At 46.5% G+C, this 102,500-nt stretch overlaps 9 protein-coding genes and 2 non-coding genes across 14 annotated transcripts in view; 6 read left to right on the forward strand and 5 right to left on the reverse strand.

The window, feature by feature from the left end:
- lmx1al (LIM homeobox transcription factor 1, alpha-like) overlaps positions 1-8,214 on the forward strand; it is a 26,593-nt gene extending 18,379 nt beyond the window's left edge. Inside the window, exons 4-9 of the mRNA XM_061224531.1 lie at positions 1,266-1,498; positions 1,954-2,111; positions 3,823-3,900; positions 4,690-4,801; positions 7,683-7,838; positions 8,057-8,214. Coding sequence (XP_061080515.1) covers positions 1,266-1,498; positions 1,954-2,111; positions 3,823-3,900; positions 4,690-4,801; positions 7,683-7,838; positions 8,057-8,214 — 895 coding nt within the window. The remainder of the gene's footprint in view (positions 1-1,265; positions 1,499-1,953; positions 2,112-3,822; positions 3,901-4,689; positions 4,802-7,682; positions 7,839-8,056) is intronic.
- A 3,743-nt stretch (positions 8,215-11,957) lies between these two features.
- Positions 11,958-14,492, reverse strand: LOC133115185 (coiled-coil-helix-coiled-coil-helix domain-containing protein 5). Its single transcript, XM_061224965.1, has 4 exons — positions 14,379-14,492; positions 13,633-13,773; positions 12,860-13,011; positions 11,958-12,507 (listed from the first exon to the last, which is right to left on the reverse strand). Coding segments are annotated over exons 1-4 (321 nt in total). The 5' UTR covers positions 14,381-14,492; the 3' UTR covers positions 11,958-12,481.
- A 92-nt stretch (positions 14,493-14,584) lies between these two features.
- Positions 14,585-32,383, forward strand: atp13a1 (ATPase 13A1). The gene is given in 26 exon segments (XM_061224915.1): positions 14,585-15,545; positions 17,553-17,642; positions 17,750-18,013; positions 19,128-19,283; positions 19,574-19,643; positions 19,789-19,895; positions 21,097-21,226; positions 21,445-21,500; positions 21,715-21,841; positions 22,008-22,145; positions 22,552-22,672; positions 23,486-23,643; positions 23,834-24,009; positions 26,018-26,128; positions 26,470-26,595; positions 27,099-27,207; positions 27,390-27,583; positions 28,091-28,187; positions 29,612-29,701; positions 29,704-29,798; positions 29,923-30,037; positions 30,143-30,339; positions 30,619-30,761; positions 30,904-31,015; positions 31,205-31,348; positions 31,797-32,383. Coding segments are annotated over 26 exon segments (3,588 nt in total). The 5' UTR covers positions 14,585-15,194; the 3' UTR covers positions 31,908-32,383.
- Positions 28,918-29,128, forward strand: LOC133115618 (small Cajal body-specific RNA 13). Its single transcript, XR_009705791.1, has one exon. It is a non-coding gene; the product is annotated as a small Cajal body-specific RNA 13 (non-coding RNA).
- Positions 31,439-31,650, forward strand: LOC133115617 (small Cajal body-specific RNA 13). Its single transcript, XR_009705790.1, has one exon. It is a non-coding gene; the product is annotated as a small Cajal body-specific RNA 13 (non-coding RNA).
- Positions 32,384-33,218: 835 nt separating the features above from the next.
- LOC133114631 (multivesicular body subunit 12A-like) lies at positions 33,219-38,561 on the reverse strand. 2 transcript variants are annotated; one of them, XM_061224178.1, is made up of 10 exons: positions 38,316-38,561; positions 36,720-36,815; positions 36,139-36,222; positions 35,801-35,900; positions 35,408-35,537; positions 34,939-35,079; positions 34,512-34,624; positions 34,146-34,204; positions 33,971-34,030; positions 33,219-33,676 (listed from the first exon to the last, which is right to left on the reverse strand). In XM_061224178.1, exons 2-10 carry the CDS (start codon positions 36,813-36,815, stop codon positions 33,596-33,598), a joined length of 864 nt encoding a protein of 287 aa, XP_061080162.1. In that variant the 5' UTR covers positions 38,316-38,561; the 3' UTR covers positions 33,219-33,595. The 2 variants fall into 2 exon arrangements, with proteins under 2 accessions (XP_061080162.1, XP_061080161.1); XM_061224177.1 differs by having other exon boundaries at positions 38,225-38,556.
- On the forward strand, positions 38,369-42,162 carry LOC133114630 (kinetochore-associated protein DSN1 homolog). The gene is made up of 11 exons (XM_061224176.1): positions 38,369-38,489; positions 38,753-38,792; positions 39,030-39,327; positions 39,523-39,596; positions 39,689-39,761; positions 40,009-40,096; positions 40,184-40,234; positions 40,736-40,807; positions 40,908-41,055; positions 41,475-41,562; positions 41,745-42,162. The coding sequence occupies exons 1-11, from the start codon at positions 38,455-38,457 to the stop codon at positions 41,864-41,866; spliced, it is 1,089 nt and encodes a 362-aa protein (XP_061080160.1). The 5' UTR covers positions 38,369-38,454; the 3' UTR covers positions 41,867-42,162.
- Positions 42,163-48,135: 5,973 nt separating this feature from the next.
- pbx4 (pre-B-cell leukemia transcription factor 4) lies at positions 48,136-72,718 on the forward strand. The gene is made up of 8 exons (XM_061223956.1): positions 48,136-49,645; positions 52,636-52,709; positions 64,330-64,574; positions 65,336-65,526; positions 65,985-66,120; positions 67,298-67,454; positions 68,092-68,179; positions 68,986-72,718. The coding sequence occupies exons 1-7, from the start codon at positions 49,458-49,460 to the stop codon at positions 68,133-68,135; spliced, it is 1,035 nt and encodes a 344-aa protein (XP_061079940.1). The 5' UTR covers positions 48,136-49,457; the 3' UTR covers positions 68,136-68,179; positions 68,986-72,718.
- A 1,801-nt stretch (positions 72,719-74,519) lies between these two features.
- lpar2a (lysophosphatidic acid receptor 2a) lies at positions 74,520-77,077 on the reverse strand. The gene is made up of 2 exons (XM_061223957.1): positions 76,327-77,077; positions 74,520-74,860 (listed from the first exon to the last, which is right to left on the reverse strand). The coding sequence occupies exons 1-2, from the start codon at positions 77,075-77,077 to the stop codon at positions 74,616-74,618; spliced, it is 996 nt and encodes a 331-aa protein (XP_061079941.1). The 3' UTR covers positions 74,520-74,615.
- A 4,411-nt stretch (positions 77,078-81,488) lies between these two features.
- Positions 81,489-87,041, reverse strand: LOC133115034 (epoxide hydrolase 3). The gene is made up of 7 exons (XM_061224744.1): positions 86,696-87,041; positions 85,367-85,452; positions 84,397-84,554; positions 84,093-84,221; positions 83,030-83,133; positions 82,324-82,472; positions 81,489-82,009 (listed from the first exon to the last, which is right to left on the reverse strand). Exons 1-7 carry the CDS (start codon positions 86,936-86,938, stop codon positions 81,778-81,780), a joined length of 1,101 nt encoding a protein of 366 aa, XP_061080728.1. The 5' UTR covers positions 86,939-87,041; the 3' UTR covers positions 81,489-81,777.
- A 3,953-nt stretch (positions 87,042-90,994) lies between these two features.
- Positions 90,995-102,500, reverse strand: part of brd4 (bromodomain containing 4) — an 18,659-nt gene continuing 7,153 nt past the window's right edge. Inside the window, exons 5-19 of one of the 3 annotated variants that reach the window (XM_061223767.1) lie at positions 102,288-102,500; positions 101,643-102,056; positions 101,416-101,544; positions 100,879-101,100; positions 98,641-98,897; positions 97,715-98,085; positions 97,431-97,544; positions 96,966-97,328; positions 95,471-96,082; positions 95,226-95,320; positions 94,195-94,339; positions 93,794-93,930; positions 92,662-92,867; positions 91,878-92,124; positions 90,995-91,317 (exon numbers count right to left, since the gene is read on the reverse strand). The exon at positions 102,288-102,500 is cut by the window's right edge and continues 113 nt beyond it. In XM_061223767.1, coding sequence (XP_061079751.1) covers positions 91,249-91,317; positions 91,878-92,124; positions 92,662-92,867; positions 93,794-93,930; positions 94,195-94,339; positions 95,226-95,320; positions 95,471-96,082; positions 96,966-97,328; positions 97,431-97,544; positions 97,715-98,085; positions 98,641-98,897; positions 100,879-101,100; positions 101,416-101,544; positions 101,643-102,056; positions 102,288-102,500 — 3,594 coding nt within the window. In that variant the 3' untranslated portion in view covers positions 90,995-91,248. Of the gene's footprint in view, positions 91,318-91,877; positions 92,125-92,661; positions 92,868-93,793; positions 93,931-94,194; positions 94,340-95,225; positions 95,321-95,470; positions 96,083-96,965; positions 97,329-97,430; positions 97,545-97,714; positions 98,089-98,640; positions 98,898-100,878; positions 101,101-101,415; positions 101,545-101,642; positions 102,057-102,287 lie in introns of all 3 variants that reach the window. The other 2 variants (XM_061223768.1, XM_061223766.1) reach the window with 2 other exon arrangements.

The following is a 102,500-nucleotide window of genomic DNA, read 5'->3' on the forward strand; positions in this document are numbered from 1 at the left end:
TAGTAATAATTGCAGACGACTGTTCATGTAAACATTGCAAAATCCCAATGCAAATATGAGCAGAAATAGGATGGTGGTGTGACAGTAATTATTTAATAAATGAGCGCTGTCTTCCATTGCCTGGTTCTAGGTTGACACTGCCATCTAGTGTTTGTCTCTGCGCATTACAGGAAAGAGGGCAACAGCTGAAAGACCCAACTGTCTCTTTGTCTTGCAGCTGGTAAAGGGCCGACAATTCACCAAGGCACTCTTCCCACTTTGTTTTTGAATAAAAATAATATAAAGAAGACATTTTTATGTTGAAATGACCAGTAATGGGGGAATGCACTACATTGAGTAACATGTATTTTAAGGTCATTTTCTAAAACATATCAATAGTTCAAGTTATAACTTTCAGTAAATATGGATTCCTCATCTCTATTTTGTTTCTCAGATTGAAAGGTTATTACTCACCACGATGAGTGCTTTCAAAGGTAATTCACATGTGTATCTAAACCACGTTTCCTCCTTCTTCCCATCTAAACCCCCACTTTCTCTATTTCTACTCTTTCTCTGCTTCTTCTCTGCTTCTGCTTCAAGGTACTCCATTGGCATGATATGCACTGGTGCCATTTTCTCTCTCTCTCTCACCTTCTCTTTCTATTCGATTGAGGCAAACTAGTGATGCTGCCAAATAAATCCTGTACAATATATGTATTTACTATGGATCCAGGTGCAGTAGGTTTCTATAAACAGAAATAATTATGTTTAATAAGTTTAGCATATCTGTCATTTTGTCATTGAATTTATTTGTTCCAATGGTCAAAATATCTATCTCTCTCCTTCTCTCCCTCTCTCCCCCTCTATCTCTCCCTCTCTCTCTTCCCCTTGCCCCCTCCCCTCTCTCTCTATTTGTATCCCCCCTCTCCCTCTCACCCTCCCTCTCTCTCTCCCCCTCTCTCTCCCTCTCCCTCTATCTTCCCCCTCTATCTCTCCCCTCCCTCTCTCCCCCTCTCCCCCTGTCTCTCTCCCTCTCCCTCTATCCTCCCCTGTCTCACTCCCTCTCCCTCTATCTTTCCCCCTCTCTCACTCTCTCTCTCTCACTCTCTCCCCCTCTCCCTCTATCTTCCCCTGTCTCTCTCCCTCTCTCCCCCTCTCCCCCTGTCTCTCTCCCTCTCCCTCTATCCCCCCTCTCTCTCAATCTCTCTCCCACTCTCTCCCCCCCTCTCTCTCCCTCTATCTCTCCCCTCTCTCTCCCCCTCTCCCCCCCCCCCCCCCCCGCGCAGGCTGTTTGTGCGGAAGTGCAGCGCGTGCCTGCGGGTGATTGGCCGGTCGGAGCTGATCATGCGGGTGCTGGGGCAGGTGTATCACCTGGACTGCTTCAGCTGCTGTGAGTGCGAGCGCCGGCTGCAGCGGGGGGACCAGTTTGTGCTGAAGGAGGGCCAGCTGCTGTGCCGCAGCGACTACGAGAAGGAGCGGGAGATGCTGTCCGCCATCAGCCCCACCCCCACCGAGTCAGGTAGCCCCGCGAGTGTCCCATACTCACACTCACACTCTGACTTCACTTACTTATTTTTGCTTGAGTGTGCATATACTCTTTTTTATACTTTTTTTTTTACAGTGGTGTTGATTTAAGTATTACTTTATTTGAAATTGATTAGTTCTTGCAGATTTTTATGAATGGAGTGCTTTGATGGAAATTAAGTTTCTTATCCAATAAAAGATACTATTACTTTTTTGGTAAATAAGGCAAAAATATTGCCAATAAGGTGAGCCAATGGAGTTAGAAATTTTCACTTGCCAGGCATACAATAAGTTAAAACAAGCAAACATTTTAAAAGCAAGATTTTAAACAGATGGGCATGTTTGATGGGCATGTTTGCAGGCCAGTGGGCCACGCTGCAGACTAATGAGGTGGTAGTTTACAGGGCTGCAATCAGGTTTGTGTGTGTTAACCCCCCACTCTGTGCACAGTGAAGAGTGAGGATGAGGAGGGAGGGACAAGCTCAGCGGGGAAGGGCGATGAAGGGAAGGAGCACAAGCGCTCCAAACGACCGCGCACCATCCTCACCACCCAACAGCGCCGAGCCTTCAAAGCCTCCTTCGAGGTGTCCTCCAAACCCTGCCGCAAAGTGAGTTCACCCACACACCCTTATACACACACACACACCCTTATACACACGCACATACACACACCCTTATACATACACATACACACCCTTATACACACACACACACCCTTATACACACCCACACACCCTTATACACACACACACACACACCCTTATACACACGCTCATACACACACCCTTATACATACACATACACACCCTTATACACACACACACACCCTTACACACACACACATACACACACCCTTATACACACACACACACACCCTTATACACACACACACACCCTTACACACACACACGCACACACACACACTCCCTTATACACACACACACACCCTTATACACACGCACACACACCCTTATACACACACACACACCCTTATACACACGCACACACACACACCCTTATACACACACACACACACCCTTATACACATACACATACACACACCCTTATACACACACACGCACACACACACACCCTTATACACACGCTCATACACACACCCTTATACATACACATACACACCCTTATACACACACACACACCCTTATACACACGCTCATACACACACCCTTATACATACACATACACACCCTTATACACACACACACACACACCCTTATACACATGCTCATACACACACCCTTATACATACACATACACACCCTTATACACACACACACACACCCTTATACATACACACACACACACATACTCACACACACTCCCTTACACATACACACACACACACACCCTTATACACACACACACATTCCCTTATATATACACAAACACACCCTTATACACACACACACCCTTATACACACGCTCATACACACACCCTTATATACACACACACACACACCCTTATACATACACATACACACCCTTATACACACGCACATACACACACCCTTATACACACACACACACACACCCTTATACATACACATACACACCCTTATACACACGCACATACACACACCCTTATACACACACACACACACACCCTTATACATACACATACACACCCTTATACACACGCACATACACACACCCTTATACACACACACACACACCCTTATACATACACATACACACCCTTATACACACGCACATACACACACCCTTATACACACACACACACACACACCCTTATACACACACACATCCTTATACACACGCACATACACACACCCTTATACACACACACACACCCTTATACATACACACACACACATACTCACACACACTCCCTTACACATACACACACACACACACCCTTATACACACACACACACATACACACATTCCCTTATATATACACAAACACACACACCCTTATACACACACACACACACTCCCTTAAACATACACACACACGTCAAAACTCTAAGTGGATAGGCTACAGCAGCAGAAGACTTAATACATCAAAAAAATAAGTCTAATAAATACCTGATAAAGTGCTCACTGAGTGTATATACACACACTCACACACAATTTCACACACACTCACACACACACACTCCCTTACATACACACAACATGAAATAACACCTGCAGACACACACATATGGTACATATACACAAAATGTGTTGAAACCCATAAACACGCATGTACAAGCACTCTCACACACATAAAGAACACTGACATACAGACACTAATATGTATGTGTGTGTGTGTGTGTGTGTGTGTGTTTACAGGTGAGAGAGACTCTGGCAGCAGAAACCGGACTGACAGTGCGAGTTGTACAGGTGTGGTTCCAGAACCAGAGAGCCAAGGTGAGAACTCTTGAACATAACAAACACATTTCAATGTCATGTATTTTGTGTATTATATGCAACGTTAGATTCGATATGTTGGCTTCCATAGTAAACAGACTAAAACAGTAAAAAGCAGAATTTATTTTGGTTCCCCTTAAAAGAGATAATCATGTTGTATTTATGTGTGTGTGTCGCGTGCGTGTGTGTGTCGTGTGCGCGTGTGTGTGTCACGTGCATGTGTGTGTGTCGCGTGCGTGTGTGTCGCGTGCGTGTGTGTGTTGTGTGCGTGTGTGTGTCGTGTGCGCGTGTGTGTGTCACGTGCGTGTGTGTGTTGTGTGCGTGTGTGTGTCGTGTGCGCGTGTGTGTGTCACGTGCGTGTGTGTGTGTCGCGTGCGTGTGTGTGTGTCGTGTGCGTGTGTGTGTTGTGTGCGTGTGTGTGTCGTGTGCGTGTGTGTGTGTCGTGTGCGTGTGTGTGTTGTGTGCGTGTGTGTGTCGTGTGCGTGTGTGTGTGTCACGTGCGTGTGTGTGTGTCGCGTGCGTGTGTGTGTGTCGTGTGCGTGTGTGTGTCGTGTGCGTGTGTGTCGTGTGCGCGTGTGTGTGTCGCGTGCGTGTGTGTGTGTCGTGTGCGTGTGTGTCGTGTGCGTGTGTGTGTGTCGCGTGCGTGTGTTTGTGTCGTGTGCGTGTGTGTCGTGTGCGCGTGTGTGTGTCGCGTGCGTGTGTGCGTGTGGGTGTGTGTCGCGTGTGTGTGTGTCGCGTGCGTGTGTGTGTGTGTGCGTGTGTGTGTGTGTGTGTGTGTGTGTGTTTCAGATGAAGAAGATCGCACGGCGGCAGCAGCAGCAGCAGCAGCAGGAGCAGGAGCAGCTGGGCGGGGCCAGGAGAGCCTCACGGAGCGGCCGACAGAGCAACGATGACAGCGAGGGTGAGGAGCTATGCACACACACACTCACACACACACACACTCACTCATGCATGCACGCAGGCACGCACGCACACACAGGCACGCACGCGACACACACACACATGCACGCAACACACACACGCACACACAGGCACGCACGCGACACACACACACACACACACACACACACTCACTCATGCATGCACGCAGGCGCACACACACACACACACGCACGCGACACACACACACGCACACAACAGCCAGATATCTCTTTGAGTTGCTAATTAGCAGACCCTCAGGTTTGTCAAATGAGAGTTGAAATAGATACAGATACAGGATGGTTGATCTCCAGAAACAGGGTTGGATGCCACTGCGCAACACCTTTTACAATCTCATGCATGTCCACTCAGTCCTCGGAGGCTTTGACATGCTCACTGTCACCCCCTGCAGTGCAACATCGATTTAAAGCATTATCCTCACATTCTGCAGTTAGAAGGTCATAGGACTTTTTTACAATCGCTTTCACACTTGTCTCAATACCATGTCCACTTTTTCAAAACACTTAACACATTCACCATATCATTTGACTATGTGAACTAAACTGTGGATATTTTTGCATTGCTTTCATACTAAAGGCATTCAATCACCGCTTCTTCCAAAGTTCATGAATACCTCTCGCAGTCAGTGTTCACTACCAGCAAAAGTTTGTACAAATACAGCAAATTTTGAACATACTCTGTTCAAAACAGTTAACGTTCAGTTCAAAACCCAATAAAATTCTGATCATTGTGGAAGGAAATATGCTGCATTTTGGCAGAAAAATGAAACTATATGCTTGAACTACGTGAGACAGATCATTCTGATTTCAGCAGAAACTTTATTCAGTTTATTCAATTTTTTTTGTTTGCAGCCTTGTTACCATTTATACAAAAGTGATCATACTTGCTTTGGAATGTGCATGTATATAGGGTAAATATAGATGTAGTTGTCACTGAAGAGATTTTTCCACTATTACTGTATATGTACTGTTGAAACACCTGGCTGTCATTTCAGTGAACAACCTACTCAGGTGTTTGTTGTTTGTGCCCCGTTACCATATATACAAAAGGGGCCACCTTTGGATTGGCATTTGCATTCTTTAGCCTTGGTGGGGAAAATGGATGCAGCCAGAGGCAGAGGAAGAAGACGTCACGGAAGAGAAAGAACAGTTGTGTCTGATGAAATCAGAGCCACAGTCATTGATGTGGTAAATCATGGTCTGTCCCTGAGGGAAGCAGGTTGAGGGTTCAACCAATCTTGCCTAGATCCACAGTGGCTTCAATAGTGAGGATTTTCAGGCAAACCAACAGGTACTATACAGTATTTACAGCATTCTGACTGAAGGAGTTCAATTGATGTGTATATTACAGCAGTACTGTGATTTGAGAAGTCTCCAGAAAAAGCAGATGTATCATTTGTCTTTGACTCACTACAGGACCCAGCGGTCACACAGGGGGAAGGGGAAGAATGTTTACGCCTCAACAGGAGGATACAATTGTTGGGATGGTCATTGTCAACAACAGCATCAGGCTACAAGAGATACGCAACAACATAATCGCAGACAACAACATATTTCCAAACATTGACAGTGTAAGCGCTACAACCATTTCAAGAGTGCTACAGAAACATCAGATCAGGATGAAACAGTTGTACACTGTCCCCTCTGAGGGGGTCAAGGAACTCAGGTACCAATATGAAGTTTATGAAGGTATATGTGAAGGTTTAGGACCACCACTCACATGAACAGATGTCACTTCTAGATGCAATGGCTACTGGGTGTATGGACATAACAATGGAACACATCCAGGGCTGGATAAGGCAAGCAAAGAGATGTTTTCCTCGGTGTATAGCAAGAGATAACATTCGGAGTGATGTTGATGAAAATTTATGGCCTAATGCAGAGGACAGGATGGATGGGCCAGGCGAACAGTAGACTTCTGATACTGATAGGCAGACAATATATGTGCAAATTACTGTATATAGTGATAATATTGCTTTTTGGTATGTATTTGTTATTGATTGTAATGTATTTTGAGTAATTGATTGTATTGTATTTTTCTTTTCTGAATTACAGTATATTGCACTGTGAGAACAAAAGTCAAAGTACTGTAAACCCTCTGAAGAATACTGTTGCTTTTGTGATTAGTTTCTTTATCATATATTGTTTTACATTACACAGTAAAAATTGTTATTCTGGGTTTCCAATATAGTAAAACATTAATTAATTTACTGTTTACTGTAAATTTACCACACTCAGTCATGACATCTATTGTGAGAGGCAAACCAACAGATCAAAAGTTTTTTTAGCTGCTTGGCTTGAAATATTTGTGGATGCAAAAATAGAGGAAAGGGAAACACATAATATATGTATTTAGCAATGCTCCAAGTTATTTGTGTTTTGTAGTTCATTGAACATTGAGTGACAAAGTAGTTTCATGGGAGAAAGCATATGCTATAGTTATGGCAGCATGAGTCACTTTTGGGTGAAATATTAAGTGTTTTGTTGGTTGAAGTGCATTTTGCACTAAAGGTTAATTGATGTGCTCAGGTGTGTGTTTAAAAAGCACGCTGTGTGAAGAGTTTTGAAAAAGAGGACATGGTATTGAGACATGGTATTGAGTGTGAAAACAATTGTAAAAAACTGTAACATGGCCTATTACAATTCACTCCTTAAAAACAATTCAGTTCTGACAAAGACCCACTTGTTTACTTGGGAGCTACTAATATGGCATACATACTCTTTAAAAACATTTTAAAAATTTAATTGTTTGTTCAAAAGACATAGGAGAGGTGACAGCATCTGAAATCACTCTCTCATCATCTTTCACTCCTCCTTCCTCTCTTTCTCCCACCCTCTGTGCAGATGGATCCAGCGGTCATGCACTAGAGGGCTTAATGGCATACCCCTCGTTGCCACGGCAGCAGCTCCTTGCTCTGGATCCAAACATCTATGGAGGCGAACCCTTCCGCCACGGACTCACCCCTCCTCAGCTGGGCCCAGACCAGCTACACGCATATGGTGTGTGTGTGCGTATATGTGTGTATGTGTGTGTGTATGCATTCACAGAGAGAGGCGGAGAAGGAAATTACCACATCCTCACATTCTCTCCAACAATGTTGGATTTTTTCTGTCATGCAACTATAAGCATTCATTCTCTCTCTCTGTTTGTCTCTCTCTCCCTCTTGCTCTCTGTCTCTCTCTCCGTCTTGCTCTCTGTCTCTCTCTCTGTCCCACAGATTCAGAGACAGTGTTCCATGACCTTGACAGCGATGGAAGCTTGAGTCACCTTGGTGATTGTCTCCTGGCGACAGCAGATGGAGGCCTCCTGACAGGGAGGGTGGGAAACCCCATTGACCGCCTCTACTCCATGCAGAACTCCTACTTCACCTCCTGACCCCTTAACTTCTGACCGTCGACCCCCAACAAACCCGCACACCGATCAAAGGTGCAGCTAAGGCAGGTTGTCCCACAAAACCGGGACCTGCAGAAACACCTCACAAAACTGATCTCACTGCCCATTTAGATCAGGCTCAGTTCATTGGTGTTTCTTTAGATAGTGCTTATGTCACCGGTGTCCCTTTAGACAGGACTCATCTCACTGTTGTCCATTTAGACAGGACTCATCTCACTGTTGTCCATTTAGACAGGACTCATCTCACTGGTGTCCCTTTAGACAGGACTCATCTTACTGGTGTCTCTTTAGACAGAAGTCATCTCACTGGTGTGTCTTTAGACAGGAATCATCTCATTGATAATTTTTTGGACATAGGGCCAGTATAATCTAGTATATTACATAATGAAGGTCTATTGACCTTGGAACCTGGTCACCTGGTCTCAGTTCTCTCACTCTAACCCTCTTTGTGGATTATGTTAGTGGCTCTCTGCTACACTGGAGAACCTTGGAAGGTACTTGGAAGATATGTGTAACTGAGACGGAAGAGACAGGAGATGGCCATGTTCTCGCCATCTTTATCACTGTGTATATTCTCCCCAGCATGTCCTGGGAAAACTCATTTCACATATGTGTTCTTGCATACTTCACCCACTGAATGGTGTTCAGTGTCATCTGCTGTGCAAACCCTGAAAAAATGCACAAATCACACTTGGAGACGGATGGGTCCAGTGGATGGCACACCACCAGTCCCACCTCTGCTTGGTCACAGAGTGCTTCCCAGGAGTGGATCGACACAAACTCAGCCCGACTCTCACCAAAAACTCATCCAAAATCTGGTTATAAATCTCTAGCCTCTGTTTCAAATCAAATTTTCTCAGTAAAAATTGAACCCCAAATTTTTCTTGAAAATGTGTTCTGGATCCCTTGAAATTCTTGGGAGGGGGCAAGCGGAGGGTGAAGACTGAAAGTTCAGGCAGTTCCCCTGGAGTGGCACGTCCCTCTGCCACAGGGCTGTGGGGACAGCAATAGCTTGCTAGCTTGAAACAGAGGCAAAGATTCTTACTGTAAAACTGAAAACACTGAGTCCATTTTCATGTACACTTTAAGAAAAAAAGGTTCCGAACGGCTCCAGTGTGTTTCCACAGAGGAACTTGACTTGTTCAAGGGTTCTATGTCTGGCAAAATGGTTCAAACCATCACTATTTTCACACCTCCCATAGAGTTTCATAGAGAATTAAAACAGATTCCCCTATGGACACAAACCAAAGAACCTTTTTTTCTGAGAGTATTTAGCATGATTGACAAAAATAGCAGTTATTCATAAGTTATTCCAATAACTGCAAAGTATTAGGTGGATTTCAATTTGGTGAACTCAAGTTCATTGCTGATTCTAAGCTTTGAATCCTCATGGATCATATTAACATATCTTGCTTCATAGGTATTCCCAAAGGAGTACAGCTGTATAAAAATGTTGCTTATAATCTCTGGGTAGAAAAAACTGTGAAACAAGGCTACCGCCTCCCCTATTATCATTGGCAGTTAAACCTTGCCTTCACAAAAATCGAGTAAACAGGGTTATTCAGATCACAGGGTCATTCAGAGAGCAAAGCTCAAAGGTAACAGGGTCATTTAAATAGAAGAGGGTATAGGACAGAGTTGTCCCCCATAGAATTGTTTTATTTTTTGATGCGATACTGTGAATTGTAAACAAAAAAAATGGTTTGATTTGAAGGGGCGTCAACCACTACAGCAACAGTAAAGAGTAATATGATAGTATGTTTCGGATGTATAATAAATCAATGTTTTATTATTACGATTATTATTATTGTTGTTGTTGTAATAAATACTACTGTGAATGGTAATGTCATTGTTCAGATTTGGACTTGACACCCCTTTAAAAAACTTACTTTGTTAGGTATTTATTATACTCTTCCTGTGGGTGTGTGTTGAGGTTCTTTGATGTTGGGAGTATTTATGTTTCAGCATGATGTAAAGTGATGTTGACACACAGCATTTAGACCTGGGGCTCCATCCCAAAGACAGCCTGTGCTACGTGTCCCCTGGAGAAGCCATCCCATCACGGCCTCTTCCTCCTCTACTGTAGACCAGGAGAAACCCACCAAAACCTCCTCCTCTACTGTAGACCAGGAGAAACCCACCAAAACCTCCTCCTCTACTGTAGACCAGGAGAAACCCACCAAAACCTCCTCCTCTACTGTAGACCAGGAGAAACCCACCAAAACCTCCTCCTCTACTGTAGACCAGGAGAAACCCACCAAAACCTCCTCCTCTACCCAGTGAGACGGAATCTAGAGTAATCTATGTTTTGACACTAATTTAACCCCAATTTAGCTCAGGTTTCACCTTTATATAGCATGCTTATATCCTAGTCGGCTAGAGACCTTTCACCATTAAACCAATTATCGTCAGGTTTTCACCTGAATGTCTAGATATCGAGTTAGACCTACGTATCTAGCCAGGTGATACGTTGTTTTTCGTTTTTCTAGCCAACTAGGATGTACCCAGGTTATATCCAGGTGAAACCTGAGCTATGCTGGGGCTACATTAGCCTGTTTATGGCAAAACATCTCTCAGTCCCAGATTTCCGGCCCTCTAGATGTCTAGATTGGCCTAGATTCCGTATTTTGCTCATTGGGTACTGTAGACCTCCTCCTCTAACCATAGACCAGGAGAGTCCCCCTGGAAGCTCTTCCTCAACCATAGAATGGGAGAAGGCCACGGTGACCTCTTCCTCACCTGTAGAGCAGGGACTTTCAGTATATTAGGTGGAATAAGGGGTAAGACATGAAGACCACATCACGCTGCATAATCATGATATAAGACCTGTCATTACCAGTCGCAACAGCGTATTGCAATTGCATCACTGTCATAATGCAGCAACTTTTAAGAAACGGACTTCTAAACAGTTACACAGTGACAGTGGTACAATAGCATTGATCACAAGTTTTAATAAGCTGCCATGACAGGTTTATGCCAGGTATTATGACAAGCTTATGACAGCATAGGTCCCAGTTGGGGTGGGGATTCTGAGGCTCGGTCCCTCACTGTTCTGCTGATTTTATTTTATTTTTTCCTTCTTTTACTATTTTCAATACAACCTGGTCACTGAGTTGCCAATATGATCTCCTGCCTTTATTTTGCTGTCTGTATGACTGATGCCAAAGTCATGTATACACACATACAGGCAAACAAAAATATACATACACATACATATACAGAATTATTGGCACGCTTGATAAAAAAGTACGAAAAAAGGCTGCCAAATACCAATAATAATAATATTGAAACATATAGGAAAACAATATTCTCACATTATTGTATTATTATTTTAATGCCTTACCAAGGGTGCCAATAATTCTGGACCTGACTGTACATACATAGTTTCTTGTTCCTGTTTTTAATAAGTGATCCAAAAACTCTGGAATGTTCTGCATTCTACTGAAAGGACACTGAACCCCCCCCCCCCCCTCCCCTCTGTGGCCAGAGCTCATAACTCAACACCCTCCTTCATCTCTCCCTCCTTTCCCAGCAGAGTAATGAGTGAAGACACAGGGGGAGAGCGCACGCATTCCTGTGGTTAATATTATACCGGGTCAACTCCCTGGGAAGGATGGACAAAGAGTGTGTGTGTGTGTGTGTGTGCGTGTGTGTGTGTGTGTGTGTGTGTGCGCGTGTGTGTGTGTGTAATGACATCAAAGAAAAGAAAAACAGATAAAATGGTACATTGTTTGAAGTTTTTGTATTTTTCTTGATGAAGGGGTTCATCAAGCATGTACAGATGCACAATTCTTTCAGTCAGATTTTATGTATTCTGAAGGAATATTACATTGGTGAGAGAAGACATTTATCCTCAGCTTGAGAAAGCAGGGGAGAGGTAGAGAAAGGGAGGTCAAGCAGGCAGAACCTTGTAAACTCCACTTTAATGAAAACAACTCCCATGATATTTCACAGTAAAGACGGTGGGTGGAGAGAGGCACTCTTTCCGTTGTACTGACATCTAAACATAATCCAACATCAACCACATAAATATCTGCTGCAACACAAAAAACACTGTGTGTCTGTGTGCATTTGTGCACATGCGTGTGTTTGTCCGTAATATGTACATGAGAGAGAACTTCTCCTGTGTTATTGTTCAACCTGTGTCCTTGGGTATCAACTTATCTGAAATCCTGCACTTTACAGCATTGCATTTAAAATAAGGTGAGGCCAGAGGGGTTTAACAGAATGAGAAGGGTTCCCCCGAGTCCTACGTGGGTTGAGGAACAGCTCCCCCTGTGGAAAGGAGAGGAAGTTCAATCTGTGTTACAAGCACAAGCAGTCAGACCACATTCATTTGTATTCATCATTTCAGAAAGATTACACGAGTTATTGCTACAGTAATTGTTAGATACTTTAATGTATTTTATTTTCAGTATACACAAGTGTGTGAGCTATCCTTTGAACAGCAGTGTCAATAAAGCAGATTCCCATAAGGTCCTCCAGCCACAAGCGCATTCAGACACGTCCCTCCTTGCTGTAAACTGGCAGGACGTGGCCGTCTAAACCGCACCCTTAGCTGGGCTGAGACCAGTGCTCAGGCGGCCAGCTCTTGCTGTGAAACCCGGCTCTGCATTGGCGGACCCACCGACGCCTGCGAGGTCCACAGTCTCGGCGCAGGCCAGGAAACGGCGGACTTGGGTCGAGCAGGAGCCCACTGCTGCCTGGTGCTCCCTCAGGCACCGCTCAAACTCCGTAAACTCCCCAGCACACCCCGACCGAATCTTCTGGATCACTGGGCTTCACCACGGCCAGTGGGGTGGGGCATAGTCATTAATCACAGAACCGAGGAGAGAAGCAGAGGGGAGTGGGGGGGGGAGAGTCTTTGTCAGACACAGAAAAACACAGCTGCCACTCAAAGACCCAGAATGAAAGAGAGACTGTAAAAACAAATTCACAGTGCCATTTCCAGTGCATTGCATGATGGGATACGAAAAAGGTAACGGAGCAGTGGAACCTCTTGAGACGGAAGCAGGAAACAGGCCTCAGTGCCATAAGAACAGGTGCCAAAACACACATCCAGCAGGTACTTGACTTCTGGCATGACAGAACCTTGCCCAGGGAATAGACAAGTTTCCATGGCACCTCTTCCAGCTGTCACTCACACCCCCACTATCTTCTTTACAGTCTAAAATCCCCCAAAACAAAAATGCTTCTAGGATATGGCCACCACACTGTTCCTTTCACACTACACTGATTGGGGGAAATCTCCTTGTTCATCCCCACAATACAGGCAGTAAGGTTGCTGAACATGGAGCATGAACAGGCTAAACCATAGCTACTGGTTTTAAGGATAGAGCAGGTATTTCACTGGAGGTTGGTGAGGAGTGGGAGGGGTAACAGACACCAACACGCACTCACTGTGAAGAGGTGCATTGTGCCACCTTCATCTTCAGCTCCTGACACTGCTGTTGCCATGACGATGGGTTAGAGGCCACACAAGTACCATACTCCTCCATCTCCTTGTGGCAAAACCGGGCTGTAATATCCATGGCAGCCTGCCTGAAAGGTGAAAGTGACTTTTCAGCGATGTTGTGACAAAGCAGCACAGTGGAGCAAATGTGGAACAGAGGGTAAAGCAGTAGTGTAGAGCAGACCTCAGAGCAGCAGTGACAAGTGAGAACCGGTGGTCAGGTGGACTGACTACCGACTGATTCATTATGAATAATAGTGTACAAAGGGATGTTGAGCATACATTGGTCACAACATTGAGAGGGTCCAACATTGTATCACGAGTCCACTTAACACTAATGTGTTTTACCTTCTCCAGATGTGTCATTTACTGCACGCATGCAGTCAACTCTAAACTTGTTCAACTTGACAAGCAGGCGACATGAAAACCCACTCCCGCTGCATCACATTCAGATTCTATGTCTACACTGAGGTCTACACTGAAACAAATAGCAGAAACCGGGCTTCTAGTTCACTAAATAGCAGATATGTGAACTAACCTAGCTGTTGAACAAGCTGCTAGTTTGTTAGCAATTTTTAAGTCAACGTCAACAAGTATTTTCTAATGATACGGAGCACGCTGGCAAGCACGTTGACAATTTCCATGTTAGATAAGGACATAACAGACGCGGAAGCGAAACATGGATCATACTTACATGGTTGAAGGCAACAGAACTACAACTGGGAAAAGAATGCTACCATCAAGGTTACACACGCGTGGTAACAGCACTCACGCCATCTACTCACGAACATGAGTGGACTCCTCCCTGGTTCCATTGGATTGGCCATCAATATGTAACTCGTCACAGTATTCTGCAATTCCATTGGTCTATCCCCAAAGCCAGTCTTGGCAGTACACTTCCTGGTCGCAGAAAAACGTATGCTACGGTAGTCAAAGGTATCATCACTTGATCGTTAACTGTCTGTTGTTTATTTTATTTACCGGTGTTTTATCTCCCTTCATCATGCGTTATTGGTACTTTTGCTATCATTACGTGATAGCAAATAGGCATGTAATATAGCTAGCTACCTAATATATTAGCGAATGGTAGCTTGCTAACATCTGCCCTTGAGTAAAAGCTCCATGTGTGTCTACAGTTAAATAGCTAGCTACACGTTAATGAATGAATGAAAATGCATTGTGGATTTACAGTAGCGAACGTCGTAGTTCTGAAATTTTTTAAATATAGTTTACATATTTTGTCTGTTCGGTTGTCATGGTAACAATTTAGCGGCTCTTTTTCGACCGGAAGTCCCCTGGCCTGTTATCTTACGTCAGCAAAAGGAAATGGATACGGTACGTTGACGTTTTAGCTTAATGCTGCGTGCTTGCGTACGCGGAAGCTGCTGTGTCTGAGAGATTTCTCTGGACGCCGGATTGCAAGATTGTGTGAAAGGGTCTCTTCACCCATACCGCTTGCCAGGGGGAGGCGGAGAGAAGGGTGGACCGAGTGAGAAAGGGACAAACTAAGATGAACGAGGTAAAAAAACAGGACAACATGGCTGCGGACGGGATTCTGGGGTCGCAGGAGCTGCCAATGGCCCCAGCTGTGAACCACAGCCAGGACAACGGTGCCGGCGACGAGCTCGTCAGCTCAGTGTCGCTCTACCGGCGGAGGCCCAAACTGCTGCACGGCACAGTCCTTCCGTTCCTGCTGCTGCTGTACCCGGGGTGGTTGTATGTGTGGCTTGGAGTATATGGAGCTACAGATTATCCGGAGGCCGGTCTGCTCGCTCTCGCCGCCATCGGGATCGCGCACGTGCTGACCGCACTGTCCGGCTATTGGTCAGTGCATGCGCACTGTTGGCTCACCTGTACTAAGGTATGGCTGAAATATTGCACTTTTGGGAGTTGTCTGGCGGACTTCTGTGTGCGCCAGATCATATTTAGTTTCTGTAGGTGTGTTTTAGTTTCGTCACTACATGGATCTTGCGCAAATGTCGTTAACACCGTATTATCGTAATTTTAAGTGTTAAGTGTAATAGTAGGAGCTGTATATTTGTTGCACAGCCTCAAATATAGTGTCATACAGAGCATACGGTCCAGTAAAACAAATAAAATAAGTTCTGAAGGAAGGACTAAATAAACTGAAAGGTTAATTTAAGTATCCATATTCAAACAACAAAATTTGTACACCAAATTCAATGTGAATCGTCACTGTAATACAAATGCTGCATTCAGCTTCACGGAAGATTTTACGCAGGCGAATAGATTCAGCGTCTGCTTCCGCTGTAACTGTATGGTGGAGAGCTCAAACCAGGCTGGCGAGTTTTAGATGAGTTAGATGAGTTTAGATGAGTTAGATGATCATTCTGATAGCACATAGTATGGGGAACAACACCAGGGTTTGGATCAGTAGCTGCCTGGAGTTAGGCAAAGGAGAGCTGAAGATGTGTGGATTAGGAGAACAGGAAATTAATCTGTGTGGAGTGCACATATGAATGCGCGCGCGTGTGTGCGCAAAAGTCATTAACGCCGTATTATCGTAATTTTAAGTGTTAAGTGTAATAGTAGTAGCTGTATATTTGTTGCACAGCCTCAAATATAGTGTCATACAGAGCATACGGTCCAGTAGAACAAATAAAATAAGTTCTGAAGGAAGGACTAAATACATGTGCAGTTCAGTGCAGCACCAAAACCAGAAAAGCTGCAGTTAAAAAGGCTAAAACTTAATTCTTGTCAATGAAACAATATTGAAGCAGGCTTTAAAGTGTTTTCTAAGAAATGGAGGTTAGACTGAAAGGTTAATTTAAGTATTCATATTCAAACAACAAAATTTGTACACCAAATTCAATGTGAATCGTCACTAATACAAATGCTGCATTCAGCTTCACGGAAGATTTTACGCAGGTGAATAGATTCAGCGTCTGCTTCCGCTGTAACTGTATGGTGGAGAGCTCAAACCAGGATGGCGAGTTTTAGATGAGTTTAGATGAGTTAGATGAGTTTAGATGAGTTAGATGATGATTCTGATAGCACATAGTATGGGGAACAACACCAGGGTTTGGATCAGTAGCTGCCTGGAGTTAGGCAAAGGAGAGCTGAAGATGTGTGGATTAGGAGAACAGGAAATTAATCTGTGTGGAGTGCACATATGAATGCGCGCGTGTGTGCGCAAAAGTCATTAACGCCGTATTATCGTAATTTTAAGTGTTAAGTGTAATAGTAGTAGCTGTATATTTGTTGCACAGCCTCAAATATAGTATCATACAGAGCATACGGTCCAGTAAAACAAATAAAATAAGTTCTGAAGGAAGGACTAAATACATTTGCAGTTCAGTGCAGCACCAAAACCAGAAAAGCTGCAGTTAAAAAGGCTAAAACTTAATTCTTGTCAATGAAACAATATTGAAGCAGGCTTTAAAGTGTTTTCTAAGAAATGGAGGTTAGACTGAAAGGTTAATTTAAGTATTCATATTCAAACAACAAAATTTGTACACCAAATTCAATGTGAATCGTCACTAATACAAATGCAGCATTCAGCTTCACGGAAGATTTTACGCAGGTGAATAGATTCAGCGTCTGCTTCCGCTGTAACTGTATGGTGGAGAGCTCAAACCAGGATGGCGAGTTTTAGATGAGTTTAGATGAGTTTAGATGAGTTTAGATTAGTTAGATGAGTTAGATGATTTTAGATTAGTTAGATGAGTTTAGATGAGTTAGATGATCATTCTGATAGCACATAGTAGGGGGAACAACACAAGGGTTTGGATCAGTAGCTGCCTGGAGTTAGGCAAAGGAGAGCTGAAGATGTGTGGATTAGGAGAACAGGAAATTAATCTGTGTGGAGTGCACATATGTATGCGCGTGTGTGTGTGTGTCTCTACAGGAGCCGGATCCAGACAAGGCCACATTGGCAAAGGTGATCCCCACTCCCAACAATGGCTCTGCTGAGCTGGTGCCTCTACAGAGAGACAAGGTAAGCACATCACCAGTCCCAACACCCCACAGTGCTTTTCATCTGCACACCACTGCAGTAACATCCCAAATGCCTCCCTCTCCCATATTCTCTCTCTCTCTCCCCAGAATGAGGATGGCACCATCGTCCTGTCATTTGAGTTCCAGAAGATCTGTTATGTTTTTGATGCCAGTGAGAGGAAGTGCTTTCTGCCGGTGGCCTTCCCAGTCTGCCAGCCAATGGGCTTCTTCCAGACCTGGCGGGGTTACCAGGAGGAGACGGAGCTGCGGGCCGCAGAGAAGCGCTACGGCACCAACCGTGCCGAGATGGTGGTCCCCGACTTCCTGGAGCTTTTTAAGGAGAGGGCCACTGCCCCCTTCTTCGTCTTCCAGGTGTGTATGTGTGTGCATAAAGTTGCCTGTATGCCTGGTGCAATCTCCCACAATGGTGAAACATTAGCTACTGTAAATGGGGCATAGTCCTACAGGTAGCGAAAGCTAGACTCACGTTTGGTCAAACTAGCTCTTGGCAAACTTCTTGGGTTACTTTTCTGTAGACCTTGCCATAGTACTGATTTTTTCAACCAACTATTCGGTAACGTTAACTGTTAGCTGTCATTAATGGCAGATAATCTTTCTCAGCAATAGAAGGCCAAACAATGGCTTCAATATTTCCACAGTTTTACCTATTTACTATTTATCTTATACGTTATATATGATTGCATCAAGACTCTTCTTCTTTTTTTTGGTACATATTCACACAGTGCCGACTGTGGCTATTTTGCAAAGATGTTTTGCAAACATTCATTAATGTTGCCAAAAATCTATGAAAAAAATTCCTTAATTTGATCGCTAGTTTGGATTAATGTGTTCACGGGTGTTTGGATGAGTATTGAATGATATTGTGTTTTGTGCAGGTTTGTTGTGTGGGCATTTGTTGTTTGAATGGGCATTGAATGATATTGTGTTTTTGCTGGTGTTTTGCATGGGTCTGTGGTGTTTGGATGAGTACTGAACGATATTGTGTTTTTGCAGGTGTTTTGCGTGGGTGTAAGGTGTTTGGATGAGTACTGAACGATATTGTGTTTTTGCAGGTGTTTTGCGTGGGTCTGTGGTGTTTGGATGAGTACTGAACGATATTGTGTTTTTGCAGGTGTTTTGCGTGGGTCTGTGGTGTTTGGATGAGTACTGAACGATATTGTGTTTTTGCAGGTGTTTTGCGTGGGTCTGTGGTGTTTGGATGAGTACTGAACGATATTGTGTTTTTGCAGGTGTTTTGCGTGGGTCTGTGGTGTTTGGATGAGTACTGAACGATATTGTGTTTTTGCAGGTGTTTTGCGTGGGTCTGTGGTGTTTGGATGAGTACTGAACGATATTGTGTTTTTGCAGGTGTTTTGCGTGGGTCTGTGGTGTTTGGATGAGTACTGAACGATATTGTGTTTTTGCAGGTGTTTTGCGTGGGTCTGTGGTGTTTGGATGAGTACTGAACGATATTGTGTTTTTGCAGGTGTTTTGCGTGGGTCTGTGGTGTTTGGATGAGTACTGGTACTACAGTGTGTTCACACTCTTCATGCTGGTGGCGTTTGAAGCGTCACTGGTGCAGCAGCAGATGAGGAACATGTCTGAAATCCGCAGAATGGGGAACAAGCCGTACATGATCCAGGTACCGCAAAGAGCTCTGTGCCAGCTGAAGGCACAATCACCACAGCCACCATCTCAACATTATGCATTCTTTTCTTCTTTGAGTGTAAGGTTTTAAGCCAAGCAGTTGTTTCGCTTGATTGTACACTTGACGCAAATATTTACAATTGATATTAAGGAAAGGATTTGTCATATAAATATTCTTTGTGGAAATACAAAGTCTAGGAAAATTTTTATGTAAATGTTGTTTATAAATCCACATTTAATCTATTTAATAAGTATGGAGATGTGACAGGCTGTTTTTGCAAATAGGTGTACAGGAACAGGAAGTGGAGGCCAGTATCCAGCGATGAACTGGTACCCGGGGACATTGTATCTGTAGGTAAGGTTCCTACCTGGCCCATGGCATGCCGGTAATAGCACTGGAACGCTGGGTAAACTGTGTCTACATGTGTATGCCCAGCTACTGCAGCTCTCTGCTTCTTCCTGCTTCTGGTCACATGTGCACTGATTTTTGTCCTCCCCAGGGCGCTCTCCCCAGGAGAACTTGGTTCCATGCGATGTGCTGCTGCTCAGGGGCCGTTGCATCGTGGATGAGGCGATGCTGACTGGAGAGTCTGTGCCACAGATGAAGGTCAGACCGTCAAGAGGATGCACAACACTCAACGCAGACCACACACTCCAGAACACACACACTCAACACAGATCACACACTCCAGAACACACACACTCAACACAGACCACACACTCCAGAACACACACACTCAACACAGACCACACACACCAGAACACACACACTCAACACAGACCACACACTCCAGAACACACACACTCAACACAGACCACACACTCCAGAACACACACACTCAACACAGACCACACACTCCAGAACACACACACGCAGGAAACACAACTCACTCAACACAGACCACACACTCCAGAACACACACACTCAACACAGACCACACACTCCAGAACACACACACTGTACACAACTCACACAATACAGAACACTCACTGTACACAACTCACAATACAGAACACACACACTACACAACTCCCATACCACAGAGTACACACTCTCAACATACACTCAACACAAACAACACACTCCAGAACACACACACACACACGCGCAACACAACTCACACAATACGGAACACACACGCAACACAACTAACGCACTACAGAATACACACTGCCAACACACACTCTACACAACTCACACACACGCAACACAACTAACGTACTACAGAATACACACTGCCAACACACACTCTACGCAACTCATACACACGCAACACAACTAACGTACTACAGAATACACACTGTCAACACACACTCTACACAACTCACACACTCCAGAGCATACACACACAACCTATGCACTACAGAGCACTCAATACGACTCGCACACTACACAACACTCCACACAACAGATTCAATACTCACTACACAATATAACCTAAACAACAGCCTTTTACACTGTACAGCTCTGCTGCTCTGCACATCGTAGTGCCAGCCCTGAAGAAAGTTTCTGTTTTAAATTGAAATAAATCTCAGATGGAGACTGGCTTATTATGCCAGTGGGCCAAGCGCTTGACATGTTGATACGTTGATTTGTCCCTTTCAGAAACTAAAGCGATTCATTTTTGCAGTTATATGCAAATGTATTGCTTCTCAGATATCAGGAATGCATGGTAATTTATCAAGATCATTGATGCTGCTGTTTAAATATCACTGTTCATCAGAGCATCAGAATTATAGGTGTAAACTGCTGCTGTGATCGGTCTGCCAGCATCTCTCTGACCCTGTCTGTCTGTCTGTCTGTCCAGGAGCCTGTGGAAGATCTGGACCCGGAGAGAGTCTTGGACCTGCAGACGGACTCCCGCCTTCACATCATCTCAGGAGGGACCAAGGTGGTCCAGCACAGCCCCCCTCTCCGGGCCAGCGCTGGCCTAAAACGTCAGTATCTTACACCGCCCTGTCTGTGTCATGTGCAGCACTGTCTGTATCTTAAAATGGGCAGCACCGTTTTAATTGGTGCTCTCTTGGCAGGGACAGCCAGATCAGTGCAGCCAAAGTATATACAATATGAAATATGACACGTATATGCCATTTATGTAAAACGCAAACAGATAAATGTAAAAATAATGTGTTTGAAACTCTCTCCTTCGCTGCAGCTGTTGATAATGGCTGCGTGGCTTATGTCCTGAGGACTGGATTCTACACATCTCAGGTAAGGAACTTTTCTTCTCTCTCACTGACTCTCAATCACTCTCGCTGTCTCTCTTTCTCTCACTCTCTCATTCTCTCACTCTCTCACTCACTCACTCTCACTCTCTCACTCACTCACTCCACTCACTCACTCACTCTCACACTCTCTCACTCCACTCACTCACTCTCGCACTCTCACTCTCTCTCTCACTCTCTCACTCACTCTCTCCCTCCAGGGGAAGCTGCTGAGAACCATTCTGTTCGGAGTGAAAAGAGTGACGGCCAACAACCTGGAGACCTTCATATTCATCCTCTTCCTCCTGGTGTTCGCCATTGCTGCGGCCGTCTACGTCTGGGTTGAGGGTGAGTGGGGGAGGGGTTGGAGGTGGCCCCAGCGCTCCCAGATCAAACCCAACCTTGCGACAGTGTTGCTAATGATATAACGGTTAATATCTGCCATCCTCCCACTCTCTCTCTCTCCACTACATTCTCTGCCTCTCTCGCCCTTCACCCTCTTTCTCTCTCTCAGGAACGAGGGATTTGAGCAGGAATCGGTATAAGCTCTTTCTGGAGTGCACACTCATCCTCACCTCCGTAGTTCCACCGGAGTTGCCCATCGAGCTCTCCCTGGCCGTGAACACCTCCCTCATCGCCCTGGCCAAACTCTGTGAGTGTGGGGTCTAAAGGTTGCGTATAAAGATTCTAGATTGCCAGCAAATCTAAGATGCCATGACTTGACTATTATTGCGATCGCCCCAAACCCTGCTGGCACCAAGCCACCATTTTAAAGACATCTTTCTTTGTCTCTTTGAGGTGACCATTTGCTGTCTACACATCAGGGTAATGGTGAAAATGAAATGACTTGCTGTCTCTTGCAGTTAGCTAGGTCACTCGCTCTCCCCCATGGGCAATAGCTCCTGTATTTTACTATTGCAAAACATGTAGCAAGGTACAAATGCAAAATCTTTTCTGCCTGTTTTCTCTGTAGAGATCAGTGTGTGCTTCAGTGACCACTTTATATTGTGTGGTTTCCTGATCAAATCTCTCTCTCGTCTCTCCCTCTCCCTCCATAGATGTTTTCTGTACAGAGCCGTTCCGGATCCCTTTTGCAGGGAAGGTGGAGGTCTGCTGCTTCGATAAGACCGGCACTCTCACCAGTGACAGCCTGGTGGTGCGGGGCGTGGCCGGACTGAGGTACGCATCAACCCGCACTCTTATTGGTTGTTTTCAACCAACATGGCCGCTGACTGGTGGAGCAAATGACACAGTCTATGACTGGTGGTATTTTTCAATTATACCGTTTTTTTATTTATTTATCACCAATACAGTCTGCCATTGGTAGTTTATGATTGACAAATTTGATTGGTGGTCATGGCATCTTGTTTTGGTGAGAAATGAACAAGGAAAAATACCTCAATTTAGGAAGTGAAAATATTTGTCTCGTCCTCATAATGAAATAGAGAGGAAGGTAACGTAAATGTCACCATGATCTTAGTTTTGTTTTGGTGCTTTATGTTGGAGGTCTGAAAATTAATGGTTCTGGTTTTGGGTTTGATTATACTACCCTCCGGTGGAGAAAAGTGGGTATAGCATGATTCAGCACATTACAGGACACCTATGGGACAGCTGTTTGTGCATATCATGTGTGTGTCTGAAATGTGTGCTTGTGTGTTTGTGTCTGAAATGTCTGTCTGTGTGTGTGTGTGTGTTTGTATCTGAAATATGTGTGTCTGAAATGTGTGTGTGTGTGTTTGTGTCTGAAATGTGTGTTTGTGTCTGAAATGTGTGTGTCTGTGTGTCTGAAATGTGTATGTGTGTTTGTGTCTGAAATGTGTGTGTATGTGTGTCTGAAATGTGTGTGTTTGTGTCTGAAATGTGTGTGTGTGTTTGTGTCTGAAATGTGTATGTGTGTTTGTGTCTGAAATGTGTGCGTGTGTTTGTGTCTGAAATGTCTATGTGTTTATCTGAAATGTGTGTCTGTGTGTGTGTATCTCTGGGGACCTGCAGGGAGGGAAAGGAGGTGACTCCAGTCTCGGATATTCCGGTGGAGACACACCGGGTTGTGGCTACCTGCCATTCGCTGGTTACTCTTGATGACGGACAACTGGTGGGTGACCCACTGGAGAAGGCCATGCTAACTGCTGCTGACTGGACCCTCACTAAAGGTAAACTACATTTCTCACATTTGTCAACCAAACTTTAAAAAAAAAAAAAGGTCATATTTTCAGAGGAAAAAAAAAGATTTTATATATTTATCAATACAAGACTAAAACACTACCCACACTGTTTATGGATGGGTGTTTGTCTGTGTGCTTTAGAAGGTGTTCACTGATGATGTCATGATCTTTGCTGCAGATGAGAAGGTGTTCCCTCGCGGTATAAAGACTCCAGGCCTGAAGATCCACCAGCGGTTCCATTTTGCTAGCGCGCTGAAGAGGATGTCTGTACTGGCGTCATACGAGAGGCTGGGTTCCACTGAGCTCTGCTACATCTCCACTGTGAAGGGCGCACCAGAGACACTCAGGGGCATGGTAACCACACACAACCCACACACTTTTACTACTGTCCCTCACATACACATAACCCCCACACTTCATTACTCCTGTTCCTGTCCTACACATAACCCACACACTTTTTTACTCCTGTCCCTGTCCTACACATAACCCACACACTTCATTACTACCGCCCACATCCTACGCACGGTTACGACCTCCGTTAGCTTTTGTCTGCTGGATGTACGACTATATTTGTTGCACGTCCGGGTTGCCCTAGATTTGCAGCTCCCGCTTCCGGTTCTTCTCTTTGAAAAGGCCGCTGTTTGTTCGACTCGGACTTACTCGTCGTGCGACCCTGTTCGCCCACCCCGATTTTGCTTTAAATTACCCCTCTGCTCGCCGTATAGTGAGTCGGGTTATTTAGAGTGTTCCAGTATGATTGCATCCACGCATTTTGGGACACTTTTGCTTTATTATTTTTCCTTTTATTGTTTTTGAAAGCAATCATGGCGGTTGGCGACACGCCCGTTTCGAGGCATGTAAACCTTTTAAGACTAGCAAGTATTTCTTTATTTTAAGATTTGGATAGGCCATTATGACCGGAGTTACTCTTCGGCCTGCAGTGTTCATTTCCACTCTCCAGTCCCTTTTAGTGTGACCTTGTTGAGGAATTAAACCAAAACGAAGATAACTACTTTGCTATACGAAGAGATTGTGGCGCGACAGATCTTAACCGAGGAAGATGAGCTAACAGGTGTTGCATTTGAGGTGGGATACTGCGAAAGCTGAGATTGTAATGTCTCCCGGCATAGATCCCGGCGATTCACACATCTTCTGTAGGTCCCTTGCTCATTCTCTGTTTAAAAGAACCGGCGCTAAGCAGGCAGGCGTATCAGAATCCAACCTATCGACCTTCAGGCTGACCGTCAGGCCAAGTTGAAGGAGTTGCAATTGCGAGCTAATGAATGGAGGCCCCACTCCCGAAAAAGGTTCGCTGACTGTCTCCACTCTAGTAGCCGTTTGTTCACCGCGTGCCGCGTGCTTCTGCGACGCAAGGTAGTTGGGAAAGCTCAGGAAGGGCGTTCCACTTTATCCTTGGAAGGGAGTATGGATTACGAGGTAGTGAAAACTGTTTTGCGTGCTTACGAGCTTGTCCTGAAGCTTACAGACATAAGTTTCGTAAGCATGCAAACTTTTGATCTTACTCGTGAAGTCTCTCGAGCCACTGAAAGAAATGAGCAAATTGAAGAGTTGAGGAACTATCGTTAATAATATTGTTATGCATGCAGACCGAACTGACTTAACTGAGTCTCGGGAGTGTTTTTATTGACACGAAGTCGGGCACATTATTGCTGTGCGGTACTTCGGGGTAAAAACCAGCCGAAATCACAAGCGCTATTCGAAGTGTTGGTCTGACTAGTACCTTGAATTTGGAAACTCGTGCAGTCCTTTCTCCCTTTTGTTAACTCCGCATTCGATCCGTTTACCTCTGTTGGAACAGTCGTAGTTTCTGACAAACTCGTTCGGCGCGAAAACCTATTCGCATCCTGTGGGATACAGGACCTGCCCAATCATGCATTTTGAGAGCGATCACCGTTTTCAGCATTCGAGTCGTGGTTCTGATATGTTGGTGCAAGAAATTGGACGTGGTGTTCATGCTCCCTTGTACAATGTGTATTTCAAATCTGATTTGGTTTCTGGACATGTGAGGTTGGAGTCTGTTCTCGGTTACCAGTTAAAGGAATGTGTTTGCTCTGCACGTGGCATGACGCATGCACAAACTCGCAAATGTTCTTGCCTGGTGGTCTTGTGGCTGAATGTATTCTGATGCCTTCGATTTCTGTTGGTAAAGATACTGCCGTTTTGGATACTGACCCTAGACCAGGTCGTAACAGCGCACACTTCTTACTACTGTTACCGTCCTACACCACACACACACACACACACACACACACACCATTATTACCGTTATGCCTAACTTGCACACTTTAATATTACTGTTATAGTCCTACACATAACCCATGCATTCTGTGTGTGCTTACAGTTCTCAGAGTGTCCTGATACGTATGATGAAGTGCACAAGGAGATGTCTCGCGAGGGGGCCAGGGTGCTGGCGCTGGGCTACAAGGAAATGGGACACCTCACCCACCAACAGGTACTCAACTCCTCACTCACCAACAGGTTACTCTGCACATAGCTCTATATAATAGTCATATAAATTATACACCAGGGATCATCAAATCAGGGTCCTTGTGATCCTAGAACTTCTGGTTTTCCACCCTTCCTTTACGTAGGAGTGTGATACTCTGGCCAATCAGTAGCACTAATTGTTGAGCTAATTACCTGGGAGAAAAGTAAGCCAGGTCCAGATTTGATGATAGCTGTTATACACCATGCAGTTCTCTCCCTACTTCTGGTACCTTGCTCAGCTCATCTACAGTCTGTGGCATTATTGCTGGTTTGTATGGAACGTGTGTGGTTGCTGTTGGGTTGCAGGTGCGGGAGGTGAACCGTGACACTCTGGAATGCGGTCTGCAGTTTGTCGGGTTCATGGTCGTCTCCTGTCCTCTGAAGACGGACAGCAAGGCAGTCATCAGGGAGATACAGGAGGCTTCGCATCACGTGAGTACCGCAAGCTACACGATTGCTACATGTACGCTAACTCTTGCTACATGGTACACGTGTTCACGCTGGGCATACTCAGTGAGCAATTTATTAGGTAGACCTGTACACCGGCCTGCAAATATTTAATCGACCAATCACGTGGCAGCAACTAGATGCTTAAAAACAAATGTTCAGACCAAATGTTAGAATGGGGAAGAAATCCAAGCAAATGATCCAAGTGACTTTGATTGTAGAATCACTGTTGGTGTCAGACAGGGTGGTTTGAGTATCTCTGAAACTGCTGATCTCCTGTCATTTTTCACTCACAAAAAATGTTTAAATAAAATAAAAAATAGGTCACTGAGTCTACACACGCAACTACATGGGTGTATAAATGTACATTCGCCCTGCTATCTATACTGGTCTGGCGCAAAATGATATAAACAACACTTTTGACCCAGTACTGAGCGCGTTCTTCTCTATCTCCCCTTTCTCTCCCTCTCCCTCTCTCTCGTACTCAGGTGGTGATGATAACAGGAGATAATCCCCTCACTGCATGTCATGTGGCCAGAGAACTGCACTTCATCCAGAAGGAGCATACCCTCATACTACAGCCTGGACACACGCAGGGTGTGTGTGTTTCCACTAGTGTGGGCTTTCTATGTTCTGTATTACAGTACATTACAGTTGTAGTGTTATACAAAGTGCTGTGTCAGTGTGCAGTGTGAGGCATTGGCGTGTGCAGTATTGTCAGTATGTCACTGTGTGAGGTAGCATGTCAGCGTGTCACAGCTAGCGGTGTCGTGTTCCAGGCGAGTGGCTGTGGGAGTCGATAGACGGCAGCGTTCGGGTTCCCCTGCCCCCGCCATGCGTTTCCAGCCTGGTCGCTCAGTACGACCTGTGTGTGACGGGGGAGGGGCTGGCCAGACTGACCTCCGACCCCCAGCTCCTCCATGCCCTGCTGCCCCACGTGCGGGTCTTCGCCAGAGTCAGCCCCAAACAGAAGGTCAGCGTAACACTGCGATAATGAGGCCTCCCTGACTCCGTTGTTTTGACACTGTTGGCAGCCAAGTTGTGAAAATATGCAGTCTTGTATACGATTATGGTTAAGGTTTACTTCATCTCCCTCGGGACAAAATTTGTCTTGGATCAGAGAGCTGTTGCAGCATGCAAAACAAGCGATCTCACCTGTCACATTCACAGTTCATACATTATTAACAAAATATACATATGGTATGTTGTATAGAACAGTGGTTCCCAAACTTTTTCAGCCTGAGTGTCAGTCTCTGGGACCGGTCAGCCCCATCATGCATTTTGGTTATGATTAACTACTTGCTGGGGACCTGCGGCCATGTTGCTTGGGTAGTTTGGGAACCGTGGACTGTATATAGAACGCTGTTCCTTACCGTATCCTATGGAGACGTGTTGACCATTACACTGTAGATTGTGTAGTGCTCATTACAGGCTTGTGAAGCGGCCAGGCAGTATGTGGTGACCGTGTGTTGTGTTGCAGGAGTTCGTGATCACCAGTCTCAAGGGCCTGGGTTTTGTGACTTTGATGTGTGGCGACGGGACCAATGACGTCGGAGCGCTCAAACACGCCCACATTGGTGAGCTCATCTGATTTAACCTCATCTGTGACCTCATCAGCACCTCTTCAGCCTTTCCTAAACCTGTCCTTTAGCCCTGCTGTAGCATCGGTCTGTACCGCTGTCTCCGGGAGCATCGGTCTGTACTTTAGCGCTGTTAGCCTTCATCTACGATCTGTATGAAATCCATTGGCTCTGTCCACGTTCCGTGAGATTACGTTACTGCCATTTGGCAGAAGCTCTTATCCAGAGCGACTTCTTCTAATGAGGAGACGAGTGCATCAATCAGGGTAAAGAGCCAGAGTTTCCCTAGAGGTAGGAGGTATTACTCAAAAACCACAAATGTGAAGACCTCGCATGTCTTGATTGGATGATCCTGTTTATCTATGTATTATGTAGCATCTTCGTATTTTCATTTGTCGAAAACTTTAAATCCAAAAAGTTCTAAAGAACTTTGGTAACGCATGGCGTCATTTCTGTTAATAAGCACAATTTAAAGATGGCCCTAATGCACGGTACTTTTTTGCTTTGCTGTTGCACGATTTTGCTCTGTAGGTTATTGTTAAACGCAACAAAAGTTGAATTCAGATGTGTAGTTAATCCACTCTGTCCTGGTGTAGAATAGATGATGCTCAACATTGTTACCTATCTTGAGTTTACATAAGTGTGACTAACCCACCATCGAGTGGAAGTCTGGCCGGTGAGATTTTATTCTCCGGTGAATTAATCAATCGTGGTGTCACTTGATGCGCTTGCAGTCCTGCGATGTTGCTTCAGCGATGGAGTTTGTTTGGGGCGGATCAGGACTGCGTAAAGTAGATGAAGGAATCTAAGGCGTGGCTACTTGAGTTCCTGTAGTTACACGTGCGATGTTCTTTCCACAATAACCTTCACAGCCTGTTTCCACGGCGGTGGCGAACTGTTGTGTACGTCACCTATCGAAAAACAGGCATACTAAAGATCTGAGCAGGAAGATTAACCATACTCTTCATCAGTACCTCTTCAGCCACAGGTTCAGTTGAAATCCATTGGTCCTGTCAGCATTACACTACTGCCGTTTGGCAGAAGCTCTTATCCAGAGCGACTTCTTACGGGAAGATGAGTGCATGAATCAGGGCTAAGAACCTCCCTAGAGGTGGGAGGTGTTACACCCGGAAACCACAAATGTGAATTTGGCATGTTCTGATTGGATGATCCTGGCATCTGTATGTTAAGTCGGTGTGAGTGTATGTAAGCTGTGAAAAGGAAGACTAATCCCCACTCTCTCTCTCTCTCTCTCTCTCTCTCTCTCTCTCTCTCTCTCTCTCTCTCTCTCTCTCTCTCTCTCTCTCTCTCTCTCTCTCTCTCTCTCTCTCTCTCTCTCTCTCTCTCTCTCTCTCTCTCTCTCTCTCTCTCTCTCTCTCTCTCTCTCTCTCTCTCTCTCTCTCTCTCTCTCCCCCTCCCAGGCGTGGCTCTCCTGGCCAACGCTCCCGAGCGCATGCCAGAGAGGAAGAGGAGGGTGCGGGACAGGGAGGCGGTCGCTGCGGACAGCAGGCCCCTCCCCCTGTGTCGGGGTCAGGGGTCAAGCTGAGCTCTCGGGCTGCCAGACAGAGGGTGATGGCCCAGCGGGAGGAGCAGCTGGCTGTTCAGAAGGTGGGTTGGGCAGCGATGTCAGGTGACTGAATATTCAGGAGGTTGGGCAGGGCAGAGAGGCCAGGTGATTGAATGTGGGGCTGTGTTAAAGAGCTGTAGGACTGGTAACTGCATTTTGTTGTAGGAGCGGATCAGTCAGGTGTTGCGGGAGCTGGAGGAAGATCAGATCCAGGTGGTGAAGCTGGGCGACGCTTCAATTGCCGCCCCCTTCACCTCTAAACTGTCCTCCATACAGTGCAGTGAGTAACACACCACAGACACACACACACACACACACACACACACACACACACACACACACACGTTCTGTCACACGGGCGCTAACCTCGGTCCTCCCCCCGCAGTCTGCCACGTGATTAAACAGGGCCGCTGCACGCTGGTAACCACCCTGCAGATGTTTAAAATCCTGGCCCTCAACGCCCTGGTGCTGGCCTACAGCCAGTCTGTACTCTACCTGGAGGGCGTCAAGTTCAGCGACTTCCAGGCCACACTACAGGGCCTGCTGCTCGCCGGCTGTTTCCTGTTCATATCCAGGTCAAAGGTAAGGGCGGGGGTCTTCCCAGAATGCTTTTCGGCTGTCAAATACCAGGTGGTTATTGCTGTTAAATGTTGTCCTTGTTCTGTAAAATTCCTGTGCCGCTGTGTATTTAAGTTACCAGTGAAATGGTAATGATCCGCTGGAAACCTTGAGAAGCATATTGACAATGAACATTTGTGAGACTTGCAGTTCCAGTTGCATAAAGACTGGTTCAGGGTTGGGGTCTGGTGAATGCTTGGTTCAGCTGTTTGTTTTACACTTTTCCTCCCCATTTCCTCCCAGCCTCTAAAGACGCTGTCTCGAGAGCGCCCCCTACCCAACATCTTCAACCTCTACACTGTGCTGACTGTGCTGTTGCAGTTCGCTGTTCACTTCTGCAGCCTGGTTTACCTGTACAAGGGAGCACAGTCCAGGAGCCCCCCCAGGTATGCAGAAACGCACTCAAACATCTAGCATAGTCACTCACACACACACACACACATAATTTATTCTCATACATGCATACATTGTTTCAGTCAGTGAGTCCAATGTTGAGTGAAGAATGCTCCTGCTCTATTACCTCTCCAGGTCAGAGCAGTTTGTGGATCTTTACAAGGAGTTTGAGCCCAGCCTGATAAACAGCACTGTGTACATCATGTCTATGGCCATGCAGATGGCCACCTTCGCCATCAACTACAAGGTACTGACAACCGCTTCATTGTCACACGACTTACTAACGCCGGTCACATTGTTAGACGGGGCGCTAATGGTTGTTGCAGGACTTCACGAGGTAATGACACGTATTCCATTCCAGGACACGGTGCCGATTCCTGTTTATCTCAAATTCAATGGCTTTATTCCCGCCTCCCCCATTCTGCTTCTCTCCTAGGGTCACCCCTTCATGGAGTCTCTGAATGAGAACAGGCCGTTGCTCTGGAGCATAGCCCTGTCGGCTCTGGCCATCGTGGGGCTGCTTTCAGGTTCCTCGCCCGAGTTCAACGAGCAGTTTGCGCTCGTGGACATCCCGACAGAGGTGGGCCTCTCCCTGGCGTTCATTCATAAAAGCCTGACTAACCCACAATTGCGCGGAAGACGCAAATCGATCGCGGTGTCACTTGATACGCTTGCGGTCCTGTGATGTTGCTTCAGCGATTGAAGTTTGTTTGGGGCGGATCAGGACTGCGTAAAGTAAATGAAGGAAGCTAAGGCGTGGCTACTTGAGTTCCTGTAGTTACACGTGCGATGTTCTTTCCACAATAACCTTCACGGCCTGTTTCCGTGGTGGTGGCGAACTGTTGTGTACGTCACCTATCGAAAAACAGGCGTACTAAAGATCTGAGCAGGAAGATGCTGCTTTTTGTAGCGAGATTGCCCAAACTGGAATATGACCATCAGTAGCTCTTCAGCGTTCATTAATTGCCGTGCTTTTGAAGGGTTGCCTCGGAAACCCTAATGGTCCTCCCTCCCTCTGTCTCCCTCAGTTCAAGCTGGTCATCGCCCAGGTCCTGGTGGTGGACTTTGTTGCCGCCCTGCTGGTGGATCGGGTACTGCAGTTCCTGCTTGGAAAAGGAACCCTGAGGCTGCCTTCCTGAGTCGTCATGCCAACTGCTGCCCTGGGCAACTGCTGCCCTTTGCGATGAGACTGTGGAGAGAGGGATTTGGTGTGGGGGTGGGACAGGGTGGCGGAACATGGGACACAGAGGGGAAAGAAGACTTATCTGACAGCAGTACTGCGCACACTTCAGTGTTCACATCTCCCCAGTTACCTTCGTCATCCCCCCCTTCTTCCTCTCCACTCTTCCACGTGTCCGCCTCCTTTCTTTTCCTTCCATCCCTTCTGCCCTTGCTCTCTTCCTCTCCAACAGCAAGCCAAGAAGACCGCAGTATTGTGGGGAGTGTGCCTGCGCATACGAGTGTGTGTTGGTGTGTGTGCGTGCGTGCGGGGGAAACGCGAGCTGCGCGCGAGAGGGCCGTAATTCAGGAGACAGATAAGTGTTTCTTTCGTTTCCTTCTCTTCATTTTGTAAAAATACGGAACTCTGATGGACATAAAAAAAGACCAAAAACAACTCTGCCAGATCCTGTCTCGTGTCAATGTGTATGTGTGTTACACGCTGTATATACATTTATGCGCGTTGAGACATATCGGAGCCAAAGCTCACTCCACTAGTGAGTAAACGCACTTTCTGCCGGATCTAGCTCTACCTTCAGAAGGTGCAGGGATCACTGCACTCAGCCAGCGGAAGACGGAATGATACGTGTGCGTGTTCGGCGGTTCTAGTTCTAACCATCTAACTTTTACGAAAACCACGTCTCATTTTTCAAAAAAAGATTCCCCCCCCCCCCCCCGTACGTGTATTTCAAATACACGATACCTTGTGTAAATAAGACTGCTTCGGAGTTGCTGGAAGATGCATTTCTTCACTTGAAGGAGGTAGGCTACTGACTCCTATAGGCTTCAAGTCTTTATGCTAAGCTAACACATTATGCTAACATGGAAATCAAGCCAGTGAATGCACAATAATGAAAATAAAATCAAACATTTAAGTCTGGGTAAGTTGGAAAAAAGGTAGATTTCCCAAAATGACGGTGTATTCCTAAGGTGACAGCCTGCACTTTGACCTGATCTTCATGGTTTCATTTCAAATGTTTTGCTTGAGCTCATTGACCAAAATCTTTACCACTGTCCAAATACTTACAGACCTCACTGCACGCACACACACGCACACACGCAAAGAGGAGCAGGTGGCTATGAAACTGTTCCCATGCGTGTGCAAAAGTTTAACTTGTTATTTTTTTATTTACCCATACATTTAATGTAATATTTTACTTCAACATTTCATATTTTTAAAAAATAGCCCAGCATTTAAAAATCTGTTAAACATGATAGAAAATACAAGAGAATTAAGATAAAATGGTTTAGTCTTTTATTTTTTCACATTTACAAAAAGAAATCTAAGAAAGGAATGTATACAAGTTTATTTCTTGAGAGGCAATGTACCATAGTGAGGCAAGGCATTACATATCTATATACAAACAAGACCGACGTTTGCCCCTGACTTTGGTCCAGAATTGGTTTAAAACGTTAAATAAATGTCACACTAACGGATAATTGAAATATAAGTCCTTTTACGAAATGTAAGGGGATTTGGTAGGGTGGGAGTCAGTACATTGCATTATTGAAATGGTAGTGTTGGTCGTGCCAAAGGCACAGGGATATGGGTCATAGGGTGGTTTGTAAAGGTTGTGCAGGAGGGAGGGAGAGCGGTACTCTGAGCCTTCTAGTAGTTGTGGGAGGCGAGCGAGTTCCGTGATCGGGTTTGATTGGCAGCCGATTCTTCCACAGCAAAGGTGTAGTTGTACTGCAAAAACCACCCATCATTAGCACAGTACTAAAACCACTTGCAGTACTGACCGCACATCAACACTACGCTGACAGTATGGACTATATGTCATTACTGCATTTACGATACACCAACACATGCTTACAAATCTGACAGTATTGCAACAACCATGTTGTGGTGCAAGTATAAGAAACTTGAAAGTATGAATGAAAATGTAACCATTATGACCTATGACAACACATGCACACGCGCACTCACACACGCACACGCACACATACACACACACACACACACACACACACACACACTTACCTCATTCTCAATGTCCTGCACAGATTTGATGCGGATATTGCTGAGGTTGTTCAGCGGGACCTGAAAGACACAACTCTGTTTTACTGGTTCAGAGAGCAGAGTACACAGTGACCTGCTCTGGTCTCCTGCCTCCTGCCTCCTGAAACAACTAGGTCAGAGACGCAGGGAAACTTACCGCTCGGGCGGCTGTGGCCTCGAAGCGGGGGTGCAGGGAGAAAGGCACCCCGTCCATGGCTGAGGAGAGAGGGAGCGGGCCACATGAAGAACCAATGCACAGTGTGTGTACAGGTATGTGGATTTGGGTGTGAGGAATTTATCCTTTGCTTCACATATTAAGTATTTTCACCCCAACACACAGGTCACTGTGTGGAATAGGTTGCCCGGTCATGTAGTAAAGGCAGAAACACTGGGGGGTTTTCAAGACCAGGCTTGACACGGTGTTAGATATTAACTAATCATTAGGTACACTTCACCGGTAGGAAAAGGCTAACATTGCTGGGCTTTACTTATGCGTGTGTTCCTATGTGTGAAGGGAGAGTACCTGAAATGCCATAGATGTTGCTGCTGTCATAGACACTCTCAGCAGGGTCTTTGACCTCAAGGTTACTACGGCGACGGCTCAGCTTCCCCACTGGAGGGGGCGGAGGGGCGTTGCTATAGAAACGGAGAGAGATGGGGTTTAAGTGATTCATGTATGTATGGAAACCGCAGGAAAATATACAGTACAGTGCAAAATCCTCGGCATGTAAAATAAATCCATAAAGATGCTTTAAAAAAAATAATGAAATGCTTCTACCTCTCCAGGTAATCCCAGACAGCCTTGATCAACTTTTTTTACCCAAAAAGTTGTCTATTGCTTAATATGTTACTTTGTATTATAAAATACATAAATTTCTCTTAACATTTATTTTTTGGGGAAATAAAATAAAATGTCAAATTTGCTACTTTCTATTGACACAGATGCTTACCTGGGCCGGAGGGGCAGCGGGGGGGCTGGTTGGTCCAGGGTGAGCTTGCGTAAATCCAGGCTAAAGCTGCGGGGTTTGGCCTGAGGCAGGGGACTGGAGAAGTGACCCTTCTTACACCAGAGAACATACCCGTGTATATCCCTGTCCGAGAGAGTCACACAAACAAAATTCCAATGAACTCTGAAGCAAACTGGAAGGTTACCAGAGGGGTGCGTGAGCTTACCTGGGCATCTGCATGCATGTGTCTGTGTGTGCTTCTGTATGCGTGTGCAGTTCCACGAGTGTTTCAGTGTGAGAGGGTGACTGACACCAGACAGGTGTAGCACGTTGGCGTGCGTTTCAGTGTGAGAGGGTGACTGACACCAGACAGGTGTAGCACTTTAGTGTGTTTCAGCGTGAGACAGAGGATGACTGACCCCAGACAGGTGTAGCACGTTGGCGTGTGTTTCAGTGTGAGAGGATGACTGACCCCAGACAGGTGTAGTGCTGCAGCACCACTTTGTTCTTTGCTGTCAGTTTGATGTCCAGCACAGCCATGTCCACACTGCCCAGGGGGAGGAGGCGCACACATACCCGCTTCTTCTTCCACACTGAGGCCTCTGCACGTAACGCAAATCACATTCTCTGACGGCAGTAATGTTGGGATTAGTGTGACATGCCCATATACAGCAGTACTGAGGGGATTAGTGTAGTGTTCAGGGGCAAAGCAGTACTGAAGGGATTAGATTTGGTGTTCGCGTGAGTAGCATTGTTGATGCGACTAGTTGCATCGGAGGGGGATTAGTGTCGTGGATATATCCGCTAAGTGGATTAGTTGGGTTCACGTGTGTAGCTGTGCTAAGGGGATTAGTGCCATACTCACTGGGCTCCAGGTACTCTGGTATGAAGCAGTACCCATGAGGAATAGGTTCTTTGTCAGAGATAACCTGGATATCCGACACCACCATTCCCCCTGCAGCATTCTAGAGAGAGAGAGATTCAAGCCTTAAGTTCACCACAGAATCAACTTTTTTTTCTTTTTTTCTTTTTTTTTTTACAAAACAGTCACAAAGGCAAATACAAGAAATGTGCTACAGGAAAACTGTGTGCTGGAGCACAGGTGTGTGAGGAAGTGAGTCTACATAAGTGTACACTGTGCACATGTGATTGGGTATCTGCATGTGTGTTTGTGTATACAGGTGCATTGCATGTTTGACTCACCGTGCTGTAGCAGAGGTAGTACCCAGACTTCATTGCAAAGCCTCGCACAAAGTTAGCCGTTGCTCCATCAAGGGTCAGGTTGATCTACCATTGAGACAGGAGAAACACAAGACTATCACCACGGCAACCACTTCACTGCCACATTCCATTTCAGCAGCCTCTCCTGAGAACTAATACAGCAAAGGACCAGAGAGATTAAAGGTACAATAGGTACGATTTTTGTGTTAAAATATTGTTACAAGTCCATTCCTAAAGCCCTAAAAAGGCTCACTGTCATGTTGACTTGACTCACCCTCTGCCTGTGTTTATAGTCCTTCAATTCGGGTTTAAAAATATGCAGTTGACAGGCCGGTACTCTGTACCAAAACATCTATAGCTGTACAATAATTCAAGCTCGTTGGTTAAAAATAGGTTTTAATTGCCTCAGCCAATGGTGTTTCAACTTCAGCGCGTTCACAGAGAAGGGGTGGGATAAAGTGTTGTGGTTTGAGCGTATTTGTTGTTGCAATTCCTCTCTTGACCGTTAGAAGTCCAAAATTACCTATTGTACCTTTAAGTCTTTGTGTGATTGGCTAACCTACCAGGGTGAAGTCCTTGGGACAGGTGCTGCTATTGGAGGTCCAGGCTACTGCGGACACAGGTGGAGGGGAGGCACTTTTGGGCTCATACAGAGACATCTGTGATGGGAGTTTCAGACAGACACAAAATTGTCCTATTTATATTATTCACTAGGAGCCTATTCACACCCTAGTTCTTATAATGATACAAATGACTCAGGGTTGGACATAACAGGATCTGATTCATCATTCTGAATTATAGAAATTATTCATTTGACTTTGAACCAATTTGTCATTAAGGTGAGCTCTGCTAATCCATCTGTCAGTCTCTGAATAGGCCTGCTATTACCTAGGAAGTAGAGGGCTATTCAGGCGATGCTTCCCTAATACTTAGTGTTATGCTATGCACATTTAAGATGATGATGGATTACCCTGACTCAAAATAAGTACCTGCAAAACTTAGAATAGGATATTTGTGGCTGCCTGGTGCTTTCGTGCACTACAGCACTCATGCATGATGGAAATTTGATTACAAAATATGGGCTGGTATCTGCCCTGCGATGGACTGGCGACCTGTCCAGGGTGTATTCCTGCCTTTCGCCCAATGTATGCTGGGATAGGCTCCAGCCCCCCTGCGACCCTGATCAGGATAAGCGGGTTCAGATAATGGATGGATGGATGGATGGGCTGGTATCTTCTTAAAACCCTGTTACCCTCTGTAAGATAGAGGCTATTTGTGATATGGCAATCACCCCGTTCTAGAAAGAGTAGGCACATTTACATTCCGAACAGTATTTGTGGAATGGTAGAGTGCAGGTTAATTTAGGAAGGAGTTAGTTATAGTTCTGAATGTTTTGTTTTCATGCGGACATAACATATTGTGTGAATACAATGGATTCTTCAAGTCTTTCACTGTGGTTTGGACTTCATGAAAATAATGCCCTGTAATGATACCGTAGGCTCAACAGTTTTATTGTCACCCACGCCACACAAACTAGATGTATGAAAGAGATAATTACTGTAGAACACTGCTTCCTTTATACTGTTAGACACCTAATAATAATAATATTGAAATAGGCAAAACAACTACGACAAACACTCACTTTGTCACACTGTATGAAGGCGTAATAACTACCTAGCAATGGCAACCTACTTTCAAAACAAAGAACGGTATTGTATACTACCACAAGCTCTAGCCAGCATATTGTTAGCTGCTATGCAAGCAAAGTGGCAGCTGCCACCTATCCCATCGTTTGGAACGTATCCACTATCGATAAGCATTTTAGTACTTGTTCTGATGTTTAAGTCTGTGTTTGCGATCAAGATTGCAGTTTTTTTATACATATACAAATATATAAATAGTGGAATGTAGCTTGCTAACGACGTCAACTTGTTAGAACTGGGTGGAAAGCTGAATTTACCTTGCTATCGGGCTACCTACCTGTGCACTTAACTAGATAAACTTGCCAACTTTACATTTTGGATACAACACTCTTATGCAAAATACATAATGAAAACATGGTACTCACTCTCGTAGACAAACAACACCTAAATCTTCAATCTCTTACTTCAAATACAGCACAGAAACTTTCGTGAGAGCTGAAGAAACTTGACGCTTACTCGCTTTTTCCGCAGACACTTAACAGGAAATAGATAGACGCACTACAATTCCCAGAGTACGTCAGAATGATGGGAAGGGTAACGGAGGGAGGGTTGGTTACGGTGGAGGAGCGCGCCTTAAATTTGAAAGTGAAACAAAATGGCGGAGAGTAATTCTCGAAATCTAACAGAAAGGTTTGTTTTTTGCTAGGCAATGTTTGCAATATTTGTTTTAAGTAGCTGAGCCGATGGCACAATATAGACTACGGAATGACTGTTCTGCATGTTTAGAAAACGTTATCGAAAAGATAGCTTTGGCTTGACTCAGACACATCTGTTTGTCCCTTCCTAGGGACAGAGCTAGCTAACTATGATTAGCTAAATAGTCAGGCTATCTACACTGTTTAGCTAACGTAATTTACGTAGTTTTTAAACTCATTGTTAATTATTTCCTTCAGTTTCAAGACCAATGATGACATAATGACGTTACCTAACAAGGTAGGTTTTGTCTGTCATTTGTAAAGCGGTAACTTATTAACTAGCTAGCAAGTGTATTAAAGTTGAATAACGTTATTCTAACATACTAAGTTAGTAGGATGCTAGCTAGCTCTAACCTTTGTCACTTACGTTAGCTTGCATTGCTTATTGCCTAGCTAACGTCACTCGTTTGTAAATGTATTTTACAGAATGTTATATTTCGTACAACGTTTTCCTTCCAATCTATTTCAAACCCAGGATACCTGCGCCGGCACCAAAAGGGCCGGCTCTAGGAGTCCTAGTTCAGAACGCCCCCATAAATCTCCACGCTCCACCCGATCTGAGGACAACACCCTTACCCCAGGGACAGCGGAGGAGCAAACGGAGGACCATGAAGGAATGCACGTGGAGGAGGCACACCAGGAGGAGACGCAGACGAAGGAGCAGGAGAGCAAGGAAGATGGCCCTGCCCTAAGCCCTCGTAGCCGGAGGAAGTCCTGGAGGAGATCGGCTCGATTGAGGCGCTCACTCCCTGCCCTGCCCAGCAACACCCTTGGTCAGTCCCCCTCCTCTTCACACCCTCAGGCCTCTTGTCATAAGGAGACCAACACAAACTCGTCCTACACACACTTTCTTACCTCACCATAATTGAAGTGTTTTAAAAAGTATATATCTGTAGGATTATGCGGTTTCCCCTCTGTGACTCTTCCTCTCTGCCCCCTCTTTCTCCTCTGCCCCTGGCTCCTCTCAGGTCTGTGCAGGGACATCAGCCCCTCCCTGCCAGAGGATGAGAGGCTGGAGAAGCTGATGGAATCATCAATGCAGGTGAGCGCCGCCCTGCTGGGCCCTAGCTGGTACACAGCCCCCCTCAGCTGTGAGCCGGGCCGCTCACCCCTCCTCTCCGTGTGTGTCTGCAGCAGGCACTGCTGAAGCTGCAGGAATCTCTTCACAGTACCCCAGGGGCCAGCCTGGACCGTCTGCAGGAGCAGGGTGAGTGTGCCAGTGTCCGGGTCTGTAGTTTAATGAGCTAGCCTGATGCTAGTTCTACAGTGTGAAAGAATCCCAAAGGTAACGGCAATATTCTACTTTCCCCCTGGGAGAGATGGTCAATAAATAAAGTACGTTTTTTAGTTTGAACCTGTGCCAGATTGAGCCGTGGAAAGAACATCGTGAGAATGCGCCAAAGTGAAATGTCAAATCTTAACTGGCTTTTCCTCCCATCTCCTCTCCCTCTTAGTGGAAACTGTTCAAAGAGAGTGGTGTCATCTGGCGCAGGATATCAGGGAACAGGCACAAAGTCAGCAGTCCCAAACGAGCACAGAAAGGTATCGACACAGATATTCCTTCATTCAGTCCTTCGTCCTCCTTTTTCACATCAAACTCAGTCGCTCACTCTTACCTCTCTCCTGCAGTGACCCTGGCATGCAGAAGACAATGGATCAGATCAGGAAGTCAGTCCACAGGTGTGTTTCCCACACATTGGCTGGATTCAGAGCCACATTGTATGCTTCTTCTTTTTTTTCTTCTTCTGACGTTCCATTCCTTCAAGATGGGAATCCCCAAAATGCTGGGATGAAATATGGAGGCCACATGAATAATTCATGAATGCATGTTGAGGGACGGGAGGGGGGATTAAGAACTGAGAATTTAACTTTGTCCGATGCTTTAGCCTACATGTTTTGTTTTTTTTGCTTATGTGAGGTTTGGTGGTTGATACGAATGATTCAAATCCCAAAGTCATCCTTCGGAAAATATAATAAAATATTGGGCATGGAGCCGAGGTTACTATAGTAGTACGTTCAGTTCCGTTTTTGGTTTATTCATCGCCTGTCCTCATTTGCAGTTTGCTTGCGGCACATTTAGTTGGGAAATGCCTGCTTTGAGGGATGCGTAATTGAACCCTGCCATTGGTTGGATATCCTCCCTTGTAAGCACTAGGCAGTGATGCGTATGTTCTGTTGCAGATTACAGACAGAGTGCGGAGTGTGGGATTCTCTGCTTCTCAGACATCGCAGTAAAGCAGAGGAGCTGGCCAGGTAAATCTGATAATGCATACACATCCCCTATGGATACGCACCTCAGTCATGACTCGCCCTGAATCACTTTTGCCCGACTCTTCTCTGTCTGCCCCCGTAGGCGTGTGGAGCATGGGCGGGCGGAGGGGGTTGCCCTGGACGCCTCCTGTCTGGCTCAGTCCACACAGAGCCAGTTTATCCTCAGGAAACCAGATTACCACAGCGCCCTCCACAGGCAACAGGCAGTACTACACACCATGGAGCTACTGGTGAGAGCCAAAGTGCAGGACTCGGTGTAGCCTATACCCTTGAGGTCAGTTTCACAGACACAGATTAAGCCTAGTCTGAGACTAAATTTGTTTTTAAATATAGATTCTCATAGAAAGCCCAATTTCAGTCCAGGACTAAGCTTCATCTGTGTATGTGAAAAAGGCCCTTGGTGTTTGAGAGTGCAGGCTCTCCATGTGAGATGGAGTGTGTGTGCGCGTGTGTGTAACAGTGTGGTTCTGCAGTGGACTCAGTGTAAAATGGAGTGAGAGGATTGTGTGTGTGTGTGTGTGTGTGTGTGTGTGTGTGTGTGTGTGTGTGTGTGTGTGTGTATGTGTATGTGTGTGTGTATGTGTATGTGTGTGTGTATGTGTATGTGTGTGTGTGTGTTTGTGTGTAAAACAGTGTGTTGTTTCTTCAGATGGATTCTCAGTGTAAGATAATGAGGGAGGTGCTGTCCTTCCAGGAACAGTCTCACATGCTGGTAAAAGAGACCAGCAGGAGATTAGGTGAGTGTGTGCAGTGTGATATGTGGGCATATCTGCTGTACTTTTTACATTGCGTGTGCGTAGGCAGAAAGTGGAAAGCATGTTTGTTTTTGCGCACTGCGTAATGAAACTGTGTTGTGTGTGTGTGTGTGTGTGTGTGTGTGTGCGCTCATGTCCACGTGTGCTTGTGTGTATGTCCTCAGCCTCCAGCGCTGGTTTCCAGACACTCCCATCTTCCCCCGTCCGGAGGCTCCTTGCTGGATCTAACGGCTTCAAGCATGACCCTTTGACCTCTGACACCGCAGGCCATGCACTGTTCCCATGACAATGGAGCTGATTTGCGCTCCCTGTCTCTGCGGTTTGCATCAGATAGCAGGCCAGGGTGGTGTATCGGGGCTTAAATCTGTGCTTAATTCTGCTCGCCATGAGCAGTGTTGGCCTGTCCTGCATTTAATGGCCTGAACTGTCGATTGGGATTTTGTGTAGCTTTCCTGAAGCTTTTTTTCCTCTGCAAATTCTGAGGGAGGGAGCATTATAATATTGCATATCTGCAACTGTATGATTTCTGTCTATCTCATCCTACTCGTCCAAACCTGATATAAATCGCTGCTTTTCCATTTACGTCTGACTGTGTTTCTATACGTGTCCGCTTGATGGCAGTGTTGTCTAAAAATGTCTTTCTGAGAGGGCGCGTACTGTCTACTGAGACATGCGTTGCATGTGGACGCTCCTTTATCTGTGACAGGTTTGGTGTGTGTCCAGACCCGTGTGTTATCTCCTGGGGGGGAAACCTGACAAAATGAAAGATCAGCGCAAATGCAAGTTGTTTTAAGCGAAGAGTAGGGTAATGGAAGCTGATATGCTTGCGGATACAGTACAGATGACAGACTAAGGTGTGGTCGTCAGACGTAATCGGGCACAAAAACACCCTTGCGTAACAGTAACACTCCCACGTACACCTGTGTAAGTAGAACACTTGAGAAAAGACGCACAAAGGGTCCTGTACGTATTTTTTTGTATTTACTTTTTTATTTATACATATCCCTGACGCGCATGATCAGTATATCATAAGCAGATCCTTTAACTTTTCCTAACATATATTATTATCAACGTGCTACGTATTGGAAATGTGATGGGCACCGTGTGATTAAGAAATTCTGCGTATGAAGTATGTTCGTACAGGCAATTTGTACAATGGTGTGCATTATTGAATTGTCTCATTTATTAGGCATATGTGTAAATAGGACTACAGAACCACAGCTAGCGAAGCTTTATAGCTTGGTTATACAAGTTACTGAACAACGTAAACATTGCTGGCTTGTTTTACGTGTCCGTTCATAGCAATGTTATGGTTAGCTAAATACTCTCCCTACCGTGTCCGATGATTGGCTATTTCTCCTCTGCTGTCTAAACCGAGATTAGTGTACCGTTTCTAAAGGTCAGGGGGATATCAGAGGATGGGGGAGGGATGATATGTTCACCGATTCAAGTCGGCCTACAGTACATTTTCCCTATAATCTCTCCTGGGAAAATATCGCTACAGAACCATCGTTCCACCGCAAACTGAAGCGCTGAGGAGTTTTACGCTGTCTTGAGCCTGCTTCGCATTTTAAGTGCAAAAAACGGATGATGGGTAGCCTATGCATTGCACATATCTGCACATGCCACAAGGTCAATGGATTTGACGCCACTTATAAATACAGAGAGCTCTTATTCTATGTGTATAACTGGATTCGTCTTCATTAGGTCTCGGACGTATTTATAGTTCCACGCTTAGTAGGATACCGTGTATTATTCCATTTCATTATCCTATTGTGACATAGTACTGCTTTTCTGAATTCCGTACTACATGGTCTGGCAATGCAATTGATGTGTCTTGCCAATAGAGCAAATAGACACTTGGAACAAATAAATGAATGGTAAATTATAGGGAGAGTGCAGGTAGGCCTGCGGAGTGGAGGAGTAGGGGGGGAGGGAGGGAGAGAGAGAGGGGGAGAGAACCGTCTCGGGAGACTTAGGAGCTCCCGACGCCGAAGGCTACAAGACTGATCGATTCTTATTTAAATGAAAATGAGGTGGAGTTCTGTAGGCCGGTGATGTTGAGCGGGGGATAAATGTGTGTGTTCGCGTCTCCCACTACGAGTCTGTGATGAAACGCAGGCGTAACGTAACTAGGCTCATGCTTGAACACGCACGCACAGCCTATGAAAAAAGCGCATCAATGCATAATTTGCACGCACCATGCAGCTAAATTGCAAAAGGATGATTTTGCCCACGGAGAGCGCGGTCGGCGCGGAGTCGGACGCTGCAAGAAAGGAGAAACCAAGTCCCACGTTGCCATGGCAACATACCGAGCCCGCTAAAAGGATGGGACGAGGAGTGGATGCTTCCATTTGGGACCTGGGATCGCGCATTTATATTATGCATTTACTTAATTGCACCATTGGCTAATTAATCTGAATTAACAGTGGGGACCGACGGATGAGCAGGGGGCGAGCTAACCCCCTGGATAAACCTCTGATTGCGCGTGCTGTGGGGGAGGCAATGGGTGTTCGTGCTTGTTGAGTTGCCGATAGTAAGAGCGGTCTACACATGTCGCTCAAAGACGCAGTTTAAAATTGACATGGGCCACAACTTAAACCAACCCATTTGCTTTCCCTGAGATCCAAAGGTTTTGGAATTCCGAGAATGAAGGTCTTGCGTGAAATGTCCATCAACTTGAAGGGCGACACTGACATAGGTTATAGTCTACAATGCAGTCCATAGGTATTTGGACAGTGACTTATTTATTTTTCTCTGCTCAGTGCTCCAGTTAAAAATGTATATATATTTTTTAAAAACGTTTCTTTTTTTTAACATTTTAAATTTGAGGGTTTTTATATCAATATAAAATCCCCAAGCTATTTTATGCATGAACTAACAATGAAACTTAACATCTGTCCAAGAAACATTTGCGCAGCCAATTGTCCAATTACTTTTGGTCCACTACTATGCATGAAAACCGCTACAATTCCTACACTATTCACCCGATATGGATGTAAAAACAGTCGAATTGAAGCAAATTATTGTTGGTGGCAGACAGGGTGGTTTGATTATCTCAGAAACTGCTGATATCCTGGGATTTTCACACGCACTAGTCTCTAGAGTTTGCAAAGAATGGTGCAAAAAACACACACACACACACACACACACACACACACACACACACACACAAAGCAGCAGTTCTGCAGCTAGTCTTGTTAATGAGAGACGTCAGAGAAAAGTGTCCAGACTGGTCAAAGCTGACAGGAAGGTGACTAACGCAAATAACCAAACATTACAACAGTGGTATGCAGAAGAGCGTCTTTGAACACACAATGCATCATAAGACTTGTGGATAGACAAGTCCTAATACCAAATGCTAAGTGCTCAGTGAGTGTATGATCCTAAAATTAACCACTGGTGAAACATTGGCTTCCCTACTTCTTTTCAGTGACCCACGGTCTCTCGCTTTTTTATTAAATTTTGTTCTGGGCTGGCTCTTACTGATGAGACTGCTGCTTTGGAGAAATTGCGTGATCTACGATTCGAAGATTCTAGGCTCTATTGTATGCCGACAACACACGCACAGCCTGCTAAGTAAATAAGCATCACTTTTCTGAGCAGTTTCCCTCCGTTTAATAAGGCTCAGGTCTAGAGAGAACTCCCTAAAGATTTTGGTAAAATGGCCAAAACTCAAGGAAAGTTGGCCCCATCATTTCATAGATCGTCTTATTTAATCGAGGATACAGATGGCCTGGCAGGTGAAGCCAGTGGAGTTCGTTCTCTGTCCAGGTTGGCAAACCGCTGCGTAAACACCGCACGGCGACAATAAGTTCGTGAACGTTCGTTCTCTATTCCAGCCTTATAGCAGATTGATTAAACACAGATTGCTACTGAGGGATGTGCCGGTAGTCAGCATAAACTGCGCCCGCTCCGTCCCGTTCTACTCCTAGCACACCCATCATCGCGCGCCGTCGAGGCGCGGCAGCCCGCGGCTCTTCTTTCCGCACATTCCGCGACCCATCCGTCTGAGGGCCCTGTCTTTCTCAGCGGTGATGAACTACCTTGAAAAACACCACGTCTGCAGAAAAGACTAGGGAGCGCTTGTTTTTAATCTGCGCTGTCCGCGGTTTTATCCAAAAAGACGAATTGAATGTTTCATTCGGTAGAAGTGTGCGCACCTCCTCTGCGCTTCCCAACTAAACGGCCTCATTCGTTCTTATTGTCTGAACTAATTTTTGAAAAATGTCTCAGGACATTTGCCTCTATAAACAATGAGCTAATGAGAATGAGTTTGATATGGACATGTAAATAACGTTTACGCGTTTTATAGGCTTTGTCTTAAATTAACCAAAGCCTAAAAATCGTCTTGCTTATCAGATTGCCATTATTTTAATATGTGGATATGTATTGTTTCAGACAGTATAGTGAACAACTAAGTAGACAACCTGCCTTACAGTTATTAAAGCCAGACAATACAGAGTAGTGATTGGGTAGCCTATTTTACCGCGTGATTTAGGCCTACAGCAGCATAGAGCTGACACCAGACCCAGGTGAATACTGTAAAAGAAACAGGATTCTTTGTGCAGTGAGCAGCAGGTGGCCAGGTGAGGTTGTTGACACAGGTATTAGCTGTAGTGTATTCCAGATGTAGCGTGACGATAGTGATGTGGATCAGCAGGTGTTTGTTTGAGTAACTCTCGCCATTACAGATCTTTTACAAAGGAACTGCTCTTAATCGCCCCTCTCTTACCGTGCTCTGATGGCAAAACATCACTTTTACTAGAGGCAGAATAATCTTGTGTTAGTCATGCATATACGTGTTCTTTTTTCAGAGGTTCAGACTCTATCCATAAATACCCAGGCACATATTCACAAGAGTTAAACAAGACAATCTCACAACAACAGAAATACTGTATGTGTCATATGCTCAGGTTTTATTCTGTTCAATAACAGAAATCTATTTATTTATGAGATTAGATTCCTTTTCCAGAGGATTAGATTACAGAGCAGAACACAAGTGGCAGATTGCAATTTGCATTGGAACTTCAAACAATTTCATCCGTCTGTCATAGTCAGTGCTCAGTTGAGATTTCCTGGCGAGTAAAGGAAAGATTTCTTTGCCCCTACTGTCAGTCGTGGCTTGGGAAGGAAAGTGAACTTCATGCTCTGATGCTGAGACCTGCTTGGGTAACCGGGGAAGGGAAGCCTATTCTTCAGCACATTGACCCGCCTTTTCTTCTCTCCCTTGACATCTGAAGTAGAGTGGCAGCAGGTAGACAAGATGTTCCGGAAGCTTTTTACCCATCACTGATGAAGCTGTTTAGCTTAATTTACTTCATTTAAACCCTTCGCTGACGTAAATTGTAAGATGCTGTCTCAGTCACTTGGACAAGATAAATACTTGCACGTTTACATTTTTAGCAGACACTCTCATCCAGAGGGACTTTGTTTTACATTTTTATGTGCAATCCATTTTTACAGCTGGATATTTTACGAAAGCAATTCAGGTTAAGTACATTGCTCAAGGGTACAATGACATCACACCCATAACCTTTCTGTTACAAGCCCATTATTATAGCCCATCGATTATAATAACCTGCTCCACATTATTGCATTGCTTAAAAAAAAAGCAGTTTAAGGATTTCATGAAGAAGCACTTTCCACCAACTTGAGTCTCCATATTGTCCGTGGTACTCCTGGAGCATGGAACCACATGAATCTGTGTCTTCTCCTTGCCAATTCAGTGTAAGGTGTCTCAGAGATGACCAATATGGCAGGCTTGATGGTATGAAATATTTCGTCTTTTGCTAACCATAAACCTAGAATTGTTTTTGGCAACTGTGACTCACCAGCAAGTCACCAATGTGAATAATGCATACAGTAGGCTCCAGAGTTATTATAAATGATAGGACTCATGGCTGTCATCTTTGCCAGGGGTGTCTGCACAAAGTATTAAACCAGGGGTGGCAATAATTGTGGAACCTGTTTTTTTGGGGAAAGACATTTTTTATTTTAAAGAATTTAAGACTTCGGTCGCATCCACTGACTCATTAATAAAGCACATTACTTTACACGTTGGATAAAATAAATGCATTTCAATAACGGTCCTATTTTTGAGTTTACAGTTTTTTGTGCATATTTATCAAGGATACCAATCATTCTGGAGCCCACTGTAGATTAAGCGGGACCTGGGAATGCATTAACACTAAAACTAAAAAAAAGTTGATACATTGTTGGAAACAATTTTGATCAACGGTTGAAAACACTGGCGCCTTTGTCTTGATATTCATCTTGAAACATGAGCCCAGATGCGTCAGTCCGATATGAATAGCGAAGTAGGAAAATATAGAAGACCCGCACACTGGCATAAAAACGGAAATAATAATTGCGGGAAATAATATTTTCAAATGACGGATGGAACCAGTACGATATTTTGAAAAAAATATGTGGGATTACATGGATTGGATGCAAAACTCAGTTCACCCTACCGGCCGGGAAGGGAATTGGATCTTTCCTTCGGTGGATGACGTAGCGGCGAGTACACAGACTTGAGTGCGCGAGACTGCCGTGGTGCGTTGGGAGTTGGAGAACGGGCAGGAGAGGGACGAGAAAGAAAAGAAAGAAAAAAGGAGACCAAGCTGCTACGACAGCACTAGCTGGCTAAAGAGAAAGGGCGAATTGCTTGTGGAAGACTGGTTGGACGGAGCATAATCTGCTTTTCTTTTCCAACAGCGGATAGTTTTTCTTTCTTTGGTTTATTCTGTACTTAGCTAGCCAATCTAGCTATGTGCATGTAGTTTGTTCATGGAGGAGAGCGCAGAAGCCAACGGCACGCTGGGGTTCCTGCCGAGGAACTGCCTTTTTAAAATAGTTGGCTGATTGTTGTCGTTGTTGCTAACAAGACAGCTAGCTAACGAGCCATTGATACGGATAAAAATACTTTTGTCCACCGGCACTGGTGCAAAAAAGTCGCTAAACCAAGTTAGCTAATTTAATTTCAGTTATTGTGCGTTTTAACAGTTAGCCAACATTAGCTAAGCGTCATTTCCCCTTCCAGGCTCCTATTTAACGTTAGCGAGCTATCAGATTAGCCAATATAGCTAACTTATTGTAGTGCTGAAAACCAACGAATGTTACTTTTTAATTAAACATCCCGTTTATTTCGCTAGTTTATTCACAAAACTATTTAGATAACATTTCGTGAACTGGCTACATGTGTTGAGCAGGCAAATATATCATTGTTCTGATCTCTATTCCCCGACAACATTGGTCTGTGTGAGGTCGGCTGGCTAACGTTAGATAAGTTAAGAGCAAGTGTAGCCTACTGTTTTAATTAGCTTTTGGGTAGCTGGCTGGTGGTTTCAAGAACGATGCACTGGTCACAGTCCAGTAGAAGCTACTTCCCAGTTTTCGAAAACAATACACTGTTTTGACGAAACTACCGCGTGTGGAATGCTGGATGTAATTAGCATTGGGAACCTTTTATGTTGCTACCTTTTTGTTCTGTGATTTTTTTTTTTCTGCATTGGACCTTCTGAATTTGCGGCTTTCCGTTGGAAGACTAGCGTTAGCCGTGTGTTAGCTAGCTAGTTTGTAACGTTAGCCCCTTTCTCTCCTGCCTGTGGTGACAATATATAAACTACAATATTGTTCCTTTAATTTAAAATATACCTGAAGAAAATTTCCATATCCTTCGCTCACCTGTCATTTTTGCTGCTCTTCTTGGCAGTGGGTGTTTTTGTTCCCCTTTAGGGTAATCTAACGTCAGCTAGCTTGCTTTTTTTAAGCTATTATTTAAGGGAGGGCCGAGGTGCGTTTGCACATACTCTTTTCTTTTCTACAATTGTTTTTATTCGGGTTTGTGCAAAGACAACAGCGATTTCTTTTCTGAAATGATGGATGATCAGACCCGTATACTGACTGGTCTTACCGGACTCGCGGGATTACAGCAACCCGACCTGGTCGACCCAGACTCAGTTCGGAAGCACCAGTCCCTCGGCCAGCCACAGCAAGACATTGGGGACATTCTTCAACAGATCATGGCTATTACGGACGAAAGCCTCGACGAAGCACAGGCCAGGTAATACACACAGCGCCAGCTAACATGGGAGGTGATAAATCTAAGGTATTAACTAGATACAATTGTAGCTGGCTAACTAGCTAGCAGGGTCCTAAACGATTGTACACTAAGTTAGCTGTGCCGTGATTTAATGTTCATGTTTTTTTCGTTGTGAGTGTGAATGTGCACGGACGTTATGGACCTGCATGTGTTATGTTTTACGGCTAAGTATTTGGCTGGTTCGCTGGCCGTCTTGAGTGGCAAAATGAAATGGCTCGCCAATATATTTTGGGTAGTGTGGGGGTGAGCTTGGTACTAGATTGTTGCTGTGACTTATTCCACTTTGGTATAGCTAGCTAGCCAAGTTAATTGCATATCTGCGGTGGATATTGCTATCTATTACTTTTTAACTAGTTCTAGTCACTTGAAACCTAGCAGCCTACATTATTTAAACGTGTACACTTAGGCCGCGCATCGCTAAATGTCGAATGACTTATATTTGTGAATGTGTCGTGTTGTTCGTAGTAGGAGGTCGGTTTCCGATGTACAATGTTGTCTTCAACAGAGTTTAGCCGTATTTTGCAAATGCATCGCTTGAAGCAAACGTACTGTAATGTCACAATATATGTAGCGTCGGTGTTTGGAATGCCAGTTCCTTTGTGTTGTACGAACTGAAAACACACACACACACACACACACACACACACACACACACACACACACACACACACACACACGTGGTTCCTCGGAGTCACCGACTTTTAAAATACTGCATTCTAGCGCTGTGGTAATCGGATGACTGTGCCGTCTTCCAAGCTCGGTCAAGATTTTTTAACCGTCGTGACTGCAGTGGTGCTCTGTGGACGTGTTATGTCTATACAAGTTTTAGAGTTTGTAGTGACTCCGTCTGGACTGCGCCCTGGTGTATGAAGTGAATTTCTAATGAATAAGTACAATAGCCAAGTTTGAGCTTTGATTTTAATCTGAATGGGCGCTTATGATCTCCTGCTGTGAGGTTGTCGTTTTTTTAAGTTGTCTGCTTGCATCGCCTGTCAGTGATATCGCAATGTCGAAATATACGTGTTCATTGACAAAGCAAAGATCATTACTAGTCTGTCTCTTCAATTGGCTGTTTAATTTAGTTTCATGAGCTGTTTACGACCAGCCGCCCTGTGACCAATAGCCTATCACCTAACGCAGACCGACTCACAAATGTTTCTTGTTTTTTCCAGAATTAACTGAGGAAACTTGAATAACGGGTTTACTCAAGTGGCCACCTAGCCATCAGCCATTTGGCCTTCATCAAATACTTCTTTCTCAGCGCAAATGGCGTTGATTGCACTGATATCTTGTCATTAGCATAAATAATCAGAAAGGTCATCGCAGCAGGGGACGCTTTGAAATGGAAATCGCATTGTCCCCGGCCAAAATGTTAACTACAAAACTGCTTGGCCAGATGAACGCGCTGTGGTCCAATACGCATACGCACGTATCAAATCAAATTAATGCCATTTTCATTCAAATGTGGTGCTATATATGCGCCACGGCGCGTTTAGCCTATAACCGCGTCTGTTTCTCATTGTAAAACCTGTGCTCGTTTGCCACGTGGGCACTGTGGTCGAGCTTAAACACAAAATGGAAAACTTAAAGATTCAAACAAATGAAGATGCGGTATATGGAAACGCGGCCACTGCTTTTGTTATCATCGGCTTGTAAATGTTCCACTAAAACGTAGGGCCACCTGGTTCCAGCGATTAATTCACGCCTCTCACCGTCTCCACCCCCCCCCCCATTCCCATCGCGTTCTCTCCTTGGCGTTCATCCTTTTCATTGTGCGGAGCGTGCAATCAATTCTCTGATAATGTGTGCGCCAGTGCAGCTGTCCGCAAATCGAGTTTCTATTAATGGGATTGGGGGTGGGAGGTTGCACACCATTCTGGAGGAGGGGGGAGGCGTTACAAACACAAAGAAATTACATTTTAAACTAACTATTAAAAATACCAGAATTGTCTGCCTTGAGTGAGTTCCAAATAAGCTCCGGTCAGTGGCCATGTAGTTTGTGAAAATATATTGTGGCTAAATATGTCTGTTAATGTTCCGATAACCTGGCCATTTTTTTCATATTATGTCGTTTAATTTGTAAGATGGTAACGTTTTTATCGTTACAATATACCGCATCCTTCTTATTGGTTAATTTCCTGCTCATCTGTTAATATGGATGGATAACTCATCGGTTGTGGTAGTACCGTGTTCCTAGCCGTGTTAGTTTGCAAAAATTATCAAGCTTCCTTTTTTTTATTTATTAAAACTTGTGTTCCATGACAACCAGTTTTACTAGTTAATATCATGTCACCTGAAAACGTGAAATGAAGAATGTGCCTGTTTTTTTTTTTTTTCATTTTTATGAATTTATTTTTTGGTCTTGGTAGTCAGTTTAGAAATTGGCAATAGCATTGGCTATCAGCACAGTCATACATACTGACATAAGTTGCATAGAGTTAAGTTAGTCAGTTATTTTTCAGCTAAATGTGGTTTGACATTCGATTTTCACACGGTATGTGTGCAACTACTACAGCCGTAGTCGTGCAAAAGCCTTTCCTAATCCCTGTGTAAATTCCTTATTACATTATTGGCATTTGGCAGACGCTCTTATCCAGAGCAACGTACAGTTGATTAGACCAAGCAGGGGACAATCCACCCCTGGAGCAATGCAGGGTTAAGGGCCTTGCTCAAGGGCCCAACGGCTGTACGGATCTTATTGTGGCTACACCGGGATTAGAACCACCGACCTTACGTGTCCCAGTCATTTACCTTAACCACTATGCTGCAGGCCGCCTTATTACTTGGGTTTGGGAGACACTGGGCAACATTGGCTCAGGCGGTAATAGCAGCATCAAATGTACAGCGCTTTGGGTAAAGGCGCTATATAAATGCCCAATACTCACCATTTAGATAAATCATCCTCCTTCTCCTTCCTCTCCCTCCTTGCTCTTCCCCATTCTCTCGGACAGGAAACATGCTCTGAACTGCCACCGAATGAAGCCTGCCCTCTTCAGTGTCCTGTGCGAGATCAAGGAGAAGACAGGTGAGCCTCTCCTAAGTGCTCTTTGCTGGTCTTGTGTGTTGCTGGTCTATTCTGCATCTATAGCGTCCTCTGAATGGGATGACGGTAGTATAGGCTGGGGTTGTGTGGGCTGGTTACAGTGTCTCCTGGTGCCTGGGCTTCTGTCAACCCTCCCAATTCTGAACCCGCCCTCGGCCAAATTCTCTTAGTGATCACTGGACCAGATTTGTGCCATGCCCCCCCTCCCTCGTGATGAAATTCGGCATGATAGTGATGCTCTGCTGGATGTTATGTCAATCTGTCAATCATCCATTCTTGCCTGCTCCCGATTGGTGGAGAAAAAATGGAAAGCTAGAGAGAGGGGGAGGTGTTTTTCCTTTCGCCTTGGATACGTCCTGTCTAATTTACCCAGTGTCAGCACTCGAACTCCTACTCTATTAGTCACTTCAGCCATTTTGAAAACCATTTGTTGGACAGGTGATTCCAAAAATGTATTTTTTTATTTTAGGAGGTAAGAACAGTCATACGTATGTTTGATTCCCCGCCCTGGGCGCGTCAAAGTGTGAGCAGGACGCCTAACCCCCAATAGCTCCCAACGAATTGGTTGGTGTTTTTCACCGTTGGTGTGCAAGTGTGTGTGTGAATGGGTGAATGCGAGGCATCAATTGTAAAGCGCTTTGGATAAAGGCACTATATGAATGCTCCATTTATTCTTAGTGATGTGGTGCTACTGATGGAGCCTCATTTGGATAAGGGCTCAGTGGTTTCCCTAACAACCATGCAGAGTTTGGATCAAATTGGCCTTCCGTAATCTTACATCAGTCAGTGATGCTCACATGTACAAAGAATGCACACGACGCGCACAGTTTCGGTGGAAGTAGAGGGCTTCAAAACTCGTTCCTCACCCGGTCTCTTATTGCTGCTTACTCTTCATCACTCTCTCTCTCTCTCTCCCCTCCCTTTTTCGACTTTTTCTCACTCCCTCTGGTTCTCATCCACACTCCTTTCCTCCCTGCCCCGCCCCCCCCCCCCCCCCCCCCCCCCCCCCGGTGCTGCTTGAATGTGAAGCTGTGCTCTGGGCTCTGCACTCTCTGTGCTTTGATATGGTAATAGCATAGGGGGCATGGGAGGGAGGGAGGGATTGTTTTCATTGTGAAGGAAATGTTCAGCCCAAATGCCATTCCATCCCCACTTTAAACATGACCTTCACTGCTGTCACTTCAAGGAAATGAGGCTCGAAGAATCATTTCACCAAAGTTATATAAAAAAAGCCCATTCTCTCTCTCTCTCTCTCTCTCTCTCTCTCTCTCTCTCTCTCTCTCTCTCTCTCTCTCTCTCTCTCTCTCTCTCTCTCTCTCTCTCTCTCTACCTACCCACCCCCCTCTCCCTCTCTCTCTACTTCTCTACCTCCCTCTCTCTCTACCCTGTACTCTTTCGCTCCATCTCTGCCTCCCTCTTTCCCCTGGCCTCTCTGGCTGGCCCTTCACACCCGTAGTAGCCTCCAGTCTGATTACGGCCTTTTAACTGTGATTCATTTTTTGAAGAGTGCCATTTCAGCCGCACATAAAGTCTTATTAATCACTCCCTACCTCCAGCGGGGCCTTTTCCTCTTCAGAGACTCAGAGCCGGGGAGCCGAGGGCGGTGCTGTGGTGACTGAGTGGTCGTGGTGAGGGCCTACGGAGGGTATGAGCGGAAAAAAGGGTGAGGGGGCATGGAATTTGGGTGCAGATTATGTGGTTTTACTAACAATGAAGGATCCCTTGTACTTATGCTGATAAGTGCTCATTGTGGTCAGAGGTGGAAGGTCCAGGGCTCTGACAGTGGTTCTTCCACCCATGAACTCATGAGCCAGTCGATGTAGCGAATTTGGTCCACCTCCAGGCTGGAGGATTGTCCTAATTAGGCAATCCAGGTGGTTGGAACAAAATACCTCTGTGATCCACTACAGATGAAATAGTTTTCAGTTATGATGTGTGTGCTTGAACGTGCATCATGTGTTGCCCAAGTTACATAGGTGTTGGGTATACTTTTATGCGCACGCGCAGGTCCCCACAACCGGTCAAAAACGCAGCGGCCCGTGAACCGGATTGAACCGGAACCCGCGTTCGCGTCACTGCCCTCCCACTCATTCATGCTGCTTGCACTGGCGGTCAGGGCCGAAATTTTAGAACACAGTCACTCATACGAACGCCCCCCCCCCCCGTGCTGACACGCTTCGCTCAGTACGCGTTTCATCAGCTGCAGCAGAACGGAGAGAGGGAGCGAGGGAGGGAGAGAAAAAGGAGGCAGGCTGAGAGAAAAGGAGGGAGGGAGCAGGCCTTGATTGATGAGGCCGGGGGTGCAGCTGTAATTATTCTCTGTCCACTCCCCGTGCCGGATTGGCAGACAGCTGCTATCACACAGACCCCAGGCTCTCCCAGCCTCCCCCTCCAAACACAATCTCTCTGACTTGGGGACACCTCTCTGGCGTCACCCCTGCTCCGGCCGGGCTGGGCCACCTGGGAGAGCTGCCTTTCTTTCACACACATGCACTGATAAACGCCATCCTGCCCCTGCGTCTCTCTCATGCGTGTACTCCGACTCTCTCGAGCGCTCTGCAGTTAACCAACATAAATACTTAATCGATCTACATTGGTTTGATTATTTTAATTCCTAATATGGTGTATAAACGATGTTTTTCTCCAAGCTCAGAATCAGAATTCACTTTATTCGCCATGTAGTTTTTACGTACAAGGAATTTGCTGTGGTATGTGGGTGCATGCAGACAACATAAAGAATAATACAAAAAATGGAAACATGGATATAAAAATGAGGTGGAAGGTAATGTATAAAAATAAAAATAAATATTTACAATACGACATGATGCTGAAGCGGGGTGTGAGAAGTATTATTAAAGTGCAAAATATAAAATATGAAGTCTATGGGGGCGGGATAAGAGTCTGTGACAATGGGGGGGGGGGGGGGGGGCCTGGGCCTAGTTGACATTAATCACAGGGAGACAGTTAATGTAACGTGTCTGTAACAGTTGTAACGGTTCTGTGACAGTGGGGGGGTCCCCCGGGCCTTGTTGATGAGGCCAGCTGCAGATGGATAGAAACTGTTTCTGTGGCGAGAGGTTTTGGTCCTGATCGACCGCAGCCTCCTGCCAGAGGGAAGTGTTTCTAACGCTGTGTCCGGGGTGAGAGGAGTCGGCCACAATCCTCCCTGCACGCCTCAGGGTTCTGGAGGCGTACAGGTCCTGAAGAGATTGCAGATTGCAGCCAATCACCTTCTCTGCAAGCTGTGTGGCAGCTTGAGTGGTAGATTTTTTCAAAAGGTAGATACTCAACACTGTTCACACAGAAAAAAATTTGTAATGACTAAGATGACCATAATCCATAATCTACAGACACTGAAGTAACGTGACCGTTTAGAACTGCACAAAACTCGGTACTCGCACTACACACTGTATTGGAGCTGGACCAAGTAGGTACAGTGAGCTCTGAGAATTATTGCCGCACAAAAAATACTTTAAAAAAAACCCAAAAAACAATATGGAAACTCGAAATGCTGAACGTGTGAAAAGTTATGTACTTTATTTGTTTCAATGGAACCAACTGAAGTCAAACATTAATTTAATAAAAAATAGATTTTGTCAAATACAAGGTTCCATCATTATTGCCCCCCTGGTTTAGGTCCTAGGGTCCTGTAGAAACAGAATTGGCTGGAATGGCTGACGCAGTAAGAAATGTTCTGTGAAGCACATGAAAGAACCTCCCTCACCAAATGGTGGAGTTTGCTCACACTGCTATGGCTCCATTTGCTTTTGATAATACTTTATTGTTTACATCAGCTCCTCCCGATGTTTGGGACCTTGTGGGCTAGTCCTGATTCTCCGGGAGCAGCCCACAGCACCCACCCCCCCCTACTGAGGAACACTGCTCCTCTGAGGAACACTGCTCCTCTGAGGAACACTGCTCCTCTGTGGAACACTGCTCCTCTGTGGAACACTGCTCCTCTGTGGAACACTGCTCCTCTGTGGAACACTGCTCCTCTGTGGAACACTGCTCCTCTGAGGAACACCTCTCCTCATGGCTGTGCTCAGCACTGTGAATCCTGCACAGCTGACTGTGGGACTGTAGGGAAGGGCGTGTGCCCGGTTGCATTCAGGAGAGGCAATCGGGGACTAGAACTTTAATTCTGCTCTACCCCTGGCAAAGACCCATCAGCCATGATACGAAAGGGAGGCGTGTGTTTGTCTACTTCACCCTGAAACAATTTTCACCGCAAATTACAGCGTAGAATTTTGGTAAAATTTTGCCATTTAATTTGGTGTGAAAGGGTTTAATTGAGGCCCTCCCCCTCTCGGAGCCTGGTCGTTATGTTATCCCTGTCTCTGTACTCTGAGCCTGGTCGTTATGTTATCCCTGTCTCTGTACTCTGAGCCTGGTCTTTATGTTATCGCTGTCTCTGTACTCTGAGCCTGGTCGTTCTGTTATCCCTGTCTCTGTACTCTGAGCCTGGTCTTTATGTTATCCCTGTCTCTGTACTCTGAGCCTGGTCGTTATGTTATCCCTGTCTCTGTACTCTGAGCCTGGTCGTTATGTTATCCCTGTCTCTTTACTCTGAGCCTGGTCTTTATGTTATCCCTGTCTCTGTATCTCTGAGCCTGGTCGTTATGTTATCCCTGTCTCTGTACTCTGAGCCTGGTCTTTATGTTATCCCTGTCTCTGTATCTCTGAGCCTGGTCGTTATGTTATCCCTGTCTCTGTATCTCTGAGCCTGGTTGTTGTGTTATCCCTGTCTCTGTACTCTGAGCCTGGTCGTTATGTTATCCCTGTCTCTGTACTCTGAGCCTGGTCTTTATGTTATCCCTGTCTCTGTACTCTGAGCCTGGTCTTTATGTTATCCCTGTCTCTGTACTCTGAGCCTGGTCGTTATGTTATCCCTGTCTCTGTACTCTGAGCCTGGTCTTTGTTATCCCTGTCTCTGTACTTAACCGTATGTAAATGTGGGGCTCACTGGAATGCCGTGTCTGAGAGCTTTGCTTCTGATCCAATCCAATTACACATTCATTAAAACGAATGGGATCTTCCTGCCCATCACTGTACTACTCTACACCAGAGCCACACACACTCACCCCTACTAACCCAGCGCTGCACCACTCTACACCAGAGCCACACACACTCACCCCTACTAACCCAGCGCTGCACCACTCTACACCAGAGCCACACACACTCACCCCTACTAACCCAGCGCTGCACCACTCTACACCAGAGCCACACACACTCACCCCTACTAACCCAGCGCTGCACCACTCTACACCAGAGCCACACACACTCACCCCTACTAACCCAGCGCTGTACCACTTAGTGTTGTCATACCATAATTGAAACGGGACTGATTCGAGACTCGATACCTCACCGCTGAAATGACCTTCATAGATCAGAAACTTAAGGGGCAGAAGGGTTTATCACATTTTCAAATCCACAATTTATTGACAACCTTTTAGTTCTAGATATTGAGCATAGGCCTGTAATGTTAGAATGACATTATATTAAACGGAAGCTCAATAAATATTTCATGGTTATTGTGCACATCATTCTGTTAAAAGTCTTGGAAATGCAAATTTCTTGATTTTTCATTTACCAATGTCTATGAAACCCTGATAATGTCCCTTGGCTAAAAAAAGCAATGGTTATTTTAGAATGGCGCATCAATGCCCCTCACGTTTTCACTATGCTACGCTGCCTATTCGATGCTTGGCAAGGTTAGGAGTTTAAAAAGAAAGTATTGATAACGTACCAAAGTTTTGGTGCAACACGACTACTGCTCTACACCGGAGCCCTGCCCGCTCTCCCTCGACTACAACTGACGTATACACACACGGGGGTGGCAGTTGCATTATGGATCTAATGGAGAAATGCGGCCCTCCTTCCTGGCCTTTCGCCTGTCTGTTTTTCTTCAGTGTTTTATGACGAGCTCTAAAATGCCATCAGTCTGTGTCTGCGTGCGCATGGACGTGTTTAGATACAGTACCGTACACTCCCCACCTTTCCGTACTCGGGAGTCCTCTCTTTCTCCCATCCCTCTCTCCCTCCATCCCTATTCACTCACTCTCCTCTCCTCCCGCTCCCTCCCTCTCCCTCTCGCTCTAATTAACGGTGGCTCTTAAGGAGCTCCTAAAGACCTTGTGAAAAATGAACACTCATTTGAGAGGTCATTAATTTGCACAGTTATGCAAATTAGGTAGCAATTAAGCCATAGTTGCGAGGAGCTGCTCCCATTTATAACGAGCGAACGAGGGGGATGACAGCTCGGAGCTCGGAGCACGCTCTGGCTCAGGGCGCGGGGAGCGAGACCCGCGGAGTTACTGCGCCACTTACCCGAGTCCACCGTGGATTTCCCCTCCGCAACGCCACTTTACTGCACGACTCTCTCGTTTCCGCTCCTGAGGATGGTGGCTTTTCTGTGGCTGTACAATACCAAAAGGTCTGATCCCGTTCTGATTGCAAACATGAGTTGTTGGCAGGGCTATTGATACCCCGCGTTGCTAAAATAAGGGAGTATCAGAGTTCTCTCACCCTGTGTAAATTCTGTTCCCCCTTCCTCTCGCCTTCTAATCTGCAATGGTTCATTCTGTGCAAGTACACTTGTATCTTCCTCCTCCCTCATTCTGGTTTCTCTTTCGCCTCCCTATACTTCCCCTGTTCGGGTTTATTCGTATCCGCTGCACTGGTGTGACGTGCTTTACCTTACATTGTGGGTGTGATGGTAAGTTCATTTGAAGCCCAGAATAGTTGCTGAGTGAAATGGCGGTAAGTTAGGTGATAAAAGTACCGACGAGGCTAGCCGGAATAGCGGTGTTCAGACTTGGTTTGGGGATGGCGCAGTGGCACGGCTGTGTGCTGGCTGTACCTCAGGGCGCGGCTGTATGCTCGCTGTACCTCAGGGCACGGCTGTTGCGCGCTGTCCCTCAGGGCACGGCTGTGTGCTCTCTGTACCTCAGGGCGCGGCTGTGTGCTCTCTGTACCTCAGGGCGCGGCTGTGTGCTCTCTGTACCTCAGGGCACGGCTGTTTGCTCGCTGTCCCTCAGGGCGCGGCTGTGTGCTCTCTGTACCTCAGGGCATGGCTGTTTGCGCGCTCTACCTCAGGGCACGGCTGTGTGCTCTCTGTCCCTCAGGGCACGGCTGTGTGCTGGCTGTCCCTCAGGGCACGGCTGTGTGCTGGCTGTCCCTCAGGGCACGGCTGTGTGCTGGCTGTCCCTCAGGGCACGGCTGTGTGCTGGCTGTCCCTCAGGGCACGGCTGTGTGGGCGCTGTCCCTCAGGGCACGGCTGTGCGCTGGCTGTCCCTCAGGGCACGGCTGTGTGCTCGCTCTACCTCAGGGCACGGCTGTGTGCTCTCTGTCCCTCAGGGCACGGCACACCACACACCAGTCTCCTTCTGAGGAAGTGCTCACTTTCCTACATATTTTCATCTTTTCTTGCCAAAAAAAGTTTTAACATGTGGAGCTGCTTAAATCTGAAGGCATGTGGTCCCATAGGATTGTAGCGGCCAGGCTGGCACAGGGCTGTGCGCGTGTGTGTGTGTGTGTGTGTGTGTGCGCATGTGTGCGTGCGCGCGTGTGTGTGTGACACACTCTCTGATCTGGTTGTGTCAGAAATCAAACGCTCTTTTAGTTTTGAATTCATTTTTTCATTTGGGGTACATGTATTACACTGACCTGTCTATCATATACTCAGAAGTGTGCTCTGTCTACCGATAGCAGGCCACTTCAGGAGACATGTCTACCCTATAACATGGAGAGAGAAAAATCTGTGCTTTTTATTTATTTATTTTGCCAATGAAGGCTTAAAGACATGATGGAAATGAAGTTAGAGTAGCACTTGCTTCAAGAATATGACATACAGGAGTAAAAGTAATCATTCAGGGGAATTTTTGAAAAGTTGATTTGACTGACGTCAGATGAGGTAGGGGAAGAATGCACACAGGCTGTGTGAAAGGATATTGATTGGAGGGGAACGGAAAATTGACAGATATTTGATCAACATACACTCCCTCTGGTACACAATGCTGTTGGTGGAAAAAAGGCTTGTGTGAAAATTACTTGCAGAAAAGTATCACAATTTTCATTTTAATTTGATATGAAAGCGCTTATTCCATAAATTAATTTTATGGAATATATTCTGTAAGATGTTTGTTTGGGTGTCTGTATGAAGAATGGGCTAAATACTGAATTCTGATTTCAGCTTGTCTAAGAACAAAAAAAAAAGAAAAGAAAAAAGATTATGCATGCTTGGCCATTCAGGCTAATCATACCACATTCTAACTCTCTCATATAGCTGAACATGTATATAAAAATGAATTCAGGTCTAATGGGATGAGGCCAGAAAGTGATTGATTTGTGGGGAATGCCCCCTGCTCACTCTGTACACTACTCATACCGACATGTAGCGCTTGTGTGCGCAGTCCCTGCGCTGTCCCTGCCTATATGCTCTGTGCTTCTCCGACTCACTGTTTGCATGTTTAACATTCGCGCTCCCCCTGCGGCCTGCACGCTGTCATCTCCCGCTGTCCGTGTGCCCTGTCCCTCCTCTCCCTCCATATCTACGCCCTGTACCTACGCCCTGTCCCTCCTCTCCCTCCGTACCTCCTCTCCCTCCGTACCTACGCCCTGTACCTACGCCCTGTCCCTCCTCTCCCTCCGTACCTACGCCCTGTCCCTCCTCTCCCTCCGTACCTACGCCCTGTCCCTCCTCTCCCTCCGTACCTACGCCCTGTCCCTCCTCTCCCTCCGTACTTACGCCCTGTCCCTCCTCTCACTCTGTATCTACGCCCTGTCCCTCCTCTCCCTCCGTACCTACGCCCTGTACCGACATCCTGTCCCTCCTCTCACTCCGTACCTACGCCCTATACCTACGCCCTGTCCCTCCTCTCCCTCCGTACCTACGCCCTGTCCCTCCTCTCACTCCGTACCTACGCCCTGTACCTCCTCTCCCTCCGTACCTACGCCCTGTACCGACATCCTGTCCCTCCTCTCACTCCGTACGTACGCCCTGTACCTACGCCCTGTACCTCCTCTCCCTCCGTACCTACGCCCTGTCCCTCCTCTCCCTCCGTACCTACGCCCTGTCCCTCCTCTCACTCCGTACCTATGCCCTGTACCTCCTCTCACTGCGTACCCACGCCCTGTACCTCCTCTCCCTCCGTACCTACGCCCTGTACCTACGCCCTGTCCCTCCTCTCCCACCATCCCTGCGCCCTGTACCGACGTCCTGTCCTCCCTCTCCCACCCGGCCGCGCTCTCTCTCTGTCTCTGCTCCTTCATCCCTCTCTCCCTTTGCTTTTATCTGTCCTTCTGTCACTATTCTCTCCCCTGCCATCTCTCTCCTCCTCTCCCTCTCTCCCTCCCCCTCCCCTCCCCCCTCTTTCTGTGACTCCCCATGGGAGCTGATGTAATTAAAATGCTAATCCTGTCTGTCTACTGAGAGAGAGACTGACAGCATGAGGGATTGCAGCTCACTGCAAGTCAACTGAAATGGAGAGGGAGAATGAGAGGGAGAGAATGAGGGAATGAGTGAGAGAATGAGAGAAAGAGAGAATGAGAGAATGAAAAAATGGGAGAGGGGGAGAAAACGAATAAGATCTAGAATGAGAGATGGAATAAGAGGTGGGGGTGTAGCGAGTGAGTTTGGGGTCAGTAAAAGGGGACCCATTCCTCGGGTTGGTTGAGTTATGCGAACTGAAAATGAACTGCTTGTTTGTTTGATAAGATAGGAGTGAATTCCGCTGTAATTCCTAATGTGAGAAAATGTGGATATTTAAGGGGGATGCAGTAGTGTGTGTGTGTGTGTGTGTGTGTTTGTTTGTATGCAGCCTGTATATTGATGTGTGTGCATTCTCACATGTACACACACACACAAATATTGCTGTATAATTATGAGTTGGCGGAACCACTACACACGCAGACACCTTTTCAGTGTTTTTCCAGTAATTTATGGTCATTAAATATCACTTATTGAACTTAAGCACGGTTCACATTTGTGCCTTTAATGGGTTCATTTAAATCTGAGCTCCGGCCTTCTAAACTACAAGTACCATAGGCTCCCCCCATGCTGAACTACAAGTCTCATAAGCCCCCTCTGTCCTGTCAATCACTCCTTTAATTCTCTTCCTTGTATGGTCTCATGACTCATCATTTCCTCTTGGTCTGTTTGTCCATTCATATGCAGGAATGAAATCATGAAGGAAATCCCCTCCTGTCCGGTCTGTTTGGAAAGGGAATGGTTGTGTGAACAGAACCAAACCTCTCTGCTTGAGGAATGATTCCAAATGCTCCACGATTGAGGAAGGATTGAGGAAAGATTGTAACACGTGGGGAGGTGGTGGGGAGGTGGACGGAGAGCGAGAGAACTGGAGGGGGGACCCGGGGGTCAATAGTTCAGCTGGCAGAGTCTTGCATTCCTGAGCTGAGAGAGAGCACTGGAATGTGTGAGAGCAGAAAAAAAAACCTGAGTCCACAGGAGAGAGGAAGTTGGGAGAAGTCTGAAAAAGTAGGGCAGGAGGGAGAGGGAGAGGGAGAGGGCAGGAGAAGGAGGGAGAGCGAGAGAACGCTCATGGTTTATGTGATTGAAAAAGACAAAGCAGTGGTGTCCAACCGTGGTCCCTGACTGCTAGTGTGTATGTGCTGTTGTTTATTCTTCAGGACTTAACTGTATTGCTTTTAACTGGCCAATTAACTCACCTTTTATTCATTTACTCTGTCAGATGATGAAAAGCGAAAGCAGCCTAGCCGTTGATTATTCACTGTGGGATAGCCTGCATGTTATTGGGAATAATCAACAAGGCCTCTGTACGGCCTTTCAGGCATGTCTCTGTGTGTGGGTGTTGGGCAGGATGTGTGTGCGTGTGTGTGTGTGTGGGTGTTGGGCAGGATGTGTGTGTGCGCGTGCGTGCGTGCGCGTGCGTGTGTGTGTGCGCGCGCGCGTGTGTGTGTGTGCGCGCGCGTGTGTGTGCGCGCGCGTGTGTCTGCGCGCGCGTGTGTGTGCGCGTGCGTGTGTGTGTGCGTGCGTGTGTGTGCGCGTGCGTGTGTGTGCGCGTGCGCGTCTGACAGAGAGACCGTCGTGTGTTGCTGGCGAGGAGAGGAGAGATGAGAGTGTGCATGAGAAGGTGCAGTGAAAGCAGTATGGAGGGCCTGAGTGTGAGAGGAGAGATGAGTATGTGAGGCGGAGCGGGAGAGGGATGAGAGGCAGGCGGAGAGCTGACGGAGGTCTCCTTTAATACAGTACTGGAGTGATGGTGCTGAAAGCCGTACTTATGCCCTGTGAAGCTCATAGTGACAGAACATGCTCTCCCATTACCAGCACCATGCCTCACGGAGCAGGCAGGCCAGCCGCTTGCTGCCAGCAGGCTCTGCTTCCCCCTGCTGGCCGCGTGGGGCAACTGCAGGGCCCGATGTGGCGTTCCGTTGGGTTTGTTTTGCTGCTGGGCCAGGGCTGTGTATCACAAAGCAGGCTTCCTGCGTTAAGCTGGATAGGCTCAGCGTGTGAAACCCAGAATAGCGGTTTCCTCTCTCCAGCAGACTCTGTAGTCCTGATTATTCCCCCTTCTAGGTTAAGGACGGTTGTTTTCACCCCTCTCCCCCCCCCCCCTCCCCTCAGTGCTGAGCATCCGGGGAGTGCAGGAGGAGGACCCCCCGGACCCCCAGATCATGCGTCTGGACAACATGCTGCTGGCGGAGGGCGTGTCCGGGCCGGAGAAGGGCGGGGGCTCAGCGGCGGCGGCAGCGGCGGCCGCGGCAGCGGGCGGGTCGCCGAACGACGGCAGCATCGAGCACTCGGACTACCGCGCCAAACTCGCCCAGATCCGCCAGATCTACCACTCCGAGCTGGAGAAATACGAGCAGGTGAGGGGCGGGACGCGTCTGCAGCTGATATCCCGGGCGGGATGACGCGTAGCGTTGTTAAAGTGCTATACTAGCGCAATCATTTTTGTATTAATCGGTAGGTTAAGTGGTTTTAGCCTTTATGGTGAGTATTCATGACATTTTTTAAATTAATTTCTTATGTGTATTTTATTTATACTCTTAATAATAAATAAAAAAATAATAAAAAAAACATTTGCTTGCTTCACAGGTTAAAATTTCGGTGCTTGTATGTTTTAACTGAATTCAACCAGGTAGATGAAATGAGAACTCAATTCACATTTGCAGTGGTCTTCTGGTTTGGGAGTGTCCGGCAAATTCTGAATTGTATAGCTAATTTTTTAATTTTGTTTTGTGGTTAAAGTGGTGACTCTGTAAAGTAGCAGTGTTGCGCTTTTTCCTCACTTTTTCAAAAGTTTAACCTCAAAAAAAGCTGCACCTGCAAAAAAACTCTCAAGGTGAGCAGGCCCTCTCTGACTGTTTTGTAGGAACATTATTTGATGGCCACATCAATACCCTATGGTGATCACTGATGCGCTTTCACTCTGTACTCTGATGAATGTTATTTCACGAAAGAAAAAACCTAGTTCTGACTCTCAGAAAGATCTTCAACCAAGCCAATGGAAATACTGGAATAGGTACTGTCAGAACTGGGCTCTAGCAGAAAATGGGACCGGAACCAAAATCTCTCTCTCTCTCTCTCTCTCTCTCTCTCTCCCTCTCCGTCTCCCTCCCTCTCTCAGGCCTGCAGTGAGTTCACTAACCATGTGATGAACCTGCTGCGGGAGCAGAGCCGGACCCGGCCCATCTCGCCCAAGGAGATCGAGCGCATGGTGGGCATCATCCACCGCAAGTTCAGCACCATCCAGATGCAGCTCAAACAGAGCACCTGTGAGGCCGTCATGATCCTGCGCTCCCGCTTCCTCGACGCCAGGTCTGTGTGTGTGTGTGTGTGTGTGTGTGTGTGTGTGTGTGTGTGTGTGTGTGTGTGTGTGTGTGTGTGTGTGTGTGCGTGCGTGTGTGTGCACCTGTGAGGCCGTCATGATCCTGCGCTCCCGCTTCCTCGACGCCAGGTCAGTGTGTGTGTGTGTGTGTGTGTGTGTGTGTGTGTGCACCTGCGAGGCCGTCATGATCCTGCTCTCACGCTTTCTTGATGCCAGGTGCGTGTGTGTGTGCGCATTCATGTTAATGTGCGTGTGAGCCTGTGTGTGTGCGTGCGTTTGAGTGTGTGTGCTTCAGTATGTCTTTACGCATGACGTGTGCCAGCTTGTAGGCTCCTGTGTGTGTGAGTGTGTGAGTGTGTGAGTGTGTGAGTGTGTGAGTGTGTGAGTGTGTGAGTGTGTGAGTGTGTGAGTGTGCTTTTCTGAGGGTCCGTTCTCCCGTGTGTCACAGACGTAAGCGGCGCAACTTCAACAAGCAGGCCACAGAGGTGCTGAATGAGTACTTCTACTCCCACCTGTCCAACCCCTACCCCAGCGAGGAGGCCAAGGAGGAGCTGGCCAAGAAGTGCGCCATCACAGTCTCTCAGGTAAAGGACTGAAGGGCCATCACAGTCTCTCAGGTAGAGGAGTGAAGGGCCATCACAGTCTCTCAGGTAAAGGACTGAAGGGCCATCACAGTCTCTCAGGTAGAGGAGTGAAGGGCCATCACAGTCTCTCAGGTAGAGGAGTGAAGGGCCATCACAGTCTCTCAGGTAAAGGAGTGAAGGGCCATCACAGTCTCTCAGGTAGAGGAGTGAAGGGTCCTCACAGTGTCTCAGGTAGAGGAGTGAAGGGCCCTCACAGTCTCTCGGGTAAAGGGGTGAAGGGCCCTCACAGTGTCTCAGGTAAAGGAGTGAAGGGCCCTCACAGTCTCTCAGGTAAAAGAGTGAAGGGTCAGACAGGGGCTATTCCCAGGCCATAAGCCATCTCGTACTCTTATACTTCAATATTTAATACCGGCGTAAGTACTTAGCCCAAGTGTGTCATGCTGCTCTCAACAATTTTGTGAGATGGAAGTTTTCACTTTATCTTTTCCAAAAAGAAAAAATGAAAAAGTTTTATGTGGAACATACGGCACGCATTAATAACACACCATAGTGTTTTCAGCAGGCAAAGGCATCCATCTTGTGACAAAGTGTATATATTTTTGTAAGGCATGTCTTAAATTAGCAGGCTAACTGATGACTCAGTGCTGTACTTGCAGCCTGTGTTACAGGAGCCTGACAGGGAGAAGCATGCAAGCAAACATTTTGTCAAGTGTATTATTAGCCTGCTAGCTAGCAGAAATTAATGATATTTCCACCTTAATATATGATGCCCCGCGAGTTAATAAATGAGGTTGAAAATATAGATTAAGCTGGCGAATTGGCATAGTAGCTCATGAACAAACTAATTTGCACACTTTCTCTAGTTTTTTCATTCAGTTAGCAAGCTGCTGAGTTGGCTGCTTCGTAATAATGAAACCAGCCTACCAGCTTGCTAACCGGGTTGTTAGATGGAATGCTAATAAAGTGAATTGAGCTTGCTAGCAAGGCAGCCGCTGGTTTTGTCACACTCTACCTCTTAATCGCTAAACTGCTACCTAGCCAAATGGCTAATTTGGAACGTGCCAATTTTTTGGCATGCACTGTAATTGCAATTTTGCAAAGAATGCTTGGATAGACGGGCCCTCCACATTGGCTCAGATGGCACATCGTTGAGTATGCTTAAACTCCTCCTCTCCAGGTGTCCAACTGGTTCGGAAATAAGAGAATTCGGTACAAGAAGAACATCGGAAAGTTTCAGGAAGAAGCCAACCTCTACGCCGTCAAAACTGCCGTGGATGCAGCCAGTGTGTCAGCTCAGGCCAGCCAGGCCAACTCTCCGGCAACGCCAAACTCAGGTACTGCCAAACACGCACGCCTTCATACACGGCCAATCACACAGTCCTCAGCTTCTCACACGCTCACCTTCATACACGGCCAATCACACTCTGTCCTCAGCTTCTCACACGCTCACCTTCATACACGGCCAATCACACAGTCCTCAGCTTCTCACACGCTCACCTTCATACATGGCCAATCAAACAGTCCTCAACTTCTCACACGCTCACCTTCATACACGGCCAATCACACTCTGTCCTCAGCTTCTCACACGCTCACCTTCATACACGGCCAATCAAACAGTCCTCAGCTTCTCCCACACACGCATGGACTGAAATGACACGTCATTATACCCCTCTCCCACTATAGAGCTGAACCAGGCTGGCTCATTATACCCCTCTCCCACTGTAGAGCTGAACCAGGCTGGCTCATTATACCCCTCTCCCACTGTAGAGCTGAACCAGGCTGGCTCATTATACCCCTCTCCCACTGTAGAGCTGAACCAGGCTGGCTCATTATACCCCTATCCCACTGTAGAGCTGAACCAGGCTGGCTCATTATACCCCTATCCCACTGTAGAGCTGAACCAGGCTGGCTCATTTTACCCCTCTCCCTCTGATGATGAGATTGTGATTGGCTCCGTTGTGCCTCCTGCAGGTGGATACCCTGCACCATGCTACACACCTGACGGCCGACTATGAGGACCCGTCGGGAAGAGCTCCCTACCCCCCCCAAGCGCCTGGACGTGAGTGTAGCAGCGTACACGTACCGCAAGCGGGCACAATGCACTACTCCGCAACACGCACGCAAACGAATCGACTCACAAACGACTCCATCAATGCACTACTCGGCAACACGCACGCAAACAAATCAACTCACAAACGACTCCATCAATGCACTACTCGGCAACACGCACGCAAACGAATCAACTCACAAACAACTCCATCAATGCACTACTCGGCAACACGCACAAAAACGAATCAACTCACAAACGACTCCATCAATGCACTACTCGGCAACACGCACGCAAACGAATCAACTCACAAACAACTCCATCAATGCACACTCACAAATGACTGAAGCACTGAAACAAAACGCACAAATAATCAACATGCACTCACACTCATTTGTGTACGCAGGCCTACACAAGCAGGGGGATTGTGTAGTTTTCTCGTATTGGGCACTGTGGCTCTTCCCCCCCCCCCCCCCCCCCCGCCTGTGGTGGTTGTTGGTTCATGCCAGCCAGGCAGCGTTTGTGCTAAGCTGCTCACACTGGATGATTCAGCCAACCAAAATTTGACAAACCTGGAGGTTCAGTGTAACAGGCTCGTAGCATCTGATCTCCCTGTCAGTGAGACATATTTACTCAGAGGCAGCCATGATCCTTGAGTGGATTGATAAAAAAAATTAAAAAAACGCATTTGGGGGCACACAACTCATTGATAGGTGAAGGTACTACAGATTGTCATTTGAGGTGAAAGTAAGTTAATTGAAGTTCCCTCTCCTCTCTCCCCCTCTCTCGTTGTCCCTCTGCGTCCCTCCCCATCGAAGACGGCACCAATCCTTCCATCAAGACTCCCGCAGGAGCTGCCAGCAGCGTCCAATCGGACACCTCCCACTGAGGAAAGGCTCCACCCAACACTGGTCCCCTAACACCTCCCCTTTTCTCTAAACCCAACCCCTTCCCTGTGACTAGGTGCCACCACTGAGTCCTCCCCTCCCCTCTCCCCTCCCCTCCCGTCCTCTTCCCTTCCACACGGCATCGACCAGCGCCTCCTGTCCTCTTCGCTCCACGCCCGAGGCACACGCTAGCTCTTCCTCACTCCTGTAGGCCTCTCCCCTTCCCTGTGACACGGCTCCACCCCTTTCCTCTGAAATATTCCCATTCCCTCTTCCTTCTGCCGCAAACACCCTCGCTCTGACTCTTCCACTCAGCCTCTCATTGGACCATGATACGCCCCCCCCCCCCCAAGAACATATGAGCTGGACTGTGATTGGACAATAATGCAGTTTTCCCTGCCCTCAAAGGAGGAGGAGCTAGAGAAATGGATGACAGCAGAGGGGGGCGGAGTCCAGAATGAGCTGCTCATCTACCTAGAGACCTCTGGGGCAAACAGACTCTTGTGTACACACGAAGGTGTGTATCTGTACCTATTAGACTACACACGACTCACTTCCACAAATTGTGTTAACATTTTAAGGTTGTATTAACTGCTGTGATTGTTTGCTGGGTGAGTTGTTTTTTGTGTTTGTCAGCGTGTGTGTGTGTGTGTGTGTGTGTGTGTGTGTGTGTGCGCACGTATGTATGAAGTATGCGCGCCGGCATGTGTGTAACAGTCAGCAAACGTACCGGTTTCCACGGAGACGCTTCCATCTCATTGGGAGCTTTGCCCCTCCCACTTGTACCAAAGTGCTGCATTCCTGAACTTAACCCAGTCTAACGAGCAGAATCCCTGTCGTCTTTAATTTGCTGTGCCATCGCTGTTACTTTTAATTTCATAACGTTGCTTTTCCCCCTGTCCCAGTTCTGTACCTTTTCACCGTAGGTGGGTACTGTTGCTTCTATACCTGCACCATAACATACCTTCACTCCTGTACTGTTACTATGACACGCGTTCATACGCACACTCACTTGCTCACGCGCATGGATATATACACACCCGCGCTCCTGCTCTTCCTCAAAGCCGTGCAACGCTGCACTTGCAGACTGACACAGGGTGTGGTCCGTGACGGAGGACAGGGTGGGAGAAGGTTCACTCGGCCTCTCGGTGAATAGTTTTCACAAGCTGCGACTTGTTTTTTTTAAGCCTTTTTAATAGCTTTGCTGTTTTTGTTTTGTTTTTTTTGTTTTTAAAGCATTTTAATCAATAGTAGCTTTTCTTTTTTTTATAATGCTGTTTCACAAAGAATGCACCAGCCACCAAATAAACCTAGTTTGAAATAACATTAACTGTGGTATGTTTCGAAAGGAAGCGTTGGGTAAAGATGGCAACAAAAAAAAAAAAGTGACCGTCTTCTTTGCATGTAGTGATTGTGTTCATTTTCTTTCAGTTTTTTTCTTTCGATATTTTTTACAATAGACAAAAAACCTACAAAGACAAAAAAAAAAAAAAAAGACTATGACCAAAAATGAACACATTCATGATGCATCCATAAACCACAGTACTCAACAGGTCATGGAAGCTTGTGCTATGTCATATTTTTATACCTGTCCCTTATGCACCACCTGCCACCAGAGGGCAGTATTCAGGTTCAGCGAGTCGAATCCTCTGCTGCGTCTGGAACCCTTACTACCCGTAATCCAGAGGCAGCAGCAGCCTGCTGCTGTCTGATGTTAAACCAAAAATACTTCTGCTGTTGATGAAGCTCATACTCCATAAGCACTGGTATTGACGGAAAAGACTCGTTTTTGTTTTGGGGTCGGGGAGGAAGACAAACTGAGGAATGCTTTGTCGTTGGTGTGTGTATTGTTTTCATTATTTGGTTTAGGTCAATTGTTTTCTATTTTTGTGGTGAATATTTTGGTTAGGGGTGGGGGGGCAGTTACCTTTAGTGGGTCTGCGTGACCCGTTCTGAACCGATGGATACGATTATGAGGAAGTCGATTGTGTCCAGTATCTACCGTCACTCGCCGTTCAAATTTTACTCCACTCCACAAACCTTAGGAGCTTTATAAATGTCAGCGGTAAACGCTAATGATGTCTGGTCTCTCCAAATCCAAGAAAACAAATCTCACAATAAGGGCTTTTCTTGAAATTGAATTTAACCAAAAACCACAGTTAAATAGAACGGCGGTGTTCCACTGCAGCAGCTGTCCCTCAGAGCAGAGGCCGGTGCCCCAAAACGTCAGCCGCGCCAGACTTCAGACTGGCTACCGCTAAAGGTGAAAAATGTAGCAGGTTTTGTAGACATTCTGGCTTGTTTAAAAAAATTTAAAAAAGGGGGGGGTGGGGAATACATATCACTGTAGCTCAATGGACTAAACCAAGTGTCAAGTTAGTTATTGGTTTATACAATGTATACTGATGAGCGAATGTGGCGTAGGGGGTAAAACATTTTAACCATGGTAATCATGAGCTTCTGTTAAATACACAATTACTGTCATGCTAATGCTTTTACTGCACCAAATTAATTTCATTTTTTTTCTATGCCACTTGTCTGTGGATATCACTGTACAAATTGTGGAATGTTTCAATATTTTTTTTTTGTATTTGTGTAACTTGGTTTTTATCATTTTAGTGGGTTTTGCCTTTATTGGACTCTGTAAACAGGGGCAATGTATGTTTTTTTTAACGCATTTTTTTAATTTTATTTTTTATTATGCCACATCGCTTCTTTTATTCTGGCTTCTTCGATGGTTTCTGGGAGATGTGGTGATGATGGGACTGGTCATTGGCGTTCGGTGCTGTGGGTTCCCATTGGACCGCTCGTCACGACCCGATTCTTAATCCGCCTGCGTTAACACCCGGATGTGACCCGAGTGCATGGAAGTTCCGCTTTGTTGCCGCGGCGCCGATGCCTCATTGGGCTTTGTGAGTGGTGTATAGATAGATACAGCTGATGGTTTTCCACCACACCGTGCGATTCAGGCCCTTCAGTGCACTCTCTGCTTTTTCTTTACAATACGTATTCTTACACTTCCAAAGATCAACACAACTTTTATCACAGTTTAACCTTCTTGGCTTTTGCACATATTCCATTTATTTTTTACCTTGCCAGACAGCCATAAGAAAGTCGTTTTATTTCATATATATATATTGGGGCCACACTCAACTTCTGTAGTGTTGAGTTTCCACTGTAAGGACGCATGCTGTGGCTGTAGTTTCCTGTAGCAGCAGGACAGGACCCACAGCACCGGACCGGATGAGGCCGGGCCCACTCACCTCCTTACGTATTTTTTTGTTCCGTTAATGTCTGCCCTCCTTTCTGCATTCATCCATTCTCTGTCCCTGCCTCGTCTCTCTACCTCTCTCCCTCCCTCCATCTCTCTTGTATATAGATGTCATCATTTCCAGACTTTAAGAGTCTGTATTAACTCCTTTTATACCTCAACTTTAGGAGATCTGTTCTAGGAAGAGATTAATGCAGAAGAAAAAAAAATATGACAACCAATGTAGTGTTCCTTATTAGAAAAAAAAAAAAAAAAACTAATAAAGAATAGTGTGCTTTTTTGTGGGAATAGTTATTTTGGGGTGTTTGCTTCTTTTAATGGGAACAATGGTCTTTAGTCACTACATCTAAGCTATTGTGACATTTAAAAATATTAATAAAAAAATATAAAGGATCTGTATCGTCTGTTATTTCTGGCGGCCCTCAGAACAAGGAGCCCGTCCAAGCCTGTAATGAATGTGCGATTATGCGCTGTGTAGCTGAGCTGGTTCTTCTCACTCTGTAGTCCTGCTGTACTGGAACCTATGACTGCACAACTGCAGGCCATGGGGATTCATTTGTGGGAGTAAGCTGGCTTGTTGCTAAGTTCACATGCATAGTGTACAGTTCAACGTTCATTTGTTCCTACCACGCGCTATACCACCTGATTTCACTTATTTTTTTACGTGGATGGTTCGGGTAATACGGAAAATGGTGAAATTGGGTGGTACCATACGGTTGAAGGAAATGCCTGCAGACACTGCGGCCCGCAGGACGTCAAATTGAGTAGTCCACAAGTGCTTTAGACCGGGTGTGTCCAATCTTGTGCCATGGAAGGCCTAAGACTATGCAGGTTTTCATTCTGAGCTGATCTCACTGATTGGTTCCCTCCTCTCTGGTTGAAGGTGTGTTAGTTTATGAAAAGGTGCTGTGTACTCTGCCCTTCATGGCACATGACTGGGCACCCCTGCGTTCCAGCTACAGTATACGGTGGGATTGAGGCAGGTGCTTCCCCTTTTATGTGGGTCAGGGTGTTCAGGCCTGATCTAAACCTTTGTGTGCAGTGAGACGGATGACCAAGCGGTAATCGCTCATGGAGTGAACAAGGTGTACAAGCTGGAGTAAGGGAGTGTATAAACATGAATCGGTTTTTATTGTGAAAATTGTCGGTTGTATTATTTTCATACTGAAAAAGCAGTATATATACCCTCAGCAGCAGAAATACTGTACAGGCAGTCCCCGCAGTCCATTCGGTGCATAGCTCCTGATTGTGTATGTCATGTGAAGGCATAGCTCCTGATTTTGTATGTCGTGTGAATGCATAGTGTCCATACGGTGCATCGCTCCTGATTGTGTATGCAGTGTAATTGCTTAGCTTCGACAAGTGGGTGGTTGTTGATTGGATGGAAAGTATGGAAAAAGGGAGAGAAGAGGAGAAAAAATAATAGTAATAAAAGTAATGAGGAAAAAATAAAAGAAAAGAAAATAAAAATGGATGGGTTGGATTAGGATATGGCATTTCATGGATAGTGTTTCTAGAGTATGTGAGTATATGTTGGATAGGTTGGGTGTTGGGGGGGTTAGTCCACAGGCAAATTGAATGATTTTATGAAAGGACCCCAAATGTTTGCCATGTGTGAGCTTTGGCGCTGGTGTGAAATTAGTTCCTTGAATACCCCAGATAATTACTTCCACTCGACCTGGCTCTGCCCACCAACTCACCATTTCTGGAAACAAGTCATAAACCAAATATCTCTCATTATGAGCTGTAGCATTCCACTCTGTCCATCCCTCTGTCTACTAGGAGACCTCTCAACAATCAACCCACCAAATCAAAATACCAAACCTATACTCATTGCCCTAGCTATCGCCAAGAAAACCATCCTCTTAAACTGGAAAACAAGACACAAAATAAACATAACACATTGGTCTAAAGAACACATATCCATGGAACTAATTTCACACCAGCTTAGCTCCTGATTGTGTATGCAGTGTAAATGCATAACGTCCACGCTGTGCATAGCTTCTGATTGTGTGTCGTGTGAATGCATAGCTCCTGATTGTGTATGCAGTGTGAATGCATAGCTCCTGATTGTGTATGCAGTGTAAATGCATAACGTCCATACTGTGCACAGCTCCCGATTGTGTATGCAGTGTAAATGCATAGCTCTTGATTGTGTGTGTTGTGTAAATGCATATGAAGAGTGTGTCTCTGTCTAAAGGGTCCGTTAGCCTTCTCCTTGCTGGGTGAGTGTGCTTGTTATTGGAGCCCTTTGGAAGTACCTCTCTCTGTACTGAGCTGAGCTGGAGGCTCAGGGGTTTGGCCTGGGGCTTGTTGCGGACTTTTCGCATCTCCGGCAGAGGCTGCAGAGGATCTGCTTGAAGGTGGAGCGCATCTCCTTGTCCCGGAACGAGTAGATAATGGGGTTCACCAGGGAGTTGCACACAGCCAGGACCAGGCAGTACTTCTCAGAGTTCAGAATATACTCGGCAGGACTCTGCAGCCCATCCAGCAGAAGAACCACCTGCCCGGGGGTCCAGCAGACCACGAACGTTCCTGTGGAGAGATCCGATCATCAGTTATCAGACCACAAACGTTCCTGTGGAGAGATCGTATCATCAGTTATCAGATCACAAACGTTCCTGTGGAGAGATCGTATCATCAGTTATCAGATCACAAATGCTCCTGTGGAGAGATCATATAGTCAGTTATCAGATCAGACAGCCCTGTGGTGAGTTCATTCATTCTTTCATTCTATTACATTGCCCATAGCACTAGAAAGGCCAGAGCTGACACCAGTGGGCATTTAGAATTAAGATTACTCCAACACTATAAATGCAAAACCTTTCCCACGTTCCATGACCTTTCCGCAACATTTGGGCTTAACTGCATTTCTGATATTCTAAAAAATCAATCGCGTCAGATCCACAACACTGGTAAAAAACAAGACGGAAAAAATTTAATTTTCAAAATGCCTATTTTTATGTTCAGCCAAGCCTCCTGTCTTTTTGCGTCATATTTGTTTCTGCCTTAATATTTTTTAAATTATGTTTTTGGCCCTTCCTCTCAGCCAATTGGGTGCTATGATAATATGCATTTTTATCACGTAAGAAGAGTAATTTTTCTGAGGGATATTGTTTGTCGTTTTGTGTCCAAATGTCACATCCATAACGCTGGAATTGCCCATAGCCAATTTTACCCCCGAAAAGTGCCAATTTTTGAATGTATTCATATGACCTTCAAGTTGTTAGTCCCGATCGGATATATTGTTCTCGATTTATTAGCAAAAACATGTTTTTGTCCGGTAGGGCGGCCATCTTGGAAAAGCAGGTCAAGGTCACAAAACAAAGTGATGTTGCACAACTTAAGTATGGGGGTGGCTTAATAAAGAAAGTTTGTGCAATTTTCTTTAGAAAACAGCCTGATAGAAAATGGGCAGCCAGGAACTGTGGTACCCGGGTGAGAATGTCTCTCCTCTCTTCCAGCACGTTATTCTGTAACTGAATGGCTGACATTTTAGTTTGCTCATGTTTCGCAAATTTTATCATTGCGCCTGTAATATGACACATTTCCCCCTTTGCCTATACAACAAAACAAAAAAATTCTATTAAATTGTGTCCTTTATTTCAAGGATTGATAAAAATTCAGTCACTGTACGTTACGAAACCAATGCTGCAATGGTGGGCAAGCCTGGTGCTCTGCAGAAGTTGGAAGAAGCAAAAAACCACAGCGTTAATGTACAGTAAATCTGTAAATCTTCCATTTTTACTTCATAAAATATTACATTTAAATTTCATGCACTTTTTCAGCAAAGCTTAAACCTGTGAAACGCTACAGAACATTTGTAAAAATTCACTGGCAAGTGAAGGACTGGACAACTCCAAACTCAGAAGAGCAAGGATGGCGGGCCACACACATTTTGAAAAGGGCAATTGCAACAATATTGGAGCCAAATGTTACTCATCAGTGCGCATGCAAGTGATGAATGTGCGTACGCAATGTGCACAGTGTTCGCCACTCACCCAGAATGATGAAGACCGTCTTCATGAGGTTGATGATCGTCTCCCTGTGCCGGTTCTGGGTGGTGTGCTGGGTCATTCGTTGGGTGTGGCGGTGCACGTAGATGAAGATGTGCGTGTACATGGTCACCATGACGGAGAAGGTGAGCAGGTTGAACACGGCCCAGAACACCAAGTAGCTGCGACTGTACAGGGGTGCCATGGTGGAGCAGTTCTCCAGGTCGCAGATGCAATGCCAGCCCATCATTGGCACGAACCCCACCACAAAGGCCACGGCCCAGATTGTCAGGATCAACAGGACCACCGCCCGGTTGGACATGTTGCTATGCAGCTGCATGGTGAAGATGGTCCGGTGCCGTTCCACCGCCACGGCAAGCAAGTTAACCAAGGAGGCAGTCAGGCCAGTTTCCAACAGGCCCTGGCGGACAAACCACTGCGGCTTGCTCAGGTTGATGGTCCATGGCCCCGTGTGGAACATTAGGTTTATGTAAAAGATTCCGGATAACAGGTCTGTCGCCGCTAGGTTTCCCAGCAGGTAATAGATGGGAAAGTGGAAGTGGCGATTGATGCCGATGGCGATGATGACCAGCATGTTGGCGAGGATGATGATGCCGCACACGGTAAGGCCCAGCCCCATCACTACGTAGTCCTGCGCGTGCCACAGATGGCTGATGTTCTTCCCACTAGCATTGTAGAAGAACTCGACTGACTGGTTGTAGTGACACTCCGGTGTATTGCTGTTGCTGTCATTCATTCTCAATGCCAAGAAGGGAGGAGATGAAGCGAAAATAACCAGTGTTTACATGCCAATAACCATGACCTGCTCCTGAGTGATATCACACGTATTCCTGGCAGATCTGATTGCTGGAATCCAGTTTGATGTTGCTCTGCTCCAATCAGAATTCCCCTCCTCAAGCTTGTGTTGGTCCTTAAGGCTTGACCAAATGGACTGTGATAGAAGCAGATGTTCACGCATTAAAAATGATCACGCTAAATATTCTCTATCATTTTGGCTACCTTGCAATACCAAATGTCCCTGTGATATTTCTAAATAATTAATCATTCTTCATAATTAAGTAGCAATGCAAACGTTAAATCCAATATGAACACAAAAATACACATGATGGGAATATACAGTGCAGTCTGTAAGTATTTGACCAGTGGTTTTTGTTCTTTTGGCTCTGTACTCCAGCACATTGGATTTGAAATTAAACGAATGTAGATCGGTACCTTTATTTTAATGATATTTACCTCTATATTGGGTAATCTGTGTATGAATTAAATCAATTTTTATACATAGTCCTCCCATTCGTAGGGACCAAATGTAATTGGACAGTTGGCTCCTCTGCTGTAGGTGTGTTTAATTGCTTCTGTGGTACTGGTAAAACAAAGCTTTCAGGATCTAGTCTTGATTCTTGGCTCTTGATTGCCTTTGGAGTTTGCCAACATAACAACTTGAGTGGTGCACAGGAACCTCATTGTTTGTTTCATTTCACATCCAATGTGCTAGAGTACAGAGCCAAAAGAAATTGTACCACTGTCGAAATACTTACGGACTGCATGTATGTCAGGGGGAACTATTGGCTGAAGAGGTTTTAAAGATGGTGGATGTTTGTGTGCCCTATTTCCACGTCGGCACATTGTGTTTGCATTTACTCAATATGCCTAAGGCGGTTAAGCAGTGCTGTGGGTACGAACCGTAGAAAACACGTAGGTTTTATCTTTGTTCTCAGCTTTTTGTTGTCGCTACATTTATTGGATAGGTGTTATCGGGTCTATCAGTGCTCAGTGCGTGTTGTGTGTGTACATAGGCTTTGTGTTGTAGCCTACTGCAGTTGTGGTTTCCTTTACCGGGAAACTCGAAGCTAAATATTAGGCTCTGAATCTGTGGTGCATGAAAGCGGTGTTGCGTGACATCGTTGTTTCTTTATTGTTGCGACACAGTGACAAATGATCAAGGCGACGTTCAACTTGCTATTGTGTGCACGAGACACGGAGCAGGCGCAGACTGGAGATGCAGTGCGCGTGTGTCAATTAATTAAATGAGAATGACCATTGGGGGAAAAAGAGAAACGTCACACCCTAATCTGGTTTTCGGACTAGGTAGCAAAAAATATGGGTTTTCGGTCCGTGTTCGTGTGGGATCATTCGTTCCTTGTTTTCAAGAAACACTCTTCAAAACGATTTTTGCGTTTTTCCGTTTTATGCATGCATGCATGAATTAAAATGTGAAATTTGAATCAACTGCCAGTAGGAAACTTTATGAATGGAATAAACAAGCCATTTATTCATTATTTCGTTTTGAACAATATCGAGCATGTATTGGTTTTTCGTTTTTGGAATTAAAACAAGAAACGAATTATCCCAAACGTACACGGACCGGGGTGTTCAGTCCGCATCTAATGTTTTGACTGCCGCGGGAAACCCCGACCCACCAAGGAGCCAGAAAAGATTGCAACTTCTGAGCGCTACTCAAAGTTATGCGTGCTAAAGGACCTCCGTCTTCAGCTGCAGACAGTTAACTGTGGATTTCGGTTATTTTAGAATGGTACACCAATGTGAAAATACAATTTCCCCGTTTGGCGACTGCTGTTGACAGTAATAAAGTAAGTTAGTTCTAAATGTATTTAATCAAGGCCATCATTGCTAGAGGCTTAGTTGCATGAATAAAATGGTTTAACTCCTTCAGGTATGAGGTCACATATCAAATATGGGATTAGAATGTTCTTACCAGAACATTGTAATGCTGGAATAACATTCACTGCTGGTAATTGAAAGCAGGAGTTCTAAAACATTGACTTAGCATGTAATTAATAATTAATATAAATAATAATAATCAGGGTTAATATAATATTCCTTACCGTCTTCCAGAGTTGAATTAGTTCAGTGTCTTCTTTTATCCACGCTGTACTAAAGAGAATTTTCTACTGATCCTCTACTATCTACTGTTTCACATTTTCACCTGTTTGCATCAGTCCCTTTGTAATCCACCTTGCTGTAACAATGAATTGAATGGTACCAACAACTTCCAATTTAGAACTGATACACAGCTTCTAAGGTGCCATTGATTTGCAGGATCCTGCCCCTCTGCTGTCCTGGTTGGTTGATGCTCAAGTGTAATGACCAATAGGCATAAACGGGGCACTGTATTTGAAACTGTATACGCACAAGCACTTCCTACTTGCCTGTCGTCATTTAAATATTGAATGCTGTCGTGAGCAGGGCGTGTTTGAGGTGAGTAATGACTATATTTGGCAGTCTTGTTAAGTCACCCGATCCCCTTCCCCAACCATCCCAGCAGAGATTTGTAGGCAAATTTGTTAAAAGTGCATGACTCCATGTCAATAATCTTGAGATAAGCAACTATACTGCCGTGTGCATCCGGAGACTTCCGATGCCATAAGCAGGCAGGGCTGTTTGGTGCCTCCCCTGATGGATGCGATCTTAGGTGACAGCCTTTGGACCGAGCAGAAATGCCCCCACAGGGGAAGGGGTTGCTGTGCTTTTGTGTCCACCTTCCTTTGAATGACACGTTAAAGTCCTGACTCACTGAGCTCACTAAATATCCCATGGTTCTTTTTAACAGTAGGGTTGTCAACACTGGTGTCTTGCTCAAATTTGCCCTGTACATCTAGCCACTAAATCATCCCCTGCATCTGATTAGTTATACAATACTAGCCAGTTTGATTACTGCTCTCAGCTGTCAGATTCTTAGTTGTCCTGACTGGTTTAGGAAAATAGAAAAAAAGAAAATAAGATCTGGCAAAAGTTCTGGCACAAAGTCTTCCATGACTGCATGTATATTAGTCCATGACTGCCTGTATATTAGTCCATGACTGCATGTATATTAGTTTAGCTGTGTGTGTGCGTGCGTGCGTGTGTGCGCGTGTGTGTGGCAGACAGGTGGAGCCAACACAGCGGCAGACAGATGCCCTGGAGCCATTCCAAACACCCCTGCCCTGCTTTATTCAGGAGGCCCCATTCACAGCAACACAAGGGTCTCTGGCACCCCCCTCCACTAACACGTACTCAGCACTGTGTAAAAAACAAACAAACACCAAACACAGAGTTTTGTGTGACAACAAAATGTGTGACACTGTGTCTTCAGCCAAGCAGAAAATAAAAGATGCAGACTGCTCACAATTTACAGACTGCTCACAATTACACCAACTGCTCTACTGTCATTGTAGTCTACTCTGACTGGAACAGGCTGAAATGGATGAAAATTATAATGAAAAAAAGATTTAAAATTTATTTTATGAGAGAATATAGATAACATGCTGTTCATACTCACTGTGGACAGTATCTCCCAAGAATGAACTGCAACATGTATGGTCAAATATTCTCGTTGATTGTTGCAAACTCTTTTGACCGACTTTAAGAAAGACCAAAGGCAATATGTTGGCACGTAGGTTTGTTACAAAGAAGTGAATGTATTTGAAGATAAGGTTAAGGATAAAGTTGCTCTCCTCAAAGCCAAACCTTCAGAGGACAGGGCAGGATGGGAGGGGCTGTATTTGCTGTATTGTAATCTAACTGACGATGCCCCCCCCCCCCCCAACATGCTTTGGCAACATGTTGTTTTGCCAACGGAACCTATGTACATTCAGAGCCGTGGAAAAGGAGGATACAGTCTGTGGTGCCAGAGAAGAGAAAAACAGGTGGGGCTGAGGAGCGAATATGAGGTCAAATTAAAATGGTATTTTATTATAATAATATTAAATTAATATTTATGGGCCAAACGTGAGATGGGACGACAGAGCCCTTGCACGCACTCACTGTATGGCGCTGAGGTAAGATTTCTACTCTATGTAGATGACCTTTGGCCCAGAGAAGACTTCAGTTGAACAGTACTGCAGGGGGTGTGATGAGATGACACAAATTGTTCAGTAATATAACATTTTATTTGTAACATTAAAAACACAAGCATGGTGGGGTGTCTCGGTGGCGCAGCCTGTAGAGCACTGACCGCATGCTCATTGCGAGCCGCGACGTCGCCGGTTCGAATCCGACCGTCTGACAATTTGTCGCATGTCTTCCCCTCTCTCTCGCTCCCATTCTTCCTGTCTCTCTATACTATATACTGTCCAATAAAGCTGAAAAAGGCCTAAAAAATCTTAAAAAAAAAAAAAAAAAACACAAGCATGGCAGCTAAATAGGTGTGTGTGTGAGGGGAGGGGAGTCTTGTAATTATGCCTCATTACCATCAACGGCATAAAACCGACAGCAACCCTCCGCAATGCCACCTCAATATAAATTTACATTAAGCATCTGCAGAGAATTTAGCTTGAGCTATAAAAAATAATCACCTTTCCGTGTGCAAAATTGCATTCCAACCTACTCAAATTTTGTTCATACTACACATACTTTGGTGGTTTATACTGGTTAGTACATTTGGCCACCGACACTTCAAGGAGCACAAGTACTTAGTATGGCGCCATCCGGTGGTGGGGCCTAGTACTGAGGCGAGTCCGTCTGCAGGAGGAAGTCCCACAGCATCTTGTTGACGGTTTGGGGCTGGTCCTGCTGTACCCAGTGACTGCAGTCTGGGATCCGGCGCTCCACCACCGAGCCCCTCGTGTATGGCCGCGCCCCGCCCGCCATCCCCTCCACCAATATACCGTCAGCCTCTCCCCAGATGAGCAAACAAGCCACTGCCACGTCCTGATGTCTGTAGAGTGCGTTACTGCAAAGTAATAAATGACACGCATCAGAGGGGCAGAAGAGTCCTTATGATAGAAATGATGCTCACTGTTGTGCTAAAAGGTAATGCTAATGAAGGTAAGAGCAGTTATGCTTCGGACAGAGGTGATGATGCCGCAGGGGGTTTGATTGTATTACCTGGGATTAACCTGTGTGCGCTGGGATTATCTGAGGAGTGCATGCTGGGATTACCTGTGTGTGCTGGGATTACCTGAGGAGAGCATGCTGAGATTACCTGTGTGTGCTGGGATTACCTGAGGAGAGCATGCTGAGATTACCTGTGTGTGCTGGGATTACCTGAGGAGTGCACGGTAGTAGTTAAGGGGTGCGGTGAGCCCCCCCGGTTGCGACAGGTAATATAGGTACCCCTCCAACTCTGCCTCCGTCAGGCGACAGGCCCTGTTCCGAATCCCCACACGGCCACCACATAGCATGCTGCGCACCAACTGATAGACAGAAGAAGAGAGCACATATTACAGAGACCCGTGCCTCAGGTGTGAGTATGTGTGTCATAGAGACCCGTGTCTCCAGTGTATGTGTGTCACAGAGACCCGTGTCTCCAGTGTATGTGTGTCACAGAGACCCGTGTCTCAGGTGTGAGTATGTGTGTCATAGAGACCCGTGTCTCCAGTGTATGTGTGTCACAGAGACCCGTGTCTCCAGTGTATGTGTGTCACAGAGACCCGTGTCTCCAGTGTATGTGTCACAGAGACCCGTGTCTCAGGTGTGAGTATGTGTGTCATAGAGACCCGTGTCTCCAGTGTATGTGTGTCACAGAGACCCGTGTCTCCAGTGTATGTGTCACAGAGACCCGTGTCTCAGGTGTGAGTATGTGTGTCACAGAGACCCGTGTCTCCAGTGTATGTGGGTCACAGAGACCCGTGTCTCAGGTGTGAGTATGTGTGTCACAGAGATGCGGGTGTCAGGCGTGTGTGGGCATGTTACAGACTGAGCAGCGTGTGTGTATGTGTGTTACAGAGACTCGGGTGTGAGGGTGTGGCACCTTGAAATCCTCCATAGACAGGGCAATCTCAGGCAGCAGAGGCAGCTGGAAGAAGCAGGTATGGCCAGAGCGCAGGAGCTGAGAGGGTCTTCTTAACACAGCATCTGAGGACCACACCAACACACATGCACACTCACACCTGCCTCTTTGTAGCATACACACACACACATACCTGTGCATATGCAAACGCACACTTGTCTGTGTCTCTATAATAAACACATATACACACCTGTGTCCATGTAACATACACAGGCAAACACACGCTCGTCTGTGTCCATGTAACATACACAGGCAAACACACGCTCGTCTGTGTCCATGTAACATACACAGGCAAACACACGCTCGTCTGTGTCCATGTAACATACACAGGCAAACACACGCTCGTCTGTGTCCATGTAACATACACAGGCAAACACACGCTCGTCTGTGTCCATGTAACATACACAGGCAAACACACGCTCGTCTGTGTCCATGTAACATACACAAACAAACATACATTTATGCCTCTGTGACACATCACAGTAGGAACTATTTGGTCCCCTAATATATGTGCAGTGTGACAATAACAACATCCAAGTCCAGTTGTAAAAGTAATGCTCCAAAATAGTGCGCTCAACCTAGGAGTGACGGTCAAACCGTCAAAAGGTTAATGTCAAACTTTGTTGAAAGCATCCTCCTGTGGGCTAACTTGGACTACAGCTGAAAGTGGAGCCTTAAATGGAACATAAGGGCGGCCTGTAGCGTAGTGGTTAAGGTAAATGACTGGGACCCGCAAGGTCAGCGGTTCAATCCCCGGTGTAACCACTATGAGATCAGCACAGCCGTTGGGCCCTTGAGCAAGGCCCTTAAACCTGCATTGCTCCCGGGGAGGATTGTCTCCTGCTTAGTCTAATCAACTGTACATAAGAGCGTGTGGATAAGAGCGTCTGCCAAATGCCATTGATGTAATGTAATGTAATGCAGATCCGAGCGAAGATTTTACCGTACTTTAACAGTATTTTTTGAACACACTGAGTGTTTGTACACCCGTCATGGCTGCGCGCGGGCAGGACTGCAGCTTTACCTAGCCAGGACGCTGGGTGTGGGGCGTTCATCACTACGAGGTGCTGCACCATATCCGGCCGCTCCAGAGCAAAGTGCCAGGCCAGCATGCCACCCCAGTCATGGCCAACCAACACACAGCTGGTGTGCCCTGCAAAACCACACATACGCCCTCATATAAACAACAACCTAATCAGAATAAGAATAATAATATTATCCCCCCCCCCCCCCAACACACATACACACACACACACACACACACACACACACACATGCATGTGCAGACAACAACGATTTACCCAGACAGACCAATATCTCACACACACCCAGGCCGCTGATGGTGTCCCTTATGTCATCCAAAAGTTTCTCCAGTGTGTAGTCCTCCAGTCTGTAGGGGGCAGCGGAGTCCCCACAGCCACGCAGGTCCAAGGCTACTGTGTGGTACTGGCCACTGAATTCCCTCAGTTGGTATCGCCATGAGTACCTGGAGGAGGGGAAGAATGCTGGAAGTGGTATAACAACATAATGACAAACAGGCCATTCAGCCCAGCAATGCTCCTTTTTAGACGACTAAAGTCTACCTAATGTTTTGTTTACCTAAAAGCTAGATAGTATCTAGCAACGTCATTCTCAAGCCTGGTCTTGAAAATCGGAATGTTCCACGGCTTTTCCGGCAACGTTCATTATTATTACAATTTTTAAAAGTTTAAAATAACGCTCAAGACACATGCTGGAAACTTGTATAACTTTCCTAAGGTTCCATGAATATTCTCAGAAACCTTTTTTGAAAATTGGGCAATCATTCACTCACTGTCTGAAACTCGCTCAGTCACCCGCACACTTTGTACAAAGCTCATTTAGTCACTCTCACTCAGTCACTCGCACACTCTGTACTAAGTTAATTAAGTCACCCCCTCACTTAGTCACCCGCACACTTTCTACAAAGCTCATTTAGTCACTCTCACTCAGTCACTCGCACACTCTGTACTAAGTTAATTAAGTCACCCCCTCACTTAGTCACCCGCACACTTTGTACAAAGCTCATTTAGTCACTCTCACGCAGTCACCCGCACACTCTGTACTAAGTTAATTAACTCACCCCCTCACTCAGTCACCTGCACACTTTGTACTAAGTTAATTAACTCACCCCCTCACTCAGTCACCCACACACTTTGTACTAAGTTAATTAAGTCATCCCCACACTCAGTCACCCGCACACTTTGTACTAAGCTCATTTAGTCACTCTCACTTGTCTCACTCTCACAGTCTCATTCGATCACCCGCTCACTCAATCACCAGTTCTCTGGAAACCCATGGAGGAAGAGCATGAGAGGCCTCCTGCGGTTGCCTTTGGACACAAAGTGCAGTCGCAGACCTGAGCTCTGACAGGGAGCGACAGAAGGAGAGGGCAGGAGTCAAAGAGAGGACAGAGAGGGACAGAAAGACAGAGTGATCAAGGAGAGGCTACAGAGCATTACAGCTCCCCACACAGTCATACTTTCTGAGAACAGTGACGCAAAGACAAAGAGAGGCAGCATGTTCGTGCATTCCCTAGCACTGTCCCACTATGGTTCACCAATGTCTGTCTGCCCCAGCTGGCAGCTTCCCCCGCAGTTCAGAGCCCTTTGGACAAGCCCCGTTCACTGTTCGGCCAATCATACGGCCTTTTGACAGACTTTTGAGTATTGCCTTCCTTCAGTGGTAAACTGATTTTCATTCCAGCAAGGCTATAAATCACGTTTGAATTTTCGTTTTTGTTCATCTTGAAGTTATTTTGAAACAATTGACAAGCTTGTCGTCGGCCTAGGATATATAGGCCTATCCCAATTATGAAACGGCCCATGCCCCGCTAATTTTGGAATTTTGGGGGTAAACGGCCAGGTTTGGATTGTGAACTGTTCCCATATCATTATCAGCTTTTTTCATTTTTACGACCTTATTTTCCCATATCGATGTACAGATACGGGCACTAGAGAGCGCAGTCTGACCGGACCACAGACGTGCGGAGGGACACACTATACAGAAATAATGATCGCTCGCTGGCCAGAATTACCCAGCGAAAATGTTGTAGGTCAATGTAGTAGTTGCAGCTCAATGAAACATAGCATAATTAATAAAGCCCCACGTAGGGTTGAGATTACTACAGTCGAGGGCTGCGGTTCCGGTGAAGTAGAACCTTTGGTTTTCTCTAGGTTAGCCTTCTAGGTAACTGGAGTGTGGGGAGTCTGGGGACTGTGCCAATCAGACGTGAGGACAAAAGTCACGTTGCCCTCGTCAATGAACTGCGCATGAACTTGGACGCCTGTCCCCGCGAACTAAGTAATGAAATGCTACAACATCTCGACAATATTGCTACTATGTTTTTCTAACAAATGCAAGATAAAATTATCTGTGAATATAGGGTAAATATATGGGACAGGCTCGAAGTAATGCACATTCTGAGCTCTTGGAACCACCTTGGATTATTAAAAAAAAAAAAAAACTTAAAAATGAATTAAGGACGAGTCAAAAGTATATCCTACATTTCTGAGAAATAAGTATATATCTTTGAGAGTAATTTTTGTGTAAACCACGACGGAGTTAGCCACCGGAGCAGAAGCTATAATTAGAGCTTTATTATCTTACCCTGCATCGCAGGTATCCGTGTGTGCCCAGCGCTGGATCCCGCAGGCATTCGGGCGGTCTACTGCGGACCGCCCAACTGAATGTTCTACGAGGGTCTCTGAATCCTCTCCACACTATCCGGATCAGAACCACGCATCCCGTGACCCCGGCGGTGCCGTAGACCAGGGTCCAGTACAGTAATGACAGCAACCACAGGCACACTCGGGTAGGGAAAAGTATAACGGACAGGGTCATGCTATTCATGGATCCTTGTGTGACAAAACAAAAGTGACGATGAGCAACATAATGATGTCCTAGTTCACGACACTACGAGTTAAACAGAAGTCTAACTTTTTCACAATACACCCTAAACAGATTTTCCTACGTGTGATAGGTCTCCGTATATGTCAATTCATACGCCAGGGCTATTGTGTGAACATTATTTGTGGCACGTGACAAGTGACAAAGAGGATACAGCCAATCACAGTCTTTTAGTTATCCACAAGCAATTTTTCAATCTCAATTCTGGTTCTTGGTGTTCCGCGCCATAGATCATGTCACATTTTAATTTGACCAGATTACATTCATATTTGAGTATGTTATTAAAGCACATGTTCACATTTTTTTTTTTAAAAAGGTAAACTTTTGTTGTGGTCACGTCGCAAATTATGTATGTTGCTGTAGCTGATTTAATCATTTTTCAGTGATCATACATTTACTGTGAGACGAAAATATATTGTAATCTAAAAGCTGCTATTGCAATTACATGACATATGATGACATCTGAAGTTTCAAAGAACCTTGGCTGTAACCGTAAAATAGTTTTATTTATTGTGGAAATCCGTCTCTTTTGGTTCTGATTGCCACTTTCTGTTGAAGAGCAGTAGCTACCTACTGTTTTGTCATGGTCAAACCTTTTATAGCTGGCAAGCATTCTAGGCTGAGCAGTGTCAAGTCTATTGTTGGATCCTGCTGGAGAATGTTCATTCCAGTCATGTTTTTGGAAGTCACATTGTACATGACCCTGTTCACACCACCAGTGCTGCAAGCTGAGGTTAGCACAGTCGACAAATGCTGCATTACATCTTCAAGTAATCTCTGCCAGCATTATTGTACTGCTGCAAATAACTACCTGAGGTGTGTGTGTGTGTGAGAGAGGGAGAGAGCAAGATACTTGACAATTGTCAATTGCAACACGGTGTTCATTACTCTATTAAGTGTGTTTACACTGGTAAATACTATTGCTGTGGAAAAGAGTGTCTATCATAACTCAGGACACCTGTGGTTTTGGCCAATAACACTTCAGTAAAAATATTTTCCAGGACAGGCAATTTTCTCATTTTCATGATTGGAATATCGCATTAAAATATTCCAGGATGTGTGGGAACCCTGTACTAGCCATATATGGGATATAATGGGATCACAGCACGTAACAGAGGGGAGCAAATGTAGACATGTAAGGAATTAGAGCAACTGACCTTGTGAGGACAACTTTAGCAACCAAAATAATATGAAAGCCATAAGGTATACAATATTTTATGAATAACAGTCCACTCATTGGATATATTCATTAGGGTTCTACATAGCAGCAGGAGCTTTGAAAGGTGACTGTACCAGTTCAACTGCAACGCTTATTACCGATCTCTGCATGACTGCGTTTGAGTATATAACATTTCACTAGGCCTAATTATCAGTATCTTCCATTGAGGGCCACTTCTGTATATCAAATATTTGGCTTATACACCAGTGCATTATGTTAATGGGCCTAATTGTGAAAAGTCAACACTTAAACATATGCCAGCTATGGGTATGGCCTAAATTGTGCCTCTCGCCAAGAGCAGTGTTGACTGGTTCTTCAACAGAGAAAGCCCACAGCTGAGATACAGCGTCCTCCCCCATGAGGTCCCACAGACAATCACAGACCCCATGCTGACCCTGACCAGAAACACGGAGAGCCGCACAAACAAAAACAAAGTGATTGTTTTTAGTCTGTTTTTAATTTTTTTTGTTTCGTTTTTTTTGTTTTTTAAAAAAAGAGATGAGTTTATTCCATGATCATAACAGACACACAGCTTTTCCTTCATACCGCCTCAGTTACTGACACATCAACTGGTAATCAGGAAAAATAAAACACAAAAACCAAAAAAGTAAAATAACCTGAATAAACCAAACTGTGGCCGAGCCACGCCTCAGTTTTTTTTCCGTTGAATAGATATCTATGGCACATAACATCCAACTGTTACCATGGAAACAAAAACAAAGCAATACACCAAAGGCATGAAGGAATGAAGAAAAAAAAAGAAGAAGTTTTTTTTGTTAGTTTTTTAAAAACCAAATTAACAACAAAAAAAATAATGATATTTAATATTTGTGAACTTCATTGAAATTGAAAATGGAAAAAAAAGAAAGTGACAGACGCAGCGTTAAGTCGTTCTCTCGGCTCTGTCGTCCTCTCATTTTCTCCCGAGGTTTAAAGGGCGGGCGTTTTATCCGTGGGTCAGGGGGTCTGTAAGAGCCCGAGAGAAAAAACACACAGGAGCCACAGACCCAGCCCATCCAATGCAAGTAAAACAAAACAAGCGCCTGGTGCACGTCAAAGAATTAAATCCGCTCCAGCTAAAACTACACTTTTACAAGTCTCAACATCATAGTCAGGTAAAATATTGCAAGTGTCTTGACTGTCCTTCGTACAGGCCCTTCTCACCCCCCCTTGGGAAAAGAAAAAAAAGTGTAAAAAAAAGAAAAAGAAAAAGTAATGTATGTCAACTTGAATAGCTAAACAATACAGGCACTGGAGAAAACACCATTAGAGAAAGCTCGGAGGTCTCACATTTCCCCCCTTTGCTATAAAAACAAACTTTGAACTCCACTACAGACAAGAACAATGATGCAAATTATAACCGTGTTTGTCACTCATGCCCCCACCCCACATTTTTTTGTACATTTCTTATCTGCTACTTTTGGAAGTGCCTACCTTTCAAAGATCTAAAGACAGAGCCAAGCAAAGGATCTGTTCATGTCTCTATTAATTCACCTGCAAAAATGGATAACTGTTTAGGTCTACAGAGTCAGTGTTACTGCACTGTACAGTGTGGAGAGCTACTCTGAGGGTCACTGCACTGTACAGTGTGGAGAGCTACTCTGAGGGTCACTGCACTGTACAGTGTGGAGAGCTACTCTGAGGGCCACTAAACTGTACAGTGCGGACAGATCTGCTCTTTGTCCTAAAATGGTGGTTTCTCAGCGAGTCGATACTGGTAAGGCGCTTTTAGGAGGAAGACACAGTGAAGACACCAACACCCCCACCTGCTTATTCAGTAATGTAGATTAAATACTCTCAACTGAAGCTAGCCCTCAAACTGTCTCTAAAAATACTCCTCCTTAGGAATCCTACAGCAACCTCTCCCCACCTACTTTTAATGATTGCTTAAATTAAATTTCTATTTGAATACTTATGCATTCTTACATTAACCTAAGCATTTACGGAACACACTAAATAAATTATATTTATAAATGATTTCATAAATACAATTTATCAAAGAAAACATTCATTTCCAGCACTAAAATGAAATTGGCATAAACAGATGGAATAGGGCATGGATTATGGGGAAACAAAAATAAATTAGTGGAATTGAATAAAAAGAAAAGAAAAAGAAAATTAAATGCACGAGCTGTACTCCCAACAAGACTGAATTCACTTTTTCATCATTTTTTTGTTCATATCTCTAGATGCGTGTCCGTGTGTACAATATATTTATAGTGTGTACAGGTCAGATGTGTAAGGCAAGGTGTCACTCCCCTTCTCACCTGAGAAAGCTACAGATCTAAAGATGTCAAGTTTAAGGCCCCTCCCACCTGCACTCCCCATTCATTCATGGTAAAAAAAAAAAAAAAAAGGAAAAAAAAAAAGACACTCCTCCCTCAGTCCCTCCGCACACGCAGACACACACAGACACACCAAAGTCGGGCAGTTGAGAAATGCCTCCTGGTTAGACAGTGATTTGTTCACACAACCCCCTGTAGTCCTCCTTACGGTTCCTCAATACATACACACGCACACATATGCACGCACGCACACACACACGCGCACACACACGCACACACGCACACACGCACACACGCACACACACACACACACACACACACACACACACACACACACACACACACACACGTACACGTACACACAACGCGTCTACGGTGGGCGGGGTAGTCTCCTGCCCGCCTACAGCAAACAAAGCCACACCCACACGGAACAGCTATAACCACAGAAACATCCCACCACCCCCCCACCCCCACCCCCCCCCACGACAGGTCCCATGTGCTGTAGCAGAGGCAGGTCAGAGCACACGACACGCACGTACGCACACGAGGGGGCGATCCAACAGGGGGGGCCAAGTCCAGCTTCTCTCCGCCGCCCACGCCTGGGACCGGACGTCGCGGGTGTCTCCCCAGGTCCGTGCCCCCCCGCCCCCCTCCTGCTCCGTCCCTGAGGAGCGCTATGTTGCCATGTCACTCCAGAATGGGTTTCTCGCTCCTTTCTTTCGCATATCTAGTCCGCCTTCTCTTGCGTTTCAGAACAAGTTCTCTTCGAAAATTGCCATCAAGTCGCTTTGGAAATTCATGTCGATGGTGGCCGCCATCTGCGAAAACGGAGGTGAAAGGTCAGAGGGTCCGACCTCCATTTTAGACGGACGGGCAGAGGCTCCCCTCCCTCTCACCCGAGACAAACCTGCTGCATCTGCCTCACTTCAGCAAACAGAAACATTCAGCTGTCCTCACACACTGCAGGGAATCTAAACACACTTGGATGGATGTATTCGGCATTTAGCCTAAACACCAGATTCTTAGCCTGAAATATGAGGCATGTATCACAAAATCACTTATAGCTGAAAGGGAAAAAATAATCAGTCCACAAATAATATGGATAAAAATAAAAAAAAGTGAGCGATGTTTCATGTTACCAGGGCAAATACAACCACAGCAAAAAATGTGTTTTGGATGTGTAACGTACAAAATAAGATGTGATAAGATACGATAAAAGTTCCACTTCAGACCATTCCATTCAATTCGGAAGCAATGTGCTTTTTATTATTGGTTTTACCCATCCTCTAACTATAAACTCAGGTCTCAGACACTGTATGCTGCTCTGGGTAAGAGCGATGTGAGGGGCCCAAGAGGAATAGAGATGAAGAGTTCTTACCGCCTCTCTCCTCCTCCTCTCCTGCTCCCTGCGCCGCGCCAGCTCCCTCTGCTGGTCCAGTGCATTCTGGGAGGACGATGGAGGGGGTGTGGCTGGGGCCGGGGCCGGGGCCTGCAGGGGAGGCGTGGTCGAGGCTGCGGGCGTCTGCGGGGGCTGCGTCTGCGTGTGCTGCTGCTCCGCGCGTCTGCGTGGCTCCTCCAGCAGCGGCCGGCGGGGCTGCTCCACCACCTCCTCCTCCTCCCGAGTCCTGGGAGACAGCAAGAACCACGGCCTTAGAGCCAGCACAGCCACGGGCTCAGAGCCAGCACAGCCACGGCCTCAGAGCAAATACAGCCACGGCCTGAGAGCCAGCACAGCCACGCCTGAGAGCCAGCACAGCCACGGCCTCAGAGCAAATACAGTCACGGCCTGAGAGCCAGCACAGCCACGCCTGAGAGCCAGCACAGCCACGGCCTCAGAGCAAACACAGCCACGGCCTGAGAGCCAGCACAGCCACGCCTGAGAGCCAGCACAGCCACGGCCTTAGTGCCAGCACAGCCACGGCCTTAGAGCCAGCACAGCCACGGCCTCAGAGCAAACACAGTCATGGCCTGAGAGCCAGCACAGCCACGCCTGAGAGCCAGCACAGCCACGGCCTTAGTGCCAGCACAGCCACGGCCTTAGAGCCAGCACAGCCACGGCCTCAGAGCAAACACAGTCATGGCCTGAGAGCCAGCACAGTCATGGCCTGAGAGCCAGCACAGCCACGGCCTTCATGCTAGTTGCACACTGAACTCTCGCTCACCGCAGTTTCTCCTGGTCTCTGCGCAGTCGCTCTTTCTCGGCCAGCTCGGCCTGCGCCTTCAGGGCCTTCTCACGCTCCTCCTTCTCCCGCGCGGCCCGGCGGAACTGCTCAAAGCTGTCGCTCGACGACTTGACTGTGGAGGAGGGTGCGGACGAGGACCTCTGTGCCAGGCTGGCCCACGGACCCATGTTCTTCAGCTTTACGTCCTACGGAGGTGGGAAGGATGAGAGGGACAGGCAGCCATACTTAAGGAAGTTATACAACTATGTAACTTTTTGTCATGGAAGCTGTGGGGGTCATTTCTGTGACTATTTTTTTTGTGCCATTTCTGTGTTTTTGATGAACCTCAACCTTAACGTAGCCTGTTATTTGTATAGGCCAATGAATTTTAACAATATTGCAGGGAGAAATAGTGTGACATACATATAATACTGTCTGCATACGGACACTGGAATGTGCTGGGATCAAGATTCTTGTCACTTGTCAATCAGAGTTTTGATGGCTCCTGTCAACAGTGGAGCTCATTCCCGATGTATATGAGAACATTGTCACTGACAGTAGGCACTAAAAGACCAAACCTAGTAATGTAGCTACATGTTATACCAAAACAAACCTTAATGAAATAAAAACAGACACACATTAAGTGAGTTTTAGTTTAGTATTGCTTTCTCATAAGGTTCAGTTAAATTAAAGGCAAAACGGCACACTCTTTCTTTCTGTGATGAACCAAATTAAGAAATGAAATTCACCGGCTGATCAATGTAAACTGTCAATGAGCCGTGAGGGTTGCAGTGAGGGTTAGGCTGTCCTGAGGTCAGTGAGCAGTGACGGTTAGGCTGTCCTGGGGTCAGTGAGCAGTGACGGTTAGGCTGTCCTGAGGTCAGTGAGCAGTGAGGGTTAAGCTGTCCTGGGGTCAGTGAGCAGTGAGGGTTAAGCTGTCCTGGGGTCAGTGAGCAGTGAGGGTTAAGCTGTCCTGGGGTCAGTGAGCAGTGAGGGTTAAGCTGTCCTGAGGTCAGTGAGGGTTAAGCTGTCCTGAGGTCAGTGAGGGTTAAGCTGTCCTGAGGTCAGTGAGCAGTGAGGGTTAGGCTGTCCTGAGGTCAGTGAGCAGTGAGGGTTAGGCTGTGTGACCCACCTGTACCTTTTTGGAGGCACCGGGCGTCTTGGGCTCCTGCTTGAACTTCTCCTTGTCTGGCGCCGGTTGGTGCGGGATGCTGGACTCGGAGGAACGACTCACAGGCCGCAAACTCTCAAGGGGCTTTAAGTCCAACCCTGAGGAGAGAAACAAACATATGCACATACACGCATTAACATACAAGCCCATACACATAGCCCCGTTCCTCAAAGCATGGTCCTCACAGGCTGAGAACTGCAGGTTTTCCACCCTCCCTGGAAGTCGGGTGTGTAATTATTTACCTGAGAAGAAAGAAAGCCTTGGATTTGGATTAGAGGGGCAGATTTGAATACCCCACTCAGACTGGTGCATTCACATGCATAGACACACACTGGCGCACACAAGGCAGAGGTGCCACTCACTCTGCAGGCCAGGGGCTGGCTGGGTGGACTTGTTGTCGAGGTGTTTTTGGGGTTCTTGTCGTAGTGAAGGGCTGAAAGGGTCCCCCTGGATTACTGGTAGTTTCTCTTCCTTTATCCCCCCATGTGATTGGGGTGCCCGGTGCTCCTAAAACACCAAAACATGAACACACACGCTAGTAACTATACTACAGTATTATATGCAAGATCAGATCAGTAGTGCTTGTGAAATAAATAAATAAAATTAAAGCAAATTTCATAGTGGCTCATAAACATCTCAAGTTTGTTGAATATTTAAAGGCATACTCTGTATTTTCACCTTGAAAATATGATAAAACAAACATGCTCAGTCACTGCTATTGTACTCTGGCAACCTGTATCTGTGTTCACTTCTGCCCAATACCTTGCTTGTCTACTTGTATTTGTTATTCAAACATCAATAAGAGAAGGGCAAGAGGAGACTACACACAATGGTGAGCTGGGTCTGTGAGAGATGGGGGCTTGATGGCTAACTATTAAGCAAGTGGCTGGCCAGCATTCGGTAACTATTAGGTAGCTGCCGTTATTAGCAAACTAAACTCAGTTTTGTACGTCAGCTGGCTGGCCGTGATAGCTGGCTCCAAATGCACAGTACTACTGCTTATATTTTCGGGAGATTCTACCATCTTATTTCCTCTCCTAGGCAGGGAGCTCATGCCTAAACCCAAAAGACTCCTGGACTTTCAGAAGACTTGATAAAAATAAATGAATGCACCAATGAATTGATGTGAGTGCACCTTCATCAAAATGAACAAACATTTGAGACTAGGGAATACCAATGGCTTATTGGTAAAGCAAATCCCTAGAATACTTTCATAAAATGGCCAGGCTAAGTGTAAAGCTGGAAGCCCGATATGAGAGGCAAATTTTAAGCACATTAAACTCATACTTCTCACCCAATGCAAACATTACAACTTCTCAAACACTCACACAGACACAGACACAGACACAGACACAAGAGTACACAGACAGATGCAAACAGAGTCAGGACTTACAGGTTTTCTGGGCAGCTGTAGGTTGTGTGGGGGGGTCTGGCGGCCAGTGGGCTGGTACTGGGACAACTGGGGAGAGGGACTTTCCCTTGTGTGTCCTGTCACAAAACACCAGGCACGTTTAGAGCTGTGGGTATGACTGACCACACCTTGAATTCAGCAGTAAAGAAACTTGCTTAGGAAGCGCTATGATGTAAAACTACCGGTCTGTCATTGTGGTACTGGTCATCTACTGAGCCCTCTCTCACCTGAGCCGTACGGGTGGGGCTTGTGCTGCTGCTGGGGGCCGTGCAGAACGCTGGCCTTGTGCTGCTGCGTCTGCGCCGGCTGGCCGGAGCCCTGGGGGGGCGGCGGGGCCTGGGGGGTCAGAACGGGGGCCGGGGGCGCCGGGCGGCCCTGCAGGTGCTGCTGCATGTACAGGTGCACCTGGCTCATAGGCGTCCCCGCCGGCTCCTCATCGTCCTCCAGCAGGGCCTGCGGGGGCTGGGACGACAGCAGCGTGGGCGGGGACAGAGCCCGTGACATCAGAGTGGGCGGGGACAGAGCCCGTGACATCAGAGTGGGCGGGGACAGAGCGCGCGACAACAAGGAGGGCGGGGACAGAGCCCTTGACATCAGAGTGGGCGGGGACAGAGCGCGTGACAACAAGGAGGGCGGGGATAGGGCGCGGGACAGCAGGGTAGGCGGGGACAGTGGCCGCGAGAGCAGGGGTTGGGGGACAGGCTGTGGAGGCGGTACGGGGGCAGGCAGGTGCAGTGGAGGCTGCTGGTCGGGGGGCTGCTGCTGCACCACTTTCAGAGGTAGAGGTGCTGCTCGGTGGCTGGGGCGGGACGGCTGCTGCGGCAGGGCGTTGTGTAGAGCTGAGAGAGAGAGAGAGAGAGAGAGAGAGAGAGAGAGAGAGAGAGAGAGAGAGAGAGAGGGAGAGAGAGGGAGGAGAGAGAAAGAGGGAGAGGAGAGAGGGAGGGAGAGAGAGGGAGAGAGGGAGAGGAGAGAGAGAGGGAGGAGAGGGAGAGAGAGAGAGAGAGAGAGAGAGGAGAAAGAGGGAGAGAGAGAGGGAGAGAGAGGAGAGAGAAAGAGGGAGAGAGGGAGGGAGAGCGAGAGAGAGGGAAGAGAAAGTGTTGAATTCCACTTTCTATTGTTTTTGGTCCCAGTTCAGACCGTACTCCTCCATTAGCTTGGCTGAAGACCTTTCAGAACTAGGTATTTTCTTTATGGAAATATAGGCAATAAATAAAGGCAAGCCCAGTACAGCTAATGTCCTGTGATCATTACTGGCAACTTGGCACTTTTTGAAAGTGAAGGAGAGAAAGTGTGTGAGAAGAAAGAAAAAGTTCTTCACCTTATCACTGGATTTTCATTAGCTTTGCATTTATTGTTTAAATATAAATATTGGTTGAGGAAACTGTCCGCTACCTGGTTTGCAATCTAGTCTGCTTCTCAGGCACAAATCAGCAGCATACCAGCTGGACAAAGTCATTTATAACAGCTTGTGTGGATGAAATCAAGGTAGCTATCAAGCAAGTAACAGAACGCAGGAGGTGCTATTCATGTTAGCCACTTTAGTACTGTGGCAGCTGCAGCTGGGTTTCCTAAATGCTTCACACGTGATAGCCGGCATCTGTGCCCACGAAGCTGTAGCATGACACGACTAGTGTTTTGTGGCTGGAACCAGAAGCACAAGCAACCATGTAAGCGACTCTCCATTGGGAGAGTCTCGGCAAGTTTCACACACAGCGCTCATACCTGGGGTGGGGAGCGTGGCGTGCTGGTTGAGGAAGGGGTGCGTTTCGACCGCGCCGGCAGGGGGGTGGGCGTCGAGATGGGACGGTGGGGGCGGAGCGGGCTCGCTGTGCTGCTGGGACAGGTGCATGACCGGCTGGCTGAAGTGCGGGAGGGGGTCCAGAGCGCCCCCTAGCAGCTGGGAGGGCTGCAGTGCCAGGGGAGGAGCCACATACGCTGGAGGGGAGGGGTGCTGCTTCAGCTGTAGCGTGGGCTGAACCATCGGGAGCTGGGGCAGAGGGGGCGCCGGGGGCTGAGGGGCCTGGTGGAGCGGCTTCTTCCTCTCCTTCCCTGTGCCGGACTTCTTCTTCTGTTTCTGACGCAGCCCTAAGAAGAAGGGACTTTTAACACAACAGTCGACAGGGGGGGACAAACGCCCGAATCCGCGCGCGTGTTCCGGGGCCCCCCCGCGAGAGAGAACACGTGTACCTGTCCCAAAGTCCTCACTGTCAGAGGAGCTGGACGCGCTGCTGCTGCCAGAGTCTGACGAAGAGCCCGGCTTCACCTTCGTCACGCTCACCGTCTCCATCACCTTCTCTGCTGCTATGGGAGCAAGACATACTGCTTGGATGCACGCCAACAACCCAAAACCACAGCAGAACAAACGCTGATCTGCTCGGCTCTCTCGCAGAGCTCTCCAGTCGGACGGAGGAAGGAGGGCGAGCGACTGGGGAGTGGATTCAGAGCGACTCCGGAAAGCAACAGTGACTCACCCGCGGGTTTCTTCTTCTTGCGCAGACAGGACGAGACGTATCTCTCCAGCTCGCGCAGCGTGGACGGTTTCAGCGTCTCGAAGTCGATCTCGATCTCGTCGGGGTTGGAGTTCTTGAGCGAGGGCTCGCGTGATTGGATGATGTGCACCACGCGGCCCAGCTTATCCCCTGGCAGCTTGTTGATGTCCAGACTCAGCTGCCGCTTCTCCTCGTAGGACATGGGCTTACTCTTGTCCCCCGCGGCCCCGCCCGCGGCCACGCCCACAGCCGAGGCCAAATCCTCCTCTGAGTCCAGAGCGCTCACGGGGGCCATGGTGGGCTGGGCCACGATGACGGGGGCCACCGGGCGGCTGTTCTTTAGCCACTCCTTCCTGCTGCGGGGATGGATGCGACAGGGAAGACACATGCGCATTTGGATTTATTTGCGGTTAATGTCACCGGTACCAGCTGTGTAAGAGAGGTTATCAGTCTAATCGTACCGTCTTGTTGCAATACAAACTGTTGTTTCTTAAGCTACATTGTATATAATGTAGCATGCTATGATTGTAATATAATGTAGTGTACTATGATTGTATATAATGTAGCACGCTATGATTGTAATATAATGTAGCACGCTATGATTGTAATATAATGTAGCACGCTATGATTGTATATAATGTAGCGCGCTATGATTGTATATAATGTAGCACGCTATGATTGTATATAATCTAGCGCGCGATGATTGTATATAATCTAGCGCGCGATGATTGTATATAATGTAGCACACTCCGATTGTATATAATGTAGCTCGCTATGATCGTAATATAATGTAGTGTGCTTGGCATCAATTAAATCATTAAGAGCAGACGCAGAAATGAAGCAGTGCACTGACATGACTCACAGGCGGCACAGGGGGCGCCAGAGAGCCTCTGTCCAGGCGTGTGTACCTGTTTGGCTTGGTCTTCTTGGGCGGCACCTCCTTGGCGCTCTTGTTCTTCCTGAGGGGTTGCAGCGGGGGCTCGAGGAGCGGCTCCAGCACCGCGGGCGGGGCAGCGCCCCCGGCCTTCTTTCTCTGTTTCTTCTCCTTCTTTTCCTTCTCCTTCTCCTTCTCCTTCTTTTCCTTCTCCTTCTCCTTCTCCTTCTTCTTTGGTCGGCTGGTCTGCGGCTGGGACAGCGCAGCCAGCTGCTCGTGTACCGCCTTCAGCTGCAGGAACAACGTTTCGTCAAAACCGCTGAAAACTATTAAAGCTAACGAAAATCAGATTTTGTACAGATTACTACTACTAAGTCATACTAACAGCACACAAACCGTGCTGTGAATTCTACCTTTAGTTTTATGGCTCCCAGGTTAGAAGGTTTTTTACTTTCTTCTGAAATATGGGATTATTGGCATTTGTCAGGGCCCACGTCAGCCAGTAGTGCTCTGACAGTGCCAGGCAAGGTTGTCTGGACAAAGTAGGAATTTGACTTCAAAGTGGCTTGGGGGCGGCTAGTTCCAAGTCAGAGTACTGTATGTGCCAAATCCTTGTAATTTAAACTTGCCAAATCTTCTCTGCCAATGCCAAACAGCTTATTCTGCTGTTGCTATTGACTCTTGTTTGGTGTCGTTTTGTGGATTGGATGATTGACGTCTATCACTAACAAGGAAGAAACAAGACATATTGGCAATTTTACTATTTATAAATTTAACAAACAGTCAGGAGCCTCAGTATCGTGTGGAAGAACCATACACAGCCACAACAGCCTGGCAGCTCCTCCTCATGCTGGTCACCAGCCTGGTCACACACTGCTGTGGGATGGCATTCCACTCCTCAACCAGGATTTGTCACAAGTCAGCCAAACGTGGTTGTGTTGGTCACTCTAGCACGAACAGCACGCCCCAGCTGATCCCACAAGTGTTCGATTGGGTTGAGGTCAGGACTGTTGGCAGGCCATTCCATTCTCTCTACTCCCAAATTCTGGAGGTAGTCTCTGATAAACCCCGCTCTGTGGGGGCGAGCGTTGTCATCTTGGAGGATGGAGTTCAGTCCCAGACTGTGGAGATATGGGATTGCCACTGCTTGCAGAATCTCATCTCGATATCTCTCTGCATTGAGATTGCCTCCAATGATGACAAGCCTCGTTTTTCCAGTGATGGAGATGCCGCCCCACACCATCACACTGCCTCCACCAAAAGGTGTTACTCTATCGGTGCAGCAATCAGCATAGCGTTCTCCCCGTCTTCTCCAAACTTTGACCCTACGATCCAACTTCCGTAGGCAGAATCTGGACTCATGGCTGAACATAGCGTTCCTCCACATGTTCAGGTTCCAGTGCAGGTGTTGCCGACACCAGCGCAAACGGGCCTGACGGTGAAGGGCAGTCATGGCAGGCCTCCTGGCAGCCCTATGAGCCCGGAGATTGGCTGCGTACAGTCTGTTCCGGATTGTCTGGGCCGAAAGCCGTGTGCCATATCATCCTGCAAACCTTGACTGCAAATCTGTAGAAGACAGCCTACGGTTCCTAAGTGCTGAAAGGGTGAGGAACTGGTCTTCTTGGGGTGTCGTCTTCTTGGGACGCCCACTTCGTGGTCTGTCTCTGACATCCCCCATTTCATGGAACTTGGCCTTCAGTTTGGAGATGGTACTAGGGCCCACTCCAAATGATGCCGCAACTTGCTTTTGTGGAACACCAGCTTGAAGTTGCCCTATCGCACGGGCCTTATCGAGATCAGACAAACGTGGCATGCCGATTCTTGGAGCAGACACAAATTGACCACGGTAGCAGGGCCCATGCTCACAGGTGCTGCCAATCAGGTATCAATCAGGCACCTGATTGTCAGCACCTGGGGGTACCAGAAGCTCAAAACAAGAGTCAATAGCAACAGCAAAATAAGCTGTTTGGCATTGGCAGAGAAGATTTGGCAAATTTTTCATGAGCACAACCCACATACTCAGTTGTGCTGCTCATTCCACAAATGCATGTTCCTTACAAATGGGGCACCATTTAAAAGGGAAATAAAGAGGCTTTCCAATGGTATAAAATGTATTGCCAAGAGGCATTGTTACAACAGAAAAATAATCTACCAAACACAAATTTCCTAACTTTTTGTTTGACGTTTAATTTTATGACATATATTCTACTGCCAATTTCCCCAAAGTGAAAATGGACAGCAAATTGAAATCTATTAAGCACAGTAAGCTCACCTGTTCCTGCAGCTCTGCCAGTCTCTGGGCCCTCTCCTCCTCCGAATCATCAGTGGACGACTCCGACTCGGAGGAAGAGTCGCTGGAGCTGTCAGAGGAGGAGGGGAGGGCAGGGGCTGGCTGCATCTTCACAGGAGCAGGGATGAGAGCAGGAGAGGGGGCTGGCCGTGCTGCCTCCTCAGACTCATCGGGCATCTTGGCAAAACGCATTTCAAACACATCCTGCCAGGAGTATATAGCACAGATGGAGGGAATCATGGGAATTGCAGTTCTCCTGGTTGAGACCAACCAGCTTCCATTTAGTGTGCATGAGACAGGCAAGGTTCAAGAGTTGCATACCCACACACACATACACACACAGCAGCGTGTGATCTTTGCATGAACTTGCAGAGATAGCTGCCCAGCACTGCATTGGTCAGAATTCATCTGCATCAGTGCATCCTGCATGAGCGCCATAACTGCATACAGAGCAAAAGAGTGTGTGTGTGTGTGTGTGTGTGTGTGTGTGTGTGTGAGTGAGAGAGTGAGTGAGCTCACCTGTAATTTGCGTGCCATGGCCACCACATCGTGGTCAGGGGGATTGTACTTGTAGCAGTTGGAGAACATTAAGCGTATGTCTGCAGCGATCTCCTGCGGCTCTGTGTACTGCCTGCTCTCCAGCTTAGCCTGGCACAGGGTGGGCAAAGAGAGAGGCCTTCAGTCACAGCCAATCAGACGGCACTCCGAGCCTTCTGTAGCACATTTCTGGCTACATCCTGCCTCACCTTGACGGTGCTCAGATCCATGGGGTGCTTGATGATGTCGTGGTAGTCATGGAGCCCGAGGGCCTTGGCGTCGACGGGCTTGTAGAAGGGCCAGGCGTAGCTTTCGTGCTTCTTACCCAGCAGCTCCTTCACGATTCCAGCGCAGTGCCGCAGCTGCTCCTGCCGCTTTGGGCTGTGCGCCCCCGCCCCGCCGCCCCCGCCCCCGCCCCCGCCCCCACCCCCGCCCCCGCCCAACATGCCCAGCCCTAGGTGGTGCTGGGAGTCCGGCGCCTCCTTCTTGGGCTGCTTGGTCGGGCGGGTGGCCTCGCGGCGCGGCAGAGTCTTCACCTCAGAGGCCACGGGCGGGGACTCGCTCAGCTGGTCGTTAGCTGTGGGCGTAGTCGTGTCTGCTTTTCTCTTCTGGCTCTTTTTCTGCTGTAGGGGAGGGAGGGAGGGAGAGAGAGAGAGAGAGAGGGAGGGAGAGAGAGAGTAGAGAGAGGGAGAGTAAGAGATGGCAAAAACAGTGATGACGTAGGGAGAGAAAAGAAGAAGGGATAAGAAATGGGGGGGTTGTGAGATGAGGATAATCAAATACAGAGTGAATTCATAAAGAACAGGCTTCCCTCCCCACTCCCACCCTCCCAAAAACTGCAGTGGAATACTCACTTTGGGCAGGGGGGCAGCGTTCTGCGGGATGGGTACGTGGGGGTGGGGCAGGGTGGCGAGTGTGGGTGGAGGGGGCACTGAGGTCAGGACGGGGCCCTGTGTTATGTGGTCAGCGGGGCCCAGGCTGTAAGGAGGGCGGGGTGGGGGGATGTGGGTGGTCAGTGCAGGAGGTAAGCGGGGGTTGGGTGGTGGTGGAGGAGGAGGAGGAGGGCC

The sequence above is a fragment of the Conger conger genome, chromosome 16 (genome assembly GCF_963514075.1).
Source record: "Conger conger chromosome 16, fConCon1.1, whole genome shotgun sequence".
Classification (NCBI taxonomy): Eukaryota; Metazoa; Chordata; class Actinopteri; order Anguilliformes; family Congridae; genus Conger; species Conger conger.

What these genes read in the sequence shown, in the direction of transcription:
- LOC133115185 (XM_061224965.1), bottom strand. An exon ending in GCACAATGCACCTCTTCACA is followed by an intron (nt 13,012 to 13,632) that starts GTGAGTGCGTGT and finishes GCCGTGGTGAAG; the next exon opens with CCCAGTGATCCAGAAGATTC. An exon ending in TGTGGACCTCGCAGGCGTCG is followed by an intron (nt 12,508 to 12,859) that starts GTGGGTCCGCCA and finishes TCCTTTCCACAG; the next exon opens with GGGGAGCTGTTCCTCAACCC.
- LOC133114631 (XM_061224178.1), bottom strand. Translation starts at nt 36,815, where the DNA reads ATGTCTCTGTATGAGCCCAAAAGTGCCTCCCCTCCACCTGTGTCCGCA. An exon ending in ACCAGAGTACCTGGAGCCCA is followed by an intron (nt 35,538 to 35,800) that starts GTGAGTATGGCA and finishes CGTTACGTGCAG; the next exon opens with AGGCCTCAGTGTGGAAGAAG. An exon ending in CCGCTGCCCCTCCGGCCCAG is followed by an intron (nt 34,625 to 34,938) that starts GTAAGCATCTGT and finishes CCGTTTCTATAG; the next exon opens with CAACGCCCCTCCGCCCCCTC.
- LOC133114630 (XM_061224176.1), top strand. Translation starts at nt 38,455, where the DNA reads ATGGCGGAGAGTAATTCTCGAAATCTAACAGAAAG. An exon ending in CCTGCCCAGCAACACCCTTG is followed by an intron (nt 39,328 to 39,522) that starts GTCAGTCCCCCT and finishes GGCTCCTCTCAG; the next exon opens with GTCTGTGCAGGGACATCAGC. An exon ending in TCCCAAACGAGCACAGAAAG is followed by an intron (nt 40,097 to 40,183) that starts GTATCGACACAG and finishes TCTCTCCTGCAG; the next exon opens with TGACCCTGGCATGCAGAAGA.
- pbx4 (XM_061223956.1), top strand. Translation starts at nt 49,458, where the DNA reads ATGATGGATGATCAGACCCGTATACTGACTGGTCTTACCGGACTCGCG. An exon ending in CTCGACGAAGCACAGGCCAG is followed by an intron (nt 49,646 to 52,635) that starts GTAATACACACA and finishes TCTCTCGGACAG; the next exon opens with GAAACATGCTCTGAACTGCC. An exon ending in AGCTGGAGAAATACGAGCAG is followed by an intron (nt 64,575 to 65,335) that starts GTGAGGGGCGGG and finishes TCCCTCTCTCAG; the next exon opens with GCCTGCAGTGAGTTCACTAA.
- lpar2a (XM_061223957.1), bottom strand. Translation starts at nt 77,077, where the DNA reads ATGAATGACAGCAACAGCAATACACCGGAGTGTCACTACAACCAGTCA. An exon ending in GACGGTCTTCATCATTCTGG is followed by an intron (nt 74,861 to 76,326) that starts GTGAGTGGCGAA and finishes ATCTCTCCACAG; the next exon opens with GAACGTTCGTGGTCTGCTGG.
- LOC133115034 (XM_061224744.1), bottom strand. Translation starts at nt 86,938, where the DNA reads ATGAATAGCATGACCCTGTCCGTTATACTTTTCCCTACCCGAGTGTGC. An exon ending in GGACACCATCAGCGGCCTGG is followed by an intron (nt 84,222 to 84,396) that starts GTGTGTGTGAGA and finishes GTGGTTTTGCAG; the next exon opens with GGCACACCAGCTGTGTGTTG. An exon ending in TGTCTATGGAGGATTTCAAG is followed by an intron (nt 82,473 to 83,029) that starts GTGCCACACCCT and finishes TCTGTCTATCAG; the next exon opens with TTGGTGCGCAGCATGCTATG.